This window comes from Uloborus diversus, unplaced genomic scaffold (assembly GCF_026930045.1).
Source record: "Uloborus diversus isolate 005 unplaced genomic scaffold, Udiv.v.3.1 scaffold_374, whole genome shotgun sequence".
Taxonomy (NCBI): Eukaryota; Metazoa; Arthropoda; class Arachnida; order Araneae; family Uloboridae; genus Uloborus; species Uloborus diversus.
The window spans coordinates 29,669-162,836 of NW_026558543.1; the positions used below are offsets into that span (position 1 = coordinate 29,669).

The 133,168-nt window shown below is 33.1% G+C and overlaps 1 protein-coding gene across 1 annotated transcript; it reads left to right on the plus strand.

The window, feature by feature from the left end:
- Window positions 1-50,678: 50,678 nt before the first annotated feature.
- Window positions 50,679-121,366, plus strand: LOC129233390 (BCAS3 microtubule associated cell migration factor-like). Its single transcript, XM_054867424.1, has 22 exons — window positions 50,679-50,746; window positions 51,138-51,192; window positions 56,941-57,001; window positions 57,114-57,214; window positions 63,307-63,388; window positions 65,710-65,773; window positions 65,865-65,972; window positions 66,088-66,164; window positions 68,650-68,726; window positions 69,123-69,206; window positions 71,279-71,443; window positions 74,284-74,514; window positions 76,053-76,146; window positions 76,281-76,427; window positions 77,320-77,625; window positions 95,675-95,831; window positions 106,914-107,017; window positions 108,059-108,123; window positions 115,460-115,656; window positions 116,267-116,358; window positions 118,115-118,288; window positions 121,218-121,366. The coding sequence occupies exons 1-22, from the start codon at window positions 50,679-50,681 to the stop codon at window positions 121,364-121,366; spliced, it is 2,658 nt and encodes an 885-aa protein (XP_054723399.1).
- The last annotated feature ends 11,802 nt before the right edge of the window (window positions 121,367-133,168 follow it).

Sequence of the window (133,168 nt, forward strand, 5' to 3'; positions counted from 1 at the left end):
TCTAATAGGATTTTAAAATTCACTTCAGTTGCAGCGACAGTAATCCTACTCCACTCCATGCCAATAGTAGCTCCTTTACTTGGTCTTCCCAAGAGGAAATGAAGTCTCTTTTAAGTTCAGGGCTCTTCTTACCGAAGTCGTAAAATTCTGCCCTGTATCTATTTACTATCCAAAGTCTCCGATTTGTACGATCTATTTAATGTCAGTGTTTCTTTCGGGTTGGACATTATTTTACTACGTGTAGACGACCTGGCTTTTTTGGTAAGAGTGATAAAATTTCAAATGAATGTTTCAGCAATCAGTAAAATGTATCATATATATATATATATATATATATATATATATATATATATATATATATATATATATATATATATATATATATATATATATTAATCTTCATATAGAAATGAATTACTAGAAAAGTAAACTGATTTAAATGTAAATTGCTGTAGACGTAGCAGTTTTCTCGCTACCGGAATAGAGACTAATCTAAATTTAACTTTCAGTGAATGCAGTTCCTCAAAAATTGAACGAAAACAGAAATCTTATTTTTCGTTATAAAGTAGAATTCTGGAAATGTAGCATGCATAGGATCATAGTATTTTACTTTTTCGAATACTGAAATAGGTGGCTTATAAGAAACATTATGCTGGAATTATTTCTCCATAATCAACTAATTGATCTTCTAGATTCTAGAAGGGTTATTGGTTGATTCATGTGGTCAATTGGAAATGTGTGTCCAGGTTCGAGGTTTTTTTCCGAAAAACTAGACAAAAATTGTACATGCCTGAATAAAGTTGCATTGAATTTTTTAATAACATAAACTAATGTGGTTCGATGTTTTCAAAATAACTCCTTTATTTTTTTATAAAATAATCAAGCTGCTATTTCCTTTTCATGTACTGTTATTGTAAACCTTAAAACAATACACATGGATTTGAAGTCTTGTTTCAGATTTGGTTGAAAGAAATTTAGTAACTGAAATTGTGTAGTACACTTATTGAAGGAGTCAGTGTCCTGCCTAAACTCTGATAGTTGGAAGCGTTAATTAAAGCAGAGATAATTTGACTTTAATTTCACATACGCCGTATTACCAAGGGCGTCCATATAGGGGGGCAAGGGGGGCTCGAGTCCCCCTTTGAAATTAGAACTTCCTTGCTTTTGGTACTTTTTTCTTTGCAAAAATGTAAAAACATTTATTCTCCAGCCATTAATGAATAAGTTATTAAAAATGAAATATTTTAATGACTCTAATCTGTCCTAAAATCGGGTTGCATGGAGAAAATACCCTCCTAACCTGTGGGAAAAATATCTGAGCCACCCCTTACAATTTTGCATATGGGCGCCCTTGCGTATTACGTACGTTAAATTGATTAGATGATGAAAAATGTATTCTAAGTGGAATAGAATCTTTAATTTTAATAATTACAGCTTAATTTTGAGCTTCAGCTGATGCTCCAAAATTAAATCACGAGCTGAATACTACAAATAGATAAGTACGAATTTTGCAAAATAGAGTGTTTCACTTTTGTTAAAAATGTTTGTTCGAAAGAAGGCATGAACACTTCTAATTAAATACATTTTGAAATAGTAAGGTAAACACACCAGTAGTGGCCAGTGCTTCAGTAGTTACTCATATATTTTGAAGAAAGAAATGAACAATAATAATGTGATTAATTTCTTGGTGCTTTATGTAACTATCATATTGAATCCATTTTATTCATCAGTTATTTGAATTTAAAGTAAACAATGTAAATTCTTCGCATGAGAGGATGTCAGATGGCCACTATTGAAATTTTCAGATTGTAGAGTGACCACTACTGGATCAAATTTGAGGTTTGGGAAAGAATGGATGAAAAATGGAACAAATTGAAATTCTGGCATTTTCAGAAAATGGGACGATTAAGGATGAGTTGGGTTATAATACGCTCATTAAGTTTCAAGAGAAGTAATTAATATTGTAGACACACAGTTTAAAAATATACTTCACTGTGGCTACTACTGGTGCGTTTTAAACCTTAAAGTGGCCACTACTGAAGCACAGACCACTACTGACTACAGGTAGTGTTTACCTTCGTTTAATAACATTTAAATCAAGTTTTCACATTTTCCAAAAATTGTGAAAAAGCATTAACTTGTAGAGTTTTCCTCGAAGCAATATGAAAAAACCGAATTGTAGTATTCACCCCACAATATGCTCAAATGTTGTAACAATCATTTATTATACGTAAATGGATATCGGTAAAAAGTGTTGAGTGATTTTATGTACGAAATGAGAAGAAGCAAAATGAAAATCCATAATAACCAATCAACACCCTGTTTTAAATTTCTTGACCAATGTTTTGTCCATCACTCCACTACTCTGCCATGGTAAGGTAAACGACAGTATCTGTCGAAATTAGATTTTAAGATATTTGAAGAAGCGCATTTTGGATTTCATATGAACAATAGGAAAACATCGGAATCTGACTTTTAAACCCCCGACACAAAGGAAGGGGGTTATAAGTTTGACGTGTCTGTGTATTTGTCTGGGGTAGTGTGGCACTCTCGCGCCTAAACGTATGAACCGATTTTGAAAATAATAATAATAATAATAATAATAATAATAATAATAATAATAATAATAATAATAATAATAATAATAATAATAATAATAATGTTCGAAAGGAGTGTTGATCGGGAGTGTTCTTAGCTAGGTTGCGTCTTCGGATGACATTAATTAACGAAGATATTAATTTAAAACCTCTAAAAGGTTTTTCGCGATTTTTGCAGCGAAAACATAAATTAAAAATTTAGTGCCAAAATAAAGAGTAATTTTTTCTACGTCTGATAGAATATGTTTGGAACTTCTATGTTATAGAATTCGAACTATAACGTTTTTTAAGCCGATTTTATATAAAGTCTTTGTTTACGCAATTGGTAACCGAATTCATAGTTGGCCGACAAGGAGAGAAAACGCAACGATTTAAAATGTTTATCTGTTGCCAGTTTATGTTTGTCAACAAATAAAACACTTGCAATTGACTTTTAGTAGAATAAGGCTTTTAATATTTTCCTCTTGATTCTACATTTGCGACTCAGTCGAAGTTCTTTATTTAATTTTTAATTTCAGTTACTTGTTTTCGAGCTTTATTTTCGGAGTTAAGTAAGCAAGTTTGTACAATAAAGCTAAAGTACAATAAATGACAAAAATGCAATAATAATAATAATAATAATAATAATAATGAAAAATGGAAAATTTGTAGATATTGCGCTCTACCTCACCACAGTAATATCAACGATGTATGCAACACCTACAAGAACTCCTGTTTTTAGATGTGCATCAATATTTCAAGGCATCTTCATATAATAAAATAATCCATTTTTTAAAATTTCGTCAAAACGAAATTCATCATTGAGTTTCTTACTTTGCTTTAGTTAGTAAGCAAGCTGTTTTAATTTCTCCCCTCTTCCAATCACTGCTCTGAATTGAAAAAAAAAAGCCCATTCTCTCCCCAAACAAATGCAAACGTTCATTGCAACAGACACTTTAACTTATCAGGAAATCACGGCAGTGTTCCAAATTGGAAACCTTCACGCAAGTTTTGGGTGTTTGAATTGTTTCTAAGAATGGCACGATGTATGAGCGAAATGCATTTCGAATAAAACTTTTAGAACCACGTGAAGACAAGCACATAATGGATTTAAGTTTTTAATCCACAATCTTCCACTGTCCTGTGTACTTCAGTAATAAACCTGCTATCGTAACTCAGAGAAAGTTATTATGATTGAGAGGGGGATGATTTTAAGAAAAAAACTGAGTCTCAGCACATTGTTGAACTCGGTTAATACAAAACTCCAAGAATTAACGAATTTGTTCGTATCAGATGTTTATCGCAACAACCGTGAAAAAGTAAAGTTGTGAGAAAAAAAATTAAGAAATGTACTTATATTTTAAAAAGCATTTACTATTTTATTATCACTTATGCAAAACTTGTAGTCATAGTTACAGAAAAAACTTCTTACTTCTAAAAATTCAGAATTTTTGGAAATAAAATCATTTATATTTAGTTGTTTTAGGCTTATTAAACTTCACCATTCACAAAGTCAATGTAAAACGGTTAGTGCCATTTGTATATTGACATTTTCTGGCCGCATCTCAGAAAATAGTCCACAATGAAAGATATAGAGATTTATCACTAAGCAAACTGAAATTTCCACAGGTATTTGAGTTTTATTCCAATACAAAACATTTAATGCACACTTCTCCAATAGACTTTATACAACCACATATAACGCTGAATAATTTTTAAAAAACAAGTTGTGTTAATCAGTCGTAAAAATTTCTACTGGCGAGCTCAAAAATTTTTGTTTGTCTTAACCACATTTTGATGCACGTATTATGCGGGAAATTTTTTAAGTAATTTTATAAATAAACAACATAGTTTAAAATCTGTTCGATTTAGTCATGATTTCGAACATTGTAAAAAAATTCAGAAACTTTTCTGAAACAAATAGCTTTTTTTTTTTTTTTTGAAAATACCAGAAAACTTCGTTTTAAGAACTTCACACAATATCTCGGAAACGTTTCTGAAACATTGGGTTTTGTCTCGGAAACGTAAACGGAAGTTGCTTGGCTGTGTGCGCACAAGTAAAACAGGGCAACAGAGAAATTTGAAGACGGAAGTGACGCCATTATTAACTTCTTCAACTTGAATTCACTCTGAGTATCTTTAGTTAATTTTTGCTTAGTCTAAAATCTGATTTTTTGAGAACTGTGTATCCGTGACGAATGCGATGCAAGCGAAGAATTCACTACAGAAACTGCGCAAGGCATTTTATTTGTTAAAATGTCTGCGAAAACAAAAATTTTATGGCTTATTTCAACGTGATGATCAGAGTGGGAGATCTTTTTAAATTATTGGCGCAAGATTAATTAATACAGCAAAAAGCGTCTAAGAAAAGTTCGGATTATTTGCATTTGTTCCAGACGCTGGTAGGCAGGGCTGCGGAGTCGGAAGGAAAACGACTAACTCCAACTCCTGGATTTTGAAACTTGCGACTCCAACTCTGACACCGGCTTTTAAATTCCTTTAATATTTTATTTATTTTTTATTCCTTCCTCATGGAAATGAGGAAAAACCCCTGAACAAAGATTGAAATATTAATGCCTTTTTATGAAATTTCGCGCTGTGTTTTATTGTAAACCGAAGATGCATACAACGCGAGAAATTCGATTTCAAAATGAAATTTTCCAACAGTTGCGATTTCGAAAGTGAGATTAATTAAAAATTTCATTTTTTTAAACACTGAAAAGGATTAATTGGCTTCCTTTTTATGTTTAACAAATAGATGTTAATCCAATCGTGTGCTTTCAATTTCTGAAAGCTGTAACTTGAGAGAAAAAAAAGCTTTTTTGCTAAGTCAAAGAATTTTTCTTGAGAAGAGGCGGTCCTCTTCGGGTGACAGCCATCTGGTGGGTGACACCCTAAGTTAATGTCAGAGTTTATTAAAAAATTAATACTTTAATTCTGAAAATTTTCCCGAATAAATTTTAAGTGATATTTCATCTACAAAATAGGGCACTACATTGTGGGGAGAGGCCGTGTACACGTAAGTCTTGTTTCTACACGAGTCTACTCGCTCAAGGGATACATTCCTTTTACTATTTTATAACTGAGATCGAAGTAAAAAATATATTATAATGTTGATTTGGAAGAGCTTACTTAGAAAAGTTAGGCAACAAAACCGTTTGCTGGCTGTTGCCATTAGTTAAAGAAAGTTATAAAACAAACAAAGTAAGGGGGCAGCGTAAGGTAGTGATTACAAAAAGTTCGGTAACTAGCTGGTTGCCAATGGCAGTTATTTTCTTATTAGTAAGCCTTTTTTACATGTAATGGAACCAATTAAGTAGTTTCCTTTTTTTCTTTTTTTTTAATACAAGGAGAATTAGTGAAAATTTTGGAAAAAAAGAAGCCCAGAGACAGAGTCGGTATGTTTTCTAACGACCCCGTCTCCAACTCCTTTACCCGAAAATCAGTCCGACTCCGACTCCGACTCCACAGTCCTGCCGTTAAGTAATATTCATTCCTTTATGCTAGATTTATTTTCCTTCAAATTGTATGAAGAGTCGTATCTTTTTTTCACGGGACTGCGCTTATCTAAAGCAAAGGCACACATTGCTTTAAAAAAAAAAGAATAATAATAAATTCATGAATTCTAATAACATTCAAGCATGCACAAATTTGTTGTTCACACAATCATTATCTGGTTATTAATCTTCTGATTTGGTTCAAATACGGATACGTCAATCTTAAAAAATGAAGTGCATCGAATAAACGCACCCATAGTACTTCAGAAATGGGGTCATTTTCTTTCATTACGTGAGTGTTTACACGACCTATTTCTTCCAATTTAGAAAAGAAAATTTATTCTGTGTGTTTTGCTCGATTCACTTCACTGCTTCTTGCTCTCTGAAAAGTATTTGTCCCTCAAAAACTGAAGGCAGCACTTTTCATTTTATTGTTGAGCGAACGAAATTTAATTTCCCCAGAAGTAGAACATAACTTTGAAAAAGAGAGAAAGAGTGACACGATAAAACTATGAACGCTTCTAAGCCGAAATAAATACTTTAAGAATTTGTTGGTCTTATCGGATAAAAACGTTGTATCAATGAGATAAATATTATTTAAAAGTTTTTGCCGTTAATTGATCCCAGTCACAAAATTCCTCCGGTGTGCAGGCAGAATATTCAATACTGATTTGGATGTATTGATCCCGGTCATAAGATTTCTCCGGTGTGCAGACAGAGCATTCAAAATTAACGATTTGGATGTGTTGATCCCGGTCACAACATTCCTCCAGTGTGCAAGCATATCATTTAAAATTAACAATTTGGAAGCATTCATCCCGGTCATAACATTCCTCTAGTGTGCAGGTCGATCATTGAAAATTAACGATTTGGATGTATTGATCCCGGTTATAAGATTCTTCCGGTGTGCAACGCGAGCATTCAAAATGAACAATTTGGATGTATTGATCCTGCTCATTACATTCCTCCGGTGTGAAGGTAGATCATTCAAAACTAACGATTTGTATGTGTTACGTGCAGGGTCAGAATACGAAGCATACCGTCACCATGACTCCACAATAACTCATTGTATGAAGCATAAGTTTGTGATAGTCAGGGGCGGACTGGCCACGTGTGAGATGTGGAAAATTCCACATGGGCCGCCCTTAAATCGGGCCGTTTTCTGTGCATTCAATGTGTACGTGCCGTTTTCCTCAATTTTATTTAAAAAAAAAAGTTTTTAGCTAGGCCGGCCGTTCTTGTGTCGAGGGCTGCAGCCAGAACTGCTCTTTTTTGGGTGGGGGGGGGGGCGGAGGGAGAGGAGGACGGCCTTTTCCAACGGTCACTCTCAGGACGTTACTCTGTTCTTGCCTAACTATTACCGTATCTTGTTACGTAGGGAAAACGAAACAATGTCTTTGTTGGGTGGTCTTCGTCCGAAGCGAAGCCTTCAGGGTCCATGGGTGTCTCTCGTATCTGTTCGGGATTGATGTTTCCTGGAATTCTGGTAAGGAGTTTTATTGGGGGTGGGGATCTTTTTTTGTGGCCATCTGAGACGATCTGAGACTGTCTGGGAAAAGATTACATTGAACCTTTTTCAAATGAAATAAGAGAAAGGCGCCATCCTAAGAATAGAATAAATAAGAGCAAAACGTCTGCTAAAAAGCTTTTTTTTTTTTTTTCCCTTTTCATCCTTCGTTTTTTTTTTTTTTTTCCCTTCTGTTTCCCAGCACTTTGCAATAGATAGATCCACGACTTTCTCAACCAATTAGATAATTTTGAGAACTCCACAATTTTGTCTCCGAGGAAAAAAACGAGTCATTTGTTATACACCGTGTTGACTGCTCAATGGGATTGCATGTGTTTTAAATTCAAGGGTGACAAGAATTTTTTTTAGGTAAGTTTAATATTTTTAATCATCATGTGTTTTTTAATTTTTTTTTGTCATCAGCACTTTAAATAATAAGAACATGAACTGTCAGTTATAATTATAACAAATTGACGATGTTACACAAAAATGGGTCAACCCACCAAGCAGTACTTTTGAGTAAATTGAGTTCTAAACTGAACTTCATAGATAGATGGCATATTAATAGAAATCGTCTTTGTATCCCCGTAGTGTATCAGTTTATCTGCCAACCTATGTGAATAACTCATTATTTTTTTGAAAATTTTTGTTGGATAACTCATTTTTGTATAACACCGTCCAATTCATCTATTTTCGTTTAGCAAAGATAAAATTTAAAAAGTATAAATATTTAAAACAGTGATTTCCAACATTTTTTTATCCGTCGCCCCCTCACCTTTTTCCTTGAAAAAAGCAAATTTTAGAGGAACGTAAAATCGATATTAGGTATTTTTTGCATACAGTGAAACCTGTGTAACAGTGGCGTACCAAGACAGATGGAGGCCTGGGGCGCTACTCGAAATGGGGGCCTACCTGGTATTAAAACTGAAGTTTCTCAAACTATGTGTACGTACCATATATTACAATAATTATTTTAAGTGGTACATTTTTACATATTTCAGTAGTGTTGGTTTGATTTCGGACACTGTTGTAAATACCACAGCAAAACACATGGTTTTAAGTAAAATTAAGTAAATACTATATTTTTAATAAAATTGTGCTTTGTCAGAAAATATCAAAAACAGAAAAAACTCCTAAAATTATATTGTATCTTAAAAATTTATTTCATCTGAACATCCAAGTACAGTGAACAGAAACGTTTAGGCATTCCAGATTCAATTAATTTTAGGATAAAAATTTTCTTTTACAGAAAAAAAACCCTTTACTATTCCTTTGAGTAAGACACACCAGTTAACTATTTACCTGATAACATCACCTAATCTCAGAGAAAAATATTTTTAAAACATGCTTACCTAAATAAGGATGAAATTCACACGTTCACAGTCTAAATAAAATTTTTCTGCTAGGTCTCACTCACAAAAAAAAAAAAAAAAAACCGCTCTTTATGTTCTTCAGATAAAAAAACTGGTGTGACCCTATACTTGCCTGGCGCGTTTGATTGAAGTGGAGAAAACGCTCCGCGCGGCTTCGCTGGTAGAATTAAAAATATTTAATGTTCGACAGAAATTAAGACAAAAAAATTTTGCGTATGCGTGGGTTTAACTAACTAATCCGATTTCTAAAGCGAAGAGCGTAATTTCCCCCGATTAGTAGTGTATGAATTAAGACTAGACCATCGTAGTCTTAATACACAAAACAAAACATAAAACAGATATTTTAGCTGTATACTGTAATGATTAAAAATTATAAACGTGCATCTGTTATGCATTAGTTTTTTTTTTAATAAATTGTTTGAAAAAAAAAATGCATAAAACTTTGCTGAAAGCACTTAACAAAATAAAAGCAAATGATTTTTATAGGTTTAGTTAATTTAAAAATAAATTTGGGGCCCCCATTAAATTCGTGGCCCAAGCGCTCATGTGCCTTTGTACACTAGGACGGGTCACTGAAAAAATGTCATATTTAACAAAATTTATGATATATACTCGCATATATAGGTAACTGATTGATATTTCTAATCATGATGTATATGACAGATCTACTAGAAAAAATAAGATACAATTTCGGGGCTTATGTCAAAGCGGGGCCTGTGGGACATAATTTGCCCTCTCTTTGTTTAGGCAAGAGTCACTGAGAAAATATTCATTCCACATAAAAAGTCAACTTTTTATTTATCTAAACCATGACATAAGGCACGTCTGGCGAAAAAGAAAACGAATTAAAATTTTGGGGCCTATGTCAAAGCGGGGCCTGGGTATCATAAACCCTCCATTGATCCCGAAGAGGTATTGATTGTATCCCTGAACAAATATTTGGTCTTTAAAAAAATTATGATTTATTAAGCCAACTTGTTTAAGCATTCAAACCAAGATATGCGACAATATTGGTGAAAACCAAAAATTGAAATTTGGGGCCTATGTCAAAGCGGGGCCTGGGGCGGACCGCCCCCTCCGCCCCTCCTTCGGTACGCCACTGCTGTGTAAGTTGACCACTCGCGGTGCAGTACTTTGGTGGTCAACTTATAAAGGGCAGTAATGATTTTTTGAAATATTTTTTGTCATTTCTCGCACCGTGTATTCATTTTTCGAGGAATTCACCCTTATTACTCTCTCTGTTCAACTAACTTTCATTGTTTAACATTATTGAAAGTGAAACCATAATTAAAAATACTATGCAAATAGTTTTATTATTTTTTCCTTGTTTTAAACTATATTAGACGCCGTAGTTTTAGAAATTCCATATGTGCCAGCTAATTTTCTCTGACTTTCTCCTTTTTGAATTCATTTTAATATTTCATACTTTTTATTAATTTCAAGTTCACAAAACTTTCTTTTTGAAGCCTTTTTATGTAACACTTACAGCCCAAAGAGCAACAAGCTCGACTCTCTCAGTTCATAAAGGCAAAATTAAAATGTCCTATATCTTAATCCCTTACACTCGAAATAAGCCAGAAGGGCTCTTTAGCAAGCCCATATCTGCGTACCCGCAGTGCGGGGGGGGGGGGGGGGGCTCACTTCCTCAAGGGGGCTGACGGCCCTAGAAATTGAAGGAAAAAAGCTAACATTGAGACTTATTAACTTTACAAATAGACACTGGGCCACTAGGGAGATGCCCTACCCAATTTGTTGCAGAGGGCCCAAAATGTACAGATACGGGTCTTGGCGCAATTCCAGAATTGCCACAACCTATTGCAACTGAAAGAAAACACTTTGTACTTTTCTACTGACACCTATTTTTATTGAACAAAGTACAAAAAACTATCTCAAATAGAACAACAAATGAAAAACAAGTTTGGAGAATAAAGAGCAGCATAAGCTTTATGCTGCTGTTTAGTTAGTAAATTGCTAGTCCGTCATCAAAGCATTAAAAACATTCTTAGAAAGCTATCAAATAATAATACAATAGTAATAAATTAATAAATAATAAAATAAAATAATTTACTGAAGAAAGTTAAAAAAAAAAACAAGTGATAAACTTACAAAGGTTTTTTTTTACAATGCTCCAAACCAAATTTGGCGTACATTAGTGGTCAAGATAGACAGGTGGTCAAGTTACAGAAGTTTTCCTTCATTATATAAGATAGGACTAATTCCGTTCCTGACAAAAGAGGTCAACATAGACAGGTGGTCAACTTACAAGGGTGGTCAACTCTACAGGTTTTACTGTACTTAATTTTAATTTAAAGCCTAAATACTGTACCAATTTTATCCAATTATTGTTACACACATTTTTTTACGTTTTTTTTTCAAGAGTAATTAATTTTTGAAGGGAGATAATAAACTAAGATTATTAATGTACTTCTCAAAGACAGCAGAATATTTTTCTCCCCCCCCCCCTTTTTTTGGTATGAAATTTAGGATTTGGAAGAATAAAAAACTTGTGCAGTTTAAACTTGAAGAAAAAAAAAAAAAAGAAGAGAGAGAAGGGTTTTGTTCCGGTATCTAGAACCTGCCCCTGAGTACAATTCGTATGCTTGTCCAAGATATGAGGATGTGCATGGCCCTCCTGAACTTAATTCCATTTCTTTTTTACACTCATGATTTTTTGTCTAACCCTTTCTCAAGAAAATTTAGAAGCTCTCATGTTGATGTCTGTAGAGAAGGATATTTTAAATCAAATAGATTCAGAGGATACCATTGATGCTGTTGCTCAACAAAGTAGACTTTTTTGTAAGAAAGATTAATGTTGTAGAAATGTGTTTTTTTTCTCCCGATTTCTTTTATTTTTATCTTTAGTACCAAGTAGTCTTTAACGGATATTCATAATCTATTACTTTTAAGGAAAAAAATATAAGTTACATGCTTTGAAAGAAATGTTTTGATAAAATTAAAAAGGAATGTTGAAAAATTTAAGTAATTATTATGTCTTAAATACTGTAAAATTTTGTTTCCCTATCTTTTAAAAGGGATACACTAAGTTATAGAAGAAGAAAAAAAATAGGTTCTTTAACCATATTTTAAGTATTTAATAATATTTCATCAAATAATCGTTATTTTTGAAGTTTTTTTTTCCTGTTAACTGATTTGTAATGCTTGTTTATAGATTTTTCTTTCTTAGCTAGATTGATAAAGTGTGATTGCTTTAAGTGTTTTTGACCATTTTAATCATAAATAATGTATCTATTTTTACTTATATTTTTAATGTTACAATCTTCAAAAGCAAATCTAAAATTTCCGAATCTGAAATGCAGTATTCCCTGAAAACTTTGTTTTTAATTTATTAGTAGCACTACCATATTGCAACTAGTACGAAAAGTACATTTTTAAAAATCTTATCATCATATACTTTTCAATTTTAATGTTATTATTCAGTGTCAAATTGATAAATGCAATGTTTAAATTCGTTAAATAGCATACTTTCAAATTTCGGATAAAATTTTTCCGGATAAAATGATAAGATTTAGCACTAATTTGAAATTTACAAAGTTATTATTAGATTTTTCAGTTTGACGAAATTAGGCCTTGTATGAAAACATTTTCACTGATTCTTGAAGAGTAATATTAAATTTGTCATTTTTAGTTTTTTACTCTTGAGTAACTTTTTTTCAAATATTATTTTCGTTTTCATTAATTTCGCTTAATTTATGTCATTAAAAAGGTTTTTTAGTCGGACCATTTCTGTGTTGTGCTTTCTTTCGTTACTCGATTATTATTTATTTTCAGCAAGCATGTAAACTCGTACAATAGAAGTATAAATAGTTATATTTTTTGTTTAAGTGGTTGAGTTTCACTTTGTTGAACATCTTCGTAGGTTAAACTCTAGTTGAACATATTTACTTACGAAAAAGAATACGCACATCTTATTGCTTTTCCCAATATATTTCTTCGTTTTCACTTTAAATCTTGGAAGCTGATAAATAAATTGTTCTTACTTGAAAACGTTGTCTCAGTGGAATATTAGTATTAAAGGCAAGTTAATTTGTAGTATAGGCCACACATATACCATAAAGCACAAGCGCTGCCAGAACTTGCTTTCTGTGGAGAGGGGATGGGGAGTTTGGTCATAACCATCTTTACATGCATATAAACTACCGTATTAAAATTATTGGCAATATAAATCTACCTTAAAACCCAGGGCCTTGGGAGGAGACCGCAATCCCCCCACCCCAAGTGTATATCCCATGATTTTCACTTTAGTTCTTAGAACCTGACAAATAAATTTCACTCACTAGATAACATTTTGAGAGATACCTTTGAAAATTAGTTTTCTCACTGAGACAAATAGCGACTTTTTCGGGCGAAATTCTTTTTTTTTTTTTTTTTTTTTTGTAGATTAATTCGGGCTTATCCGATATTTCCGATCAGTTCTCACTGTCTCATGATCTGTGATGTATTCATTCTGAACGGATATATTACGTTTGGTTTACATGAAAATTTTCATTAGTTTGAATACGTACAATACAATTTTAAGAAAAGACTTTTAAAAAAAAAGAGTTTTTTTCTGAAGGGTAAATAGTACCGCTCATGGCCATATGAGGTAGTGAGAAGCAAGGGATGCAAGAGGAAAATTTGAAAATTTGGAGATAACCAGTACAAATGGTAGGTGGACCCCTCCTCTGTCTTGGGGCAAGAGATAGTACCAGCAGCCCTGGTAGGTGCCGCTGTACAGCATGATTTAGAAAAAAATCAATGAAAGCCTACCTAGGATGTAATCTTTATACGAATTTTACTCAAAACTTGAAAATGTCTGCTTACACCCCTTTGCTTCTCACTGCCTCAAATGTATTACGTTTTGTTTTAAATTAGATTTTTATTCACTTTTACATAAACGAAATACTCTTAAATGCGGATTTTCAAAGAAGCCACACAGTTTTCACAGTAGTTTTTTATTACGTAGAGCAATTTAAGCTTGCAAATATTTTTGAGAAAGTTAGATCCTTGAAATATCATCTGTATATTATGGGCGTTTGCTGTATACTTAGTTTAAATCAATCTGCCTACTAGTTTGCTTGAAATGAAAAGTTAAATAAGGATTTCTGAAAAAAAAAAAAAAATCTAGGTATTTCAGCGGGGGGAGAGAGGTGAGGGCTGCTGGGGGGGGGGGAGGAACCTTTTTTTTTTTTTGAAAAAACACACTAAAAACTTTTTAGGTTTGGAAAACTACAGCCAAACGTTATTGGATGGGGCCGGCATGAATTTTTTTTTCCACATTAAAAGTTTAGGGCCAGTCCGCCCCTGGTGATAGTGCAATATGTCATGTACAAATGGTCAAAATATGAAGCATAAATGGGATACGCATTGTGCAAGGTCTTCAGCTCTCCTTTACTTTGTTGAAGAAAAAAAATATTAAAAAACAGAAACCTACACCACCGTTGTAGAGTTCAGATACACTCAATTCCGTTATTTACTATAGTATTTTTTAGCTAATATAGTGAAGGAAAAAGTTTCGTCAAACAGATTCACTTCTTAATCACTATAGGTAAAATAGTTTTCATAACTTATTTGTCTTAAGCTATTGATTATCAGCTATCCGTAAATAGAAACAAGTAATATTTAAAAAATAATAATAAAAATAAAGTCAATTCGTACTAGGTCAACAAAAAAACATTTTATTTTATTTGCTTTTAATTAAATAATTACAATCAATATAAAAATGATATATATATATATATATATATATATATATATATATATATATGTGTGTGTGTGTGTGTGTGTGTGTGTGTGTGTGTGTGTGTGTGTGTGTGACAGAATCAAAATGTTATGTGGCAAAATGGTAATTAAATTTAATTTATGAATAACTTTAAAAAAAATGCATTAACATCCAGAGTCATCCACTATAAGTTCAAAAAAAAAAAAAAAAAAATGTATTTGAACTTGAGTAAATGAATACAAGTATTCCCTAACGATTAAAAATTTGAACAAGATATTAATAGGTACATATAAATATTTATATGTATGGAGAATGCTGACAAATAGTAAAAATTGAGAAAAAAAAAGAGGTGGAAGCTCATATTGAAAAACTAGCCAGAACAAAAAAAAAAAAAAAAAACTACCACTTTATAAAACTACCACTGATTGATTTTTTGTTTGCCGTGTAACAAATAAAACTGAAACAGCTGTAGAAAAACCAAAGGCTATTCTTTGATTTATGGCTCAATATTCATAAATCATTTTTTGCATAATTTTTGAATACGCTACAAAAGCACGTTTTATCATATATTCGACAAAGTTTCCAACATCTTTATGATTTAAAGCATAAGGCACGAACAAACGCTTAGCAACAAGAATTTCGTAATGCTTTTTTTAAAGTGAACAAGGCCTAGACTCTAGACACGCACTCATACGGGCCAAACCAAAGCCCAACGATCAAAAAAAGAAAATAAAAAAAATAACGAACGAGCACTGGATTATAGAATTTTTATTCATTTACTCGTTTTGTAAATGCACTTTCTCAAATAGCGGGTAATCAATTACCGAAGCGTTGTTGCGTGTCTTAAGCATTGTTTTGTACCTTTAGTACCCTTAACCCGTTTCAGAATTAGGTTACAGGTTACATGACCATTCAGTGTTAAGGTTTTTTCTCTTCCTTGTGTTGAATGTTTAACATTGGAATTGGGGAATAGCAGGGAAGCTATCTTTTACGCGAAGGGTTGTCTGCGATGGATAGTTTGATGATTATAAGATGCAATGAGTGTCAAGGTTTTTGTTTTTTATCCTTTTCAGAATTAGATTCCGTAATTGTTTCATCTTTTTGATGACTAAATGCGGCGATTGTCAATTTTTTATTCAAAATGCTTCAAAAAATTAGATTCCTTACCTAGTTCATCTTTTTTTTTTTCTTTGGTGATTAAACTGGGATAATTGTCAACACTTTTATTCTGTATTTCATAAAGAACTAGATTCCTAAGTTAGTTCATCTTCTTGTTGATACAAATGCGATGATTGTCATCATTTTTACTCAATATTCTTTAAAAAATTTTGGTTCCGAAGTTAGTTCATCTTTGTGGTGGTTAAAATGTGATAATTGTCAAAGTTTTTATTTTATTCTAAATCCTTAAAAAAAAAAGTTTCCTAATTAGTTCATTTTTATTCATGATTAAAATACAACTATAACGTTTTTGTCCTATATCCCTAAAAAAATATTAATGGTTAAAATGAAAAATGGATGGAGTAAAGTGAAATAGTTCATTTCGTTTACTAATTTAATCATTCATTAAATCACTTGCGCATTCATTTGTTAATTAACTCATTTATATTCCTTCATTTAATAATCCACTTATTTATCAACTCACTTTTTTTCTTATTCAGTCACTATTTTACTCACTTATTTATTTTTTCTCATGCATTTCTTTGGTTATTAATATATTTATTCGTGTATTGTTCCATCAACTATTCATTTATTTACTAATTAGTTTGATCAAAAAAAAAAGTTAGAAAATTGTATAGAAAATATTTCATTGGGAAAATATTTTGTTTTCACTTTTCCCCATTTAAAAAAAAAAAGTGAAATTCCCCCCCCCCCCCCTTTCTTTTTAAGTACAAATTTACTGCTAAAAAATAAAAAAAATGTTTCAATGCAAGTTTTATTTTTAAAAAAATGCATTGCTCTTTTTTATAAACTGCAATTCTAAAACAAATTTCAAATTTGTTCATTAAAAAAAAGTAAGTTACAAAAATTACTTGCAAAAGTAAGTTACAAAGTTACAAAAAGTAAGTTTTTTTTTTATAAAAGAAAGTTTTATTTTAAAAAAAATACATTGATCTCTTTTAATGAACTGCAATTCTAAAACAAATTTCAAATTTGTTCATTTAAAAAAAAAGTAACTTACAAAAATAAGTTACAAAGTTACAAAAAAGTAAGTTTGTTTTTATAAAAGAAAGTTTTATAAAAAAAAAATTACACGTTGATCTTTTTTAATGAACTGCAATTCTAAAACAAATTTCAAATTTGTTCATTTATAAAAAAAAAAGAAAAAAAAAAGTAAGTTACCTTTCCCGTGTCTCCTATTCTCCTACCAGCTGCTGAAAGTCTCTGAGTCGTTACGCGGTGGATAGCAGCTATCACTCACTGTTGCGGTTTCTCACTATCAAGACAAGAAGTCGAAGAAACGAAATATCTAATGTAACTCCACGTGAAAGATATGCAATAGGGATTACTTATTTAAGGGTAACTACTAAGTTACCCTAACTTAAGTCGGTGTTACTTGTTGCGTTACTAAGATGAGCAAGGATGCTGTGCGCTCTAACACATACCAAATTGCTTGCTTGTGTGTGGAGGGCGGTTGCCACCAAAGTAAAAAGAAACGAGAGAAAGAAAAAAAGAAGATCCCCCACTCTCCCCCCTCCCCAGCACAACCAAAATTTACCTTCTTGGGGTACTTCTTGGTCATAACGGTCCTTACATATTTTTCTACGATACCGTAGTATTATTTATTGCTATTTTTATTAACAAAACGCACACAGGCAAAAACAAACAGTACCCGAAATAAAATAAAGTTACACGTACAACATAAGTTGAAAAAGAAAATCACAAACATTAAGAAATTCTAAATTATAGTTCAACATGAGTTAAAGTAAGAAGTCAACACTAAAGAACGCCAAAGGGACACTGTCGCAGTGTTAAGATGTATGATAGATATAATTTGTTAACGCCAAGGATTTTAGAAGGGAGTAGACCCCCCCCCCCCCTGCGCCACTGTAAAATCTATTTCTTAAAGAGACTTGACACCTTTAAAATGGCAAAACTTGGAGAAAATATCGATTTTTCAGTTTTTCTTTTTTTTTTACTTCTTTTTACAACTAGTATGTTGTGGCCATCACGAAACTTTCTTCTACATTTTTTTTTTTTTCTGATCCCTCCCCATGTTTGATGAGGAAGCAATATTCCCAACAAAAACAAAATTACACATGCAAAAACTTGACGACCATCCCAATGTCTGAATTATTGCAAAAGAAAAGCAAAGAGCGAAAATTGAAAGTTATTTTAAAAGCCTTGCTTGAATTAATTACAAATATTTTATTTGTTAACAAACATAAGATGGCAACAGTTAAAAATTTTAAATCATTGAGATAATATTTCCGATCATTTCCATACAATTACTAGTATGTTGTGGCCATCACGAAACTTTCTTCTATATTTTTCTTTTTTTTTCTTCTGATCCCTCCCCATGCTTGACGAGGAAGCAATATTCCCAACAAAAACAAAATTACACATGCAAAAACTTGACGACCATCCCAATGTCTGAATTATTGCAAAAGCAAAGCAAAAAGCGAAAAATGAAAGTTATTTTAAAAGCCTTGCTTGAATTAATTACAAATATTTTATTTGTTAACAAACATAAGATGGCAACAGTTAAAAATTTTAAATCATTGAGATAATATTTCCGGTCATTTCCATACAATTAAAATCACGAGAAATACGCAGACGACAATCTATTACGATTTATCTTTCTTATTGTTGCATTAATAAAACTATTTTTATTCGCAAAAAAAAAAAAAAAATCAACACCTCTTGGAGCGACTGGCGTCAAAATTGAACCAAAGCCTGTTTACATATGGATTCACATATATTCCAAATTTCAACCAGAACGTAGCATTACTTCTTGAGATAGGGCACTCAAAATGGAAAAAAAGAACGGGTGATTGCGCTACCCCCTTTTTAGCTGTTGACACAAAAATAAAATCAGTTCTTATACCCACTAAGGGATACTTGCCGATAAATTTTTCTTTCATTCCGTTCATTATTTCTTGAGATACAGCAGTCACAATTGACGACAAAAAACGTTCTATAGCTCAACCCCCGTTTGAGTTATTGACACCAAAATTTAATCAGCACCTGTTCCTGTTAATACCAACATATGGACCAAATTTTGTTTGATTCCGCCAGTTACTTCCTGAGGAATAGCAAGCACGCGTAACTCGAAAAACGTCCCATTGCTCCATCCCCTTGGAGGAATTCGCGCCAAAAACTAATGGGCACAAGTTCACATAGGGGCACATATGTGTACTAAATTTCGTTCGATTTCATGCGGTAGTTTTTGTTGTAGAGCGGCCACAAAAAACTGGTCACACACAGACGTGACACACATACACACACACACACATACACACATACACACACACACAGACAGACAGACATTTTCCAAAAATGGTCGAAATGGACTCAGCACACCTCAAAACGTTCGAATCCGTCAAAATTCGAAAATTTGCACGAATCCAATACTTTCTTCTATAGGTATATTAGATATTCGGAACTCCAGCGCTCGAATACGCTACCTTGCGGTGATTTATAAAACTGCGTCTGCACCTAAAACATTGCCACGTTGCGCATCACGTGTGTCTGTTGACGTAAACGCGGTCAGTTTGTTCTGAGTAACGCATTCAACATGTCTAAGAACGCCTTCAACAACAGAAATTAATTCGTCCCTTAGTAGTATTCTCGAGCTTCTCAAAATAATGTTAGTTTTCCTTATTTCTTTCAAAAAAGTATTAAATGGTGGAAGCGTAAACAAGAAAACTCTGGATTAACAAAATTGGATAACGTTATACCAGGTAAAATTTTTTATTGTTTTGTATGAATTTGTAAGAATATGGGGGTTTTTTTAATCTTAAATTAATTAAACTTACCATATTTTACAGCAGCATTTAGTTGGAATGGACAGTATGCAAAATATTTTCTTGAATATATTATCGTAGAACAAAATGAATAACCGAGAAAGAATTTACTTTATTCCTTTTATTCTCAGCTGAAAGGTTTCGCCAAATTTGTTTAGGGTTATTAATTACTTTCTTCTATATCTAATATATAGAAGAAAGTATTGGATTCGTGCAAATTTTCGAATTTCGAATTTTGACGGATTCGAACGTTTTGAGGTGTGCTGAGTCCATTTCGACCATTTTTGGAAAATGTCTGTCTGTCTGTGTGTATGTGTGTGTGTATGTATGTATGTGTGTGTGTATGTATGTGTGTCACGTCTGTGTGTGACCAGTTTTTTGTGGCCGCTCTACAACAAAAACTACCGCATGAAATCGAACGAAATTTAGTACACATATGTGCCCCTATGTGAACTTGTGCCCATTAGTTTTTGGCGCGAATTCCTCCAAGGGGGGTGGAGCAATGGGACGTTTTTCGAGTTACGCGTGCTTGCTATTCCTCAGGAAGTTACTGGCGGAATCAAACAAAATTTGGTCCATATGTTGGTATTAACAAGAACAGGTGCTGATTCAATTTTGGTGTCAATAACTCAAACGGGGGTTGAGCTGTAGAACGTTTTTTGTCGTCAATTGTGACTGCTGTATCTCAAGAAATAATGAACGGAATGAAAGAAAAATTTATCGGCAAGTAGCCCTTAGTGGGTATAAGAACTGATTTTATTTTTGTGTCAACAGCTAAAAAGGGGGTAGCGCAATCACCCGTTCTTTTTTTCCATTTTGAGTGCCCTATCTCAAGAAGTAATGCTACGTTCTGGTTGAAATTTGGAGTATATGTGAATCCATATGTAAACAGGCTTTGGTTCTATTTTGACGCCGATCGCTCCAAGAGGTGTTGATTTTTTTTTTTTTTTTTTTTTTGCGAATAAAAATATTTTTATTAATGCAACAATAAGAAAGATAAATCGTAATAGATTGTCGTCTGCGTATTTCTCGTGATTTTAATTGTATGGAAATGATAGGAAATATTATCTCAATGATTTAAAATTTTTAACTGTTGCCATCTTATGTTTGTTAACAAATAAAATATTTGTAATTCATTCAAGCAAGGCTTTTAAAATAACTTTCAATTACTCTTTGCTTTGCTTTTGTAATAATTCAGACATTGGGTCAAGTTTTTGCATGTGTAATTTTGTTTTTGTTGGGAATATTGCTTCCTCGTCAAGCATGGGGAGGGATCAGAAAAAAAAAAAAAAGAAAAAAAGAAAAAGAAAATATAGAAGAAAGTTTCGTGATGGCCACAACATACTAGTTTTTAGTATTGTGCGAGCAAAGTAGCCTTGGCGAGATTTCGCGTTTTTAGTTAAACCATTTTTAATTTTTATCATGAGTGGAATAAAATGGTAGTAAGATTACAGAATTCGATAAGTGAAAAGAAATAATGGTCAATCAACTGAAAAGAAAACTACCACCATATATCCGTGAGAATTTTGTTGATGATTTGCATAACATGACACAATTAAATCGTAACTCAGAAATTAGAAAAATCGAAACAGAAAATTTTTAAATGAACCGATTCGGGAATTCGAGAGAAATAACTCAACTACAAATGGGAAAAAAAATAAGCGCTAGCCAAGCAAGGCAAAAAAGTATCATCTTCTTTCGATAACAATTTGTAATGTCACATTGAATTTTCTATCATTAATTGTTATTCTTGTCAGGCCACAATTATTATTTAGTTTTATCAAGAATTGATAAATATCGAATTCAACATCGTGGAAATAGCTGCTTAGAACTACGAACTACGTAGTTTGCATGAATCTTTGACGTTTAGTAATGCTTCTTGAATTCTCATTTCTTTCTACGTGGGCCAGAATATCCACAAGACTTTGAAAATTAACTTTAAAAGAATAAAGCGAAAAAATCATACGTACGAACAAAAATCACAACACTTTTAGCATTTTCTTCGTTACCATGTGCGTTTGTTGTAGTTTTCAATTCCGCCATTAGACAGTGACTTCAGTGCCCCCTATAGTTCGTTGGAGTTGCGAATAGAAGAAAGTAAAAATCACGAGAAATACGCAGACGACAATCTATTACGATTTATCTTTCTTATTGTTGCATTAATAAAGCTATTTTTATTCGCAAAAAAAAATAAATAAATAAATAAATAAATAAATAAATAAATCAACACCTCTTGAAGCGATTGGCGTCAAAATTGAACCGAAGCCTGTTTACATATGGATTCACATATATTCCAAATTTCAACCAGAACGTAGTATTGCTTCTTGAGATAGGGTACTCACCATGGAAAAAAAGAACGGGTGATTGCGCTACCCCCTTTCTAGCTGTTGACACCAAAATAAAATCAACTCTTATACCCACTAAGGGCTACTTGCCGATAAATTTTTCTTTCATTCCGTTCATTATTTCTTGAGATACAGCAGTCACAATTGACGACAAAAAACGTTCTATAGCTCAACCCCCGTTTGAGTTATTGACACCAAAATTGAATCAGCACCTGTTCCTGTTAATGGCAACATATGGACCAAATTTTGTTTGATTCCGCCAGTTACTTCCTGAGGAATAGCAAGCACGCGCAACTCAAAAAACGTCCCATTGCTCCACCCCCCTTGGAGGAATTCGCGCCAAAAACCAATGGGCACAAGTTCACATAGCGGCACATATGTGTACCAAATTTCGTTCGATTTCATGCGGTAGTTTTTGCTGTAGAGCGGCCACAAAAAACTGGTCACACACAGACGTGACACACATACACACACACACACATACACACACACACACATACACACAGACAGACAGACATTTTCCAAAAATAGTCGAAATGGACTCAGTACACCCCAAAACGTTCGAATCCGTCAAAATTCGAAATTCGAAAATTTGCACGAATCCAATACTTTCTTCTATATATTAGATATAGAAGAAAGTAAAAAAGGAAGTATTGTATTCGCAAAAAAAATTTCACTCAAAAATCTACCTTAATTTCCATTTTGCTCACCCCCGAATGAATGTTCAGTTTTTTTTTCGACTCGCCCACACGTGGATAAGTACCTAAGAACGTATAGACACGCGAAATATCCATTTTGACGATTCCCGAGTTAGTTACAACGAGTTTTCTCGTGATGTCTGTATGTACGCATGTATGCATGTGCGTATGTATGTCGCATAACTCAAGAACGGTATGTCCTAGAAAGTTGAAATTTTGTACGTAGACTCCTAGTGGGATCTAGTTGTGCACCTCCCCTTTTGGTTGCGTTCGGGTGTTTCTAAGGGTGTCTTTTGGCCCTTTTTGGGGGGGAAACCATTGTAAATTTCGATGTAAACTAAAGTGGTGTTACAATTTGGCGGACACTTTGCGATATATCGCCAGTCTTTGGTCGCCAAGTCTTGTCACCAACTTAGGGACAGATTTGGTGATTTTTTTTAATTTTAAATTTGGTTTCAATTTGGCCACTGTTCGTGATATTTAGAGAGTAAACAATTGAATCACATTAAAATTGCCAATAATGGGGAAATGACATTAAATAGGAGTAAAAGGAAGTCATGTGATTGTGATGCACACATCAGCTCGTTTCAAAACGAATTATAACTGGAGAGCCAACCAGTAGCGGATTTAAGGGGGGGGGGCACAGGGGGCACGTGCTCCCCCCAAAAGGATTAATATTGGTAATAAAGGATAATATAACTATTTTATTTATTACTTTTTAACTGACCTTTCCTTCGCACTTTTTTTACGTAGCTAATTAAAAAGAACACAAAACATACACACACAGCATATTTTGAATAAAAGCATTTTTGTTTGCTAAAGAAGTATTGCTGGAGTCAGAGGCCCAGAGTTGCAGAATACATTTAACTCATTGACCTCAAATTCAAGATACCGCATTATCGCGATTCGTCCATTAATTCTTTGATGGAATCAATAATTAACATTTTTTAAAAATGTGTAGGCGCACCTAAAAGAGTCATTTTGATCTATGAACCTATTTGCGAAATAATAGATTTCTTTTTCAGCTAATAAAGAATGCAAAATGAAAGAAATCATGTGGTAGTTTCTTAGAAAAACCATGATTTTTAATAGAAACGGCATGTAGTATCAATATGTTATCTCAACTGTATCATGGCTTTAAGAACAAATCAGCAATTGTTTTGAAGTTCACACAGAAATAGTTTCTGAATTCTTCAGTGAAGCTTATATATGTTGTGAAGTTATGATTAAATTAATTTTAAAAAACTCAAGAGATGTATGGATTTATTTAATAACCTTGCCCTCGTGTTATAATCATTATGACAATGTTCCTAGGTAAAGTCGCTCATTGTCGAGCATCTTGGTGACATTATATTGGGTTTAGTATTTAAATAGCTTGAAACGTTAAAGATGTATTCCGTCCACATTCAAAGTATATTAGTGCATAATATTCATGTACTTAGAAGTAGATTCATTGATTTAAGGAATCCTAAATAAATAAATAAATAAAAAAACACGCACATTTAAAAATAAAGTCGGCAAAACTTTGTTATGAAACATAGAAGGCGGGGGGAAGGGAGATTCAATTTCCCGTGAACCCTCCAAAAGATTTTTCTGTATCCGCCCCTGGAGCCAACAGTCATAACAGATTCATACGCCTAGCAAATATTCTCACAAGTTTCTGAGCATCAGTCGAGCTTCGGTCAAGCATCCAGAATTAATAATCTGTTTTTTACCAAGTTGAAAAATTTTGTTGAACGTTTTGAAGCTTATTGTGTATGAATAGTATTTAGTTAATCAAGAACAGATTGATAATAATTTGCAGAATTTTATCCTTTTTTGAGATTTGTATTTGTATGAACTGAAATGTTATTAAATTTTTTTGCACGTTAAAAATCAATCCAAACTTGGCAACGGGGCAAGTTTACACGTTAACGTCGGAGCACCTTTACGCACGTTTTTACTGTGTCTTATTTAAACGTGCCCCGGAATTTTTTTTTTGCTCAAAACTGTCTCGAACCCTTTTAGTATTTTCCGGTTATTTAATTTTGAAAATTACCAATTAATTTTTAATTAAGTTACATATTGGTATCTTATAGCTTACAATCATGTAGTGCTATCTTCATGCCCCTTCAGCTTTATCTTTATACACTATTCAGTTAGTAATAAATTCGCTTCATTTTAACGATGGTAAGACATTATGTTCAAAACACTAACAGAACCTGTTAGGTATCAAAATAAATAGTATATGCGTAAACGTGCCCTGCATCGGGGCAAGTTTACTCAACCGACTTGGACTTAAAAATAATTTTTTTTAATGGTTAAAAACACAAACTGAGCAACAACTGAATATACCAATTTTGATTCCATTAACTGCTTCATAAAACCGCAATGTCTAAAATTTCATAAGTTAAAACATAAAAATTATTAAATTCATTGAAAAAAATCCGCGCAAACGTGCTCGATCTACCGTACTTGATAAAATTAGGGATGGATTTTGAAACTAAAATTCAGAATATATAAAAATGGTTTGTTTACACATCGCTATTCTATTTGTCTGGAGAGACAAACGTCCGAAATATGTTCTATAAATTTTACTCATTTGTTTATTTTGCTACTTTACTACATACTATTAGTTATTTTTATCAAATAATTCAATTCTTGTGCACTGAAAAAGTTGTTCCTTGTTACTATCAAACAATCACAAGACTTTCAGCTAAAATTTATGCCATATTATTATTTTTTTTTTTTTTTTTTCAACATACACTGGTCACAAATGAAAAATCATTTTTGATTTTATTAGACTTTTTCCACAACAGTAATCTGTTTAAATGTTTTTTTTTTTTTCATTTCAAATAATTTAATCTGAAACATAAACCTAATAAAATCCTCCTATACGTAAATGAATTACGAATTCTAAGCAATCAGTTGATCAGCCACTCAAATTTATCTATCTGCTATGCGAGGGACTTGTAAAATATTACAGCAGATGTACCACTTTTGACCTCAACCTTGAAAATTAATACTTATGTTGAAAGGATTTCAGATTAAGGCGTCTCGTTGCCAGTGGAAATTGTTGTCGCAGTGCATCGCAACTCGAAAGGGCGATTAATCCCCTGTCTGATCCTCGGCTCTGGAGAGTTGTTTTGGGAAATAGGGGATTACTGAACAGTTTGGTCCACCACTGATACATTCAGCTTACATGAAGAATTATGGAGATTAAAAGGTTGTTGCTCTGAAAATGAGACAGTGAAAATAGTAATGAATGAATATGTGTATGCAAGTTTGCTTTTAGTTACTTAAAAACAACTTTGACAGATGATACTGCTTTAATTTTCACATTTATCGTTCTTTAAAGTTTATATTCTTATGCAGTAAACGTGAAGTACAGTCGACCCTCGTTTTACGCGGGGGTTACGTTCCACGGAAATGCCGCGTAAAACGAAACCACGTAAATTGATACTTAATGTTAGTGTTAACATAGGGGTTAGGTTCCGTAGATTAAAAAAAAATCCATTCTAGTGATTGATAAATATATATAATAAGCTTAATGTGTACTTATTCCAATACGTACGCACAACGTGTATAAAGAAAACATGAATTAACTTAGTACTTATTAAAAAGATGTTATTCTTTTGACCCCATACAATAAAAAAAAATCTCTGTTGTTCGATGTGGGGCATTAACGCTTTCATGATCATTCGCTTAACCTGCATGACGGGATTTCACTTCACTAATAAATCAGATCATTTGTCATTGTCCAGGAATTGCTCAAAATTTTCAGTGAAAGCTTTTGGTTGTGTGTCATTGATGTTCTCATTGGTTTTGTTCTCCCTCTGTTACTTCTTTAAGTGCTTCCTGTGAATTCTAAATTGTGCGAGTTTAATAACTTTACTTCTGGAAAGTGCTCTGGAACCAATCGCAAAAAATGTCCCCAGTTGCCAGAGCTCGCTAGTTAGCACATCAAAATGCAGTTTATTACTTGTCATCTACAATCTCAGGAGTTGGGAATTTGAAAAAGAGAAATTTTATCTGTTTGCAATGCTGCATTCGCGTAAAATCGAAATTCATCCGCGTAAAATAAAATAAAGGTGTCAAATCTTAAACCGCGTATAATAGAAACCGCGTAAAAAAAAATAAAAAAAAAACGCGTAAAACGAGGGTCTGCTGTAATTACGAGTATTTTAGGCGATGAATTTGAAAAAAAAAAAAGAATGGAAACAAAATAAATAGCTGTTGCAATGTTTGCATTCATAGAATAACAAAGCTGCCCCCCTCCCCCCCTCCTGATCATTTGCTTTCTTTTCTTTTTACATTTTTATGACATAAAGGCCAAAAACCTCGCCTTTCTAGAACTTTATTCTCACTTATTCATAAATTGAATAAGATTTTTTCCCCCTCATTGATAGACTATATGTGTGCCTTTTGTATTTTTTTCTGCACATGAGAAAATGTTCGAAGATTAATTCATTTGATATTAATTTAAAACGCAGATTTTCGAAAATAATTCTGGAAATCTTAAGATATGTTAATTTACAAATTCCAAATGACTTCCTAGCTTGTTAATTTGGTTTATTTGACCGGAGTAAATCACTGTTCTTCCGTAATCAAGATCCTTTTAAGCGAGCCTCAAAACCTTCAAAGCAGTGGCGCCGACTCCATGGGGCTTGAGGGGGCCCAAGCCCCCTCAAAAATATTTTTGAGGGGGCAGAGCCCCCCCAATAAATCAAGAAAATTATAAGTTACATTATGCTTTCTAAACTCATAAATTTATCTTTTATTTTCCTTGTTTGAAGATAGTTTACCTTGTGAAATATATTCAGTAATGAGTTAAAACAAATAATTATTACGGTTGTGTAAGCAGGTTAACTGAAAACGAGTGGTGCGAATGATGATAGTGTTACAGTGCTGCGAGTACTGTAAAAAATTTGTCCCAGTGCGCGAACTTACGGGTCAAGTCTGTTGCCGGTGGGCAGCACTGCGGCGCGCTCACCTAAGTGTTGCTGATCTGGAAAAATATATATGAGAGTTTGATTTGTATATAAAATGGGAGACGTGATAGTTTTGAATACTTTTGGGAATCGTGTTTAAAAGAAAACCTTCACAAAATGATGATCCTTCCCTTTCTCGGAATCGACGTGTACCAAAGAAGTATGAAAACAATGAAGGCAGCTCACCGCACACTTTCAAAATCCCAAAGGAAAACATTTGACTCGCGCTACTTATGCGAAATAGCTATAACACGATTTTTTCTCCAGTATTCAGACCTAACGCGAATTCCTCACCGCAACACGAAAATTCTCGGAAGGGAATCGTGGTGTGTTCGTATCAGCTTTGTTATTGGCTACTAAAAATTTTTTTTTCATGAATGTATCTTTATCCTTTTACCATCGCTGAGAGTAGAAGTTCCCTTTTCATTTTAAATGCGAAAGTTAATGAAATATAATGACACCTAAGAGCGCTGTTTCATCTAAAGTTTTTGAAGATAAAAAAAGAAAGTTTCATGACAATTAAAGAAAAGCTAGAGCTTCTTGAAAAGCTGATGGTCAACTAAAAAATGCGTTGAAGGTAGCACGAGAATTAGGTATGAGTGATTCTTCCGTACATACAATTACAAGTCAAGAAAAGGAAATCCGTAAAAATTCACCTAGTAGTGTCTTGAAAAAATTTATGAAAATGGAAACTGCTCATGTATTGTGTATGAATATCATTAATTGATCGACTGTACAGTACAACTAAAGATGCATTTGCTTTTCTTACTATATACTGTGTCTACCGTATACCAGTTTATTTTTTCTTTCTTTCCCATTAATCATTGATTTTGTACATCGTAGCAGTATTTTATGTTGAATAAAACGTTTTTTTTTTTAAATACAAGTAAACATTCAGTTCTTTATGTAAGAGACAGTAATGTACAGTTAGTTAAGAGATGGTTTTTAACAGTTTGAGGGGGTGTTTACAAGTGTCTAAAATAATTGGGTACGTTTATAAAAAATTTTACACATACTCTTTTCCACAACGCGAAAATTCGACCTACGCGAGAGTCTTGGAATGCATCCCTCGCGTAAGACGGGAGTTGCCTGTACTACAAGGTACAAGGCAATATACATTGAGGTTTTTAAAATGGTGCAATTTTGCATTATTGGGCGATTTACATCAACTGGACGCACACAGGTCATTGCAGTTGAACAAGAGTGCTTGCTTTTATTAAACAAAGGTGAAAGAGAAGAGAACATTTTGAAAAATCAACTGAGTTTTTCGAAAATGACCTAGACATTAAGAGACTGCGTTTACACTTGAATATGTTAGCCGATGTCACTAATGTAAAAACAAACTGGTCTTAAAAAGCATGCGTAAATTAAATTTCCTTTTTACAAAAATACTGTGTGTGTTTGTATTTATTTCTTCCGTTTTTCGAAGCCAAAAAATATGTGTCGGGCTTGTCGAGTTTTCGAGGTTCTAATGTTGATTATATGATTTTAAAAAAACTTTAAAACTCACTATTTTTCATTTCAAATTTAGAAAATTTCCTGCGGCATGCCCCCTTTCCCCCGATATTTTTTAAGTCGGCGTCTCTGGCAGTGCCCTTCAATGCAAGTCAAGCGCCCTACCTTTTCCATGCCTAGCTACGGCACTGCATGACTCCCCATAAAATAGAAAAAAAAATGTCTCTTACTAAGACAAGTGACATGATCTAATTGAACCAGAAAAATTTGTATACCAATTTTTGGATTGTTTTACTTTGAAAACGCCATGCCACATACTGTTTGTTTTTTAAATTATACACACCAGAAAATATGTAAATTGGCATTTTCAAGGCACAACAATCGACCTTTATTTGGGGGGGGGGGGGTGGAACCTCCATGGGATTACATAACCCCCTAAACATCCGGTGATGACTGGGCCAGCCCCCCCAATGATTTTTGCAAGTCGGCGCCCCTGCTTCAAAGACAAAAAAAAAAAATCTGTTCCTTTTTAAGCATTTTCCTCTGAGAAAAGGATAATCAAAGCAAAAATAAAGACCCTTGGATCAATCTAGCTGGAGCAATGTGCATTCTAAAATAGAAATGGAACAAATGACAAAAAGTCAAACGTGAATCGGCCTTTTCAAATAAGTTCTTCACGTAACGGAGCGAATTTAATTTCTTCTGCATTCCGGTCTTTATTTTTACACTGTTTTAAACATTTCAACGGAAGTTTTGTTTTTTCTTTTTACTCAACAGAAATATAATCACTTACAGTATAAAAACATTCATTTTCTCTAATAGTTTAAAAACATCAGCACAAATTTGTCTTTTTTAAAAATTTTGAATATTTATTTACGTATATTTAATACATAGTTAAGAATAACAAAAATAAATAAATAAATAAATAAACTGTTAAGGTTTTCTAACTTATAATTCTCACTAACATTTACTCTGGTAAAATATGGCTTTAATATTTATGTTGATTTCTGTGGTTCAAATCTAAAGAAAAAGTTAGTATTTTCCGTCACGTATTTCTCTAACTGCAGCACATTTTCTTCAAAGTAAGAGTTTGAAAATTTACCCTTGTTTGGACCCCCCCCCCCCCCAACCTACTGATTTTTAAAAACTTGGTGCCACTATATATTTGCACTATATCCAATTAGTTTGAGACTTTGGATTTTTCATTTCTATAGATTGGAATACCAGAAACCGTTATGTATCTTAAAATAAAGTATGAGTTTCCTTAAACAAAATTTGTACATTTAAAAAATAATAGATTTAAATATTAATGGAAATCACACCCACAATTTGTAATTCCTTAGTAGCTCTATTTTCTTTTTCTTTTGCTTCTGAATGAGGAAAATCATTTTGAAATCTGACCCCCAAAATAAAATTGTATTAAAAATAGAAGTGTAAATTGCATGTATTAATAAAAGAGTTTTCAAATGTATTATTCGGTTTTTTATCTTCGGTTTTATCAGTAAATATTCGCAAAAATTATGAATTTAGGATTTATGGTTTGGAAATATTTATCAATTTCTGAAAAACATTCATACTTTTCTTCAAATTTTTTCCATTTTTGAGAAAGAAAAGGTGGTAAAACTCAACCCTTATTTTACATACCAGAATTTAAAACGAACCAACATATTTCTCAATAGATGGCAGCACCAAATACAAAGGATGGCTAGAGAAGTTAGTTTCTGTTTTCGTTTCGATTTTCGGTTTTTTAAAATTGTTTGAATCGATAACCAGTCATCTCCATCAAAACCTATTTTCAGGACAGACAAAGAACTGAATTATTCAATAATCATCTGGCATGCTGACATTTTTTTCATTTGTTAACCGTATCGCTGTTTACGGGCAGTGGCGGATACAGCTGGCGGGCAACCGGGCATTTGCCCGGTGGGCCGGTCATGCATTTTGCCGATCAACTAACAGCAAAGTATTTCGGGCCTGTCTACTAACAGCAAAATGTAAATTTTGCGCGCATGTGTTTAAAATAACGCAAATGCGTTATTTTAAACAAAAACACAGCCTCAGCTCTTTTTTATGAATGGGCTAAAGCTTGCGGGTGGAGGGAGGCAGGGCCGTCACCAAGAGGGGGAGGGGGAATTTCTGAAATGGAAATGTCCAGGGCCTGTACCATAACAGGCTGACTAGGCCAGGGGTGCCCACAAGGGGGGATTATGGCGCAAGTTGCGCCATCAAAATTTTTGGGGGGGATTTTTTTTCCAGAATTTTTTTTTAATATTTGGAACATGAAATTTTTAAATTTTGGAAAGAAAAAATTTTTAAACTCACTCACAACAAGAAATAGAAGCATTAATAATACTTTTTCCGCGTACTTTTCAGGGCCGTCGCCTTAGCAGGCCCCCGTTTTTCAGAAGTGTGGACGACAATTTCATTTTAGCGATGCAACTAACGAAGAGTGTTTTCGTTGTTTTAAAAAATTAAAATAGTAATTTATAAATGAACAAGTGAAATAATAGTGACAAAAAGTGTTTTTTCTTTCAAATTTGAATAGAAAATGTAATCTTAAAATACAATTTAGAAACATCCATGATTCTCTTTTATTACGAGTATCTAAGTATGGGCCGCGCAAATGTACGCTTCAAATATTTTTATTAACACAAAAAAAAAAGTATTCAGTACAGTACACTTTTCACTAGGCCGCAGAGTGCGTATGTCTGCCAAGTCGGAAACTATGGGCTTGGCTTGAATTAAAAACATTGTGCATAGAGCAAAATTTGGATAATGGAAGGGAGGACAGGTGACCAAACTAATATGTTGCACGCCTTGTCTCTCGACGGCCCTGGTTATACAAAACCATGCTTCATGGTTCTGCAGTTAAAAAAAAAAAAAAAATATATATATATATATATATATATATATATATATATATATATATATATATATATATATATATATATATATACATAAATAAATAGGACAGTCCAATAGGATAGGGGTCGCTGAAACATTCCCATTATGTATATCTTTTTTTTTTGATGAAAAATGTTGTCCTGAAAATCATTGCTAAGTGGAGAAAAATGTAATGGTCCCCGGAATAAATTTGAAATACAGAGATAGAGAAAAAAAAAAAAACAACAACAGTTAAATGTAAAGAGAGATTCAAAGTATTATAATGAATACTCACACCAATTCTAAATGTTTGAATGTAAAAATCGGAAATAAATCAAAGTTTGATCAAGAGATGCAGGTGGCATATTTAAAATAAAACGAAGTGGAATAGAGACCTAAGGTATCGCAGAAAATGTTAAAAGTCCTTTTTCTAAGGCCGCAAATGCTTGTATTGCAAGAAAAAAAAATATTGTGCGGAAAATTGAAAACTTTACTATGGAAAATCCAAGCAAATTATCGTGTTTGGCAAAGTAAAATTGGAAAAAAATATTACCACAATATGTTTACCAATTATTGAAATTTACAATGAAGATAGGAGGGACGTAGCCAAACTGAAAGGAAGACTGAGGAACTCCAATCATTTCTTTTTACGTCCACAAAGCTGGCCTGGAAGTGAGTTTTTAAAACTTCGGTTTTGAAAAAATCCCGGGAAAACGTTCTCAAACCCCATCCCATACTCTAACGTGATTAAAGATGGCCTACACCTAAGTATTTAGGACTGCAATTTCGAAAAGCTGTGAGAGTGCTCTCAACGTAACCTCCGAGAAACGCCCTCTCAATTAATCATTCATCATCATTCAAGGTCGAATAAATTTCGTCTTTTGGACTTTAATTTAAAAAAAAACTCCCTGAGGTGTCCCGAAACTGTCGTTCTCCAAATATTACCGAAGATCCTCAAAAATTTCATTGTTAAGGCTTCAATTCAGAAAAATTTTCGCGGGAGATCTCCAAAACCTTCTACTCCTCTAACAGTATTTAAAATCGTCTACGATTGCGTTAATTGAATTTAATTTTGAAAATTTGCCAGGGGAGGACTCCGAATCTCTCCACCCACATTACCGAAAATCTTCTAAAACTGCGGTTTCAACAGATCGAAATTTTCTCGAGAGAATGCCCCTCCCCCCCCCTCCCCGCCATCTCTCTATCTCTCTCTCGCCAACATCATCGAAAAATGTCTTAAATCTCGCATTTAGTGCTTCAATTACGAAATATTTCTGGTCTCGAGCCCCTTCAAAACTCCCCCTTCCCTTTTTATCGAAGGTTGGCTTAAATTACGTTTTCGGAGCTTTAATTTCAAGAAACTGGCGGTGCACTAAATTTTAACAAAAAAAAAAAGTCTAAATCGTGTTTTTAAAGCTTCAAGATTTCAAAAATTTTCGGGGGGGGGGGCACATCTTTCTTCCCCTGAATATCACTATAGATCATCTAAAATTGCATTTTTCAAACTACAATTTTCAGATTTTTTCCGGGGGCGAGCCCCCAGACCCCCCTTTACGTGTCATAATCACAAATAATTCACAATTGGGAATTACGCCTAATTCTGATTGAATATTATCCTTAATAATTCTGACCAGTATGCTCTAGTCTTCCATTGATTCATTTGCACCTCGACAATCGTTAAGAATTAGTTTTGAAGTTTGCGAATAACATATTTTTTATCCCTCCAATTGACAATTAATATATTTTCTTCATTAATGAGCTTAAGCTTGTGAAGAATTTTTTTTTCTCTCTCTCATTTCACTTTACTCCCATCTTCTCTACCATTTTTAAACTGATTGTTTCAATTTATCATTAAATGATTTTTATTAAAACTTTCAGTGATGTTGGTTTTCGCTGATGGAGGTAGAACAGTCTGTTCTTAAGGTGTTTAAGTTATGTTTCGTAAATCATATTTACTTTCTTCTATATCTGATATGTATAGAAGGATATTTCATTCATTAAAATTCTCGAGTTCTGATTTTCGATGTGTGCTGAATAGCTGAATCCATGTTTAAGGATTTCCGAAATATATCTGTCACGGTGTGTCTAATCCATCTTTTTGGATATGTAACTTCAATTTTGGAAAACTTCCAGGAGAGTGTCCCCCACTGTAGCGCCAGAATAACCCTCTTTATCATCAAGAGTCATCTAAAACTGCGTTTGTCGAACTGCAATTTTGAAAAATTAATGTAGGAGAGAGCCCTTGATTCCACCCTCTTTCCTTAACATGATCAGAGAGAGGTCTAGAATTGCGTTTTTGAAGTATCAATTTCAAACAATGGCCTCGGGAATGGCACCGAAATTCACCTTCCACTAACATTATCCAGATCTATCAAAACTGCGTTTTTAAAACCACAAGTTCGAAAATTTAAGTGGAGTGCCCCTCTAGCTCCCCCTACTCTCGTCAACATCATTAAAAAATCGTGTTAAATTTGGTTTTCAGAGCTTCAATTTCTAGAAAATTCCGGGAGAACTTTCGAAAACGCGTTTTCTTAACGTCACAAAGGTCGGCTACAATTGCGATTTTAGGGCTTCAGTTTCAAAAAACTGCTTTTCCCCTAACCATAGATCGCGTTTTTAAGACTTTAATTTTGAAAATTTTCCTGGGGCAAGCTCTAAGATCTCTTCTTTCCCTAACATTACCACAGATAGTCTAAAACTGCGTTTTTAGAACTACAATTTTGTAAATAAAGGAAAAGCCCTCTTTCACACAACGTTAAACTATCTAAAATTGCGCTTTTAAAGTTTCAATATTGAAAAATTACCGGGAAGGGCACACCTAATATTTTATCCCCTAAACATCACCAGAGATCGTCTAAAACTGTGGTTTTAAAACTACAATTTCGAAATTTTTCCGGAGGAGAAACCCCCGGACCCCCTAAGTGACAATTAAATAAGATTCATATTTTATAGATTCATATTGTATACATCTGGTAATAACTCCATCCCAAGCCAGAAAGTTGAATCCACTCTTCCTGTAATTGTTCATACGTTTGAAAAAAAAAAAAAGGTGTAGCAAAATTCAGGGGATTTTCAAAACTCAACAAACTTAAAAACTTTCCAACGAATTTCAAAACTTGTTTACTCAAGGTGCACGTTGTAAAATTTGGGAAGGCAAGCAAGTCCACAATCCAATAATATTTCAGTTCAAATGCTACTGTTAGTGCTACGCCCCCCTCCCATGAATTTGACCGGAAATTACACACCCTAAAAACTGTTATATTTAACCCGATTCGAAAGCGAGAAAATTTTTGGGGGGGAATTTGTGCCATTGAGCTTGGGGGGGATGGGCACCCCTGTGACTAGGCCTAGGCAAGGGACCCCATGTTCCTATGGGGCTCCACATTTTTCAAAGAATTATGCATAGCATTGCAACGATATGAAAAAATACACGTATTTTTAAAAAAATAATAATTATAAATTATGACTTATTAATTGGAAAAAAACTTCTTTAAAGGGGAATTTTTAATCATTCTGCCAGTAACGAATTTCCTTGTTCACGATTATAAGGGAGCCCAAACGGGATTCAAAAATGAACATAAGTGATTTATACATAGTTGTGTGATTAGACAAAGAGGCCTCCAAAAGTGCATTCGTGCCTTAAAAATGTAGTTCAAACACTGCATAGTCTTCAGGGGGCCTCCAAATTAATGTGAGATTAGAGTCTTACTTTTAGTTAGTCGGGCCCTGGGGCTGCTAATACATTTTTAGTGGTGTAATAAAAAAATGAATAAAAAAAACACGGAAACCTTAGCGGTCGTAAAAAGTTAAAATACTTTTGGTTTTTCTTTGACGCTTTTATTTATAAATGACAATTCACAATTGCTCTAAAATGCAACTTACAACAAGGGCCGACGTGAGATCATGTCAGCTTAGTTGGAGAATAGGGGCCCGGCTCGGAATTAAACTCGTGAAGAGTGTAATATATCCTAATGGCGAAAGGTGTAGAAGGGGGCCTGTGAAAAATATTGACCTATGTCATTTTTTTCCCTTTTTGCTCTCGGCGACCCTGTTTATAACTATTCGAATAAAAGTGACAAAATATTTTTTTCTGTAAAATTATTTTAGAAAATGCAATTTTAAAATACCATTGAGGAGCATGAAAGACTCTACATTATTAAGATTATCACATCAAAGCCCAAAGGCCGCCGAAATGTGAATTTCAAACATTTTTTGACGAAACATTAAAGTATTCTGTACGCTGCACAAACTTACGGTTTCGGACCCCTCAGTTTAAAAAGAAAATAGGTTGATAGATGTTAAATGTGACAATGTTGAAAGAATTCCGGTGGTCCTCAGAATCTCCCCCCCCCCCTCTCCTAATATCATCGAAGATCGCGTAAAATTTAAATTTTTGGGCTTCAATTTTGAATAATTTCCTAAGAGAACAGCAGAATCCACTCCCGCCATAACATGGAATTCCAGTTTCGAAAGTTGCTGGAGGAAAGCACTCGAACCTCTCCCATTTTTTAACATTCCCAAAGATGGTCTAAAACTGGGTTTTTAAATTAACAGTATCAAAAATTTTCTGGGAAAGTACTCCATCCCCTCCTCTCTCTCGGCATCATCAATGAAGAACGTTTTAAATCTCGTTTTTAGTGCTTCAATTTCGAAAATTTTCCCGGGTGAGCCTCCTGAAAACTCCTTTTCCTAACATCACTGAAGGTTAGCAGAAATTGCGTTTTTGGAAATTAACTTCGAGTAACTGCCGGTGCCCTAGTCTTTACCAAAAAAGGCTTTTAAGACTTCAATTTGAAAATTTTCTGGTGGATGGCCTTGGAATCTATCTCGACTTAAAATCACCAAAGATCTTCTAAAACTGCGTTTTCAGAGCTAATATTTTTTTTTTTAAATTTCAGAGGAGAGCCCCCGGAACCGCTCTTCATAGCATATACTCGAAGATAATTTGAAATTCTGTTTTTGGATTTCCACTTCCGAATAATTGCAGCAGGAGAAACCCTGAATCTACGCTCCCCTGACATCACCAAATATTGCCTAAAATTGAGTTTTTAAGACTACAATTTCAAAAATTTTCCGGGGGAGAGGCCCCCTGGACCCCCCTGTTTCAAACTCAATGTTAATCTTTCCATTAAGTTTATATGCTAATACTTTAATGGCTCCCAGAAGTCGGAAAGCTAAATCCACTTTCTCTCTTTGTATTGATACATGAGTTTGAAAAAAAAAAATTAAGGGGCTGCCAAACTCGTACCCGAACCCTCCCACCAGGTTTTTGACCTCGTATCGAGTCTGGGGGTCGTCAGGGTATGGCAGTATAAAAACGGGAATGTTTATGACAGGGGCCAGTAATGTGTGTTTCTGTCGAGGGACCCATCACGTTCTAAGACGGCCCTACCCTAGTAAAAATGACCGGCTTCTGCCACCTTAGAAAAAAGCCGGTACCCGCCTTCAGCCGTCTTGCTGCAAGCCGGTACCGCCTTCAGCCGTCTTGCTGCAAGCCGGTACCCGCCTTCAGCCGTCTTGCTGCAAGCCTGGGTACCGCCTTCAGCCGTCTTGCTGCAAGCCGGTACCGCCTTCAGCCGTCTTGCTGCTAGCCGGTACCGCCTTCAGCCGTCTTGCTGCTAGCCGGTACTGCCTTCAGCTTGAAGCTGGTACCGTCTTTGACCACCTAACTTGAAGACTGTCAAAGGCAGTACTAGCTTCAGGCAAGATGGTTCTATCACCTTTACAGCCTTTGACTGTCTTGATCAAAGCCGGTATCAACTTTCACCCCAATTGGTGAAGGCTGTCATTGCTCAATGCCACATTGTACCAAAGAGGAAAATCTACAGTTAAGTACCGATGACAATTTGAAAGATCAAGCAAGCAATACTAATTTGGTTAATGATACAAAAAAAAAAAAAATCCATTCGGTACCATCAAATCAGACAAAATATTGAAATTCTTGTCAAAAGGCACACGGCAACTAAACTTTGATTGCATACTTGCATACTTTTTATGATATTATACGTGCAGAATATTGATAGCTATAAGATTAAAATTTTTGTTCGTATAACTTCTTTTTTTTTTCACTATTCTGCAAACATAATAACAAAACATTATTTAAACTAATAAGATGCCAATTATAAGTAATGGATAAAAAATAAAATTACTTTTTTTCCCCAAAATAAACAAAAAAGTGTCAGATTGTGATTGTCTAGTTTCTTTTGGGTAGGATTTTTTTTTTTAAAGCATTTTCTAAAGAAGGGATGTTATCACATTTTCGATACCTGAAATTGAAATCACTCACTGCATTTATAAAGTAAGTAATATATTTCATCGAAGAGGTTTATGATATGTAATCATATAAGCAGTTTATGAAACCATTAAAGAGGTAAGACTCTAAATGCTAAAAAATTTGTAAATGGTGTCAACATGTGCAACAGGAAGAATTAACTGACTATCGATGTCAACTACACTTAATGTGGTTCAAATAATGATTTTTAGGCATGCATTCATGTTCCTAATTTAACACAGCATTTAGAAAAAGACAAAATACTGAGAAAACAAATTATGCATCAAATATGATAGTGCAGTGAAGGGCTACAAGACCAAACGGAGGCTTGTTAGCATTTGAACACTTTTATTTATATTTTAAAACAATGTAAATTATTGTAGGACAAAGGTAAGTCAAAAAAACATTTAGTTTTAATTTTTAAATGTTATTAGTGCAGTATGATTTTCACAGCTCTCTTTACAGGGCTGCTTGTTGTCTACAAACGAGCCGAGCAACCATGAAGAGCAAACGTAAACAAACAAATTCGTTAATAAATAAACTGATGCCATTTAAGTTTTTCTTGAGTTAAAAGATGGCGAAAGAAATAAAAACTTTTGCAACATTTTATTTTATGTTCAAACTTAAACCTATTCTTACTTAAATTTTAATTATTTTCCATGAAAATCATTAGCATTTCTTTGAAACAATTTTGTTGAAGAGCCTTACAAATTTAAAATTTATAGATTTGCGGTGATGTATCCACACTCTCCCGAGTATTCGTACTCCTTCAGTTAATTACCTACTCCTACTTCTTCCGCAAAAATAGAATGTTGTGTCTACGGCTGTGGTCTACGGCATGCCGGCATGGAGATTTGACTTTCCAACTTGTGTGAGTCACAGAACGGCTTGTTTTCACTGTATCGTTATCGAACATTGAAAAGTTATTTTTTTAGTGTTTATTCAATCTCTACACACCCATATCTCTACAATGGGGAACAGGCATGATAGCTAAGTAATATAGACGCACGCCGTTCGCAGATACATTTGATGCTGTGCAGTTACGTTTGCGGTCTATAAATATATATGCTCACAAGCACACAGATACAAGCGTTATGACAACACTCATTGAAATGGATTCGGTCAAAATATATGTTTGGTTGCCTACCAATATGCTCGGGTAAATACATACATACAGACTTTGTGGAAAAAAACCCAAATTCAATTAGAGGTAATTAAAAACAAAATTTATGTTGAAATTTCAGTGATAATTTTTCACGACAAAAATACTGCTTTTCTTTCTATAAGGAAGTAAAAGTGGCTACTCCTTATGTTATCAGAAAAGGGTAAAAAATTATTTTGAAGGAATTTTCCGGGTAACCCGAGGTGGAATGAGCCCCAATTACCTTGGATTTTCAAGCTGTATTGTACATAAAGAAGGTCTGTGCTCAGCAGTGTCTACTCACCATTCATTTGAAGTCGACACACACACTCAGGACAGGATTGATCTGAGGAAGACATGCTCTACTGAGATGGCGAAACGAAAAATCTCGAAGGGGCAGAACAACCAAAAGGCCCTGCTTGGGGCCAACGGGAGTTCCCCCGTGACCGCGGCGTCCCTTCCCCTTCACGCCGGCAATAATTCCAGCCAAGACATGACGAAGAATGATGACTCGCAAAGCCATTGCTCGTTTACATCAGCATACTCCGACGATGAGATGGAAGACTACCCAACACTCGAAGCCACATACAAGGATTTAGGCATCGCATGGTCAGGAATAGGTGAGACTATTAACAAGTCATGATATGCAATTTTTGAAGGACTTAAAACAAAAACTCGTAACCGCAGGAAATAGGATAAAAAGTTTCTTACGACGAAATCGCCAAAGGAGATGCGGTACTACTGAAGAGAGTCATGTTCAGACACATGCATAACCCAGAAAATATTACTACAGCAGCACCAGGAGGCAGAGATCCTGCTCAAGAAGGTCGCCCATTTGGAAGAGGAAAACAAGATCCTTCACCAAAAGCTGAGCGGCGCCTCTAGCCAAAAGAAAAGAAAACCGGTCGTGCTTATCAACGCTGCCAATCCTAAGACCCTTATCGAGGAAATCAAGAAAAAGAACCCTGAAGAGGATTTTCATCAGGGAGGAGGATCATTACCCCCTCTTCCGAAAATGGCCAAGTTGAAGTGGAGAACTACGCTAAAGATCATGCTATCGACTTCCACACCCCAACCATCGCCTATATCCCTCCAACCCGTGTCGTAGTTAAAGGACTCCCATCTGACATTGGCCAGGAGGATATCAAATCTGCATTCTGGCAACTTCAGCAAGACGTGATTCACGTACTCCAATTCATCAACCGGAAAGGCCCTCTCCCCATCTTCTGCGTACATCTCAGGAAACTCGAAAGCAGAGAAGAGGACATTTTTTTACGAAAAGAATGAAAGTCGGGGATTTCATCGCCCATCTGGAGAAGCTGCATACCCGTTGTGGCCCACTCCAATGTTTCCGTTGCCAAAGGTAGGGGCACTGCTCCTACACCTACATCACGGAAAGGTGCGTCTTCTGCGCCGGCCCTCACCGACTGCAAGACTGCCCCAATAAAGAAAAAGGTCCCTTCTGCACCAACTGCGGATTGGCTCATCCCGCCAGAACTCTCGACTGCCCTTGGTGCCCCCAGATGAAGATGCGCTCCTGCCCGACTTCCGTACGCAACCCTGGGGAGAAAAGCTCCCTCCTCCGGTGAGAAATGCTCACTAACTTACTGCCCCGTTCGCGGGGACGCAATGTAGCTTCGGCGTTTTGCGTTATACAAAGATTTACTTCCTTCAGTTTTGGGGTAAAAGAGCTCGGCTCTGTAGGCAAATTCAAAGACCGACCAACCGACCAGCAGTGTCTAAATCTGTCTTGTTAATATTTTTCCGACCATTGTTAGAAGGTCCTGAAATAACTGTTGCACATTCCTGTTGGCTTACAACAGCAAGCTAAACTCTTTAGTGTTTTCATTATTGGTATAAAAGTAATATTAATCTGATTGCTTTGAAATTGTATTTATTGTATTCTTTAAACTTAATATAATTTTTTTTTTTTACATTCTTTTTAAAATTAAAGTATATTTTCCCCCAATTGGGGGAACTAAGTGTCCTGTTTGCATTTAGTTGTTGCTTTTTAATCTATTGTTGCTAAATGTCACAATGTTGTATGTAATCTCAGTATTGTATGAGATTACCCTAAGCACCACCTTGTTTTTTATTATATTTGGGAATATATAACTGCTTTGCATTTGAATCCATCTTCTTCAAATCTTAAAATACAATAGTAAAAATCATATACTTAGGCAGGGTAAAATAGGAATTGTTTTGTGAGATGCATTAAAACTGTAACCTTTTGTGTTATTTGCATAAGCTTTATCCTTGTCATTAGTATAGTAAGCTGGCGGTTTTTGGGCAGGCGGTAACAGTTGGTCAATGCCGGCTTTCATTGCCCTAGCCGGCTGAAGCCGGTCTCTACCGTCTTGGTCTTAAGACGGTTAAAGCCGGTCGTTACCATCTGAGATAAAGACGGTCAAAGCCGGCATTGACCGTCTTTTGCCGCCTGTCCAAAAACCGCCTTTAAGGCGGTAAAAGCTGGTCATTTTCACTAGGGTAGTCTTTCACCCATGAACATCATAAAACAGGGCAATTAAGTTACTTGTTATGACTGCAGAAAAGGACATACTAAACAAGTAGTGTTATCAAGTATATTCAATCGAATTCCCGGCAGTATAAAAATACTTAAATGGACAATTACAATCACAAATTTCCCCCCTAATAAGATTTAGCTAATACTGTATCAATTTGTTCACCATTAAAGCACAGAAGTGTTCCTATCAGTAGAATTTCCTTTAAATAAAACATATTTAGTTGTTAAGAATAATTTCCTCATATTTAAGTGATATCCCAATCGTTAGGTAAAATTTAATATCTATAAGAGCTATGGGGCCGCTACATCTAATGCCAGGGCCGATTTTTTCAACCAATCCGCCACTGTTTACGGGTCCACAGAGAGTCAAGGCAAGCCCTAGTCAATTTTTTACTCCCCCCCCCTCAACAAAAACGAAAAGAAGCAAAAGAGGAAAGAAAAAAAAATATAAATAAAAATTTCATTTCTATCCTGTGTCTTTACCGACACACAATGTGGTCGTTTCCGAAATTTTAAAAGTATTTTTTTCTGTAAGAGCATGCTTAAAAACATAGGATTTGTCCATTTTTAGCCTACTTTCCCAGTAAAATCAGAGAAAGTAGAAAAAAGAAAATAATGAATTTGAGCTCTGAACTTAAATTATGTTTTTCACAATCACGAGTTGTGACAGGACTGAAGTTATTGTTTTTAGAAATGGCTCCTGTGCCCCAAGCCTGTCCCTTATCCGGGGCAGTTACATATGTATAGTTGTGTGTGTTTATGCACGTAGGCCTGTGTAAGCATGCATGTGCGTAACATGGACGCCACCGCCCAGGAGAAGTGGATTCCGGGGGACACTGCTCAGGACCAGAGGAGCCGAGCCTGCAGAGACCGGTGGGAGATGGTGCTGCAGAGGCCTCTGGTCCAAGCTTAAAAAGGAACCACAAATCAAGGACGGTCAAGTGACAACAATAAGCAATCGAGATTGCTCAAAAAAAAAAAAAAAAAAGAAAGAAAAAATGAAAGAGGGGGGGGGGGGAAATACGAAGGAAAAAAAATAAATAAAAATCAAAATTGTTTACTAGAAAATAATTAACTTAAATACCAAAGGAGTAAATTTCACTCATAATTTTAATTCAGAAATACTTCTTGTTGCGTAATTCTAAATGAAAACAAACGATTCATAAAATTCAATTTAGCTTTTAAAAAATGTTTTTATACAATGCTATAATATCTAAAGAATAACAATTTGTAGAATATTTTGATTTTGCTCTTTTTTGTTAATGATCAAAGTTATGAAAATTTCATTTTTAAAACTATTGCAGTTTATTTTATAACACCTACAACAAGGGTGCCTAGTGCGCTCCTAGAAGAAGCTGTCATGGCGCTGATTGCGCCATTGAAATTTTTAGGGGGGGGTGTTTTGAGGGCTATTTTGCTTATTTTGGGGGGGGAGCTCTTGAATCTGATGGGGGGGGGTTTCGCGTTTTTTTTTGGGGGATGCACCCTAGGTTTTAGGGAGGATGAGCACAGCCTCACAATTTTGTATTAGTTTTTTTGTAATTACTGTAAAACCCTTCTAATGCGGACACTAGTAGGATAAATTTTTTTGTCCGCAATACAGGGGTGTCCGCAGGACAGGGGTTTAATAATGTTATTGGCCTTGGAATCGGGGAATTAAAAATTGTCCGCATAAGAGAAATGTCCGCATTTGAGGGGTGCTCGTTAAGAGGGGTTATTTTTTTAAGCTAAAATTTCATGTAAGTTGCCAATTGAAGGTGTGAAGGATTTCCCACACCTCTTAACACTCTATGTCGTTTGAAAGAGATTTTTTTTTTTTTTCTGTATCAAAGAAAGCTTGTTCCAACTTTCTCAATTAGTTAGAACAAAATACATAAGAGTTTCTATTTTAACGGAAAATTCTAGACTCCACTCAATTCAAGTCCTTAGCTAAAGAGAAATATATATAACGAGAGACCACGAATTTGAAAGCGACTTCTAAAACGTACAAAACTGCCGTTTTAAAACTGCAGACTTATAAGTGCTCAGGAGCCCCTTAGCACTTATAACTCTGCAAGTTAGAACAAATTAGTTTAAAACCTCTTGAGAGGGGTGCTTTTTGTTCCAAACGGAACTCGTAATGCGGTTTGAATCTGGTTCTCTCCAATTGACGATTTTAATCTTAGCGAATCAAATAAGATTGCGGAGCAATCTTCGGAGCTGGTGAGCGTCAACGAGCAGGGAGCAGAGCCCCCTGTTTTTAAAAACATAATATCTTTTTCTTTTTTGTTGATATTTTAACTGAGGTATCAATGACATGAAAAAAATATAATTCCCAAAATATTTTTTATTCGATGATTAAAAATTAATTTTGAACTTAGGGAACGCATATATCCTCTACGGGCGCCCATTACGCAAAATTTTAAGAGGGGCTCAAATATTTTCCCCATGGAAAATATTTGAGCAAGATATTTTCCACGTAGAAACCTATTTTAGTACAGAATAGAGTTATTAAAATTTGACGTTTTTAATAACTTAGTCGTTGATGGCTGTGGAAGAAATGCTTTTAATTTTGAAAAGAAAAAAGTACTAAAAGCAAGGAAGTTCTAATTTCAAGGGAGGAGGGCTTGGGCCCCCACTTGCCTCCCATATGGGCGGATATTCCTTGATTTTTAAGGGGGTACAAGTGAACATTTTTATACAACTATATGCCTGACATTATTTCCTCTACAATAATTGCGATAAAAAAAAAAGAAAAAAAAATAGTAAAAGAAGAAGAAAGGACATGAATGCATTTTTCCGTACCCCGTAAACTGTAGTTTCTTTTCATATATCTTGTTGTTACATAAAGAAAGTACGATCCGTAGAGCTGGAAAAGCAAAGAAAACTGAAAATGCAGTAATTTTCAAAAGAGAAAAATGGTTTTCTGATTACATTATGCAAATGAAGGTAATTAGTATACTTGAGAAACATATCAGGGGGTTGTTACTATGACAACGAATGAAAACATCAAAAATATTTCAATAGTATATGAACCGAAATTCGCATGGCTTTCCTACGCGATACGATTTTTTCCATTTGACTAGGAGTAATGATTTTCCAGGAATGCACTTTAAATTATTAAAACTTTTAACTGTAATTGATTAATTTTGTTTAGAGTTGAGTTAAGTTTTTTTGAACAGAGGCTGTCCATGAATGATGTCACACTCTTGTCAACATATTTGACCCCCATCCCCATAGGTGTTACCGGGGGTTGGGGAGCAACTGAACTAGGGAGGACTAGATCAGAGGCAAGAGCACCCAAATGGGAAGTTACTATCCTCCCAAAAAAATTCTGCAATCTTTTTCCGTTCTTTTTTTTTAAATATGCTTCATGTCTTCTCTCATTACATATTGGCACATGTATGTGAGCAAGTTCGTATTTTTTATTCGGTAAAATTTCGAACTTCATTCTGTTTATTGAGAATCCTGGCCGTCCTCCTCCCCTTAAAAAAATAAGTTCGGGGCACCCCTCATCAAAACATGCTTAATTCCTTATCTACACTTGTCCTTGCACTAGTTCTTCCATTTTTATTCAAATACAATTTGTAACTTTTTTTTTTTTTTTTTGAAAAAAAATGACTTATATGCTTATTTTTAGGCCCTTTGTACATACTGCATCATATGCATGTCTAGTATTTCTAATTACTTTTTAGAAGACAGAAGTAACCTTGCTTTAGAAGACGAAAGTAACTTTATGGGCTGAGAAAAATCTCATCGAATTTTACTGAATGATTAAAAAATAAATAAATACTGATTATTAAAAAAAACCCTAGGTTTTTGAAGTTGTAATTTTTATTAAAAAAAAAACTTGTTTTGAGTTAAATTAATTTATACTGTTCCTTTTACGCACCTTTTTACTCTCACATAATTAGTCACATCCCTTAATGATTATTTTATCTTTTTCTTTTGAAGTTAAAATTTTGAACCTTAACGGAGAAGATCGGTTGACATATATTTTTAAAAATATTTTAAAACTTTTTATTTAAATAAACTTGCATGTTTTACAGTGGTGGCCAAAATTATAAGGACAAAGGGAAAATCTCCAAAATCTTGACTGCATTTGGTTGGAAAGTTGTGCAAAATTTATGATTGGAAACTAATGGTAAAAGAAACATTTTTAATTACTTTTATTGAAAATACATAAGAATTTCGTACTCATAGATTGAAGTTTGAATTATGACATTCCTGAAATATGGACAAAATGTAAGCACAATTATATTTGTGTGTTCTAAAAAGCAAAATTTGCTTGTTTTTTGTTCTGCTCAATGCACTACATAACGATATAAATGCTTAGTAAGCGATTGGGGATGTCATATTCTATGTTTGAAGTCATGCCACCTGGTACTAAGCTTAAAGAATTTGAGAAAAGGAAAGTGGTTGATTGAAAAACTTCACAACTTTCTATACGTCAAGTAACTACAGAGATTAGTCATTTAAAGTTTTCTCAAAAATCTAGGCAAATTTATAAATAACTAATTTATAAATAACTAAAATATTGTTGAAAAATAAGAGACATTTTAATTTTCAGTTCTTAAAAACTCATCAGTATTTCTATTCCCAACTAAGAAAATATTTCATAACAGGGTGTCCGGAAAGTCCTTGACACAACTTAAAAATTCATAGAAAAGCTACCAATTGTCGTATCAATATGCGGTTTGTCCTATAATACTTATTAACAGGTTCAAGAATTTTTTACGACATCGTAAAAATAAAATAAATTAAAGTAAAATAAAAATTAAAGGGAAAAAAACAAGAAAAGGATGAAAAAAGTAAAAAGTAATTATTTGTAATTTACATTGACGTCTGTATCATTACAGTAAGAAAAACAAATTCTTAGTGTGACGATACAGCCGTCAATGTAAATTAATTATAATCACACTTTTTTCCTTTTCTTTTTTTCCCCTTTTCTAGCCTACTTTCCCAGCAAAAGTCAGAGAAAGAAGAAAAAAAGCAAGAAATAAGGCTTAATGCATCTTGAAAATATCGCAAAACGAGCTGATGTGTGGATCACATGACTTCCTTTTACTCCAATATTATGTCATTTCCCCATTATTGGCAATTTTAATGTGATTCAATTGTTTACTCTCTAAATATCACCAACAGTGGCCAAATTGAAACCAAATTAAAAACAAAAATTTCCAAATCTATCGCCAGGTTGGCGACCAAATGACTGGCGATACATCGCCAAGTGTCCGACAATTTATTACACCACTTGAATTTACATCGAAATTAACAATGATTTTCCCCCTAAAAGGGGCAAAAGACCTCCTTAGTAACATCCGAATGCAACTAAAAGGGAAGGTGCACAACTAGGCCCCACTAGGAGTCTACGTACCAAATTTCAACTTTCTGGGACATACCGTTTTTGAGTTATGCGAGATACATACACACATACGCACATCCACACATACATACATACGTACATACAGATGTCACGAGAAAATTCGTTGTAATTAACTCGGGAATCGTCATTATGGATATTTCGCGTGTCTATACGTTCTTAGGCGTGTATCCACGTGTGGTCGAGTCGAAAAAAAAAAACTCAATATTCATTCGGAGGTGAGTAAAATGGAAATTAAGGTCGATTTTTGAGTGAAATTTTTTTCGCGAATACAGTACTTCCTTTTTTTTGTAAAAGGAAGTAAAAAACGGCATCCAGCTCTTGGCATTCATTTGAATTTCAGCGTTTTGAATTTATATTATGTTTTTCACAGTCATGAATTGCGATAGGACCCTATTCGTTGTGTTTCTTGATTTTACAAATGGAATGGAAATGGGGAAGAAATTCGCACCCTTCATAATATTACAGGTGATTTTCTAAATGAGGGAATACGAGGCATATCCATAAGAAAAGAAATGGTAATAAGAATGCAGTAATAAAAATATAGATAATATTCTTGCCAATTTGCACAAAGACTTATCGTAAAAATTATATTTACAGCGTATACCGTTCGGTATGGTATTCTTATTTCTAATCAGTCTTAAATGATGGGAATTAGTTATCTGGAAATTCGGTATTTGATTAAGTTTTGCTAATAAGTTCATCTATGTAGATGTTTTTCCTGAAAACAAAACGTGATTTTACACACACACACACACACACACACACACAAAGTTTTTTAATGTAAAATCTGCTTGAGTTAAGCTTTGAAGGAAAGTAGACGATTTGTAACCATGACGACGAATATTAGTCTTTCTAAGAAACATCAAAAACAACGAGCTAGACTTATTTTTGTCGTCATGGTAATCTGAAAAATCACAGGAACCGCAGAAACGGTCAAATTAAGTAAATAAACAATTCGCACAAGCACATTAATTACGTTCCTTCTCGGATGCCGAAGTACTTCCCTGCCAAATTAGGTCGAGATTCGACGTAAACTAGATATACTGTTGAACACACTTACATCATACGCACATACATACACATAATGTTCCTTGTTTCATTAATAGGGTTTTTTTTAAATGAATAAATCAATTTTTTTGGAACAGTTTGAAATTTTTTCGAAACATACATATTTCTAGTGTCTTTTTATTGCTATAGCATGAAAAGAGTTAAGAATGAAAGTAGTGTTAGATTTAGCATTTTTTAAAGAAAATAATTTGGTCAAACTTCTAGCATACAAGTAGAGGAATTCTTCATTTTATCTGTAATCATTTTAGCCAATATAAAATGACCGTATAAGCTAAGACGATATAAGAATAAATTCAAAGGCCGGAAATCGATGCAGCAGTCCTCCAAAAATTGTGCTCTGCTGTAATTCATTTTGAAAGAGAATTTTCTAAATAAGTTTCACAAAACCTTGAAAGTAACTTTTATAATTACAAGTACTAATATTAAATTGAAAATTTAATGAAAAAAAGAAAGTAAACATCCATTTTGTATTTTGACGTCTGGAATTTAAATTATGTTTTTCGCAATCACGAATTGCGATAGGACCCTACTCGTCGAGCGTCTTGTTTCTACCAATGGAATGGAATCTTAAATGATGAGAACAACTAATTTGGAAAATTTGTATTTTGTAGAGGTTTAACTTCATTTATATTGGCGTTTTTTCCTGGGAAAAAAAAGCAATTTTACACAAAAAAACCTTTTTTTAATGTAAAGTCTGTAAGCCCTGAAAATAAATAAATAAATAAATAAAAATAAAATAAAATAAAATAAAATAAATAAATAAAACAAACTTAGACTATTCGTAACTACGGGGAAGAAAATTTCGTTCTCTAAATAAATATTTAAGACAACTGTCGTAATCTGTAATCATAGTAATCTGAAAAATCAGAGCAACTTCAACTTTGATCAGATGAGAATAATAAACAGCTCAAAAAAAAAAAAAAAGGATTGCCAATCATATTAAGATGAACTTTGGTCAGACACGTATAGTCTGACACATAGGATCAGAATACATATAAAGTTTAAAAATCGCAACATTGCGATCCTTCCATGTTAGAATTGCTCCAACTAATACAGATGACATTGGAAAACACGGAAAAGGAAACATAATTACAAATATTATTGGGGTAAAACTAGGCAGCATGACGTAGGCAGGGGTGCCCACTCCCAATAAGAGCAAGGGCGCATTCCCCTAAATATCGCGAAGACCCCTCCCCCCCCAAAAAAAAGAGCAAGAGCCCCCCAAAAAGAGAAAAATACCAATCAAAACACCACCACTCCCTAAAAATTTCGATGGCGCAGTCTGCGCCGTGATCCCCTCTATAGGTGGGCACCCCTGATGAAAGCTACGCATATCCTAGTCATAGCACTTCAACGCTGCTAGATTAGGTTTGCCCTAACTATAATAAAACTACTGACGAATCTCGATAACTCGAAGCTTATAACTGGAATATTCCTTTATCTCGAAGTTCTCACTGGGTCCTAAAATTTTGAGACTGCTGCGGAAACTTCCCATCCTTGGCACTTCGAGCTATCGACAGTTAGCTCTAGTTAGTCGCAAAAGCAGAATCAAGAGGGAAAACTAAAAATTCTTTTAAAAGCCTTAAAATAAATTTTCAAAAAATACCATTTTAAAGATTTTTGAATTTTTAAATTTTGAAGTTTTGAGTTGTAACCAGACTCGTCATTTACAGGGTCAAGAGGGAAAAATGGTCCACTTCGTAGCTTTTGAGAAATTAATCTTTTCTCTAGAAAGAAGTAGACGTATTTTTCGCTGCTTTTCGACACAATTTGCATTGATTATATCTATTTTTTGTCCCTCTCCCCTCCTTTCCCGCCTCTCCTAGGAAAAATTCGAAGTGACGAGCCTGGTTATAACACTGAAGATTGTCGGAAATTAAACACAAGTGATTAATACATTTTTTTTTTTAATTATGTATAAACTTGAGGTGACAAACCAACACCTCACGGTAGGAGGATTCTGGGTTCAATGATTTGTTGTGGTTTGACACGGAATAACTCAACATCGATTTCCTGAGACTTTCATTACAATGCAAAAAAAGGCGTTTTAGATAAAGTATGCAAGTTTTTAAGACAAAATAAATGGATAAATGAATAAAGCAAAAACAAAGGAGGATGGAAAAGCGCACGGAGAAAAAAGGGTCTTGTTTTGTTTATAACGAAAATTTATGTTGATCTTTGGCAACACTTAGAGAATCGCGCTACAGCTGTTTTATGTTTTCATTATTATGTTGTGGAAGCGTCTGGTAGTGGAAAGGAACTGTATTCATGTCAGTATTAAAAAAGAGTTTATTCAATTGCTATAGCATTTAAATACTGCTCATGGCTGCAGAAACTGGTAGAAGAGGGCCTAAACCAACTGGATTGATTGTTAGGCCACAAGCCGTGAGGTATGTTTGTAAATATGCCATCGCCAAATTTTGCTCTTGTGTTTACAAACCAGGTAAACACTGGGCTTGCGTCATGTTATTGTTACTGTTATTATCGCGTACTGCGCAATAAAAATTTGACATGTAATGGCATTTGACTTCTAAATTTTAATTTCCTCTTACATTTTGTTCTGGATATTTTCACATTACATATTAAATGCTTTGTGAATAAATTAAGATAAAAATAAGTTTGTTTACGTAGTTATAGATTTTTACGATCTCCAAAGAAATTGCTTCACCTAACTACTTTTGAGTCTCGTAATGTTTTATTTTTGCTAATTAACTCTTTAACTACATTTAAACTATATATTTCTTGTTTTAATAAATTTAATCAAGGTCGTTGTATTTTCAGTGATAAATCTTATGTTGAAAGTGTTGTTGGATTTATTCATGAAGTGGTTCCGCAGGTAAGAATTTCTTTTTTTTTTTCACAGAAAAGAAAAAAAAGAATATTTATTAATCTTTAGTCATGTTATCATTTTTGCACGTTTTTCTAATCATTTTAACTGCATTTTCTTGAAGGTCCATTCCAATAATGTAAATGTATCTCGCTCTTGAAATTTAAATTTAAGGTGGTTGGTGTGCTGGGACCTTGTTTTTTTTTTCTGGTCCAAATCGAAAAAAAATAAAAATAAATGAAATTGTATTTTTCAGTTAAAGTTTTATCACTAAGTTTGGCGACTTGTTTACTTTTTACCTTGGCAGCAATAAAAAATTATTTGAAGTGAATGGTGTTGTTTACATGTATAAAGCAACCCTAGAACTAAGAAATTTGAAGTTGTTAACTGTCCTCAACTTTGAAATTTTTAGTAAGCAATTGTGATAAATAAATTAAAACCAACAAAAAATAAAACATGCACCAAGTGACGTACCTATAACAAGTAAAGCTCCAAAAAAGTTGTATTTTTAATAAATTTGTCATGCTATTGGGAATAAGTTGTATATGACTCAATTATATTGTAAAAATAATATGCAGAGTGCATTATAAAAGTAATGAACACGTTTTCCCCCCCTGAATCTCCATCAAAGCTCATTATATGTGGCGGGAAAAAGTAGTAGTGATTTGCCCTTAAAATCTTGACTAGGCTCAGCTTGCTCCTATAAGCCGGAGTGCCGGAAAATCAGGCCGGGATCTGCGTACCTGCAGACCCCATGTCGTTAAGGGGCCAACGGCCCAAGAAAAAATTGATATAAGCTAACAGTAAGACATTAATGTTGCAAATATACACTGCTGACCTCTGGGTTTTAAGGTTTAACCCTGGGTTCAGTTTGGTTTTCTACAATCAAGCTACCTGAATGATTTTTGAAATGAGAATTAAGGCTAATTCATCCAATTTCTTCCGCTCACCATTTATATTGAGTTGTAAGATATTCACTCTCCGATTTTTCGATGTGTCCCTGGAAATAAAATGGTCTGATGGTTGAATGATATTCCATCAAATTTTGTTTGTGGCTTGAAAAGAATGCTATGGAAAGCAATGTAAATACTCGATGAAACTCTTCCACAACAACTCACCCAGTTCACCTTTGTCAACTACTTGGCCCGCAGCAAGATAACAGTGGTTCCACAGAATCCCACCACCATCCTGTCCGGACCTGTATTCTTGTGTCCCCCCCCCCCCCCGCTTAAAGAAAAAGCTCAATATAAAGCATCAGGAGTTTGTAAGTTTGTAGGAAACATTCAAGCCCATTTTGCAAAGTTCCTTACAAACAATCTAGACAAGGACTTCCAGGCGCCCAAATTTGCGATTGCGCACATGTATTAATGCGAGAGGTTCATATTTTGAAGAGTTTGTATGGTTTGCACAAGTTGGATCAATTAATCAGTTTATAGAACCATGCTCATTACTTTTATTATGTACCTTGTAAAACAATGCCACAAGTAATGCATGGAATAAATTAAACATAAGGCAAATGCAAATGGACCAATGTACCCTGCACTTAGACTGTGGTGCTCCCCCCAAGAGCAAGGATGCACCCCCCTAAATTTTGCTAAAACCCCCCTTAAAAGGAGAAACTGCCCCTCAAAACAGCCGTCCTAAAAATTTGAGTGGCACACTCTGTGTCCTGAACCTCCCCCCCTTTTCTAGGTGGCCCCCCTGCTCTTGGGGTACGTTGGTCTGCCTCAGTTCTGTTGAAAAATTAATATGAACTGAGCATTTTAAAAAAAAATTGGGATGATGAGAAATGTTTAATGAACCTCATGTAGGGAGGGGGGGGGGGTGTTAAACTGCCCATTTAAGTTTTTGATCAGATAAATTATTTTTAAATTAAAAAAAACGCCTTAAAAAAACACCAAGGGACTAAAAAGCAAAAAATAACTGATTACACTTACATACTATTTCCTACCCAAAATTAGAAATGAAATTTATTTTACAATTCTAGTACAAAAATCAACTAAACTGAACACCCAGTTATAAAACAAACACTGATTTTAATTACTATACGATGAATTATTTTAAATACCTAATTATATACGATCTCTTAATTTTGAATAACCATTTAAGTCGGGCTTCCTATGAACTACTTACTACCTAACGTAACTAACAACTCACCGATTCCTGAATTAAACACTAATTTAACTAAACACGAAGTTAGTCTTTAAAACTAAACCTACTCCCTTACGTTAGCTAGTACATATGTTAGCTAGTACATGACATTGAGGCCTTACGCGCATGTCGAGTAAGAAAACGTCGAGCACACGAGTCTGAAAACATCTAAGATGAGCATGATAGAAAAAGAAATGGACCACATCGTCTCAGAGACTTCCGACGACTGTAAAGAAAGGCTTTTTCAAATGCGATATACAAAAAAATTTTGCCTTCATTATTATTTCGACTTTATCAAAGTTTGCTTTCCGATAGCAAAGTCAGGAGTCACTAAAAAACAACAAAAATCGCTTTAAGTTTAAAATTGTATTTATTAAAGTTGTAAATTGTAAATTAGATTTCACAACAATATGTATCACACAACCCTTGATAAAGCTGTCATAGATTTAGGAAAATAGAACTTTGCAAAGGACGAGTATATACGTAGCTCTCAGCATAGTCAAGACTTAAAGTAATAGCACGATCTGATTTAGAACTCTTTAGACTTTTAACTAAACCTCACGATGAGCGAGCATTAGTAGAAATGCAATAATTGATACATCTCATTTCTGATGAAAAGTATAGACTGAATTCAGTATCTAGTTAGAAACATTCAAATGTTTACAGTTTCCCAAACTGCAAATAAACTGTAAATTGCTAGTCAAAAAATTGTAAATTGTAATTTGTAACATTGTAAATTGTTAAATTTTAAATTGTAATTTATATTTCACAAGAATACATGTCATGTAACTCGTGATGAAAGTCGCATGGTTCATCAAATGCCCCCATTATAAATGAAGATAAAAAATTCCACTAGAATAAATTTTATGTTTGCATTAGAGAGTCTTTGATGCAAAATTTTCATTATTATTACTTTAATAATAATGTTTTTTTGCAATTTCTTATTTATGTGTAAAGAAAACACATACCTTTGTTTTATGCCATTTTTTTAAACGATGAATTTTATATTTAATCGTTCATGGGTGAAACTACATGAAATTTATTGTTACTTCCTTTTACAAAAAAGGAAGTATTGTATTCTCAAAAAAAATTTCACTCAAAATTCAGCTTTAATTTCCATTTTGCTCACCCCCAAATTAATGTTGAGTTTTTGTTTCAACCCGACCACACGCGGATAAGTGCATAAGAACGTACAAACACCCGAAATATCCATTTTGACATTCCCCGAGTTAAACACAATGACTTTTCTCATGACGTCCGTATATACGTATGTATGTATGTGGGTAGGTGCGTATGTATGTCGCATAACTCAAGAATGGTATGTCCTAGAAAGTTGAAATTTGGTATGTAGACTCCTAGTGGGGGTCTAATTGTGCACCTCCCCTTTTGGTTCTAAAGAGGGTTTAGAACCCTTTGGGTGTTTCTAAAGGGGTCTTTTGCCCCTTTTTGGGGAAAATCATTGTTAATTTCGATGTATATTCAAGTGGTGTTATAATTTGGCAGACACTTGGCAATATATCGCCAGTCTTTTGGTCACCACGTTTTGTCGTCAAGTTGGCGACAAATTTAGCGATTTTTTTTTTTAAATCTTGTTTCATTTTGGCCACTGGTGGTGATATTTATAGAGTGAACATTGAATCGCTGCATAACTCAAGAATGGTATGTCCTAGAAAGTTGAAATTTGATACGTAAACTCCTAGTGGGATCTAGTTGTTAACATATAGACACGCGAAATATCCATTTTGACGATTTCCGAGTTAGTTACAACGAGTTTTTTCTTGACGTCTGTATATATGTATGTATGTATGTGCAGATATGCGTATGTGTGGATGTGCGGATGTACGTATGTGTGTATGTATGTCGCATAACTCAAGAACAGTATGTCCTAGAAAGTTGAAATTTGTAACGTAGACTCCTAGTGGGATCTAGTTGTGCACCTCCCCTTTTGGTTGCATTCGGATATTTTTAAAGGGGTCTTTTGCCCTTTTTTGGGGGAAATCATTGTTAATTTCGATGTAAACTCAAGTGGTGTTATAATTTGGCAGATACTTGGCGATACATTGCCAGTCTTTTGGTCGCTAAGTTTTGTCGCCAACTTATAGAGAAATTTGGCGTTTTTTTTTTTTTAAATCTTATTTTAATTTGCCACTGTTGGTGATTTTTAGAGAGAAAACTATTGAATCACATTAAAATTATCCGCATTGGTGAAATTACATTAAATTGGAGTAAAAGGAAGTCGTGATGCACACATCAGCTCGTTTACCCATAACGTTTCTCTAAAGAACAAATAGGGTAAATCAAAGATTTGGAACCTTAGAGTAAAGTTAGACCCCCCCCCCCCCCCTTATCCACTAAACAAAAAAAAATCATAAAAACCGGTTCACTAAGTGAGACGATATACAAAGTTAATAAAGTACAAATCGCTTTAAATCTGAGTATGATATTTGAAGCGTTCCCTCAATTACATCAAATCCGAACTTGATTACCATTAGACCACTGGGGAAGCACACCGTTTCAAACAAAAAAAAAGAAAGACTTTTCCTTATCGGTGCAGGCAGGGGCCTGCACAGAAATTTTGGGGTCCGTCACAAATGACTTTTCCAGGCTCCTCTCCATATTGTTTACCCCTATAGTCCATCCCTAGTTTAAAAAATATTGCCCCCCCCCCTTCATTCTCAGGCCCGGGCCAACAGGTGTTCTTTCTCCCCCCCCCCCCCGTTTACGCCCTGGATACAGGTGTCTTCGAGTATTTGTAAAACATTGTTCAAAGAAGAAACTAATCCGACGAGTTCAGAACATCCTCCTTTTTTTTAGCCCTGCTAATTAGTATAACCCTATTTTTAAATTAAACTGTCGGCTTGTGAAATAGTAAATCTAGAATACTGGTCAAACTTGAGAAATTAGACACCAGTTACAACATATTATTATATAAGTTCATCGGGAGAGGGGTGTTCTGAATTCAATTCCATTTATATTGAACACTAAATATGTTTAAAAACTGAATTATCAAAAAAAAAAAAAAACATTTTAGTGAATAAAGTAAGTAAGTAAAAACTTTGGTAACACCTATAAGTAAAAAATTAACAGGCGGCGAAAATTAATCATCCATATGCTGCGAGAATTCTCGTTCAAGACGAACCTTTTCTGTGAAAGTACACTGGTCAACGAAAATCCACGTGGCCTGTGACGTATTTCGCTCACTGACGTAGGCTGGATTACGTATCCACAACGTGTGAAATTCAAAGTTTCTTGGATTTCTCCGGGACCCCTTATCAGATCCAGACCAAATTACCATGGGACCATCTGGGAAATATACCCTTCCAAACAAAAAAAGAATTTTTCAAATCGGTCCAGTAGTCTTGGAATAATCGAAAAACATACATAAAAAGCCGCATGACGAAATCATAACCTCCTTTTTTGAAGTTGGTTAAAAATGAAATGTAGAAAAGCAAACGAACGTTCTCCCCTATCTTTGTGAAATAAACAAATTGTGCATGTATTTTTTATACTATAATTATCTTGAATGTTTTTATCCTGATTTAATTATAAAATTTTCTGTAAAATAAATGCTGGATTTTGTTTATGAATTTCAATGTCTTTTTTCAGGCTAAACAAGGGGAAAAAGAGACAATTTTATGGGTTAAATTTGAATATTGTGACATCAATGGTAAGGATGAATGTTTTGGAATTTAAGAGCAATATTTATGAATGTGTCAACAAATTAGAGAGTTTTCTTTAGTACCTTAATTTTAAAGTAAGTAATAATGGTTGTGTTTTAGATTACAGCCTAATACGTGAAGAAGGTGAACATAATGCCAATCATCCTCCAATTTTGATCGCTTTGGGCTATACCAATGGAGTACAGATATGGTCTGTTCCGGTAAGTTCACAAATTTTCTTTTTAATTTATTGAAGTTTTACTGGACTATAACTCATAAATCTTTTTTAGTTTGAATGTATGGTTCCCACTCCCCGTCTTGTTTTTTTAATGGTATAGTCCTATTTGAATCATGTTAGCAAATTCGTAGCCATGACACCTCATTCTCATGTTTCATTTTTTGATTGGAACACTATGTTTAAATTTGAACTAGTGAAAAATATAAAACCTATTGGTGAAATTTTCATCCCATGTAAATCTTTGTCTAACAGATTGATTTGCTTTGAGTAAACTTGAACAGAAAGGTCTTTTTACATTGAAAATTTACGAAAAAACTATTTGGATTTGTTTTAATCTAAAAAGTTTTATTAGCATTCATGGGTATGGGAGGAATTCTACTTTCCTCTCTGGAAATTATTTGTCAAATAAATTTACTTTTAATCATAAAGCATCAAAACTTATTCCTCCCCTCCTTCCCCACACACACAGCTGTCAACTTTGGAGCTGCTTTTTTAGATTTGTGTTGAATCTTACAAACAAATTTAAAAAAAATAAATTACATTTAAATCAGGATTTAGGATATATGTGATTATAAAATGAGTAGAACTATCAGGATCATTAATAGCAAAGATGAACTACTTTTCAGTTCAGCTGGACCCTCTTCTTCCATAAAACTTATACAACTAAAAAACTTGGCCTGGCCCTTCTCGAGGGCAAGACTCCCAGTTTCCAAAACGGAACTGACATGGCCCCTCGTCGACTGGTGAACAATGTTTAACAACAATATCAAGATATTTTCTATCACAGATTATAATCTGCTTGACAATAAGTTAATTTGATCTTGAATGGAGTAGATACTCTAGGGGTGCCCACCTGGGGGGGGGGGTCATTCCACGTCAAATCAACCACAAAAACGGGATTTTAACACCCACCGTCTCGGAATTTGATAAAACTTGGTATACTTCATCCCTTTATGGTTATAAGCAACCCCCTAATTTTTTTTCTTTCAATATCAATTCGTTTTGATTTTATAGCCTTTTGAAATTTGGCGATTTTGCATTTTTTATCATTTTTGAGACACTCAAACTGAGAAGATGTTGTTTATTAAAAAAATTGTTTCTTGGTAAGTAATGCTATAATCTTTCTGAAAATTTTTGCATAAAATGTAAAGACTTTGAACATGTTGATAAAAAATATCTTAATAGTTTTAGTTTACATAAGAAATTTTTAAAAAATTAAAAAAGTGAAAATTTTAAATTTTTTTTGTCAAAAAAAGGTGCTGACATAATTCTGAATTTCAACAAGAGGGTCAGCTTTAAAAATCATAATTTTTTTAAAAAAATGATCATGAATATGTATTCTAACTTATGCAATAAAAAACATTAGGGGACTTTGAGGGATTCTGCCCCCCCCCCCCCATTCTGAAAAAAAAAAAAAAAAAAAAAAAGCAGGAAACATCATACAGACAATCTCTTCCATATTCTTAAAAACAGAATTGTCAGCAATTACGACAAAAATTCAAATATACAGTGTGTTGAACATTGGACTCAAATGTAAAAAAAATCTAAGCTTCTTTTTCATTTGAAATAACTTAAAATATGGGGTAGTTCCACCCCAAATCTACAGTAAAAATGGGATTTTAACATGTACCACCTCAGATTTTGATGAAACTTGGTATACTTCCTTATTTTGTGGTAAAAAGCAACCCCTTAGTTTTTTTTTTCTTTCAATCTCAATGTATTTTGGTATTATAGACTTATCAAATTTTTTGATTTTGCATTTTTTGTCATTTTTAAGACATTCAAACTGAACTGTTGTTTAATGGGAAAAAATTGTTTCTTAGCAACTAATAAACTTACCTTTTTGGAAATTTTCATAAAAAATGCTAAGATTTTGAATATTTTCATTAAAAATATTATAATAATCTTGGTTTATACTAAGAATTTTTAAAAAATTGGAAAAAGAAAAATTTTGATTTTTTTTTTTTGATGAAAAAAGTTATTGTCAAATTTTTAACATCAGGGTCAGTTTTAAAAATCATGTTTAGCAATGAAAAATGATCATGAGTATGAGTCCTAACTTCCCCTATGAAAAAAGTTATGGGTCTTTTAGGGATTCTGCCCCCCACCCCTCTTCAGAAAAAACGAAAGCATCAGAGAAAAGCTCTTCTATGTCTTTGAAAACCGAGTTCCCAACAATTATTTTTTTAAAAATATATACATAAAGTGTGTTTAATATTGAAGTCAGACATATAAATTAAATATTTAAGCTTTTTTTTAAATTTGAAATAGTTAAAAATTGTTTAAAATATAGACATTCTGAAAATAAGATATCATGAAATTTAAAAGTTACAGACAACAGCATACAGATCTGCAGTATCTGCATACAGATTACTGCATTTTAGTTAAGACAACGGAAAACAAAAATTAACTCTTAACACCAATTTATAATCATGCAGTTTCTAGCACTTTCAGGATCCCCCCCCCCTCCCACCTAAACCCTTATGTTTGAGAAAAATTGCTATAGTGGAACTGTATTTTGTAGTAAGTTACCGCCCTAATTCTCCTGGCTTACTAATTCTGTATTAGCTACTAGTTTGTTTGGCTCTCTTGGCTCCCTTAAGAGATTTTTCGCCTCCAGCTCATGTGATTCCTATTCCGGGCTGATGAGTGCTAAAAAGCACGAAACTGCAGTCCTCGGATGGAATAACTGAGCTGGCGGTGTATTTTAAGTATAGTGGAACTGTTTTTCATTTTAGTGTTACTGCTGTACAGCAACAAATTCATCCTTTTCATTTCTTGAAAATAGTTAACACCCCTTAAAAGTTAATAGCTTAGTAATAATATGTTCTAAATGAAGTAAATTACCTTCCCCCCTCCCTTCATAGCAAATGAGGAAATAAATTGCATCTCTCATATTCAATGGATTTTTGTATATTTTTTAATGAGAATAAGAAACTAAATTAGTATTTGCAAGGGAAAAAAACAATATTTGTCCGGATTCCCCCCCCCCCCAACATAACTTGCATCTTTTCCTCAACTGCTTTTGGGAGTGTACACTAGTGCAATGCAATTAAATGCAATAAATAGAATAGAGAAAAGAAATTAATATAAAATGTGCTAATTCAAACTACAACGGAACCTCCATAACTCAACAAACCAAGGAAACATGAAAAAATTTCGATTTAAGTGGACGTCAACTTACTGGGGTTCTAAAATTTTAATTCCTAAAGAGTTTCTGTGTGTACAACTTACTTACTGATGCTTAATATTCACATTATGAAAACTAATTCCAGTGAAGGAATTTTCTATTCTTTTCATTTTCTTTCTTTGAAAAGTATATAGTAAAATCAATAATATATTTGAATATATTGTGAAGCATAAATACATAATTGTTGAAAAGGGATAAAAGTTTCTTGTTAGTCAAGTCTGTTAAAGATAAAAAGTCCTGCTCACACTTATTTAGAATACAGGTATAATGGTGCCTTCTATCTCTACAGTTAGGTATATTTTATCCTATCCTTTTAGAATTGCACTAACAGCACAGAGTGGTTGCTTACTCCCCTGGATAAAAGATAGAATTCTCTAAAAGAGATTTCCTAAAACTCTGAGAAAAAGTTAATATGAAAGAATGTTGGTAGCAAAAATTGAACTAGAATAGCAATTGGGTGTGGACTGATAAGGGGTTCTCGCAAATGTGTGTCAAGCTAGATAGATTTTCAGTCATTGAATTTGGCATTGGGCCAACCCTAAGAAAAATAAATGTCCAGTTACAGGGGTTATCAGTGTGTCCAGTTACTGAAGTTTCACTGTATTTAAACAGGAATATTTAGAGTAGAATGTTTATAAATCATTTGTATAAAATAAAAAGTGGCTTTAAACAACATACCGCAATTCAGGGGCGGATACAGAAAAATCTTTTTTTTTTTGGGGGGGGGGGGAGGCACGGGAAATTGAACTTTTCTGGGCTAATCTGTTTGATAAGCAGAAAACAAATCCATGTTTCAATTTGATATTGCATTAGATTAATGAAACAAGTTAAAAGCTCTGCGAACTAGAAGTGTCTAGCTTCGAATTTGTCTTTTAGTCCGTTCTTTACCCAGTTGGTTAGAGAAATCATTACTGGACAGATATCAAATTTTTACTTGTATTTGGCCTAGATCTGATTACACACAACACAACAATTAGAATGACGTACGTTTTTTCTAATCTTCTTAGTAGGAAAACAGACGTAATTTAGAAGGAATTTAAGAACTATGAGCTGGTATTTATAGGATTTGTAATACTTTGTATTAATTGCTTAGTTATAAATTAGAATTAGATGATTTTTTTTTAAATTTCTATGTTGTCTTAATGCATACTAAACAATAATTTTTAGCATGCATAAATTGTTGTAGGAAAATTTCGAATTTCGCGATAACCTATTTTTATTGTTTATTATTAATTTATTTAATTAACTACTTTCAATTCAAAAAAATCTTGAGTATTAAAATGTTTAAATTTGGGTTCAAACAGTAATGTATGTCATTATTCAAATTTTCTTTGATGCTATTAGTAATTAGCTAAGATTGTAAGATTGTGATCGATTTTTTTTCTTTTATCAAAATAAGGGGGGCAAAGGGCCAGAATCCCTCAAAGTCCCCTAAAGATTTTCATTTTATATGTTAGCACACATGTTACTGATCATTTAAAAAAATATATAAATTATTTTAATTTAGACCCTCATGCCAAAAAATTAAAATTTTGAAAATCATTTTTTATTGAAAATTTTTTAAAATTTTTAGTTTGTTAATTTTTTTTTAATTGCTGAATATAAATTTAGATTTTTGATATATTTTTTTCTAAAATGCTTGAAGTCTTAATGTATAATGTGAAAATTTTCAAAAACTTTTTATCTTTAGTTGTTGAGAAATAATTTTTTTTTGCAAACAGCTGCAGTTCATTCTGAGAGAACTGTGAATGACAACTAACGCAAAATCTCAAAACTTTGAAGGGTCATAAAATAAAAACTATTTTTAATAGAGAAGAAATACTTTAGGAGGTTACTTAGGACTATGAACCATAGAAGTATACAAAGTTTCATTGAAATCTGAGATGGTGGGTGTTGGGGTGTGGTTGAACTGACATGGAATGACCCTCGGGGGAGTCGTGGTGCAGACTGCGCTATTGAAACTTTTAGGGGATGAGTGTGTTTTTGTCATTTTTTGCAGGGGAGGGGTCTTTGCGATATTTAGGTGGGTGCTCCCTTGATTTTAGGGGGGCACCTCTGGATACTCCCAGATAATGCAACACTATACTCCAAAGTCTCCAATACCTACCACTATTACCTATTACCCCATACCTATTAACCGCTTAGATGGGGCCCTGAATACAGCTGTTTTTTCATCCCGAACATGAACCGAACAACCTCTTATCCAGCACCCTCCAATAGATATTGATTTGGAATGGGAACTTGGAGAACTTGGTAACCACACGGGCATACTTAGCATGCTCCAGTCACCATTAATAAAAATGGAGGGTCTTCGACCAGCTGGCACTGAACCCTGGAGCCTCTAGTTATCAGTTGGATGCCTGATCAATCAGGCCACCACGCCCTCACTCCTAGATAATAGATGAGTTCCTTGCGTACTTACAGTCATGTTATACACTAATACTTTCAACCGTAACTTAACTTTAATTCTTTAAGAAATGTTATGCATCATGTTACAAAATGTCATAATTTTCTATGTTTGTGTAAGTGTATGCTTAAATTACTGATGTCTGATGATATATATTTCCAACTAATTCAAGGAGAGCTATAATCAAGGAGAGCTAATTCAAGGAGAAAGTATGTGCTATAAATTATGTATTTTTTCAAGAGAAAGTTGTTAGATGCATAGCTTTCAATATTCAATGTTTTTTGTAGAAAATAATTTTTCTTTGCTGATTCAAACTTGAAAATGAATTGATGGCACAATTCTAAAAGATCTATTATCAAAAGATCTATTATTTTATACCTTTTTTTTTTCTTCAGTAATTTGTGAACAGGGCGTTTGCCTTATGTTTTAATATTTTTGTTGATACTACTTAATATGTGAATTATATTTGTTTCCAAAGGCTGGAGGTGAAGCGCAAGAAGTACTTTCATGGAGACAAGGGCCTGTTAAACTTTTAAAAATTTTATCAACCCCTGAACCAGGTACTTTTTTTTGTGTATAACTTCATTTTATTATAATTTTTTTAACTACAGATATTACCCTGCTTGACAATTGCTAAGGAACAAGTGATTTATGCAAATTCGTGCCTCAGACAGCTGACCAATGGAAATAAATTCATGATCAGATGGCATGGTCATGGTAGATCAAGGCTCGTTATCTGCATAAGAAACAGTGCATACAAACTCAAGATTCGTACGAAAATTCACGCTGTTTGGTGTTTAACAAAAATACTACTGGATGCTGAAAACGTTTTTTCTCTGAAATTCTGTTTGGCTCTTAAAATATTTAAGCGTAAAATATCAGCAAGACATCATTTGATAACCTACGATCGTGGACGAGCAGTTGGACGACTGGAAGCAGGTCAAAGTGTCATCACTGTAGCTGCTGAAATGGGTGCAACAAAAAGTGTCATCTCGCGATTAAAGAAGGCCACTGAAGGTGGAAATGCTTCGCAAAAGCATGCCAGGGGTCATGGTAGAAACACCACACCTTCAGAGGATCGCTATGTAGCCCTCATGGCAAAAAGAAACAGAAAATTCACTCTTGGAGGGATAGCTGCAAATTTTACGGCCGCTGCCAGTGCACATGTTTCTGCATGAACTATCTCATGGCAATTAAAAAATGTTGGATTGTATGCACGGAAGCCCGTACGTTGCATTCCACTTCAACCACGCCATCGTCAAGAGAGATTACGCTGCTGTAAGGAACATGTTGGTTGGGATCGTCAAAATTGGTCTTGAGTGATGTTCTCTGACGAATCTCATTTCAGTGTGACAAGTGATTCTGGTCACCAACTGCTGTGGAGAGAGCGTGGAACACGTTTATGCGCAAAAATTAGTTTGCGAACGTGATCGGTACGGTCCAGGCGTGATGGGGCGGGCAGGCATCATGCACGATGGCGGAACAGCGCTTCACATTTTTGAACAAGGAAGCGTTACGTCGCAAAGGTATTGCAGAGAAGTTATACTAGATTATGTTCGTCTTTTTAGGGGGGGCTGTAGGTTCAGACTTTCTTTTTATGGACGGCAATGCACTGCCACACAGGAGCATTAAAGTATTAGATACACTGCAAAGTGAAAAAATTCTCCGTATGTAGTGGCCTGCGTTCTCTAACAACTTAAATCCAATTGAACATGCCTGTGAGGGTCTTGGCAGGCGTGTTGCGCAAAGAACCATCCCTCCCAGAGCAGTACAAGAACACAAATCCGCCTTGAGAGAGGGGTGGGAAAATATCCCCAAAGAACTCCTTGATAGTTTAGTGGGGAGTAGGGAAAACAGATGCAAAATATGTATTAGTGTCCATGGTAATCACGCGTCATACTTAAGTACTCATGTCTCCATCATTATGACCTTGATCAGTTTTTTGTTGTTGTTTGAAAATCATCTAAGTAGGATTTTTTTTTTAATTTTAAGTTTTTACTTCATTGATGCAGTACTATCTGTACTATTTTGTACTTAATAAAGGCACATCCTCCCTAATAACTATACACTTGGGTCTGTGTTTAATCATTGTCTATTTTTAACTATTCTAGAAAATGTAGTTGTTCCTTAGCAATTGTCAAGCAGTGTATTTAAAGTAGAACTGAATCCCTTTTTTCAAAGAAAGAAATAAAACATATTACAATTTTAAAGCAGAATGCAGATTGCAGAACCTGAAAACCATGTAATTGTCTTCATTGATGTTCCCATCAATTTTTTGAGGGTATACTCCCAGTAATCCATTACGCATAATATGTGTATGCGATCATATGCATAATATGAAACTTTTTGAACCTTGAGGGCATACATTATATGTCTAAAAAATATTTCAGAGTATGCGACGTATATGGAGTATACCCTATTGGAACACCACTGATTGTCTTAGAATTCAAGTGTTCTAAAACTGTCAAGGAAATTCACAAAAGTTATCCAAATGCCTTTAATCACATTCTTAACTTATATACAAGCTTTAATGACCATGTTTACAATTGTTAGCATTGATAATTATATCCTTATTGAAATCAAATTCTTTTTTTTTTTTTTTCAATTTTTTAAAGCTTGTAATATGTGCATTTTTTTTTTTTTCATTAGCTCAAAATTTTAAAATCAAGAGAAACTAATTATAAACAATCTCAAGAATAATTTTCGCATGAGATTAGCCAAAAATTTTTTAATTGTTATTTTGCACTATTTTTTGTTTTATTTCAATTGCCATACAAAGTTGAGACATTTATTTATGTACACCCTATATAAAACTATCTGTAATTTCACTTGATTTGTGCTTTAACTTCACTTGAAAACTCAATATTATTTATTTATTTAGCATTGTCCATAAAAGATCGCTTTGCTGCCAATCGTCCAATAATTGCCATATGTGATAGTACTAGGTATTTTCTTTGTTTCTTATTCTTTGTTTCTTTGTTCAGTAACCCATTATTTTTTTTTTCTTTCTTCTATTAACTTAATTTTCTTTTCTAGTGCTGGTGAGCAATTCTGCTCTATAAATTTTGTATCTTTAAAGACTGGTGATAGAGTAGAATGCCTTAAATATCAAACTCAAGTGTCTGATATGAAGTGTGCCAAAAGGTGAGACAGTGCATTTGTTTTTTTTTTTTCTATTTTTTTAAATTTATTTTCTATTTATTCAAAACTATACACCTGTATTGATAATTGTTTTTTTTTTTTTTTTTTTGCCTCACAGAGTTATAGCTGTAATATTCCATAGTAGAATTCATGTCTATGATGCTTGTAGCCTAAAAGAATTGCTTTTTGTTACTAGTAAGTTTATTTCTTCATCAACACTTTTTTGTATTTATTTATTTATTTATTTTTTTTATTCAACTGCATTGTTTTTTTCGCCTTTTTATAAGTTCTCTAACATAAGCACCTTAAATTGTTCATGCTTTTACTGTATTACTGCTTTTAAAAACATTAAATTTAAATTTCTTACAAATCTCTGATTTTAAGAATAATACAAAAAGAAAAAAAAACTTTTATTTTAACATACACGTAGTAACTGTTTAACAGTAATTCTGTTCAAAATGCTGTCATTAAAATAGAAAAAAAAAGTGTTCTAATTCTTGCATAAGGGACAACCATTTCTGTTTTTCAAAGTTATAAAGCCATTTTGTAGTTCAAATGAAACATGCCAAGTTTAATTTAAGCTATCTATATATTTGTTACTTTCTTAATTAAAAAAAAATATTGCTGCATTTTTCAAATATTAAAAAATAAATAAGAGAAAACTTAAATATTAACAACTTTTAAACACTCAACTCTCACTTAAAACTTTTGAACTTCATCCTTTAAAATTATGATTACTTTATCCTTTTTTACCGCCTGATTTTTGAAGATTCAAGTACTTTTGGATGTTTTATCCAACTGATAGTTACTCTCTAAATATGGTATTCTATGAAAAGTATAAGAGTTGAATAAAAACACGAAGTTCTTTTAATACTTTGAAATTTTGTTAGCACTTGACACAGTGAATCCATTTAATACTTTCGTTTAGCATTTATCAAGAATGGAATTAGTTCACATGAAATTAAAAAACGATTTTATGTATGTATGTGTTTAATGGTGCAATTAAAAGCTTGATTTTTCAAGATCAAAGTTGTCAAAAAGTACAAAAATGCATTATATTAACTTCAAAGCTGCATACATACTGAAACAAATAAACACAATTTTCAATCTAAAGTATAGTTTTCTGTTTTTATTCAAGATTCAAATCCTGCTGATGTTTGCTCATTTATTTGGTTATCTTAAAGAGCACCTATGGGTAATAAATAAATGCTATGAATTCTTTTAACTCAGTAATACCCGGTTCCGCTGAAAAATCTTACCGGTCCTCTGAGATTTTTACCTCTCCACGTTAAAACATATTTCAAGTATTTCAAAAATAATGAAATAAATAAATAAATATTAAGAAACGAAAAAAATAAATAAAAATATGTTGATAAATTAAAATAACAATGCTTGATATTGCTGCATATGGGAACTGCACAAGTTAAGACAGTTTTCTATCTTCTTCTTTTTTTTTTTTTTTCAAAAAGTCTTTTGTGTTTTGTTTATTTTTACTGTACTCAATTCTAGTGTATGTACTTTCGTTAATTTCAAAATGGCCGCCGTTTTTTTTTAAGAACGTTAATTTTATTTTCTTATTTCATTGATTCTCTATATGCTTGAATGTGTATAGAAGCAGTGGCTCTTAACCTTTTTTTGGGATGAAGGGGGGTTGAGGGTAAGTATATGTACCAAAATGAGATTTATATATGCTGTAAGGTGATGCAACAATAATTTTACATGAGGTTCTGAATATTCTGATAAAAGCTCATGGCACCTGCTCCCCCCCCCCCCCTTCCTCCCTTCAAGTCCTCACATATTCTTTATAATGCCAATGGGATTATGTGCATTGAAATGAATTTCCTATGCATGCAAACAATAAAAATGTTACTCCTGTTCAGAACAAGATACTTTTGTAAGGCAGGATTATAATGTATGGCAGTATTGGAGGAAAAAAAAAATGGAAACCAGTTTTTAATTGTTGTGCCACTTCTTTCCCAAAAATTTTGTCAATCCATGGGCCAAAAAAAAGTAAAGAAACACTGCTTTATCTTACCCTTTAACTCTTATTACAGTTTAATCTCATAATTAGATATAAATCTATCTAAATATAGAGCTGTGTTTTGGAGTTTCATTGATATAAAGTCAGACCTAGATATAAGGTCAACCGCATATAAGGTCATTTTTCTTATGTCCTCGGAATTCTATGTCATGAGTTATCAGATATATCATGACGTCTTAAATACCATAATCACTTATAAGGTCGCTTTTTGAACTGAAATTTTTGTAATGAAAATTAGAACTTAGAAAACATTGTAGAAAAAATTAAAGAAAAAATTTGGCAGTCTTATATTTAAGATTATTTTAAGTATGGTAAACTATGCATCATAATTGAAATTTAAAAATGATAATTTTATAATTTCTTATTGTGATTTCATTAACATTAGTTTGTTTCACTTAATTAAAAAGTACCTAAAATTAACCTAATAAACTGACATTTTTTTAAAGTATTAAATTTTGCAAATAATTATACTATTTATGTACGTTCTTATTTATTGACATGTTCAATGTTCGTATGAATCAGGTAGAAAGTCACCCCGCTTATAAGGTCAGTTTCAGGAAATCCCTAGGTGACCTTATATCAAGGTCGGAGTGTAATCATTCAAAAATATTCATCTTTTTTTTTAAATTTTAATCTTAGGTTGTTACACTACACCTGGTCTTTCTGTCAATCCTGTTGCATTGGGAACTAGGTGGCTTGCTTTTGCCAATAAGAAAGTAAGTTATTTCTTTTACAATATCTGCAATGTATATTAAGTTCTCATGAAACATTCATTTTATCATAAATTATGTATCATTCAAAAGTTGTAAATGAAGTAGTGGCACCATAAATAAACATTAAAAAAATATATTACATTCTCATAATATCAATTTTTATTGAGACTTTTTCCTCAAAATTGCCGCTATTTGGTTAGACTCTCAAGGGAGCGGTCTTAGAGAGGTTTTATTGTATTTATGTAATTTGCAACTTGCTGTGAGTTTTATTGTGATGTTAAAAATTATTGTGTTCTTAAATACTGACTATTTTTGTTGCTTCTTTAATAAAAATACATAATTATACTCTTTTCTGATGAAACACTATATTCTGCTATTAACGTGCTTTTTAATTTTCAGCTGATATCAGTTTATCAAAGTGGTGGTGGAATGGCAGGAGATGGTGTCCATTCATATGCAGCCACAATTATTCATGCAGCAAAAGTATGTTGTTGGCAATTCTTTTAAAAAATAAAACAAACAGGAAGCATAAATAAAGACTTTAAAATGTATTGATCACTTCTGATTGCTGCACCTCTTTTAAACTAATTTTCTCTGACTTATTTTATTTTATTTTATTTTATTTTGGGGGGGGGGAGAGGGTTTTTTTTTTAAATATAGTTTTAAAATTCAAAAATGTAGACATTAAAGCGTGTAGCTCTTGTGCTTTTTTCAGCCTTTTTTTTCTTTTCTTTATTTCTTTATTTGTTTTTTTTTTATATTACATAATGAGCATACAGTGACTCCCAAAAGTGTTCGTAGGCCTACGACTTTCAGTAAAATAGGACCCTATCCATTGGTTGGAATTAATGTTTCAGAATGTGTATTTAATTATAAGATCAATGATCAATTTTCAACAAAACTATATGAATTTTTTAAAAAAATATATTGAAACTTAATTTTTTAAAAATTAAAAACCAAAAAGTGCCGGAAATTTTATTTTAGAAAAGTCTTCGTACACTTTTAAAAAAGTCTATTTATTATTGAATAATCTTACTTTTTATTAAGTTATTATTTAGTAGAATATCATGCAGTATCAACAGCACCTTTTAAACGTCTGGAAATAGGTTTCATTCTTTTGTCTTTCTTTTTTTTTTGCGTAATTTCTGAGTTAGTATTCCACCACACTTTGAGTCTTACTGTTTCTAGCTTTATTTTTGTTTCAAAGCCATATTTTCGTAACCTAGCCTCCAGATATTTCTAAATATGTTACATTAAGTTCAAATCTGGATATTGAAGGGAAATTTTCTAAACTTTAGGACAATTTTTGAGGCACTAGATGCAAACGTTGAAAACCATGTGCTTCTTTTCGTTGCCTTGATAAAAAAACAAAACTGTTTCCTATTACCAAATTTTTGGCTAAAATTTTAAAATTTGTTTTTAAAATATTTAAATGAACAGCATGATTCATTATTTCATCAAAAAATTCCAAACTACCATGTCCTGATGCTGATATGCACCCTCACACAAGAACAATTTCATCGTCCTGATTAACTGGTGCAACTAAGTTCTGAAGATTAAGTTCCTTATTTTTTCTTCTATTTGCAATTATGCAACAATTTAACCAGAAATGTTAAATTCTTTTTTATCTGTAAGCAAAACGTAATTCTAAAATGTTTTGAGCTTATTTATCATTGATTTTGAGACGAAAAGCGTAAGCTTTCTGTTTTTCTCACGACCAGGAAAATTTCAGTGGGAAGAAGTCCCATTTAATCCAGCTAATCAGAGAACTTGATGAACAATTTTAGGTGAAAATTGAATGTAAAATTTTTCATTTAACTCTAAAAACTTTTACAGCACTCAAATGTTCTCATGAATTTTTCAACTGTAATTCTCCGATCACACTTTGTCAACTCTGCCGGTTGACCTTTTCTTACCTTGTTTTCGATCCTATTCTTTTCTTTGAAGCATTTTATCAAGCACTTTAGTATAGAATTGAATAAATTAACTAATTTAGAGTCATTTCAAACCAATTTACAGCTACTGTGCGGAAAAAAATTTAAGTTTTTAATGAATACCAGCCATTTCAAAGTAATAAGCACAATATTAAGGAATAAATAAACAAAAAATTAAAGCCAAATGACTTTTAAGGGTCAACACACTGCAAAAATAATAAAAAAAATGACATATGATAATTTTAATCATGAATTTATTTGAAAAAATTTGAGCGTACAATGACTTTTGTGGGGTATTATTTCTCTGTCTCTTCGTTTTTTAATCTATTTCAAAAAGAAATCCATCAATATTTTGAAAAAATTACAGGATTTATTTAGAATGACATAGGAATGATATGAAGAAATATTAGACTTCATATTTGAATTCAGTTTCGCATTATTTTGGTTTTACTAAAAATTTGCAAAATGTACGCACACTTTTGGGAGCCAATGTATATGGTGAGTCTGAATATCATGAATATTAAATGCATACCTTACCTATGCAACTTATTTTTCTTTATGAAATGCAAGTTATTTTCTGTTAAAATTTCTGATTCAAATTATTAAAAAATATATTTTTAGACCATTACAAAAGGTTTGACGATATTTGGCGAAACTGTAGCAAACAGTTTCAGTGGGCAAAAACATATGATCAAACCATCTTCAATAAAGCATGATCCAAAAGACGCTGATGATAGTCAACCTGGAATAGTCACTATTTTAGATTTATTTGCTGTTAATGGTGAAGTAAGTTTTTTACTCTGTTAATGTTTTTTTTTCTCTTCTTTTCTTAAAACATTATTAAACTGCATTGCTAACATTTCTGGCGTTAAAAAAGCTATATGTGATTCTTTTTCTAGCATATTTTTTTGTTAAAGGCATGGCAGAAAATTGTAAGAAAGTGGTCTAGTTAGTAACTAATTCTGATGTTTAATAAAATGTAAAATTCAGGGAAATCTGCAGGAAATACTTATTATGGCAAAAACAAAATACAACAATATACTTGCTATGGCAAATTAATGCTCAGTCGCCACTAGAAACACATTAAAGAAATACTGCTTTCCCAGAAGTAGTTTCTCAAAAATCTACTATCACAAAAGAATTTGATATAGCAAAAACTTTTAGTTCTGCAGTTTTTGGAACTTGGTACAAGAAAAACTTTTTCAATTCAGAGTGTAATATTTAGAAGACTAGGGAGCTACTACCTCCTGCTCGCTTACGCTCGCCAACCCTCGGAACTGCGTACACTTTTCCTTCAGATCGCTTCGCTATCCGATCTTGCTATGTTCGCTCACTGGTCACTACAATATATTCTTCTTCTTTTTTGCACTACAGCCTAGGGCAGGTCAAGACCAGCTTAATCAGTTTCCTCCATCCCGCCCTGTCGGAAACAGATTTCCTCCATCCACTGAGGCCAACAGTTTTTAAGTCTTTTTCGGCACAGTCGAGCCATCTGGTTGGTGGGCGGTCCCTCTTGAGTGCACCATCTGTATTTGTGAAGGTGACTTTATGGGTTGAGTCCCTACTTCAAGTCCGTATTCGTTCCTAGTCGTTTCCATAAGGGCAGTCCGGTTTTTACTTCTTGAGATTTCTGAACAATAGTAATTTTTTACAGGGCTGAGTTGTTAGCCCAGCGCCCAACCTGACGGGCCAGGCCTATTTTACTCGCTTTTTACGACAAGGATAGGCTACGTTGGGACTATTCTGACCCCTTGGTTACCACATGGTAACCATTGAGGTACCCCGGTCACCATACGGGGTACTACAATATATTAGTTAGCTTTATTTGTATTTAAGTACATGTAGTGTTTTTTGTTTTTTCATAAATCTTTTCGAAACACTTATGATTTTCCTACATTTAAAGGGGACAATTACTTATACATGTAACTCGTTCATTACAGATTATTATGAAGCATAAGTGTACAATTCCATCAGCGTTTTGTGTATTTATTACGGGAGTTCAATTTTTTCCTCTTGTAAAGATCATGACAAAATCACAAATTTCAGTCATTATTCACAATTATATCCTGAAACACTTGCGGAATTGTCACTCAATTTGCAATTCATGGCGTGTATTAGCGCGTCTATTCCTATTGGCAGCATTTCTGACAGATCTGCTCTCATATCTTTCATCTAAAGACCCCAAGTCTGCTGTCTCTTCTTTGTAAATTATATTCAAGTGCTCTTAAAATACTATTTTAAATCAAAATCCTATTAAATACTTGAAGACCAAACACTAGAAGTGAATGAGCAAACAATATAGTCAACGAAATAGACGATTCATAAATAAGTTCATCGTTGTCAGCAGAAAGAAATAAATAAAAGCTCATTGAAATGACGAAGGATGCCTTGATGCTTGTTCGAGATTTTAAAGTCGAATAACTATGGATGCCTAGACGCTTGATCAAGATTCTCAAATAAACTGATTGTTGCCAAAAGAAACTATCTCATTTTTGGTAACGCATAAGTGTTTTATATATATATATATATATATATATATATATATATATATATATATAAATTTTTAAACTGTAGATGGTGCATTAAGGAAAATAGGTATTATACAGACTACTGCTGGTGATCGCAATTTAGAAAACAATAAAGAAAGTTCTGAAAATTTAAGTTATTGAAAATGCTCCAAAATTTACACATACCTTTGCAAGTTTATAAACATAATGCAGTTTTATTTATTCTCTGAGTTATGTACCAGATAACATTTTTTCGAATGTTTAACAGTTACTCAACCTTTTACTGTCTGCATCTTCAAACTCACTAGCACAAAGAAAAAGAAAAAAAGTTGTGGATTTTACTATGCAGTAAAATTTTTAATTGCATGATTTGAAGATTATTGCAGGGGTAGCAAGACGATTTTTCATTTCTTTAAAAGTGTAATTATCTTTACATTACATTTTTTTCATTAATTATGCTAATTTTTAGTATTATTTGAAGTAACTAATTACATTTTTAGGATCCCAACAACAGAATTATATATATAGTCAACATTTTCAATAAATTTAATGTTTTTATTTTTCTATTAAATTTCACCAAAACAAAATTCCTGTTTCATTAAAAAAAGAGATGGTCCCTTGAAATTTTTTTCAACCTGATTTACTGTATATGTTTGGAGTGTATAGAAGTGATTTTTCTTATGTTTTTGATAAATTTAATTCAAAAAATTTTATTTTCTACATACTGCATATCACAAGAGTGTCCAAGTCAATTCGATGAATCAACCTCCTTTGCAAAAACCTCTTCTGTGTCGTGTGGCATTCATTTTTGAAACTGATAAGAAATGGAATAAATAAGTTAATAATCAGAGGAACTTTTAAAACTCTTACTTTTCGATAATGCTTCATGATGTTAAAATTTCTCTTATAATTTTGTCAACATCTATTTCTGACAAAATTGTATTTGTATTAGGAAATGTTTTATGCATTTTGAATTAAACTACTTCCATTTTACAATTATTATTTATACTCAACTTTATAAAAAATTGCTGGTTATTTTCATGTTAAATTAATGTTAAATACAATAATATATGTGCATGTAATTACTTATGTAGTTAATATTCTAGTTATACATTATAGGTGAACATAGATGAAGATTATGAAGGTGAAGGCATCATTGCGCACTTTCCAGCTCATGCTAATGAACCAGTTGCAGCACTGGAGTTTGATCCTAGCGGAATGTTGCTTTTCACATCTTGCCGCTTAGGACATAGTTTTCATATTTTTCGAATCTTTCCGCATCCGGCAAGTTCTGCAATGGGTGCCATTCACCACCTGTATACTTTGCATCGAGGGGAAACTACAGCAAAAGTAAGTGTTTAGGAAACAAGTCTGATTTGAGCTCTTATTCCATGATCTAATTCAGATCCTTCATTTGGAAACTGATTTTAATGTTAACTTACAAAAATATTTCTAAAAGTTGCCTTATTTTAAAATAGCATTGTTTCCAAAAAACGTCAGAAATTCAAAAATAATCATTTTTAAAATAATGAAGATTAGATGTAATGAATGAGTTTTCATGCATACAGTTTTCACTCTCGTGTTTGAAAATGGTTGCAATTATTGTAAAGGGTCATTTTTTAGGTCTTAGTTTTTGAATAACAACATTTTCATGATTACTATGTTTGTTTTATTTTTGTTTCCATACTATCGCCCATTTCCCTTGAAGAGGTAAAAATAGTTAATTACTGAAGCAAAGTAAAGCTTCAGGACCTGACTGTATCCTATCTAAACTTTAAAAAAGGAGACCTTGGCTGGTTGAAACCCATACATAAGACTATTTTTTTGATTTGGGAAGATGAGTTCCAACCTTCAATTTGGACTCAAGGCATTTTCTGTTCAATTCTTCAAAAAGAGAACCATACAGTTTCTTCAATCATGTATCCAATGTATTATAATAGGAATGTTTTGGTACCACCCAACATAAACAGTTTATTTCAGTCAAATCAAAATCAAAGCACAAACCTTGAATAGTTCCTCCCTACATTTTGATACAAGGCATTATGATATATTTTATACGTATATATTAGTATATATATATATATATATATATATATATATAGAGAGAGAGAGAGAGAGAGTAAAACCCCTCCTAACAGATATCCCTCTATTGGGGACAAAAAAATTTGTCCCGTTAGTGTCCGCATTAGAGAGGTTCTGTATGTATATATATATATATATATATATATATATATATATATATATATATATATATATATGCTATTTGGCATATGTTGCAGCTATGAAGATGCATAGGTGACTATATTTCATGGTCATGTAATTTGCAACTGCAATTAGCTCTTTCTTGCGTAGTTTATTAAGCATTATTTCAAACTATAAAAACTGATATACATGCAGCATTATAGGAGAATCTGTGGACAGTTTTTAATATTTATTGCAATATACCGCGTAGTAAACAGATTTAATTGAAAACACAAAAAAGGTTTGATTTAAGTGAACCTGTAAAATGAAGGAATACTTTGGTCACTTGTGCAGCCATAATTATGCTTCTGGTGGATGGGGGAAGGGTACGGGTACAGCAGTTCTTACATGTGTTTAAACATCACTTTTCGTGAAACTAAAGGTACCAAGTTGTTTAATCCCCCCCCCCACAGGTAAGATTAGAACCCCTGCCTTTTATAAAAATCTGAACAGGGATCTACATAAAATTGGATGTTAATAAGTTCTCAGGAAAAAGGCATTATTTTGTTGAAAATCTATTTTGAGGTTTTTTTTCAATAATTACATTGCTTGATGTTTTCATAAACTGTCTCTTTAAGCGGAACAATATTACAAGATTGTCATTTAAAAAATTTAAACTTTATGACTGAAAATTATATTTTCTTTAGGTTCAAGATATAGCTTTTTCTTTGGATAGTCGTTGGATATCTGTTAGTACAATGAGGGGAACAACACACATTTTCCCCATAACTCCTTATGGTGGTACGTATTTTGTTCTAGCAAAAAGCAAATTCTTAGTAAAGCAAATTCTTAGTCAATTAGACTAAGAATTGGTTAAAACTTAAGTTTTAGAGTTTAATTGAATATGAGCATAATTTTGTCTTCTTTACTAAAAGGTCCCATTAGTGTGCGGACGCATACATCCCCAAGAGTAGTGAACAGGCTCAGTCGTTTCCATAGAAGTGCTGGGTTGGATGAAATCCAGCAGTCTGCATCAACTGGAAGGAACAGTCCTGTACTTTCAGGAAGCCCAAGTTCATCTTGTATGTGATATAGTTTAATGTACTCTTCAGTCTGTAATGCAGTTGTGTATGCAGGGGCAAACTGGTCCTTAACCCCACGGACGTGTGCGCCTTCGTTTTTTTTTTTTTTTTTTTGCACCCACAAACCTATATAACTTCTCCCCCCCCCTTTTTTTTTGCACCTTTGAACCTCTATGCCCTTTGAGAGTCAAGGTTGGCGTCCTCTTGGGGGACCCAGTCCGCCTCTGCATGTATGTTCATAAGCTGCTAATAATAATCAAGTGCACTTATTTTTAATAAAAAAATTAGTAAAAATTGGATAAAATTTGTAAAAATGCAATATGATTTCTAAATGGAGCCATTTGCATTTGTGAGAGAGAAATACAGACTGCTATCTGTGCATGGATGTCAGCAAACAGAATAGCTGAAAATCTGTCTTCAAATGTTGCAGTTGTTGTTTATGGTGTGTACAAATTAGTTTCGGGGCTGAACTTAAGCAGGCATATATTTGTGGATTTAAACTTTTCAAATACGTTTAAGAGCTCCATTGCTTAAGTTCAGTGTTTAAATTAGTTTGTTAACTTTTATCAGCAAAATTAACTGTATGATTACTATTATTTTTCATTGTTTTTGGCAACAGTTAAAAAGCAGATTTAAGTAATGTTTAGTTTTCTTGTTGTTTATAATTTATTTTCTTTATTAAAATACTATACAGTTTTGTTATGAATATGCCTAAGTCAGGCGAAAAAAAACAAGAACATGGTGTGAGAGAAAATGTGCGGTCCGAAGTAACAGTTCAGAATGTTAAAAAAAATAAAAGATAAAAGTTTCTCTTCTATTGTGTGTCTTTACGACACACACAATTGTTGTTTTTGATGATTATTTTACATTTTTTTATTCACTTTTTCTTCAGGTAGTAGTTTATCTCGTCCATATGACTCTCATCCAAGCATGGCTTACAACTCCAGCTCACTCAGTCGTATGGGCAATTCCCGTCTTCCACCATATCCTCATCCTACAACGATACAACCACTGGCTCAGTTGAGGCATGGCTTAGCTTTCCCATTAACCAGTGCTGCCAAACCTAAAAGCCCTTCTGGAAAAGACCGAATTTACAAGAAGAATTCTACTGCGTCTGAAATTGTATGTGTTTCTTCTGCCTTTGCCCCTGCTCGAGCTTGGCTTGTAGGTAGTCCTAGTTTAACAAGAGACAAGAGAGGTAAATAAACGTTGCTATAGTTGATCACCTTTACTAATATCCTTCAGTTTTTCTTCATTAGTGCAGTTGTTTCAAGTATTTTTTATTATTTGATCAACAATTAACAGGAAGATTATTTATTTAGTTTTTAATTAAATGTTTATAACATGCATTTGGGGCTGGCCCAGATCTACATATCCACAAACCCTGCACAGGGGCCAGAAGCATTAGGCTGCTTGCGACTCAAGAAACCAAAAATTGTTTTTAAAGTAAATTAAAAGAAACTATACCCAAATTTGAAAAGTTGAATATGTTTGTACACTTGGCTACTTGGTGCAAAGCGTTTAAAATACAAATAGGTTTAATATTAAACAATTAAATACTGCACTGAATATTGGTAGGTCTCAATTAATAATTAAAATATTAATACATGCACTTTATCATTTAATAATAACAAAAATAATTTTTGATTTACAACAAAATATTAGAATATGAATATCAATTTTTGAAAACTGCTTGTATTATCAAATTCTTTGATTTTCAGGGGAAATTTTTTCTTGACTGGAATAGACTACATTTGCTACTACATAGTTGAAATGTTACTAGATAGGTGGTGTTAAAAGCATAGTTAATACTTCACCATTTCACTTTGCCCCACATTCCCTACATTCAAAGCGATCAATCAATGAGAATATTTCATTGAAAGGTCATTTGGAAAGTTATGTCAACAAAAACAACCTCAAGAGATATTTCCTGCAAATTTGTCCTGACAAGAACACTTCAATCCGTAGCTGTTTTTAGAGTTAAAAATTGTATGGAAAATCCAAAGTACAGTCAAATAATTGTTTGGTAATTTAGATAGATCTATTAGGAGATCTATCAGAAGATGTAAATGGAATAAATTTTTGCGGGGAAAGCAGGACAAGGGGTCATTGTTTTAAGCTATTTAAATCTCAGGCTAACTTGGAAATCAGGAAAAACTACTACTTTAGCAGGGTGGTGGGCACTTGGAATAGCTTACCGGAAGAGGCAGTAATGAGCAAGAAAGTGGATAGCTTTAAGAGGGCCATTGATCTTCATTGGAGACTAATTAATTGACTAGGACCAGCCTAATGAGCAAGAGAATGCTCAAGACTAATAATCTCTAAATGCAATAACCTAATTAAATGTATGACTAGAAATGCATGATTAAAAAATAGTTGAAGACAACTTAAAAATAAAAACCAAATTTATTTGGTCATTTAGTAAAGTTAGTTAAATAAAATTAAAAACATTTGAAACAACGCGAACTAGAGCTGAGCTATATCAATCTATTATCTATTTATTAAAAAGAACCCGCATCGTTGCATAAAAGCAAACGGAAGCTCGAGTCAACCTGCCAGAGAGAAAACACCGAAGAAGTCTCCTTTCTACTCGAAACATTTCCTTTTATCGTAAGTGAACTCATTTGCATGCGGACGCCAAATCACCTGATACACGCCAGCATAGCACCTGGCCAATGAGCATCAGGCACGTGCCGATCTGTTACGATGCATCACCGATTACGTGAAGGTCGTGATGTCATAGATCGGCGACTGCACGTGCGAGATACGTCATCAGGCGTCCGCATTAGAAGAAAGAAAAACATCGTTGAAAATTTCTCAATGATTAGGCAAGTGACTGATATTATGGTGGGATAAGTGGTGAGATGAATTCGTTAATTATTATATAAGGGGCGCTAGGCCAACAATGCCCCCCCTCTCACCATCTTATGAACATTATTTTCTTATACATTTAAAGATAATTCATTTCCTAACAAATCTCAATACCAGCTCTAGTTTTACAAAAAGATTTTGAATAAATATAAACATGATTAGTAGATTAGTTAAATACAACAACAAGCAAATTCTTTTATAACAAAATATCACTCAATCCGATTCCAGTCCGTTCAAACTGTTCCATTTTCCAAGTCAGTAAAAAGTCAATCAGTCCAATGTCATATAAACACATTCAATCTGCAAAAATTGAAAAACCTTGGCGAGTATACAAATACTTGGTATAAACACATTTGAACAGTACAAATATAAACTGTAAAACGCAAAAAATATATATATAACTTTAACCCGTTCCCAATAGTTAAAAATAGTTTACTTTTCCCACATTACTACATTTTCAAAAAATTAAATTACTAAAAATATCACAAAAACAATTACATTACAAAAACATTTTCATTGAACTTTATTAGTTCAGATCGAGACAAAGGCTTAGTAAATACATCAGACATGTTATTTTTACTTCTAACAAATTCAACATCAAATATATCTTTATAAATTAAATCGCGTATATAAAAAAGCTTTACATCAATATGTTTTGTCCTATAATTTTCAATCGGTGATCTCACAAAATCTATTGTAGCTTGATTATCAACTTTTAATACAGATTTAATTTTGTGTTCCTTGTTAATTACCCCCTTATTAACACATTCATCAATGATTCTATCAAACCAAAGAAGTTCTTTGCCGGCCTCTGTCATTGCAATAAACTCTGATTCCATCGTTGATAAACTAATGCACTTTTGTTTAAATGTTCGCCATGAAATCGGCGATTTGTTAATGAAAACAATCTGACCTCCGAGTGAAGTTCTATCGTCTCTGTTAGAGGCGAAATCTGCATCAGAATATGTTACAACTTGAATTTGATTGCATTGCAATTTAAGTTTGTAATTTCTAGTTTTAGAAACATAGCCTAATAATTTTAATAAACCATCCCAATGCTTTATACCGGGGTTATTTTGGAATTGGCTAAAAATGTTTGTAGCGTAACTAATGTCTGGTCTTGTTCTGTTTGCTAGAAACGAAAGACAACCTAACAAATTCCTGTACGGTATTTTTGACATATCTTGTACATCTTGCTCGTTATTTGGACAATCTAGTTTAGTGTATATAATACCTTTACTTATCGGCAATGAGGAAATAGGGATATTGAATTTCTCAAAACGTTCATAAATTTCTTCAATATAGCCAATTTGACTTAATGAAACACAATTCAAATCCTCCTCAAATTCCACGCCTAGTAATTTTTTAGTTTTACCTAAAATTTTTAAATCAAAGTATTTTTGTAACATTTCTAAAACAGTTTGTATATCATTTTGACTCTTTCCAAATAAAACAATATCATCTACATACAAAAGTAAAATTACAAAAGATTTATAGATATAGACACAGTTACACCATTCAAATTTACAAAAACCGATTGAAATCAATTTTTCTTCTATTTCGTAAAACCACAATCGTCCACTTTGGTGGAGTCCGTAAATTGCTTTATTTAGTTTACAATATAAATTTTCCATCCCCTTTTCTACAAAACCAGGTGGTTGTTTCATATAAATTGGTTCTGAAATAGGTGCGTAAAGGTAAGCATTTTTCACATCACATTGGATGTTTACCCAATTTAATTTTACCACCAAAAGAGAAAAGAAAAATCTTATAATGCTGAAATTTACAACTGGCGAGTACGTAAGATCATAACTCTCATATTTCAATTGAGAACTCCCTAAAGCTACTAGGCGACTTTTGTATCTCAAAATTTCCCCATTTTCATTTCTTTTGACTGTAAAAACCCAGCGAGAACCAATTGGAGTAGAATCAGGCGGTAATTCGACAAGATTCCACACTTTGCGATCTTGCATCACTTTTAATTCTTCCCGCATTGAACTTATCCAATTGTCTTTTTCCCGCGATTTAAGAGCTTGTTTGTAAGTGTTAGGAATAATGATTTGATGTCCTAGTCATGCTTGAGAAAATTCATTAATTACGTTGCTGTTTACAGAGTTATCAATCTCTCCTTCAGTAGTATTTTTACCTTTAAAGCAAAATATATCTGGCTGATAAACAATATTATTTTTTCTGCAATATTTCTTTACATCATAAATTGATCTCAATCGTTTGTTGCTTCCTTTTTCAAAATAATAGATATCGTTACGAGACCCATCGGGTCTTGGTACGACTTTTCTTTCCCATTTTGTTAATTTTAAACATTTATCACTTTCATCATCTGATGATTCAGTTTCCCCCCTATCTGATTCTTCCGTTTCTGAATGAACAGGTGGTAGTTCGGGAATTTTTAAGATTTCCTCATCAGGAATTTCATCTTCATCTGATTTTGGTACATTTAACCATTCTATGGTGCCCATCACGACTCCACTGCGTTTAGACTCAAATTCGTCTTTGAAAAATTTTCCCTCATTAAATCTGACATTTATGGTCTCTATAATTTTATCATTTTCTGGAATCCAGATTCGATACCCTTTTGTTCGAAAAGCATACCCAATTAAAATTCCTTTTTGGGCTTTAGGATCAAGCTTTTGCCGACGTTGCTTCGGCACACCAACGTAGGCTACGCATCCAACTGGTTTCAAATGTCTGATTGAGGGTGATTTTCCCCCATATAGCTCAAAAGGAGTTAGTCTTTGATTTCTATGACACACGCGGTTCCAGGTGTACGTGAAATACAACATGGCTTCAGGCCAAAAGTTTTTACCTATACCACTCTCTTCTAAAATTACCCTAGTACCATCTGCCACAGTTCTGTTAAATACTTCAGCCGCCCCGTTTTGCTCAGGGGTATAACTATTAGTGAATTCATGTTTAATGCCTTCATTTTGACAAAATTTACTTAAAATTGTATTTGAAAATTCCCCTCCATTGTCAGTTCTTATTGCTTTCAGCTTTGTTCCCAGAAATCTCTCTGCCCTTTTAATATGATTAATGAGAATTTCTGCTACCTGATTTTTATTTTTCAATGGGTACAATGACGTTCTACGGGAATAATCGTCAACAACTGAAAGAAAGTATCGTTCACCTCTTCTACCTTCAATACTCGATGGCCCCCAAATGTCACTATAAATTAATTCTAAAGGTTTCTTTGATCGAATTTCGTCCATTGGTTTGAAAGATACGCGTCTGAACTTTCCTAATTTACAATCTTCACAATTTACTTTATCATTTTTAAAAACTGGTAGACCCCTAGTACATTTATATTCAGCAGTTTTCTTTATATTATCGACATTTACATGAGCAAATCTTTTGTGCCATAATTCTAAGCTTTCAGTACTACTAGCTTCATAATTAACATTTTTATGTACATTTTCTGAAATTACCTTTGGGTTAACAAAATAAATGCCATTAGATAGTTTAGCTTTAAAAATTGTTTCACCATTATCTGATACAGTTACCAAACCTTTTCCCCCTTTAAAACATGCTCCCGCTTGGTCAAATCTGGGACCAGACAGTAAATTTCTTCGCAAATGCGGCGAATACATCACATTTACTAAATTAATGGTCTTAGGACCGAACTTTAACTTTATCTCTCCAACCCCCTCAATTGGAAAAACATGATTTTGGACTGCTACGGCCATCTTTCGATCATTTACAGGTTCATATTTATGGAAAAAGTTCTTATTATTTGCAAAGTGATGGCTGGCCGCCGAATCAAATGCCCATGATGAAGGATTACAGTCTATCTCGTTAAAGTTCGCTTCCGAAATAAAAAATGTTTTGGAAGGGTACTCACACTTTTTCGGCGATGAGGAGCTGCCTCTTCTGGTGAACTGGTTCCTGTTTCTTCCTCTTGACCTCCTCTGGCCATAACTTGACTTCTTGGAGCTTGTGGATGGACTTCCTCCGCGGTTCCTCTCTGGAAAACTACAATCTTTGCGGATGTGGCCTGTACGTCCGCAATTATAACACGATTTTTTTTTCTTTTGGAGCAACGTAGTTGGCGCTAATATTATCCTCGTCCTTCAGCTTTAATCTGCTCTCTTCAGAAATTAAGTCCTGTACTATCGCATCAAAAGAAAAATCCTCGGGTTTCTTTCTCAAAATTGATTGGCAAATGCTGTCATATTCCGATGGAAGATATCTCAAAACTTGAAAATTTAAGTATGACTCAGAAAAATTCTTGTCGATTCCCTTTATCCTCTCATAAATTCGACGAATTCTTGATGCGAAGAGATTAATGGATTCGCCTTGCTCAATTCGACAGTTTGTTAACTCAGTAAAAGTTCTCATATGCACACACCTGTTATCAGGATAAAAGTGTGCTTTTAGACATTCCCACGATTTTTCTGGCGACTCACAATGCTCTATTATCCTTTTGAATTCGTTGTCTACAAACAAATATATTAAAGATAATGCCGCTCGTTCTCTGGCCAAAAACTCACGAACGTCTCTCTCAGTAAATCCTGAATCTTTAGAGACTACTGGCACTGTTTCCTTACTAGTTACAATGTCCCAGGCGTTTTTCTCCATCAGGACAAATTTCATATCTGCTGCCCATGACACATAATTTGTGCCATTTAATTTCTCAATAGTTATCTGGGGATTCGCCATTATTTCGACAGCAAGTCGGAAGACAATATCAATGAGCACTAATAATCTAATTATCATCAGTATGCTCTTGTCGAAAAAAAAATCTTCTATACGGCCCCCCCCCATCGAAAATTATCACAGACGTCAAAAACATCATTTCCATCTCCAGTCCTACTGAAAATATAGGCTATCGAAAACAGAGTCCTGGTCGCCCATAACCTTTTAATGAGCAAGAGAATGCTCAAGACTAATAATCTCTAAATGCAATAACCTAATTAAATGTATGACTAGAAATGCATGATTAAAAAATAGTTGAAGACAACTTAAAAATAAAAACCAAATTTATTTGGTCATTTAGTAAAGTTAGTTAAATAAAATTAAAAACATTTGAAACAACGCGAACTAGAGCTGAGCTATATCAATCTATTATCTATTTATTAAAAAGAACCCGCATCGTTGCATAAAAGCAAACGGAAGCTCGAGTCAACCTGCCAGAGAGAAAACACCGAAGAAGTCTCCTTTCTACTCGAAACATTTCCTTTTATCGTAAGTGAACTCATTTGCATGCGGACGCCAAATCACCTGATACACGCCAGCATAGCACCTGGCCAATGAGCATCAGGCACGTGCCGATCTGTTACGATGCATCACCGATTACGTGAAGGTCGTGATGTCATAGATCGGCGACTGCACGTGCGAGATACGTCATCAGGCGTCCGCATTAGAAGAAAGAAAAACATCGTTGAAAATTTCTCAATGATTAGGCAAGTGACTGATATTATGGTGGGATAAGTGGTGAGATGAATTCGTTAATTATTATATAAGGGGCGCTAGGCCAACACAGCCTAGCTGGGCCCAAAGCCTGTTGCTGGTCGTCACATTTGTATTTGTATTAATAGATACTGTCATCAACCTATTGGCCATTAGTATTTTAAAGAGAGGTATAGAGCATGAGCCATTTCAGAAAATTCTATCATAGATAGATTTAGTGGTCACAATCAAAAGCCTCCCCCCCCATGTACTTGCACTTTTGTTCTACAGAATTCTTTTAAAAATAGAATAAAGAATGATATTTAAACAGGAAATTAAATCTTTCAGAAATATGACTGATGAATTAGGTAAGTTAATGAAGTTTTTAGCACAGAAACTGCAAAGCTACTTTCTAGAGACTTTCATTATCTCACTCCTCCTAATATTTATGTCATGATGCGCGCGATTAATTTTGCAAAGTTATTCGAAAACCAAAAAGATAACGATTTTAGGCCGTGGAAGTGGAAGTATCGCAGCCGCGCATAACCTCAGATCAACGACTGCCTTGAATGCCAAAGAACAAAATTTAAAAGACTTACCCAGGGGTTGTGTGTTTGTAGACGATAGTAAGAACAAAATTCATTACCATACATTCTTTATTCTATGTTAACTTCTGAGCAGACACGAAGACAGGAATTTGGCATGGTGATCACCAGAACATTTCTCACTTGGTAAAAAAACGCAAATGCGAGGAATACAGGCTTAAGAGTTCAAAAAAAAAGGCGGAGCTGGCGTTTGCTAAGTTCGTTAAAGATAAAAAAACGGAGAGTTCTCTCGGAGGGTGGTGAAATATTCAAATTGAAATGGACGGAGGACGGACAGTTCACTATGAAGATGGTGGGGTGTAATTCAGGGATGGCTCATGGTTAAAGATGTCCGTTGCAGGCCAATGTACGTTGAGACAAAAAATGGCGCTGGCTGTAATCTCCATGGTGACAATGTTGAGATCGTCATACGATTAAAAATGAATCAGGGTAATTTCGGGGTACTTGCGGATCCATGTCGTCACCTCATGCTATGTTGATCATCAAAAGGGTAGTTACTTAAGGGCACGATTCCGGTGCATTCAGCGTGCCGCCATCGGACGCCATCATACAAACAGGTGATGGATCTCTTATGCTCTCATCTTCGGCTGCGACGAAGTATAACGATCTTGATTATTATGGTTTAAAACACAAATAACTAGTATGTTGTGGCCATCACGAAACTTTCTTCTATATTTTTCTTTTTTTTTCTGATCCCTCCCCATGCTTGACGAGGAAGCAATATTCCCAACAAAAACGAAATTACACATGCAAAAACTTGACGACCATCCCAATGTCTGAATTATTGCAAAAGCAAAGCAAAGAGTGAAAATTGAAAGTTATTTTAAAAGCCTTGCTTGAATTAATTACAAATATTTTATTTTTTAACAAACATAAGATGGCAACAGTTAAAAATTTTAAATCATTGAGATAATATTTCTGATCATTTCCATACAATTAAAATCACAAGAAATACGCAGACGACAATCTGTTACGATTTATCTTTCTTATTGTTGCATTAATAAAACTATTTTTATTCGCTAAAAAATAATGATAATAAAAATAAATCAGCACCTCTTGGCGCGATTGGCGCCAAAGTTGAACCAAAGCCTGTTTACATATAGATTCACATATATTCCAAATTTCAACCATTACTTCTTGAGATAGGGCACTCACAATGGAAAAAAAGAACGGGCGATTGCGCTACCCCCTTTTTAGCTGTTGACACCAAAATAAAATCAGCTCTTATACCCACTAAGGGGTACTTGCCGATAAATTTTTCTTTCATTCCGTTCATTATTTCTTGAGATACAGCAGGCACAATTGACGACGCAAAACGTTCTATAGCTCAACCGCCGTTTGAGTTATTGACACCAAAATTGAATCAGCACCTGTTCTTGTTAATGGCAACATATGGACCAAATTTTGTTTGATTCCGCCTGTTACTTCCTGAGTGTTAGATTTTTAATTTAAACTTTCACAAAAAGTGAAAGAATCACTTAATTTGAAAAAAAAAATCATTAAAAATACGTTTTTGCATCATGCAGAATCAATCCCTTTTTCGATGTAAACATTGCATCACGTTGTGACGTCATGTGTGCGATCGGTTGCAATGACTCAGTCAAGTGAATGAACTTTTGGGTGAATTGAGTCACCAGTTCATTGTATCTTATAACCGCGAGTTTATTTTTTTTGATTGAGTTACTTTTTGATTGGCAACATATCTTTAACTTTCTTGCATTGGCAACACATCTTGTGTTTTGCATATTCTTAATTTGAAAGCCATGTGAAGACTTTAAATACTTTGAGCGATCTTTTTTCGCTCTCTCTCTCTCTCACCTCACATAGCCGCAAAATGTGTTATACGTGATTTCGTGATGTCTGCCAGTGCTCTTTACTCCTGGCAGGGCGTTATACAACGTGATGTCAATTTTAAAGTTATAAAACGCCTTTAGGCCTATTTTTGTATGTTACGTTAATGCCTTATATTCCTTGGAATCAGCATGTTCGTAAACTTAATGTTTCGTTGTATATTAGCGGCTAATATTTGTTTATTTTTCTAAATGTTTTTTAAATATCAATGAAGATGTTGTTCGTCAACTTTAGAAATCCTTTGAGGATAATAAATACAGATTTTCCTTGAGGAAAAATGCTTCACGTGTTTTTCTTTTTCTCCAACTTCAGGCTGTGGACATTTTTTTTTGCAAGTTCACTTCTACTAGCGGTGTAGTAAGTCTAAATTTCACTACACTTAATGCTCACAAGTGGTTATGGGCCCAGGTCACCTGGACTTTGCAATTCCTGGCCATAACCTGAAGAACTTGGAAAATTTGAATTTTTATGCTCTGAAGAATTTTTTAAAACATCGTGAAATTTTTGAAAGTATGGAAGTCCCTACAATACCTTTACTAAATGCCAATAATTGGAATACTTGGAAGAGAAACATACAAGTTGTCCTGCGTCATTCGAGCAGCTGGGAATTCATCGAAGCTAACGAAAAAGTTGAAAAAGAAAAGAAACTTGAAGAAGAAAAATTGACGTTCCGAGATAAAGCGGAAATGAATCTTAGAAGAACTCGAGCTTATACTACTATTTATCAGTTCCTGTCGGAAGAATTCAAGCCTCTCATCGAATGCACTACTGAAGGAAAGATAGCTTGGGAAATCTTGTGCAAGTATTTTGAACCTGACACCCGTGCCAGATTAATATCCCTGTTGGATAAATTTTTTCAAGTCAAGTTTCAAGAAGGTGAGACTGTTGGTCTTTTCATCTGCCGAGTGAAAGCAGCTGCGTCACAATTAAAAGAAGTTGGCCATGCGATGTCCGACCTTTACATAGGTTTCCAGTATATCCGGAGTTTGCCCCCTGAATTTGCATCCATAGTACAGCAAATCTACAGATGGTCTGACGTGGACTTTACTCCATTAAAAATAGAACAAGAACTGTTGCTCAAAGCAAATAGAATTTCTGAAATGAACATTCCACTACAGACACCTGCTGTGTATGTGACCGTTCCGAATTCGCTACCTGCCGGTAAGATCCATCCTTGTAAAAGTAATCGTAAACATGTGTCAAATTTTAGTAAAAATAGATTTAAAGGGAAATGTAATTTTTGTGGGATTTTTGGGCATAAAAAGGTTGATTGTTTTAAATTTAAGGCAAAGTTAAATTCTAAAAATTTATCTCAAGGGTCTTCTAATTCTCAACATAATGTGAGTGAAATTAATGAGTCAGAAGCTTTGAATATTACTTCATCTGATTCAGATATAACGTGGATTGCCGATTCTGGAGCTACGTCACATGTCACTAAAAATTAAAATCTTTTCTCTGATTTTAGACCGGTTAATAACTTAAAAATGTCTATGGCTGTTGACGGTAAACAAAGCAATATTTTAGGGATTGGTACAATTCAATTGTTGGTCAAAATTAATGGTAGACATAGAAAAATTATCTTGAAAGATGTTCTGTACAATCCTGAAATCCGTCGTAATTTATTGTCATTATCTAAATTGGAACAGGAAGGTAACAAATTTGTTGGTCATAATACCATTCTTAAAGTTTATGACAAAAATTGGAATCAATTATTTTATGCAAAGCGTAGAAATGACATAAATTTATATTTCTTTAAGCCTAATAGATATTTGTATTTGAAAAATAGTGAACATAGTGATAATTCTGAGCCTGTTTGTAACATTTCTGAAAAAATTGGTAAAATTTCACCTGAAGATTTATGGCACAAGAGATATTGTCACATTAATTATGAATATATTTCTAGAACTAGCAAAAACAATAGTGTTAGAGGTCTTCCTGAATTGAATAAAAATGTTAACTATTGTGAAATTTGTAAATATACTAAAGCTAGGAGTATTTCTTTTAAATCGATTGGGGCCGTGAGATCTTCTAAACCTTTAGAGCTTATACACATGGATGTAGGTGAAGTCCCAAATTTAACTTTGAGGGGAGAGAAATATTATTTATCCATTATGGACGATTTTTCAAAACACGTTACTGTATACCCTATGAAATTGAAGTCAGATGTTTTCAATATTTTTGTAAGATTTTTAAATCGTAATGAAAGGCTTTTAGGGAGGAAAATTAAATCAATTCGTACAGATGGGGGGAAAGAATTTTGCAATCAAAATTTTGAAATTTTCTTGAATAACCGTGGCATTAGGCATGAGAAAACTAATCCTTACACACCGATGATGAATGGCATAATTGAACGGTTTAACCAGACATTAATGGGGGGAGTTAGAGCACTTTTAAAAGAGAGTAACTTACCTTCGAAATTCTGGGGGGAAGCTGCATTTTGTTTTTCTTATGTTTGGAATAGGTCTTGTCATGGGAGCAATCATACCCCGTTTGAACTGTTTTTCAATAAAAAGCCTAACGTGAAACATCTCAGAACTTTTGGCTGTTTAACTTTTGTAAATGTTCCAAGTCAGAAAAGAAAGAAATTGGACAATAAATCTAAACCAGGAATTTTGTTAGGTTACGCTCAAAGTACTAGAGGTTATCGTGTCTGGCTGGAAGACGAACAAAGAATCATAGAAACATGTAATGTCAGTTTTGATGAGGGAACTAAAGGGGCAGATGTTGTACTAGGTTCTGGATCAAGTAGTCCAAGGGTTATGAAATACTTACCTGACAATTTTGATTATGAATATCCTGTAACTTCAAATCAGGGAGTGGATGAACTTTCCAGTGATAGTCCTAGTGATGAATTAAAACCTTGTTCCGAAATTAATTGGTTGCGTCAAGCTGTTCCTAGACCATCAGGTGATAGAACTGATATTTACTATAGGATTGAAGGTTCAAATATTCGCTTGCGTTCTTTAAATGAAGTTATTAAATATTGTAATGATAACAAAATTGAATTTGATGAATCATATTTTGACTTTTCGGGCAAAAATTTATTAGAGGGAAAGGTAATAGAAATTTTAGAGGGAAATCTTGCTGAAATTAAACTTCCATTAAATTTTAAAGAAGCCATTAATTCTAGGGAATCTAAACACTGGATTAACGCGATGGATCAGGAAATACAAACCACATATAATCGCGGTGTATGGGAGTTAGTGGATCCACCTGAACGTAGTAAAATTTTGGGAAATCGGTGGGTATATACGGTAAAAGAAGATCAGCAAGGGAATATTGTGAAATACCGCGCTCGATTATGTGCCCAAGGTTATCTTCAGGAAGCTGGAGAATCTTTCCAAGAAGTTTTTAGCCCAGTCATTGATTTTTCTATAATCAGATTGTTTTTCTGTATTTTTGTATGTCTTTTTAAATGGTGTCATCTGCATGTAGACATAAATAACGCTTATTTGTATGCTAATTTGGATACTAATGTATATATGAAACAACCTAGTGGATATGTACTAGAGCCTGGTAAAGTTTGTTTGTTAAAGAAAGCTTTGTACAGTTTACACCAAAGTGGTAGAATGTGGTACTATCAACTCCATGAAACACTTTTGAAAATGAACTTTACTGGTTTAGATTGGTGTAATTGTTGTTACATATATAAAAATAAGGTTATTCTTCTTTTTTATGTTGATGATATCATACTTTTTGGCAAACTAAAATCTGATTTGAATGAAATTGTAAATTTTTTAAGAAATCATTTTGAATTAAAAATTTTGGGTGAAATAAGAAAACTTCTGGGTGTTGAATTTCAAAACATTGATGGTAATTGGTATATTCATCAGACAACGTATATTAATAAAATTGTCGAGTTGTGTTCTAGTTATAATATTCCAATTAGTAATGTTCCTATTTCGGTTGGGGTGGTTTATTCAAAAATTGATTCGCCTACTAGTAAGTTAGAAATAGATAAATGTAATTCTTTACCATATCGAAATTTAATTGGCTGTTTATCCTTTTTGGCTAGTAGAACTCGTCCCGACATAACATATGCTCTGAATATATTTTCCCAATTTCAATCTAATTATGGTGAAAAACATTGGCATGGTTTACTTCGTCTTCTTGGTTATGTTTTGTATACGAAAAATCTTAAATTGAAGTTATCAAATATTTCAAATTTAAATATTAAATGTTATTCTGATTCAGATTGGGCAGCTAGTAGAGATGATAGGGTTTCAATGGGAGGTTACATCATTTTGCTAGATAATACACCTATCATGTGGAAAGCCTTTAAGCATAAATGTATTGCTCTTTCCACTATGGAAGCCGAATATGTCACTTTAACAGAGGCTGCTAAAGAATTTGTCTGGATCATGAGAATTTTAAAAAATGAAAATTTGAATTTAATTTTGAAAAATTGTGAAATATTTTGTGACAACATTGCTGCAATAGATTTTTCCAAAAGTCCTATACAAAATCAAAGAAGTAAACATATTGATATCAAGTATCATTTTTTTAGAAATTTAGTAAATGAAAAATTGTTTAAATTAATGTAAGTGAGTTCTAAATTAAATTTAGCTGATGCTTTGACAAAACCTTATACCAAATCTCAACTTGGACATTTTTGTGACATTATTTTTGGGGGTGAAAAATATATAAACTAAATTTGAACTTTTTGGGTGTGTAAAATTTTTGTGAAATTCAATGGTGACTTTGTCAATTTGAATTTATTGTGAATTTTTCTGATTGTTGTGCATGTTGCAAAAATGGGGCCGCTTGTTAGATTTTTAATTTAAACTTTCACAAAAAGTGAAAGAATCACTTAATTTGAAAAAAAAAATCATTAAAAATACGTTTTTGCATCATGCAGAATCAATCCCTTTTTCGATGTAAACATTGCATCACGTTGTGACGTCATGTGTGCGATCGGTTGCAATGACTCAGTCAAGTGAATAAACTTTTGGTGAACCGAGTCACCAGTTCATTGTATCTTATAACTGCGAGTTTATTTTTTTTGATTGAGTTACTTTTTGATTGGCAACATATCTTTAACTTTCTTGCATTGGCAACACATCTTGTGTTTTGCATATTCTTAATTTGAAAGCCATGTGAAGACTTTAAATACTTCGAGCGATCTTTTTTCGCTCTCTCTCTCTCTCACCTCACATAGCCTCAAAATGTGTTATACGTGATTTCGTGATGTCTGCCAGTGCTCTTTACTCCTGGCAGGGCGTTATACAACGTGATGTCAATTTTAAAGTTATAAAACGCCTTTAGGCCTATTTTTGTATGTTACGTTAATGCCTTATATTCCTTGGAATCAGCATGTTCGTAAACTTAATGTTTCGTTGTATATTAGCGGCTAATATTTGTTTATTTTTCTAAATGTTTTTTAAATATCAATGAAGATGTTGTTCGTCAACTTTAGAAATCCTTTGAGGATAATAAATACAGATTTTCCTTGAGGAAAAATGCTTCACGTGTTTTTCTTTTTCTCCAACTTCAGGCTGTGGACATTTTTTTTTTGCAAGTTCACTTCTACTAGCGGTGTAGTAAGTCTAAATTTCACTACACTTAATGCTCACACTGAGGAATAGCAATCACGCATAACTCAAAAAACGTCCCATTGCTCCACCCCCCTTGGAGGAATTCGCGCCAAAAACCAATGGGCACAAGTTCACATAGGGGCACATATGTGTACCAAGTTTCGTTCGATTTCATGCGGTAGTTTTTGCTGTAGCGCGGCCACAAAAAACTGGTCACACACAGACGTGACACACACACATACATACATACACACACACATACATACACACACATACATACATACACACACACAGACAGACGGACATTTTCCAAAAATAATCGAAATGGACTCAGCACACCTCAAAACGTTCGAATCCGTCAAAATTCGAAATTCGAAAATTTGCACGAATCCAATACTTTCTTCTATGTATTAGATATAGAAGAAAGTAAAAATACGAATATTTCACCTCATGTTAAGGTCTTAACCATATCGCGGAGAGCAACGGCCGTCCCATGACGCCGCGCACTGATGCTTCTTCATCGCCATCGTTGGATAAAAACAGGAGCCGCAAAAATTGCGACCGAGCGGACAGAGATCAGCAAGCAGAGTGAAATGGGGTGGAAAAATGAATCGGCAAATGAGGGATCAGATCCGGGTACGCGGCGATGCGCGGGAACCAATGAGTGCGTTTGGCGCCCAAACAACGAAGGGAAGGGGACGCTACGCCATTTTAATGGCCGACAAGAAGATGCAAAAAATCGGATCGACGCTTGAAAAATTGACAAAAAGCTAAACGATGGGAAAAGTGAATAAGTCACATATTTGATATCGTAAAGTGCGCGAAATTTAACGGGGAATGCGTGGAAAACGTGGAATACACAAGAAAATAAAAAAACAACAAAATGGGGGAAGAAAACGATTAAAATGACCAAAAACATGGGAAAAATGTAAATGGGTAAAAAATGTGATATGACTTTTTGGTTTGTGCCGAAAACTTTGACCAGATGGTATCTAAGCTCGAGGCCGTCTTTTCTGTTCTTTCCAAGCATAACCTAACTTTATCGCCATCTAAATGTGTTTTTTTCCAGACCGAAATTGATTATTTGGGATTTCACATATCACACAACTGTATTCAACCTATTACTTCTAATATTGCCAAAATTACCAAATTTGCCCCACCTCCCACTGTGCGACAGGTCAAGAAATTCTTGGGTTTATGTGGATTTTATAGGCATTTGATTCACAAGTATGCTGAACGCACCCATGCTTTGACACAATTAACCGCAAAAAATAAACCTTTTGAATGGAATGATGATCACCAAAAAGCTTTTGATGATCTCCAGTCTACCTTTTTTAAGCAGCCTTTTGTGATTCTTCCAAATTGGAATGATGACTTCTATTTAAATACCGATGCTTCACTTCAGGGAATTGCTGCTGTATTGATGCAAAAGAGAGATGGTATTCTGAAACCCGTGTCTAATTTTAATAAAGCTTTGTCAAAGTCTGAACGTAATTATCCTCCAATTAAACTCGAGTTGTATGCTATATATAAGGGAATGACAGCATTCAAGACGTACCTCTTTAATAGAAGATTTATTCTCATGTCTGACAGTAAGCCCTTAGAACGTTACAGCAATGTAACCTCGCCAGCCAATGTTTTTACTCGTTGGTTGTTAGAAATTGGTCAGTATTCCTATATTTTTTCATATATCCCTGGCCCTCAGAATATTTTAGCAGATTTCTGTTCTCGGAGCCCTGACCCCAATTTACATGAATCAGCTCTTCAACCCAAAGCAGATAAGGAGTTGATCCTTCCCTTTACCGATATTTCCACCCCGGACAATATGCATTGTGATATACCCTCTAATATTCCTTGTGTTGAATCCACTAATGTGGTTAATTATTTAAGACCGCACCCTACTTCCCTATGTGAACCTCAGTCAGGTCATAATTTAAGCTCTCATTCGTTTGTGTGTGCTCAAACTGATGCACATAATGAAATATCTATTAATACCTTTTTATGTGAGCAACTTAATGATCCGTACATTAAAGAAGCTGTTTCCTTTTTGCAAAAGCCTAATCTGCATCATGCTCACAAGCTTAAGGATTTTTTCATTTGTCCAACTACAAACCTATTAATGCATGTTCGCAACAAAACTTGTTTACCTACTATTGTTGTTCCCGACACATTAAAAGCTAAAGTTTTGCAGATTTGTCACATTTCTCACACGGGAATAAAGAAAACGTACGAGGTAGTTGTTAGTAAATATTTTTGGTTAGGAATGTATCGGGATGTGTCGAATTTTGTTTTATCTTGTGATTTTTGTATTCGACTGAAGCCCTATTCCATTAAACCCGCCCCATTGCAAAATATTTGGATTCCGAGGAGACCTGGTGAGTTCTGTTCAATCGACCTGGTAGGCCCAATTCGCCAATATGGATATATTTTGACGGTTACTGATCATTTTTCTCGTCACGTTGTCCTTTATCCTTGTAAAGATATTACTGCTAACACAATAGTTAAGCACATGTTGAATTACATTTCTCTATATGGTAGAATGTCGTATCTTCTGTCTGATTTAGGCCGTCAGTTTGACAGTGATGTATTTCACTCTCTGAACAAGGCCTTAGGTGTTACAATTCAGCATTCTTCTCGTGCTCATCCCCAGTCCAATTCGATTTCTGAGAGAATTAATAGTCAAATCAAGTCTAGTTTACTGTTTTTACTTGAGCAAAATGTGTCTTTAGAGGTTGCTGTTATGGTTCACATGTCTATATATAATGGGACAACTCATTCATCTACTGGTTTCACTCCTAACATGTTGCACTTGGGAAGGGAACTATTGCCAGTGTATGTGATAATGCATATCACAATTTATTCAAATAAAAATGAGTAATTATGAACACATTTTATTATATTGTAATATTAATAACTAAATAATTAAAATTGTTTTAAATTTCCTGCATTAATATACCTATCTTACTGGAACATATTTCTTCAGATAAACCTCCTATGGACTCACTTTTCATCATTGATTGGCATGGAATTTTAACAGAATATGTTTTAGAACCTAAACCTTCATCTGGAATGCAGAAAATGGATGATTCGCCAATAGAACTTGAAGCTACTGCACATGCTCAATGGAGTCTTTTAAGGTTGTTTAATCATGTTCGTATTTTTATTTGAAAAAAAAAGAAGTTGGTCGTTTACTCTACAATAATCATTTATATTTTCTTATCTATGCTCTTTCTGTTTGAGATAACTTAATATTGTGTTAAGAAGTAGAATTGCTAATTCAATAATGTTTTATCTGTGCCTTTTAGTTTTTTGTTGTTGTTGCATGCCCCCATGGTCAGCAGTGCTAGACCAGCTCCATGAGTTTGTTTACCCTGTGCCTTTTAGTTTTCTTTTGTTGACTATGTGTTATATTTTAGAAGTTAAATTCTAGATATATCATTTAACTGTTAATTTTAGATTTACTTAAGTTCCTTGCTTGATAAGCTATTTTGTTCAACTTTTATTTTACGTTTGTACGCTTGTCTTTTTGATTTTTATCTATGAGTAATGATATGATCAGGTTAGAATGATTCTGGTGTAAAATTTTGCAATTGATTTAAGAATGAATTTCGGTTTCATTTTAGTTCCTGCATTAAGCGTACCAAAAATAAAATCAAAATAAATTAAAATAAATTATCCACTAAAAGCAAGTGTGGCATTTAGAGAGTCCAGTCTTTCTCCCCCCCCCCCCGCCCCCGACTTTGGAAAATTATTATTTTTGCATAAAGGCGAGCATGGTTTTTGCTGTTTTCCAATGAAATTTACATAGAGTATACACCCTTTACCACCCTCCTCCCCCCTGCACCTTGGGAAAAATTACCATGGCAGGCCTGACTAGAAGCAGAGGCGTAGCTAGACCCGACTTTCGGGGGGGGGGGGGGGGTTACTTATTTTATATATATATATATATATATATATATATATACAGTGACGGATACAAAGGGAGGGTCATAGGGGTCATGAACCCCCCCCCCCTCCAACCGTCAACAATATTATCCATCCACATTGTGATCAAACAGTTTTTGAATAAAATGCAAATGATTTCAGTAGTCTTTTCAATTCATTAAGTATTTTTTAAAAGTAAATATTTGAAATATTGATTCCTTTCATTGCTTATGAAATTAATTAGTAGCCTTATGCTTTACTAACTGCTTTATTGGCTGATTTGGTGCTTTTTTTTTTTTTTTTTGCCTCCCAAGCAATTTCGGAAATTTTCGTACCCAAAACCACAGGTTCACTCATGGGGGGGGGAGTAGTCATTCTTCCACATGTGACCCCCCCCTAAAATGATACTCTGTATCCGCCCCTGTATATATATATATATATATATATAGTAAACTCCCGATTATCGGCGGTAGGATTATCCGCGGCTCGGATTATCGGTGGGTCCTTTTCTTTTTTTTTTTAAACTTATGATTGTGTGGTTGTTCGCTTTTAGATTTTACATATATTTTTTATATTCAATGTTAATAGATGCAATGTAGCAAAGGTTTTAGTTATAATTTAAATGAATGTGTGAGTCATTAATATTTTTTTATCTATTGCATACACTAAGTATTGTTTTTTACCTATTATTCGGATTATCCGCGGTTTTCGCTTATCCGCGGTTACCTTGCCACCATATTCCGCGGATAATCGAGAGTTTACTGTATATATATATATATATATATATGTATGTATATATTTCCCCCCCCCCCCTTGACAAAGTGTTGGTCCTGGGTTCACCTTTTTCATTTTCTATTTTGATGTTCTTGCTTTTTTCATTTGTATTTTGTCTGTTTGTGTGAATATATATATATATATATATATATGTGTGTGTGTGTGTGTATAAACTTTTTTAGTATTAACAAAATAAGAGGGAGGGGAATCTTACATACTTTGGAATGGAGTGCCTCAAGTCCAAAACTTGTGTCAAACAAAACAAAAGCAAAGAAATTTTTAAAGAGATTTTTTAGAAGAAGAGTAAAGGGGTGAAATTCATAGGTTTGACATTTAAGATGAACATTTCAAGTTCATGGTTAATGATCATTCAAGTTAAAAGCCATTTCACTCTGTTATCTGGATTAGTACTGTTCTTTGGTTGTTCTCTTCCTTAAAATTGTGATTCCTTAGAAAACCAAAATGATACGAGTAAAAAGAAAGTATAAGATTTTTTCAACTAACTAAACTAATACAGAGGAGTTTTAATCAACAATCCACATTGTCTTTAGTATCGATTTCAAATTTTCACCATCATGTTCCAAATTTCTATAACGTTTCTTAAAGCCCCTTTATCTCAAAACCTCTTTATCTCGATTTTTTTCTTTCCTGTGAAATTCGAAATATACAGATTCGACTGTATGCAATATTCCCACTGCGCCACTCATAAAATTAAACATATTTAACAATTTGCGGAATGAATGACGAAGAAAGGCTACATATATGTGGATTTAACAAATCAATCTCATTTCTAAAGCGAAGTGTCAAATTTCAGTCAATTATCAAAAATTGTCGCAGCAGAGGGAGGCATCTTTATGCTTGAGGGTCACTCATGTAGCAGATTATCAATCATTGAGAGGGGGGGACGAAGTGAATTTTTGACCTTTGTTACTCAAAAAAATGTCGTTTTGATTTTTTTCTTTTTCTTTTTTTCTTTCTCTTCTCTTTTCTCTTTCTCTTTTTTTTTGAGACAAACATTTCAGGGGGGGTTTTGTCCCCAAAACCCCCCCTTAGCTACGCCCCTGACTAGAAACTTGCAAAAATTGTCTGCTCACCTGAATTGATATTGTGGCAAGAATTATAGTAGTGTAAGCATAGGGGGATTTAGGACTGAATTCTTGGGGGGGCAGGATTTAATTTTTTGGAGCAACATTTTTAATTGCCCTCCCCCCCCCCCCCCACCTCTCCCATGTTTTTATCTGTTTTCTGTGATGCATAAGGCCATTCTTTTACTTTTTTATGTGCCGTTTTCATTACTGTGTGTAATCATGCTGTCCTTTTTGAATTGACCTTAAAAGAGAGTGACGCAGGGCTCCCTTTTAAGTGGGATATAGAATATCTCCAATTTTAGGCGGCCGGGGGTCTCGGGAGGAAATTATATAAAATGGATATAAAATTCTGCATTTTGAAGTCTTATAAGGGTTAATTGGAAATAAGAGGTGAATCATTTTTTTAAAAAAGTTTTACGCTTTAAAAGTGCTTTGTGATGCAAATTAATACTTTAAAAGAAGTATGGTGCACAGATTTAGAGAATAGGTATCAAGAGAGTAACATACTACCCATTTGAACAATTCTTAATTTATACACTTGATAAGAAATAAAATTGTAGCTCACTTTGCTTAGGAGTTTCAAAGACTTGTCTTATTATTTTCAAGATTTGGTTAGTTAGATTGGGTTTTTAGCTCAAGAGCCCTGGTAGGCTATACTGCGCCAATTCTTTTCAGGAATTTTAGAACCAATAATTTGCACTTTCGGGTCTCTGAAATTGAGTAGTAGATTATACAGTTGTACAGTATTATTCAAACTTTGTAAGAAACGGCTATTTTAAGTTTAAAAGAAAAAATAAACTTTAATTTCTCATTACAACTTTTTTTTTAAATTATAAGTAGTGCAAAAACCAAAAAGGAATAGGGGTAGTGTATCATTTTTTCCCGGGCTAAGCAGATCAACAATATGCAGTAAAAGTAAAATAAAAGCAATCAATACTAAAGAATTTCCAAAATTCTGCATTCGGGATTAAATAAATAGCAAGATATGAAGCATGTGAGTCACAAAAAAATTTATTTCAAGTAATATGTTACAAACGCGAGAACCATGATTTTTACATTTTTCATGTAAGATGTAGCAAAGAGCTGAATTTGGCACATTTTGGCATTCCTCCCCATACAATTTGTTAGAAATTTTAGAATTTAAGGTTTGTAGTCACACGTTTCCAAATATTCAAGGTTTTCAACTACTTGAAAATGAAATTAGTTTTTCAAACACTTTCCATTTTTTTAAGGAACGAATCACAATTTTTTGGCTGTTAGGGGTCCACTTCAAAGCAGGGGCAATAAACTATAGCTTGTTTATCTTATAGGCAAATCCGGCCCTTACCTGCAGATTTTTGTTTGATTTTTTGTAATTTTAACGAAAATTCGTCAGTTTTTACAGTTAAAGGATTTTCACGATTTTACCACTCTGTGTAAGGTTTTTATCGGTTTTTATCAAATTTCAGCAAATTTTTCCAAAACTTTTGATGACTGATTTACTCAGATTTCAGTAATGACAAGGACTGACTCACTTAGACTTAGATGATTATGACTTACCTTAATTTTTAAACAGTATTTAGAAAGTAAGGAAAATGGTACTTTCAATCTAAGTAAAAAGCTTCAATTAATCAGAACGTTCATATAACTGAAATTTATTCATTTTGCAATAGTATTTACTTTTCTTTCTCAAAAAAAAAAAAAAAAAAAGACAAACGGAAAATTTTCCAAGCGCATGAAGTACAGTTCTAACTATTATTTTCATATATACAATTTTTTCCTTTAAAAAATAAAGGTAACACAAAAACATTTCATCAGGTAATAATGCGATCTTACAAGAATTGTGCATAGCTTTCGTGCCGGAAATATATCTCCCTCACTTTTTCTTTTATTCAGACGTTTTCCTTACAATGTATGATTCTGGAAAATCAGAAATTTAGTTTTGAACTGCTAGGGATTGAGATTCCTAATTTTTTCCCCTAAAAAAATTAATGCATTGTTTACAGTGATTTTACGTTATGTTTGTTCAATGGTTGGACCATTTTTCTAGTCTTTTGTTTCATTGTTACATACATTCGTTGAGTATGGTGTTAACCGTTTAACCGCCGAACTATTGACGGATGATCAAATTTGAGTAATTTTTTGAAATTATGTCTATTTATGTCTAGTAAATACAGAAATAAAATAAAATTTCCAGAAAAAAAATTTTTACTATGATTTTCAGTGTGTTCCATTTTTGGAACATTGGCGTTTTGCATGAAGTTTTTTTTTTCAGAGAATTTTTTTAAACTAAGAGGTTTTGAATGCGGTTTTTATCTTAGCATACTTTATTTCAGAAAAAATAATATTTTAAATTGCATTTGTGTACATATCAGAATTCAGAAAATCCAATACTGAAATATCTAATGCCCATCATATGAAAGGAAGCGTTGCTGGTGAAGTCGTTTGTTGCGATGGAAACATTTCTTAGTCGTATTTTTTTGCACACCGCGCAACGTCCTTGGGATGCAGATACAATATAATGTCCGTCAGACATTCTTGACCGTTTATGTAAATGACAACGAGGCCCTGGAGGACTTTCCACTCGTACTTTTCTTCTTAGGAGGTGAGTTGTTATTTCTCTTCGGAACTCTAAATGCTTCATCTTGACTTCGTGTAAATCACAATGAAGTAACCAACTAGCTACAACTGAAATATTCAGCGCATTACTAAAAAGATTCCACCACCATTTTTTACTCCTCAAATGAGGTCTGTAGCTCCCTAAAAGTTTATCCAAGACGTCCACACCCCCCATTCCTTCATTGTATCTCTTGATAAGATGAGGTTGTGGCACATCTATCTTGCATTTCTGCGCATTTGAGTAACATTTTACAGATGCAAGTGGCTCATGTGTATAACAATTAGATGCTACTGTAACCACTGCATTATCTTTCCAGCTGCACATGTACACTGATCCATCAGATCAATAGTCAAAATTTCCGCGATCTTCTTTAGAAAGGGCTTTTTTGGATTTCCGTGGACAATGGCCAGTTCGGTTTTCACGAATTATTCCTGTTGCTCGTACACTTTTTTTTTTGATAGCTGAGAAATTAAGTCATATGATGTAAAAAAGTTATCAAAGTATACTTCATGCTTAGACGTGTCAGTCAAAACTGATAATAGATCATTTACAACTCTGGATCCTAATTGCACATCAGGGGATCCTTCTTTTTTGCCTGAATAAATCTCCATGGAATATGGGTATCCACTTGAAGAGCACAGCATCCAAATTTTGAAGCCGAATCTTATTGGTTTTCATCTAATAAACATTTTACATGAATGCCGACCGTAGTAGGGAACCATAGATCAGGGTTCGTACGCTCCGGGAATTCCGGGAAAACCGGGAATTGTCAGGGAAAATGACACTGTCAAAAATGTCAGGGAAAAGTCAGGGAGTTTTCAAATTTTGTCCTCCAAAATTTTTTTTTCCATTTTTTTCCCAAGGAATTCAGTACTATGAGATCTAGTCTTCGTTTTTATTGTGATTTCACGAAAAAAATTGTAAATTTTTATCTAAACCGACGCTGGCACTTAAAAACTGCAATCGAAAAATGAACGTTTTTTTCACAACGAAAAATGCGCTAAAAGAGCGAAGATTTTCTTGCATGGAGTCAGTGAGAGGAACGCATTTCTTTCTACTGCCTTAAGTTTTAGATGGGTTGCCACAACATTCTGTTCGGTTCAGGGTTCGTACGCTCCGGGAAAACTTGGAATTATCAGGGAAAATGACTTAGTCAAAAATGTCAAGGAATTTTCCAAATGTGTCCCCAAAATTTTTCTTTTCCCAATTTTTCCCAGGGAATTTCGTTTTATAAGATCTAATCTTCATTTTTATCGATGTATTTAAAAAAAATTGTAACAATTTTAAAGCAATGAAAAAAGTGGCGACCCAAAAAATCTTCAGCAGCCGCCATTTTTGGCTCTCAGTAGTTCCCAAGGGAAAAAAAATCAGGTGAACAGCAATTATGCACAAACTCAACAGGAGAGAAGACAATTTACTGCTTCGGAAGCACAACCTGTAGATGGGAGGGTCGATCGGGGAAAATGGTTTTTTTTTTTGTTGATCGGAAAATCATTTCAGCTACGTGTTAAACGTAGTCGCCATCTTTGGTCATTCACAAGATGGAAGTAGATACGATCCAAAAATGCCTAAGTTTCTAAAAACAAAGCAGAATTGGATGTTTTCTTTAATTGAAAACTGATGAAAACAACAAAAAATGGTCTGCAAATTGTTTTTGTATTATTATTTGAAATAATTTTCTTGAGAAATGAAAAATTTTGTTCTTAAAACTTAATCTTATCCTCACTGCCTCGGACGCAAATGTGATAAAAACTTTTCAATGAATTGTAGTATCATGAAGATTTATTATTTTTTAACTGTCTTCATGCAACAAATTAAAAAAAAGTTATTTCTTATTTTTGGGCATAGCCGCCATATTTGGTCATTCCCAAGATGGAAGTACACAAGCCTTTTTCAAGTGCCTAAGTTCCCGAAAACGGCATTGGATGTTAATTGCAGTGCAAACTATTGAAAACAACACAAATTGTGCCTTTTTTCCGGATAATTTGTAATTATTTTCTGGAAAAATGCAAAATTTAATCTTTATAACATTTTTTTGTTTTAATTGATTTAGACTCTTATGTGCTAAATACTGACTATTTTGCTTTTATTGTAGTTTTTTAAGGATTATTGATTATTTATTACTACTTTTATACTACAAATCCAAAAATCTACTTATTATTTTAAATTTTTCACTTTGTCGCCATATTTGATCATTTGCACAATGGAAGTAGACTTAAACTTCCAGAAACAGAATTGATTGTTTATATCAATGTGAACTATTGAAAATAACATTAAATGTGCAATAAGTTAGGAATTTTTGAAAAATAACTATTACTTTCTGGAAAAAAAAATTGAAATTTTAATGTAAGCGTCCTTTAATATGTGAAAAAAAAAGATCATTGGCATTGGCCTATGATCGGCGGATGTTGATTTTTGTTACTATGCATTACATGGTATGCCGATTGATGAAACAAGTTAATCATATGTATACTGAAATTTAGCGTTGCTTTTTGCTCAATATGTTTTGTGTAACCTACTAATAAGAAAATAAAAAGAAGTATTGTAAACCAAAAGCGGATGCTAAAAGGTTGCTGCAGGACTGCAGCAAAACGCTATAATATTACGTGTGACATCAAAGAAACGCTAAAATAGGTTGAAAGTACTCTGTTTTCAACAAATAGTAAACAAATTAAAACAATTTTGAACAAAATGTTTTAAAAAAAACTTAAAATTTTGACAGAGAAAAGAAAGGAAAAAAAATTCCAAGGTTTTTTCCAAATCTAAGGGGAGAAGTTTTAGTTCTTCTGCATTGCTACTTTAAACAGTTTTAATTATTTTGAAAATATTACTATTTAAACTTAAATTTTGAATAAAGCGAGTAACCTGGAATTTTCTAAAAAACAACCTGGAAAACCTGGAAAAGTCAGGGAATTTTTTTTAACCAAAAGGGTATGAACCCTGATAGATTCATCTATGCTTAATTTTTCATGAAATACACCAAATTGTTGAGGGTTTTTACACAATTCTTCGTAAATAAGGAAAACTTTTCTTAGTTTGTCATTTTGTTTTAATTCATGGTTGTCCATCAAATGAAACTTGTTTTTTATTTTTCGAAAACGATTTTGAGGCATAACTGTTAGTACAATTGGCACAGATGTATCTTCTGCACTGCTCCAATACATATCTTCAGAAGGAACAGAATGGTACCCACTCAATAGCAACAAACCAAAAAATTGTAGGATTTCATCTCTGTCAACATCTATTCTTCCTCAGTGATATTGCCTAGTTCATCAGGGGGTAATTGGCATATATCTACATCTGACAAATCCGAATCTGACAATGTCTCTAAATAAGCCACAGCTTGTTCTACAGTAAGAAATCTTGTAGACATTTTTTAACATTTATGAACAGTTGGTATACGTCAAACAGAATTTCGTTTCGCCCGAAAACAAAGCTAGCGAATTATTGAACTGCATTTAAAATATGAAGAATAAAACTCTCACTAATATTATTTTTTATTATTACGTGACAATGCAGCTGTCCGAGCAGGTGTGGATTCGGAGCCATATAGTCCGTCAAACAGAAGACTGTTATTATTTTCTTTGCTAACGAAACGTCATATCCTTTCAAAATATAAACTTACTTGGTTTTGCCAACATCTACATCAGAGTACATTCAAAATGAGAAAAAAAAAGAAACATATATTACGAAAAATGAAATTTCCCCTTGGAAGTCGAACGATTTACTTCTTGGAAATTTGACTCCCTAAAAGCGCCAATGTTCCAAAATTGGAACATGCTATTTTGAAGGGGTACACCTTTCGGAAATATCATTGTACATTTCTACAAGCATTTTAAAATCATACATTGAAGTATTTTTCACAACTATAATAAATATAATCACATTTTCTGAAAAAACAATTTTTGGTAAATTTTATAAGAAAAAGTTGCAAAAAGCTAAAAAAAACACTCATCTTTGAAAAATCGCAATAAATAATTGAAAACATATAAACAATCAAGCAGGAAATCAAAAAATACTTTGAAATAAGACTAAACTGTGTTAAAAAAAACTTGTTTATTTTAACGTTATTTCTTGGGAAAATTTTCACTTAAATATGATGTTCCATTTTTGGAACATTGGCGGGTAAACGGTTAACTGTTACATTTGATAGTATTTTGCTGTACAAAAACCTTTTAGCTATGTACTTCTTTTGCAATAGCATACATTTCAAATCAGCCAATTTCATTTGAACGTGTGATACCAGAAGGTTCTTCAAAATCTTTCGTCTGTAACAACCCAAAACATCTAGTTTTTGTGATCATGCAAATTGAAAATAGCGTTCTCAAAAGAGAGAAAACATCGTAACGAGTAGATCGTTCTGTTAGCGCAAATTGGGGAGGGGGGAGGGAGGATCCCAAAAGTCAATTATTATAAGTGTTGCAGCTGAATGCATAGCTCATTTAGATTATATTTTCATTCATATACTTGCCCAAATGGTTTTCAGTCCAAAATAGTGAATTTAGACCAATTTTCAGCACCCCAGTGACAGCTGTACTATTTGTATTTAATGTTCAGTTTTTTTCTTTTTCTTTTCTCCCTTCAGAAAAGAACATTGGCTATTCTCTTCATTTTCATTAAACTATTCAAAAAAGAAAAAAATCATGATTTTTTTTTTGTTATAAGATTTTGGAAGATAAGTTGTTACTATATGAACTCTTCTCAAAACTGGGGGCATTACACCCTTTGCCCCCCCCCCCCATAAATCCACCCATGCTCTTTTGAAGTATACAAAAACAAAAAAATAATGATTTTTTTTGGAAGATGTGTTGTTACTATATTAAGTCCTCCCAACACTGGGGGGGGGGGGGTTATTGCCCCCTCTGCCCCCCCATAAATCCGCCCATGAGTGTAAGTCAGTATCCATGCTGCTGATTGGACCAGCAGGCAGAATTTTCTGCTATTTTTTAAATTACAATAGTCCTTGCATTTTTAGACTTTCTTTCAGTAAACCCTTTGTAAAAGTAGAATGACAATGGTATAAGTCATTCAAAGTTACTTTAAAACAAGTTAAAAGTGACTTTTGACAAAAGTTGATTCATAATTTAAAAGAAAAATTCCCGACTAAAGTTAAAATTAATGCAAGAATGACTCCCACCTCTCTCATTCTATTCATGCTGTGGCAGATACAGACAATCATTTTCAGGGAGGTCCTTCTGAAAAATGACCCCCCCCCTTCCCCTCACCTTCTGTGAATGAACTTACGGTTTTTGGGTATGACAAATTTCTGAAACTGCTTATGTGTGATTAAAAACCACTGAGTTGGCCAAGAATAATGCACCTAATAAGGCATAAATGTAGCCAATTTATTTAAAAAGCAATGAATGGAAGTAGTATTTCAGATATTTACTTTTAAAAATAATGAATTGAAAAAATTGCTGAAACCGTTTGTATTTTATTCATTAAGTGTTTAAACAGAATGTGGGTAGATAGTATTGTCAACGTTTTAGGACTGGGAGGGGGGAGGAGGAGGGTCATGACAAACATGAAACTCCTCTGGTATCTGCCCCTGTAACCACTACATGCAAATAAGTAGTTTATAAACTGCATCATAGTTAATTCAGCACCTGGCATTAATTAGTTTATACAACTGCATATTTAACGAAGAAATATAAATGTTTATACTTTCAAAATGTATCAAGACAATCATTCTATTATTATTTTGCATTTTTCAATTTGCAATTATTTTACTTATGGTGCATATGTTTTTTATCTCACTCTATTTTGTCATTATTGTTTAATTTTCATGCTTATATTTAACGTTCATTTTTTAACTTTTACATTACTCTTTCTTTCAGACCGGCTTCTTCTCCTGAAATGGGTCCACCATTACCAGCTACAAATCCACTTATGTTTACTTCTGATTCCGCTTATAATCCAGAACCAAGAAGTCGAAAATCAAGTATGTATTTTCTTAATACTTCCACTCTTTTTCCCCTGTTAGCAATTCATAACTATTTCCTAAAATCACTTTACTGAGTATGAGCTAATCTTGAATGCTATAAAACAAAAAGCAAAGCTCTGAATGAACAAGAGAAGTAATTTTCTTATGTATACAATATCTATCAGTTTCTATTTCTGAAATGCTTGAAATATTAATTTTTTGTCTTTGTGAAAACTGCACTGTCGAACCTTTTTTTTTTTCTTTTTTTTTTTTTTTTTGAGGACATTTACTTTTTTCCTGCTGAACTATTTCATCAATTTCCCTCTTTTTGTACTTTTAATTTTTATTAATTTATTTATTCACTTTTTTTTTGAATGAATTATTAAAAGGGATGCTGATTAACAATAAAGTTTGAGTATTTTGTATACTATTCCTTGCATCCAATTTAAGTTATAACGAAATGCAGAATTCCATCACAATAAATATTTCTTGTAGCTGTATAGAGTTCTTTCTTGTTTTACATATTTACTACTAAATGTTCACAAAAATTTCATTTTGTAATGTGTCTAAAAAATTTTGTTGAGTCATGACTGTTGTCAGGGTGGAAGGTCATGGGAGGTCATTGTGACCTCCCAAAAAATTCCTTATGAAGCACATTTTGTCTGACGGCTTGACCAAATTTTAAGTTCTATTCAACAAAATCATCATTATTCAGTTTTTTTTTTGTCATTAGAAACTAATAAAAATTTTAAATAATTAAATTCATTTTTCTTATATATATATTTTTCTTTTTTATAAAAAATTGGCATTATGATTCTTGTTCCAAGAAATTGCTTTAATTATCTGGAATAACATATTATCAAACTATCAACTTAAGGTAAGGGGGATTAACCCCCCTCCCCTACCCTCTTTCCTTTCTTTCTTTTTCTAATCTTTTCATTTATTCATTATCTTTCATTTCATTCATTTCTGTTCTTTTGTTTTCCTTTTCTTTTTATTTATTTATTTATTTTTGATGTAGGATTAGATTATATTTTAATTCTTTTTTCCCCATTGTAGGTGGTACTGGAATTACACCAAGTGCAGTAAAATCTACAGAAGTGGAAGAAAGCTGGCTGTCAGAAGTAAATTATTTGCTCTAATTATCTATAAAATGTTCTACCATTGAACTCTTATTAGCATATACAAATATACATATATAAATGCGAGGACCAGCAACAGGCTCTTGGCACAGCTGGGCTGGTCCTAGTCAATTTAATAGTCCCCAATGAAGATCAATGGCACTCTTAAAACTATCCACCCCCTTGCTCATTACTACCTCTTCTGGTAAGCTGTTCCAAATGTCCACAACCCTACTAAAGTAGTAGTAGTTTCTCCTTATTTCCAGGTTAGCCTGAGATTTGAATAGCTTAAAACAATGACCCCTCGTCCTGCTTTCGGTGCAAAAATTTAGTCCATTAACATCATTCATTTTGATAAATTTAAACATCTGAATCATGTCCCCTCTGATCCTCCTTTGCTCCAGGCTATACATATTAAGCCTATTAAGTCTGGTATCGTAATCTAAATCTGAAAGTCCCCTTACTAGTCTAGTTATCCTTCTTTGAACCCTTTCCAATACACAAATATCTTTCCTCAGATAAGGCGACCAAAACTGCACAACATACTCCAAATGGAGTCTTACTAAACTCCTATATAAAGGCAGAAGAACCTTCTTAGAAAATTAAAGATATGAAAATTAAAGATATGAAGGGCAAAAAAGAAGCTAAAACTTGTCTTGTTTTCTATTGTTATTTAGTTTAGATTTAAATTTTTCAATTAAAATAGAATTGTGTCCAATTCCAAGTGTTTTAAATTTTTGTACAAGTTGTATTGCTGGTTTAAAATAAAAAAAATATATAAAAAATTAGAAATAAATACTTAGGTAAATGATGGAATAGAAAAGGGAATCAAAAATTAATTAAATAAAATGTTAAATTTAAAAGAAAAAGAATAAACCAAGTAAAAAGGGGAGTGCCGGTATTTATTATAATGTTTTGTACTAGTATATTGCTGCTTGGAATTGTTCCTAAGATTTTAGGCTTAGCTTAATTTATTTCTTTTTCTCATCATTTGCAATGCAGTTTGGTATTTTACGTTCAGAATATTTGATGTTATAAACAGTAAAAAATGTGATATGAAAAAAACAGGGTTTGCCGATATATATCAGTCCAGTCGATATATATCATGATACAGTGAAACCTGTGTATAACGATACTGTCTGTAGCAATAAACCTGTCTATAACGATATTTGCCTTGCTCCCAGAAAATTTTCAGCATGAATAATCGAACTGTCTGTAACGATAACTTGTCCATAACAATATTTTTAGATCCCAACAGTATCGTTGTAGACAGGTTTTACTGCATGTATCATGATATATATCCAATATTTATTTTGAAAATATCATGTTTCAGTATTTTTCATCGTATTTGGGTCACATGTCTGAAAACAGCTAATGCTATATTAACTTCATTAAAATTGATAAAAATGTAAAATAAAATATTAGATATAAATAATGAAAGAAACCAAAAATTTTAGCTTACATATAGTAATAATAATGTAAGAAAATAAAGAGTGATTTGAGGATGCATTTACTAGTTTGAAGACTTTATTTTGTGTTGATTGAAAATATCGGATCTGGGTTAGTCTCCAGAAAACGTAACTTTTGAACGCAAATATTTTTCAATTTGAAAGCCTTTTGTTTTCTTTTTTTTCATTCTTACATGAAAGTGTTACCTACTAGAAGTAACCATAAACGATGGTCCAGCAAAGTTCCAATTATTTTACTCATAAATAATAAAAAATTTAAAAAAAACATGTTGACAGAAATAAAAAAAAAGAAAAAACTTTTAATGTTTAAAAATCGAGGCCAATTTAATATTTACGTAGTAATTTTGTTGATTGTGCAAACAATCAGCTATTTTAATGATTAGTGGGAATATAATATTAGGCTCTCTTAATTAAAGAACGGCTTAATTAGTAGTTTCAAATGTATGTTAAAAATAGCATTTAGTAAATTTGAGGGTATACTAGCAATTTATAATTCTCGTAGAAAGCCTATTATTAATGTATTTCCCTCCATCATTTATTTTCACCTCAGAAATAATGACATTGATAAGGTCTGTCATGGAGGTGAGATCCACGGAAGTGAGAAATTTTCCATTAAAATAGGCCTAATAGATACATTTCTCGGGGAATTTTTTTTTCTTCGTTGCTACAATCTGCACATGTTAAGCATATGAAAACACGTTCACCTCTTTTTTTACATTAACTTACATCCCTGAAATTCAGGTTCAAAGAGGTGAGAAGTCAGAAGAACCACACTAAGTTTTTAAAGCAAAATCTATCTTCTTGTTTTTTTGACAAAAATCTCACGACTTCAACTATGGCTAAAAATAAACAAGATGACTCCCTTGTGTCATGGAAAATGAAATTTGATGTTATTACTGCCACGTGTTAATGAGGAATGACTTTTTATGTTTAGGAAACGGGGGTGAAAATTTATTGTGTGACATGACTCCTTGTCTACTAAAATGAACTAAAACACAATATTAAAAAATTAAATATACTTAGTATTTGATACACGTGTGAAAGGAATAATAAATAAATAGGTATATACTTTTAATTAAACAAGTTATTAAGCTACATAAACAGTCACACCAGGTGTGTGCCATGCCACAGAGGTGAGAATTCACATGTTGTGATCCAGAAATTTACTAAAATAAAAATTATTATTAGAAAATTATTGGCAGGTTTAAATAGATATATTTTTGATGAAATTAAAAATCTTTGTTAAATGAATTATTCTTTGAAATTTTTACTGTAAAAGCCGTGTGACAGAAAAGTTACACTTTTTGAAGAATGACCCATATATATCAAACTATCAGATATTTTCGATATTTTTGCTAACCTATAAATTTCTGCTATCAATACAACAGCAAAAACAATGTAAACCTTTAGGCTGTACCTTTCTGATAATGATTCACTAACTTATTTCTAAAGTAAAACTATTTTTATTCTAAAAAGCAAGCTATTGTTAATACGAGAAAATACTCCAGTAGTCGCCCATAGAAACCCAGTGCTTGGCCGTTTCATTTTCCTTACTCTAATGAGGTGTAAGTGAATAAATTTGAACAAAATTGAATGCAAAACTTACAGCACAGCAGTGTACTTAAAAAATTAATTATTCCAATAATTAAAAAAGAATTTTGCATTTTGGATGTCTTCATAATGTTTATCTTTATATTATCTTCTAAACTGCAAACAGTTTGAATATACATTTCATGCAATATTTTTTTTATTATTTATCTTCTACATCAGCGGTTCTCAACCTATGAGGGTATATATCAGATAAAAGAAAATCAACCTTCTCATTAATGTTGTGAAAGTGACTAATGTGTACACCAACCTCACTTGGATTCTAACTTACCTCAAAAAATTGTATATACTTCTTTTCATCTTGGATTTCATATGCTCTAGTAATAAGCTGTTAAAAATAAAGCTTTGAACAATTGAGTTAAATTTTGTGTGTGAAACTATCTAGATTTTCCCTTATTTACTTGTTTTCAGATATCCATATCAGCTCCAGTTTCCTATTAGATTGCTTGTATTAAGCATGTACAAAGGGAGAGGGGGGGGGGTGACCTCATGTCAGTCATCAAAGGGACTGCAGAGCCTAAAAGTTTGAAAACCCCTGTTCTACGTCATTGACTAAAATGATATCATATGCTGCGAAAGAAGAAATTTGATGAATGGAGAAGACCTGTTAGCTGGATTTTTTTTGAGGGGGGGGGAGCATTTTGAAAACTTCTAAAACATGAGAATTTGAACTCGCCCCTCCTCCCACCCTGGCACAAAAAAGGTTTCAGTGTTAACTGTTTATGTTAACATTAAAACTGAACAAAAGAGTTGATAGAACTCATGACCGATAAAGAGCGAATTATTGATCGATATGATTGACATTTGATTAATTTATGTTCATTATAACAAAACTTCAACATACAGAACACAAAATTAAAATTGTAGTTTTGGAAATAATTTCACCTCAAAACAATAAACGTCTAAAGCAAAATTTGTCATAAAAAAACAATGGTACTTTGTTGTGAATAAACTGCAGTAAGAAGACTTATGTAGGCTCGTCCCTATTTTCAAAGTTTTTCGACGGAGGGGGGGGGGGCAAAGGGTGTGAATTCAGTTCATTTGAAAGGAGAAAAACATCAAAATACAAGCAAAAATGCATAATTGCATTATGTTGTGAAAATCCAGAGGGGTCAATTGCCCCCCCCCCCTCCCCCCAAATGATGGGCCTGTATATAGGTAAATTGAAATTCAGACATTTGGGGTGTCATGAAGATAATCATACATCCTTCAGCACGAATATTAGTAAACGATGAATAAATTAAAATGGAATTAATAGTCACATAATGCAATTTTGAAGCTAAGTCAGCATTATTTTAAACTAGAAGTAAATTTTGATTTCCTAGAGAAGAAAACCTAAAGAAATAAATATTTAGTTATGGTAGTAGTAATAAAAAGTGCTACCAACATTTGAAATAATTAGACTTAGTAAAATCAAACCATAAATGTAAGATGGTTTGATAAGAAAAATGATAAATCACCTTTTGCTAATGACATGTTAAGCAATAGAACATTTATTCTAAACGCAACGATGGACTAAATTTACAACACCAGTTTTCAAGAATTTTAAGTTAAAATCAACATTAGAGGGAATAAAATGGCAAAATAACTGCCTTTTGTTAAAAAAAGTTTTAGCAGAAAGTGTAAACATTTTCTTTAGAAGAAATAACATTAGAAAGGGATTTTTTTCTCAAAACAGCTAAATTGCCGCTGTGTCAATACTTTATTTTAATTAGTGTTTGATGAACATTAGAAAATCCATATTATGTACACAGTTGACTACTGGATAGATCAACAAAACAGCACAGAACCAGTGGTCAATCTGCCATGGCCGACTATTGGAAATGCATGAGAATTCAGTACCCAGTGGTCGGCCACCCCTCTAAAAATAATTAAGTCTAAGAAGAAGTTTAATTTTTAATTGAAATGTAATGTTATACTATCCATTAAAACATAAATAAAAGCAAATTTACATCAGAATGAAAAAAAGAAGGGTACTTAACATTTAAAGATGATGTGGCTTCTTAAGAAAAAAATAAGCTGAATCTCAAACTAGGATGATGGGTACATCATTTAAAATAAAATGACTCATTACTACTTTATGAAACGTTCTTACAACTTCACTGTTGTTGCATGATAATCAGGGACAGGTAGAGGAATGTGGGAATGCATCATATCCGATTTTGATTTATACATGTTCTATTTATAAGCAGTTTTATGTCTTTGTGGCCAACTACTGGAGCACTTACTCTATCATGATATTTTTGAACCCTGGAAAAAAAAACTTCTCTATTTAATTCATTGATTACAAGTTGGGGGAAAAAAAAGCTGTTTTAATGAAGTTCAACATGTACTTAATACAATTTTTAGCAGAACAATGTATCAGTCAAATAATTTGTTTCTGGTGAAAAGGGGGGCTATTTTCCGCCCACTCCTACCCCTCCCCCAGGGGCGGTAAATAGGGGGTGCGAGAGGGGGCGGTTGCACCCCCAAATTTTTCACTAAGAATAATATAAAATGGTAAAATTCAATTTAGATAACTTAGAAAATCATTTGCCTGAATTTTCAGAACAGAAAAAACTGATGGAGGATAAGTGTTTGCCTTAACTAAAGAAGTAATCGCTTCATATGGGTTAAATATTTCAAAATTGAGTAATCTATGTTATGATGGAGCATCTTGTATGAGATACCTGTACAGTGTAGAGTCTGTGCAATTTTTACGCGTAAATTCCATGTCATTTTACATAAATTTTTATGCTCATATTATAACTTAATGTTCAGCTAGTAAGTGTTCATTGACGCCATGTACTAGAAACACATTTTAGCAACTCGGTGTATCATATGCTTTCATGGGAACTTTTTGTAAAGATATGCTATTTTTGAAAAACATCTCACATCAAAAAATACTTTCACATCAACAAATCTATCTTGAGGCTCTTTACTTGACAATCTCCGAATGACACAAGATGGTCTTCAAGAGTTATAAAAGCCCCCCTGGAAGAATTACTGGAAAGCGACCTTTTCATTGATAAAAAATTTGATGTCGTTTTAATATGTATGCCTTTGTCTGAATTTTTTATTTACTTTATTTATACTGTGGAGCGTTTTTTGATAAATGCTACACTCGATCATAAAAATTTTAATTCGCTAATCTTAATTCTTGGATTGACAATTGAAACTCTTAGTAATTTTCGCATTAATGCATACTTGAACCAGGTGTGGAACTTTGTGACAGAACTTTTCGTAACAGTTTTTAATGTATGCCAATGTGGAAGAGGTGACAAAACCCCAGATGAAGTTTTAGTCAAAATATTAAATCAATATTTTGAATAAACTGATCAATTCAGTTTCTCAAGAACTTTAGACAGGATTTAATGAGATATATTTATTATTGGTCTTAACTTCAATATTATGTAGGTCGGTTATAGAAAGCGAAAAAGAAAATATTACACTTATAAGTAATAGCATGAGGGAAGAGGAATTGTTTTGTGAATTGTGATTATACTTTTTAATGACACAAAATAAGTACTAGCCTATTTAAAAAGCTTTCTTGGTTATTTTAAAGAGAGGAATCTAAAGGAAATGTGCTTTTTTGACATAACTTTCTTCCTTCCATTGTTTTTTGACTGTTTCAATCAGGTCAGTCATTTGAAAGATGACTTCCGTGATTAAATTGAAAAACCAATGTAAATAAAGCACAAATTTACACAAAAATACAGCATATAGCTATTTCAAGGCTACAAAAATGGAGCCTCTTCATCGGTGTAAAAAACTACGCACACAACCAGAAAGTTGTAGGACAACTGAACGTCAACCAATTTTGACTTGCGTGTCTCAGGAGGTTAGAGAATTGCCTTCGAAGCGCAATGAGGCAAAGCAAGACCTTCCTCTTTAGCTATACTGGCAATAAATTAAGTCATTGGATATTGATTAACTATAGTTACAAAATTTTCTGTTCTTCCTGACTCCAAAAATAGCAGATTAAAACTTTACTAAAAAATAAAAACTAGTACCGAGATATTTTGTGAGATAACTTATAACAAAATTAATTTAAAGCTTCGGTCGAAAAAATTTTAATTTTTCTTTACAAACCTAATTATTCTTAACATTAAAACCATTTCATTATCAGTTCTTGTGAAAAACAATATGTATTTTATACCGTTTTGAGGAAATTCATGTTCAAGAAACTCGACCCCCCAAACCAAATGCTGAAATGCCGCCCCTGCCTCCCCCATATCCCTAAACTCTGAATTGTGTTATCCAATATGTTTTTCTGTTTTCAGGTTGAAATTATCACTCATGCCGGACCTCACAGACGCCTCTGGATGGGCCCTCAGTTTTCCTTTCAAACCTTTCAACATTCTTCAAATACGACAGTTTTATCATCAAACTCATCAGCATTGTTTTCCCAAAGTTCTGAAACTTATAGTACACCTGCAGCAGATATTTTTACAGAAGAGCTCGAAGTTCAAAGTTTAAGGTGAGACAGGAACCCCCCTTTTATTTTACATATATTTTCCATGTTTTAGTATTAGAGCTATTACTTTTAACTCTTTTAATTGAAACATAAACTGGTTTATTTCCCTGAACACGCTAAATTTTTTACAGGCATCAATTCTAGTAGTTTTATATTGTGCATATCGTTAACTTCCAATCATTAAAAAGGACAAGTATCTTAAGACAGTATTGATTCATTCAACTTCATAATTATAGCATTTTTAGAGATTTGTTTTTAGACTTTAATATTTGGTTTTGTTTATTAATTTTTTTTTCAACAAAAGTTAAGTATTTAAGACTTTTTTTCAGTGATGAACCATTCTATAAAAGATTGCCTACTTTAATTTACTCTAATGTGTCGTATACTTGCTTCCAAATGTTAAGCATGGATTGGTGCAGCTTTTTGAATCAAAGCTTCTCCAGCAGGGGCGGATTTACAGGTTTGGGGGCCCCTTAATCTACCTCTCTTAAAATAAGGGTTTGAGAAACAAGTTCTTTTTGCGGTTCTGAAAAGTCTTATTTGCGGTATGGTAAAGCTGCATTATTAAATATTCATTATGTATTTACACATTCTTTTTTTCTTTTTGAAATAGACCTGCACGCTCAAATCCAGTTGCTATGCCAGGAAGTCATCAGGCAACGTCTGGATCTCCTGGATCACTCTTGTTTATAGAAGCCAGTTCTGGTAGACCTCAATCTGCTTTATTTTTCCTTTCACTTTATTTCATTGTAAATGGTTTTTAATGTACTCGGTTGGATACAGCACTTTTAGATCCCCAAACATATAATCTCCCCCGCCCTCTCCCATTTTCATTAACAAGCACCTAAATTATTTTATCAATCAATTTTTCCATGTTCACCACATTTCTTACAGGGTCCTCTTGCCAAATCATTCCATCTGCTAGTTTTTCCAAGTTATAAAAATGAGCTTAATCTGACTTTTCTTATCCTTGGCCCTCATTCTATGTACCTTCTAGCTTCTTTCATGTTAGTGCCATACATGATCCTATGTTCAGGTTCATACTAAACTATTTTTCAAGTCTTGATTTTGCATTTTTTTTCTGATACAAGTAAATAAATTAAAGTTATTTGTAAAAATTCTTTTCTTAGATTTTTTTGTAAAGGTAATTTAAATCATTTATAAAAGTATGATCAATAAAAGTACTGATCTGGATGTTCATTGTTCATTTATTCTTCATTGTTCATTTATTTAGAAATTATCGTGCTAGATTCCATTGAAGAAAGGAACTTAATTTTTTCTTAACACTTACTATTTGCGTTTCTGCTACCTCATATAGTACACCCGCAGACATCCTCGAGTTAACAATTACTTCAGAAGTATTTTAAAATGTAATAATGAATGAGAATTGTCCTGGTTGAAAGTTAATGTCAGAAATCATTCAATAATTTCAAACAATGAATTTTATAAAAATTAGTAATAAATAGGAAGAATGACATGTAATGTTATTGTGTTTACTTATTAAATATATAATTTATTTAAGATGGTAATAATAATTTCAAGAAAAACAAAGATTTAATTTACCAATTTCTAAATCTGCCGCTCAAAGGAAAAAAGCTTCTGAAATGAATGGTTGATGGATTTGATGAATGGTTGAGGAATATAAAAGTTTTTTTTCTTGAAATACTTAAAAATGCATAGCATTGATGAGTTGCATTTCTAAAACGAATGAAATTACTTATGATAAGAATTCTAAAGTTCTTTTGAAACGAGCGCTAGCTGTAAATAGAAATAATTGACATACATAGTAAAGTTTATATCTTGATTTTTGAGTGTAAATCAAAGTTTTGTATATAATGAAATAATACATCACAAAACTATATAAAATTAGTTTTGTTTTTATTATTTAGTCATTATTTTTTGAAACCTTAACTCTTATGTTAAACAAATGAATTTCGGTTTTCTTTGTTATTTTTCCTAACTGAATATGATTGAATATTTTTATTTCAATATTTTTCTGAGTCTGAAGGAACAAAAAAACAAAAAAAAAAAAAAAAAAAAACCTTAAAATGTATAAGATAAATGAATGTATTAGTGATTACTTATGATAAATATCTTAAAGTTATTTTGAAATGAGTGCTAGTTGAAATATAATGACCTACAAATGGAATTTTTTTTATGTTAATTTTAAGTACCAATTAAAATGTTAGAATAAAATAGTTCATTCCAAAACCATACAAAATTAGATTTTTTTTTAAATATTGTGCCAAACATCAAGAGATTTTAAGAATTGTTAGTGGAAAACTTTGTTTATTTCTGCCTTATTGATGATGTTTCTCAAACATTTTTTTTACTAATATTAATATTATTACTTTAAAATATAGTATGAAGGCAGCTGTTATTTTATCAAATTCTAACCATGTCTGAGGAAACTCGTCATTTCAAACTAAATGCATTGTTTTTTGGAAACTTATTTTCATAGGGAGCTTTGAACAGTTGCCAAATATGCTAGAAGTTTGTGGAAGCTGGCCTGAAAACTGCCAGAGTTTGGATGAAAATAAAGGAAAAGAGCAGCAGTTGAAAGATAGTTTAGCTGATGCAATGATTGACTGCAAATTTGATTCTTTGCACTGTGAGGGAAACTGTGAAAGCAGAGGTGTGTATGTACCGTGCATATATTGTTTATGTTTACAATGGCGGTTTATCAGATTCAGAAGTTTTATGAGTATAATTAGTTTCAGACGTTTTATGAGTAAAAATTAATTTATTTCGCCCATAATTGCGAGAGGGGCGTATTCCTAAAATACTCACTAAAATGCCCGTAAAAAGTTTTTGAATTATAAAAAATATTAATGTAATTGATCAAAACGTCATTTTTTATACATTGTACAACATTTTTTGTACATTTTTGTACATTGTACAAAACGCTGAAGTTTATTCAAAGCAAATTCTCCTGTTTGACAAGGTTTTATGTTGGATTCAAATTTCTATGTAAGGTGTAATTTTAACATTTTTTTGTTTCATTGCTCAAATTGGAATAAAGAGCTTATCCAATGAAAAAAGAAACATGAGAATAAAGTGTCCTAGCCAAGAGCTTGCATACATAAAAGGAATTTGATTTGAATAGGTCTATTTTCTTATAGCTTATTAGGTTGAGGGTGGTAGCTGTACCTTATTTTATCTTATTTCTTTTAAATATATATTGAAGTAATTAATTTATTGTTGATTTATATTTGTTCTTACTTTGATCTATACTTTCTTGCTTTATTAAAATTTGAAGAAAATAAACAAGCTTCCAACTTCTGGAAGGTAACTATTCCCACTTCCTCTCCTATAAAACCATCCCTGAATGGCGTTTCAATGTCATTGGATTGCTGATTGGATGATCAAAAAGTCACTATCATTGTATTGATATTTGAATATTTAATATATGAATTTGTATCATGAAATATTTGAATTTTTATCCTGTTGATGATGCAAGCAAACGAATGTTTTATTAAGTTAAAAAGTAATACTGTGCCTTACAGAAGTTTTCAAGTCTATTTCAATGGCTGATTCATATTGTGAGTCATACCTGCATTTCTTTGAACATTTCGCACGTGTTTTGCTGGAGAATGAAACTTAATGGATGGATGATGTGTGTATTTTAACTTGAAGCATTTTTTACAAAACATTAGATGGAACTTTGTGTTCATTATTTTTGAGTTGAATAGTTTTTGCATTGTTACATTCAATTTAATGACATTTTGCCCGAAATTGAATTCTGTTATCATATGAGTCTATAGCGCTGTAATATTTATTGTTAGCTGGCAGGGCATCCTCTTCTATAGCATTTGCAGTAGCTTCCAAATTAGATGGAATTTGGCACAATCATCTCATTGACATCTAAAATTTTCATACGTGGAACATTCTCTGCTTCCTGAAAAAAAAACACTCGGTTCTAAGTTGGCAGTTATCGCTTATTGTTTAATTTCTGAGCCATGCTCTATTCAAGGCGAAAATTCAGGATATGTGAAAGTTCAATGCCAAACAAACTAATGGCATCAAACAGAATGTATAACGTCAAAATAATATGTAAGAGGTCAGCTCATATTTTTCAGTCTTACGAATCTGATTGGTGCAAGTTTTACTTGTGTAAGACTTGCACCTGTCAGATTCAAATGAAAACTCGTTTTTATTTATTTTTTTTATTTATTTATTTTTTTATTAATTTTTTTTTATTTTAAATTTACTTGAAAATTTGTTTTTTTTTTCTTTTTGTGTGTAATGGGGGCTGCGTTTTAGGCTATTTAGCCCTTAACAGAACTAGTGCGATCCCCTGATATGGCATCCAGTCTTTCATCTGCCACCATTAAGGCACGAATGTCAATGCCACGGATAATTTGCACGCCCAGTTTCCATCAGATGTAGGCACCTGGGCTCTCTTTGATGTGAAATCGCACTAGGAATTTTAATTTTACCGAGGGAATTCTAAGTTACTCAAATGTAGTTTCCAGAAATCACTACAAACTACTTTTTTTGTATCAAACCACTCACTACTCTACTTTTTTCAAAAAGTAGTGTGCTACATTACAAACTACTAAAAAATGTAGCTACTACAGTAGTGTCGTTACTTGTAGTGCGCTACTTCCAACCACTGCTTACAACTAGTCTGCTTTTTGAGGGGAAAATACAGTGGGGAGAGCACTGTTTTCATTGGAACAAAGCTAAAATTAAGGATTTTCTCCCCGAATTTCTCTTAAGTTCTGGCAGCTTATAGTTGGGAGAAGAGGCAGGAGGTTGTCACACACACAAAGCTGTTCCTAAGGCCGCCAGATTTTAGGGGCCTTAATCAAAGAACTCTGCATACTAAGGTACCCCTCCCCATCATAAGGATCAACTAAAATTTCATTTTATAGACTTCAATTTCAGAAATTTCCAGGACAACTCTTCCAAGGCCCCACCCGCCACCTCGCTCACCTAACATTGTAGCAAATCGTCAAGAATTACATTTTTGGACCTTCAACAGCAAACATTTGCCGAGTCCCAGACATAGCCAAAGATAGATTACAGTTCGGTATTTAGGACATCAGGAGGGCCCTTCGATTTACTTTATTAATTTTCAATTAAAACTTCAAAATAATTAGAATAGTGCTTTCAGAAGTTATTTCTGGGTAAGCAAGTTTTTTTTAAGCATTAGAAACGATTGTGAAACTCGATTTTAAACCTATAAACAGTTTAAGTTATAATTAAAAATGCGAGCTCAAAATTACATTAACTTTTTGTTTAGTTTTTTCTAGAAAACTTAGACTTAGGGACACAATTGTTTGTCCTCATGGACAATTTCTTTCACTTCAGCTATGTCTCAAGGTAAGTTCTTAAACAAAAGTATTCCATCACAAAAAAGTTGAACAGAAGTAGATAAAATGTTTACAAGAACAAGACATGCTGAAAAACTCATAATTTTTATTTTTATTTTACTTTTGGTAAAAGTGTGCTGTGTGATATCTCAAGAAATTCGATTTTTGAGGTAGGAAAGTTTTTATGAAAGATATTATTATAGTTGCTTAGTTATTATTTTAATGAAAAACCTTTATTATATATAGATTTTCAAGAAAGTTGTGAAGAATTGAGCTCAAGTAGTTCTCATTCTGGTTCTGTTGGCCATGTTTATGAAGCTGGTACATCATTGCATAATTGTATGGATCACACCTTGGTCTTTCCATCAAGTAGAGAATCACCAGATTCGTCCTAACATTCGATTATTTTCAAAAGTAACTATCTCTCTTCCTCTAACATTTTTTTTGATACTTAAATTGTAATGAAATGCCTCTTATAGGATAACTTCTAGTGGTGAAACTTTTTTTCATACACTTCTCATTTTATGGTTATGAATGTACTGTATTTGGGGAAATCTCTTTATACTTTTCTGTTACAAACAAAATGTTCTGCCTCATGAATGTCTCTTAATTTATGGTTGTATTACTGTAAGTACTGTAATGAAAAATCTACAAATCAATTTTTGTATTTATCATCAATGAGATCTTATGTATATCTTTTAAGGCTGTCAAAAATCTGTGCCTCAGAGCCAGACTGACGTAAATTCCGAAATTGCAATTTTCTGTTTATTAATGCATTGTATGCAGAAGCCTATTCCACATCGAGCCATGTGAATGTAATTCTTGAAAAAAGATTCTTCTCAATTTTTTACCGGGGTCAAAAGAGCGTGCCTCACATCCTTTGCATGCACTTGCAACTTTTTCCTCTTCCATGTAAAATTTCTATAATGTGATTTACGTCCATCTGTCTCTGAGGTACAGATATATGAGGCCCCTAGTTTCAAAACCGGATACTTGCAAAAAATTCTATTTTCTTTTTTTTTTTTTTTTGTTAATCTTGTAGAGAATCATAAGGCCTATTTGCCTGTTCAATATTAGGTTCAAAAACCGCTTCTTTCCCCCTTGAAATGGGGCGGGAAGGTCTGCCTCAGTTTCAAAACCGGACTTTTACGTCTCCTGTAAAATTTGGTTTTCTACAAGTATCCGGTTTTGAAACTAGGGGCCTCGTATGACAACATGCATGCTTAACCTCATTTCTCTTTCAGAACTATGTATGAATACTGAATTTACCATCAATTATTCATAACAAAGGAGGACAGACATATTCTAATTTTATGAAACAATGAAATAGTGATATTAAACACTAAACTGTAACTGCCTTAGGTTTTACATGTTTCTTGCAAAATTAATAAGATCTAATTTTGAATAAACTTCCACATGGTATGCAAATCTGAATTTGCCAACTAAACTGCTTTTGGTTGATTGGCATTCAAATAATTGAAATAATTGCTCTTCTGCTAATGTTTTATTATGCACTCAGATGCATATAAATATGAACATAATTTTCTTTATCATTAAACTTTTTAAATTATTAGTGCCTGAGATGAAGTCTAGTTATTTAAACTTTATGCAAATTTTAAACTTCTTAGCTCAATGTGTGTAAATAAAGCTGAGAGTGTGCATTTTATATTATATGTGGTTTCTTTACAAAAATCGTATTTACCTTAAAACTAAATTTGAAACACTCTCCCTTTCTATTTTGAAATGTCTGTCTCTACTGCCTTTACAAGAAAGATGTAAGCTAAGAAATGCACATTTGGTGACATCAATCATGTTTAGCTTGGACCAAATTGATGCCAAACAGATGACTAATGAAAATACTATTGGAATACTTTTTTTTCCAGAAATATCTCCAACAGTGGCATAGTGACAAACCTTTTGGTAACCTGTTTGTTTACTTCTGGTTAATCTTTTCTGTGAATGCAGCATAGAGTATTCTTTCAACTTTAACCCCCTCTCCTGAGCACTGATACTAGGAGCATAAGATTGTTGAATCATTGTTCTTGTAAAGCCCTGCATAATATATTTAGATATGTGTTGTTTTATGCTATTGATATTAATATTTTTTATGCTCTTTTTATTTAATATCAACTAATACTTTATTTTTATTTCTTAGATATGTCGTGAAACATGACATTTCAACTTGAACAGCTTTACTACAAACAACGAGACATTTTACCCTGCTTAAAGAACTTCCAAAGAACTTCAAGAGATGGCGATTCAGGGTCCATTGCTAAACTTTTTGCTCAATAAACATTGTACCATATTAAAACAATTTTCAGCGAACCACAGTTTTCTTTCTCCTACAATTTAAAGTAATGCTGAAGGAAATCTATTTTTAATTTATATTCTTCTATATAGAATTTTATTCTTCCAGCGTTCTTGTAAATATATCAGTCATCATATTGATTCAGTTTCAGCTAAATCTCTGCAGTTTGAAACGCATTTTTCATTAAATAACTAATGACTTAAAACTAAGGAAATTTTCATTGTTCAATGTTTGTAATTTTTATTTACTAGTCTCTGACTGGTTGTATAACAGCATGCATTATATTTTGGAGTGCAATTGAAATGTTCATTGGGACCAAAACAAGGAACCAAAATATTGCAATTCTTCTTTTATTTATCGAGTCCAGTGTAAAAATTCTAACTGTATGCATTGACACATTTTAATAATTATGAATATCATGAATCATGAATACATGTTTATCAGACATATTTTCTCCTTTTATTCCTGCCTAATTCTATTACCAGTAATTACCATACTACAGTAATTACCATAAAAAGTGGAAGAAAAAGCTCACATTTTTTTGTAAAAAATAATGCACCACTAATGTACAATAAATCTCTCTCTTTTTTATAATAATTTTGCTGCCTCAATTTAACTCTTAACTATTAAATGTCAATTTGCATATTTTACTGTCTCTATGAATTCTATTTCTAACTAAGGGTTTGTCCATAAGTAACGTCAATCTTTGAGGGGAGAGGGGTGGCTCGTGAAATTGTGACAACGGAAAGAGGGGGGTAACAAGTTGACATCACAAGATTTTTTTTTATTGATATGTTTATGAAAAATAATGTGACCTTTAATGTGGGGGGAGAGGGGATCAAAAATGTTGAAAAAAAAAGTGATATTATTTATGGACTGTCCTAAATCAAGTATTAAAAGTCGTTGAATTTGCTGCAAAATGTATGTGCATGTTTTGTAGCAAAAATTGCATCATTTTCATCATATATCAAGCATTTGAATAGTCTGACACCTTAACAAGAATCTCGTATGTTGCTCAAGAAAACAAGTAGTAACCTCAGGGTAACAATTTTGGAAAAACATGCATTGAATTTTGTCATTTCATATTTTAACTACAAGCTTTTATGAAGTAGTTCATAATGAGGAGAAGCAAAGTGAAAAGAATCATTGAATGTATTCAAAATTAAAACTTTTAATTAGCTTCGGAAAATAAGCAAGTTTCAAAATTTGCTTTAATGTAATTAATGCTTTTGTTATTGTTGTTTTGTGCCAGCTGGGCTGGCAATTTGGAGTGTGCTGCTTTACTTATCAAGCTGTAACGTGATTTGGTGTGAAGTTCGACTTCTACAGTACACACATGCCACAAGAACCCGTTTGAAGGGTAGGCAACCCATCACAGCATAACAACACATTCACACAAAGACAGGGACAAGGACAGGTGAGAGAAAGTACATCCATGCCTGAGTCAGGATTCAAACCCGAAACCTCCCCATCTGCAATCAGACTTCTCTGGCCACTAGACAAGGCAGTCGGCAATTAATGCTTCCTTTTTTTTTAACTTAGTGAAAATGGATTGTAAATTGGCTTTCAAAAGTAAAAATTATTGTTATTTTAATTATTATTAATTTTAATTCATATTTTAAAATTTTTATTATCTCATTTCTTCTCTTTGTCCTTGTTAAAATGTTTGTGTAGAATTTATTCCTTGTTCCCATACCATTTCCTTGGATAATGATCCTGGCAGTAAAATGTTTATAAGGAGAAAGAGTATTGTGAATTTTTTAACCCCGGTTTTTAAAAATTTCTTCACTTGAAGTTGTAAACAAATAAAATAAAAAAGCCTTTTCATTGAATGTTAAAAAGTTCATTGATAATTAGTGGAACCAAAAAATTACAAACTATCATTGTCAAACTAATAACATACTTCCATAATTAATTATTTATTTTAAAAATTTGAAAAAACTGACAAAATTTTAATTTATGCTAAGATTTTTAGAAATAAAAATTCTGCTATTTTTTAAAATGCATTTTTCTTGGTTCATTTAAAAAGCTTGAAATCTAAAAGCCAAATTAGGAATCTTTTGTAATTTATATTGCATTAAGAAACTCTTTTCTATACATAACACACATACATTCTATATGTGCTTGCACATTACAATAAATTGTTCTTTTTAAAAGCTCCAATTTTGTATCAAAAATATATAGTGTGCCTGAAAACTTTGTTTATAACTTCGTCAGGTGCATTGAATGTGGAACAAATACTTGCAGTATTAAAGTATTACTGTTATGCAATTTGATATTGAATGAAGAAATTAAATTTTGCACTCAAAAAATGGGTAGTTGTTAACTATTACAAAAGGCACAATGTTTATGATTTCACATTTTTTTTAAAGATTATCTGTGATATTATAAAAGAAAAATTTTAAATAATTGTATCATACCCTCTTAAAGTCATTAGTAATAACTTATTTACTGTATTTTGCAAATCAACTTTTCTTCTGTTAGTTCTACTATTCAAAGAGCAAATGTTATACGGAAATAATATTTTTCAAGATTTGTATACTTCTTACGTTTTCTTTTTGGTGTTTTTTTTTTTTTTTTTGTAACTAAATAATTACAGCAAACTCTTAATAATTGATGACCTAAAATCAGCAAGGGTCTGAAATCCACGTAAGATTTGAGATTTAATTTATGAAATTGATAATTAAATATTGAGTAGGAATTTGTGATGGAAATATGATTGTGAAAGTTTATTGTTAAAAAGAAGGATTTTTTATTGTAAGGTTTAATTTCGCTTCATATAATTTGAACTAAAATCTATACCTGATTATTTTCTTGCTATAATTTCCTGTAGCCTTGGACTGGTTTTACTTTTTTTTTTTTTTGCATTTTTATAACCTTTTTATAATATTCCATCTTATTCACCATTATATTTTTTTTTTCTGATTATAAGTTTTAAATTACATAATTGTACAAGATACAAAAAAATAAAAAAACATGTGATTCATGAACGAAGACCTAAAGCTAACAAAAAATGTTTAAATCATTCTGGGAGATTTTAATATTATTCATAGATAATATTGTTGAGTGTATTTTGTGCAATATGAAAATTGTATGTAAGTATCATAAAAACTAGTTTGTGTATAGTAAATATGAGCTCATGTTTATAAGGAGAAGGTTCTCAAAAAATCATTATTAATCAACATTTTTGAGGTTTAAGTTTTGATATTTTAAATTTAATTGAAATGTCTATGTTTGCTTTGTTTATCATAAAGTATACGATGCATTAGTACTTCATTTTATTGGAAACTCTTTTAACTGAAACCTTGTTTAACCAAAGTCGGTTTCAATATTTTTATTTTCAAGTAAAAGAACAATATCATTTTGAGGTCACCGGATGGCGGCAAGTCCTGCTGCAGGCACTGTGTTCGTGATGCATTCCATTATTTTCTTTATGCTATTTCTGGCATTCTTGCTTCCCCCCCCCCCCAAACCCACTAGTAAACGTTTGAAACATTATAAATAATTCTATCTTTTGAAATGTCATAATTTAAAAGGGATCAAATCGGAAAGGGTTTTTTTTAAGTTTTTTTAAAACTATGTATGTAAGTTAATAAAATTACAAATATACATTTTAACACCTTGTTAAGAAATGTAACCTATGGATTATAGCTCAATATCCCTTCAAGGTCAACATGTGAGTTCGTCTCTTTCCCCCCTCCTTTGCCAAAAATTAAAATTCACCTTCAACATCTGATCTTTTTCTGCCTTTAATATAAAGTACATACTTAAAGCATGTATAATATATCTTTTTAATTTTCATTGTTTTTTCTGATTTACGTATTTACTGTACATTTATTGTTTTTAAATAAAAGTAGCTTGTAGTTAAAAATCACATGCAGTAATTATTTTGCACATGTGTGTATGTTAAAATGGTGTGATCTTCTGGTGACCAGTTTAAAGCTCCCTCTTTAACCCCGGAGTTTTCGATTTACCATAGGGAATCCAGTCCCAACCACTTTGGTTAATAGAGGTTTTACTGTATTTAAATAATAGCAGTTTTATGAATGTTATGCATGATTATGTGTTATGCAATTTTGTCTTGGCTGTATCATTTATATTATGTGCAAAACAAGTTTAAAAAATACCTCAAAATAATTATCATTCAATTCTTTGCTAAATCACTGTTTGAATTATCAGAATTTTTTCTTTTGTTGTTTTTTGACATTTTCCTGCAATCGTTTGTAATTATAACTCTATAAAAAGTATTTATATCAACAAACTGAATTGCAATTATAGGAAATTTGATACTGTTATAGCTCTTGTCAAACTTCATCATTAAAAATATTTTCATTTATTTTCAGTGTATCAAGTATATTATTTATAATGCATAAAGATAAATGTGGTAGGTGCATTATTATGGATTCATTATTTTGTTCAAATGCTTTATCTATAGCAAATGAGTTTTATGCAGTACATCTTATTCAAAAGCATGTTTGATTATGTATTGAAAATCTATTTTGTTCAATGTATTGAAAAAACAAAAGAATTGTTAAATGATGCTTCTATTGTTTTCATTTTATACTTCGTAGGTTTGATTGAAAAAAAATTGAAAACAAAACTTCTGACTTGTTTATTAATTTATTTAACTTGTTTATTAAATTTTTTAAAGTTAGTTTTTCTCTGTAGTTCTGATTGTTTATTATTTAGCAAGGGCGCCCATATATGGGGGCAAGTGGGGCTTGAGCCCTCTCCCCCCCCCCCCCCTTGGAAGTTAGAACTTCCTTACTTTTAGTACTTTTTTTTTTGCATAAATGTAAAATCATTTCTTCTCCAGCCATTAATGAATAAGTTATTAAAAATGTCAAATTTTAATGACTCTAATATGTCTTGAAATCGGCTTCCACGGGGAAAATATCCTGCTAAACCATGGTTAAAAAATCTGACACCCCCTTACAATTTCGTATATGGGAGCCCATGTTATTTAGAGTATATATTTATTTGTCATTGCAACATTTTAGTCATAATTTAATCATTCAAATTTGATTTCTTAAATAAAAATGTAATGAGAATAAAAAAAATAATGGCTCTTGATTAAAAGTAGGGGTAAAGTTCAATTTGAGTACCATTAAAGAAAAACTTTTTATAAATACTATCCAATTCCATAACTAGATTTTTTATAAAAAGAATACAAGATCATTTTTGAACTAAATTTAAACTATAACTTTTTATTATATATTCAACACTTATCAAATTTCGATTTGGTTTGTGTAAATTTTCATATATTTTGTGTGATATCAGCATGTTTATGTGATAACATAATCTTGTAAAAACAAGAAAATATCCACCACATGTAAATGTGCATTTAGTGACTCACTTTAGTGATCTTGTAAAACAAATTGTTTGTTCTTGTAGTCTAGCTTAAAGTAAGTAGTGTCAGTAGAATATTTATTGAAGTAAATATGTTTATTTGCTGTAAATATATGAAATGCACATAAATCTATATTTTTAGCATGTATTTTATGTTCTTAGTTTAGAAAATATATTTTTTTTAAACATTTCACTGTAGTTCTTTTAATTTATTATGATGAAAATATGATCTTAAACAAATCATCCTCATTTTAAAAATTATAAAATATCATTTTGCTCAGTATTTATATTTTACTTTGTGGTTTAAATATTTTCTGTCATATTGCCAAAGCCATGATTTATTTGCGTTCAAAAATGTTTGATGTGCATTAGAATGACCGAGTTATTGTTATTATTATTTTTTTTTATTTATTTATTATTATTATTATGATTTTTTTTTTTTTTTTTTTTTTTTTTGAGTTTTGCATTGTAGAAAATTTGCCTGTTAATTGATATCCAAGGTAAGCCAAATTTATTTCAAATGGCCGATAACCTCTCTGATCAAAATGATAATTTTTGAAAACTATGTAATGATATTAAAAGTTGCATTATATATTGCATTTGATATAAAAAGAAAAGTGCAAGATGTTTCATACTAGCATCTACACAATTTGTTATTCCTAATTTGACATGTTGGGATGACTTACTAGGTGGTAAGGTTTCTGTAAAGGTACTCTCAACCTACATTTGAAGGTTTGCACTAAGATGTGGGATTGTTGGATTCCCACAGTGTTTTCCAAAATCCCACTCAACATAAATTTATCTGCATGCAGTTCTCAAAAAAGTCCCATGGTCATGAAGAAAAATCCCACCTTGGATGATTCTTTTGTGTGAACCCTATTTGAAGCACAAGTGCGGATCCAGCTTCTGGTTTTGGTGGGGGTCATTTCCGGAAGGGGACGGCAAAAATGGGGCGTCGCAGACAAAATTTTCAAAATAGAAATCTTTAAAACCGAGTTTTAGGTCATCTTTGGTCACTTGGGGGTGGGGGGTCATTACCCCTACAACCCCTCCTCTAGATCTGCACCTGTTGGAGCAACAACCCTTACTTCTTACAATGTCTGTTGTTATGATAAGTACTATGATATTAAGCAAACTGTAAAATATTTTTTCTTCAACTTTATACTCTAAGAAATCTAAAGTGGAAGGAGCATTGAACTTAAAGCTTAAATTATGACTTATCCAGTGTTGCTCATGAGTGAGGAGGGTGGGGAATTTCAGAAGGTTCAGTAATGGTACCTTTTTTTTTTTTTGGAGTCTTGATCCTTGGAAGGAGTTTGTCTTTGCAGGCACTCCTGACTCATCAGCTCATATCATATTTACCAAGGACAAAACATAACAGTCCCATGTCGTCAACTTGTTAAGGTTGCTGTCTTTCAACAAGCCAACCCGGGTTTAATCCCCAGCATGAGCTATGGAAATGAGGACACGTCAGTTTAAATTTAAGGCTATATTAATGGTTAGAGTTTCAAAACTGCAAGTTACATGTATCTTTTTCACACTTTTGTTTACATAAGAGCAGGTTAGATAGAGAAGCAAGACTAGTACTGTTCTACCATTTTAATGTTTATTGGGCTGTAGAATGAATATGAGGTGCATGTGCAAGATGCTTTGGAAATCCATCCACATTCTGAAATATTTGAAATTTAATCTTCTTTTCCTTAATCTTCTGAGTTTTTTTCTAAACCTTTGATGAAATTTCAATATGAATATGAAAGTAGGACTATTGTATCCATACTAACAATAAAGTTTTCAAAAGCTCCTTGAAGAGGGGCATAAAATACACCGCCAGCTCAGTTATTCCATCCGAGGACTGCAGTTTTGTGCTTTTTAGCACTCATCAGCCTGAAATAGGAAGTAACTGAGCTGGAGGCCTTGAAGAGATTTTGCAATGTCAAAGTAAGTGCTCACACACACACATACACATTTGAAGCATTCATCAAAGTTAACCATGTTTTATGCTCACATCTGTAAAGTGCTCACTGTGATAGTTGATATTATTAAAAAAAGTACAAATGTTTTTCAATGTGCTTTGTATTTTACTTGTGTTGATCTTTATGTTGAAAAATAGATTTCCAGTTTGTACTCCTTTTACTATTTCAAATTCAAATATATATGTTTATGACTTGCTTTCCTATTGTGATTAATTTTGTTGTAATCGCTATTGTTATGAGGGTCAAACGAAAATTATGCTTTAAAAAAAGACTTTTCTTTTGGTATACCCCTTGTACATAACATTGATGTTCAGGCAAAAGTTACGAAGACCAAAACTATAGTTTTGAAATGTTGTCTTTTGAAACTAGTCAGGTTAAATTATTAGAGCTGTGAGGGAGAAGAGCCTTGTAAGGACATCAAATTCAGGGTCAGGATCAAGGTTGAGATGCCAGAGACCATAAAAGACTCACCAAGTACATGCAAGGTACATGTTTGTTGAAACTTTCCCGAAATCCCCATGGGTGGTTATAAGCAATTACTATCCACTCAGGAGAGTGGAGAAAATTTCCCTCATCTTTGGTCTTGTCTCCAAGTTTTGGGAAAATGTCTCTGTTCTTAATACTTGTGTCCAAGTTTTGAGCAAATTTCCCTCTCCTTGAGTCTTGTGTCCAATTTTTGAGAAGAGTTCCCTCTTTTTAAAGCTTGTGCCCAAGTTTTGAGAAAATTTACTCTCCTCAAGTCTTGTGCCCAAGTTTTGAGAAAACTTCCCTCTCTTTACGGCTTCTCTCCAAATTTTGAGAAAATTTCCCTATTTTCAAGGTTTGTGTCCAAGTTTTGGGGATTAAGATTTGTGGTGTCATTTCTTGATGGTTAAATCCAGTTATTTGTGTTCTGAGTTAAGGATAGTAATAGTCACTTACTCGATGTCCTTAAAAAGTGACCATCACTTTCTTGGCCAAAAATGTTAGCGAATGTGTTCTTGTTTATATGTACATTATTGATTTATTGCAAAAAATTGTAAAAATCATTGTACTAATCCTAACCTCTTGCAGTGGGCAGGGCCGGATTTGGAAGTGTTTGAACAAAGGAGTGGAGGCCCCCTAATCAGGGTTCGAAAAGATCATCATATTTTTGAAAATATCCGATACTTTGATATATATCCGAATATTTTGATTATATGTATATACAGTAAAATCCCTCTAATGCGGTCACTAACGGGACAAATTTTTTTTGTCCGCAATAGAAAGGAGTCCGCAGGACAGGGATTTAATAATGTTATTTGCATTGGAACTGGGGAATTAAAAATTGTCCGCCTTTGAGGGGTGTCCATTAGGAGAGGTTTTACTGTGTTCGATATTATTGACCCGTGAAAGTTAGGATATTTTGTAAAAATTTTATTGTGGGGGGGGGGGGGCCCTTTTTTGTGGAGACCCCGGGGCAGTAGCCCCGCCTGCCCTCCCCTAAATCTGGCCCTGGCAGTGGGTTTACTGATGTAACTTTGAAATTTTAAAATTGTTTCATACCACGAAATAATTTAGTAGATTCTGATAAACTGCAGTAGTCAGACCTTTTAAATTCTATTTATTTATTTATTTTTTGAACTTCGTAACTCTTGTCTAATTTCTGAAGCTAATATCTATTCAAAATATTTATCATTTCTTAACAGAATAGTATTTTTAAAAATGTATTTTCTTCCATGTCTTGTCATTTTCATAATTTTAAGATTAATTGCTTAGTTTTGAGGGAAAAAAGTGATTAGGATATGAAATTAAACTTGAATCAAAAATGAACAAAATAGTTAATATCCTTCAGATGTTTGTACGTTACGAATTTGGGTAAATCTTCTATAGTTGGGGCATCATAATGCTGCCAGATTAAGTTTGCCCCAACTATTGGCAGAAGTACTCTCTACTGATGATAATGCATTTTTAAATCTTGGGCATGTTTTGTTTTTTTCTTCTTTGAAGAGATTAGTATAGAAAGTATAGAGATTAGAAGAAGTATTTAAGATTTATTTTAACGTTAATCAAAAATTATTGTAAAGCATTATGATTATTTGCTCTTTATATGATTATGTTTTAAACGAAACCTTTATAATTCTAATTAGCCCTTTTTTTGCATCATTTATTTCTAATGTTCAAAAGAAAGATATAATTGCGTTCAGAGAAAGATATGTTAATTATATATTGTGACGATATTGAAAGAAAAAAAGGTAAATACCCTTAATTTTTTTTTAAATACTAGATGCTACACGATCCAAGTCAGCTTGCCATATAATGAAAAATCAACATCTTCAAACGCTTAGATTAAAAAAAAATTTCCTGCCTGAACATTGACATCTTTTTATACCTTCTCTGCTACTGCTCATTTTTTATTTATTAATGTAACCACCTATGAATTTTAACGCAAGATTGTAAGGATTTTCTTTGCCTCTTTTTCTCCCCCCCCCCCTCTCCCCGCATGATTTATTTTTGCTTGCATTAGAGATAAATAATTGCTTGAAAGATCTTATTTTCTGGATTTGTAATTGTGATACATATTCATTTTAATTTATAATTTTATTCGT

What these genes read in the sequence shown, in the direction of transcription:
- LOC129233390 (XM_054867424.1), top strand. Translation starts at nt 50,679, where the DNA reads ATGGCTGCAGAAACTGGTAGAAGAGGGCCTAAACCAACTGGATTGATT. An exon ending in CAATTATTCATGCAGCAAAA is followed by an intron (nt 69,207 to 71,278) that starts GTATGTTGTTGG and finishes ATATATTTTTAG; the next exon opens with ACCATTACAAAAGGTTTGAC. An exon ending in ACCAAGAAGTCGAAAATCAA is followed by an intron (nt 107,018 to 108,058) that starts GTATGTATTTTC and finishes TCCCCATTGTAG; the next exon opens with GTGGTACTGGAATTACACCA.